The 116,160-nt window shown below is 36.5% G+C and overlaps 12 protein-coding genes across 17 annotated transcripts; 4 read left to right on the forward strand and 8 right to left on the reverse strand.

Moving 5' to 3' along the window:
* Positions 1-6,668: 6,668 nt before the first annotated feature.
* LOC132786293 (uncharacterized) lies at positions 6,669-8,173 on the reverse strand. The gene is made up of 3 exons (XM_060792786.1): positions 7,477-8,173; positions 7,269-7,418; positions 6,669-7,208 (listed from the first exon to the last, which is right to left on the reverse strand). Exons 1-3 carry the CDS (start codon positions 8,139-8,141, stop codon positions 6,857-6,859), a joined length of 1,167 nt encoding a protein of 388 aa, XP_060648769.1. The 5' UTR covers positions 8,142-8,173; the 3' UTR covers positions 6,669-6,856.
* Positions 8,174-8,187: 14 nt separating this feature from the next.
* Positions 8,188-9,800, reverse strand: LOC132786291 (golgin subfamily A member 6-like protein 6). Of its 2 annotated transcripts, none has more exons than XM_060792784.1 (4): positions 9,659-9,800; positions 8,999-9,596; positions 8,778-8,927; positions 8,188-8,715 (listed from the first exon to the last, which is right to left on the reverse strand). In XM_060792784.1, exons 1-4 carry the CDS (start codon positions 9,792-9,794, stop codon positions 8,388-8,390), a joined length of 1,212 nt encoding a protein of 403 aa, XP_060648767.1. In that variant the 5' UTR covers positions 9,795-9,800; the 3' UTR covers positions 8,188-8,387. The 2 variants fall into 2 exon arrangements, with proteins under 2 accessions (XP_060648767.1, XP_060648768.1); XM_060792785.1 differs by having other exon boundaries at positions 8,666-8,696.
* A 1,368-nt stretch (positions 9,801-11,168) lies between these two features.
* On the forward strand, positions 11,169-12,738 carry LOC132786657 (band 7 protein AGAP004871-like). 4 transcript variants are annotated; one of them, XM_060793243.1, is made up of 6 exons: positions 11,170-11,383; positions 11,438-11,588; positions 11,639-12,001; positions 12,059-12,224; positions 12,283-12,594; positions 12,650-12,738. In XM_060793243.1, the coding sequence occupies exons 1-5, from the start codon at positions 11,251-11,253 to the stop codon at positions 12,571-12,573; spliced, it is 1,104 nt and encodes a 367-aa protein (XP_060649226.1). In that variant the 5' UTR covers positions 11,170-11,250; the 3' UTR covers positions 12,574-12,594; positions 12,650-12,738. The 4 variants fall into 4 exon arrangements, with proteins under 4 accessions (XP_060649227.1, XP_060649228.1, XP_060649226.1 ...); XM_060793244.1 differs by lacking the exon at positions 12,650-12,738 and having other exon boundaries at positions 11,169-11,383; positions 11,690-12,001; positions 12,283-12,641; XM_060793245.1 differs by lacking the exon at positions 12,650-12,738 and having other exon boundaries at positions 11,169-11,383; positions 12,288-12,411.
* On the forward strand, positions 12,671-14,306 carry LOC132786658 (band 7 protein AGAP004871-like). The gene is made up of 6 exons (XM_060793247.1): positions 12,671-12,840; positions 12,903-13,053; positions 13,105-13,467; positions 13,548-13,713; positions 13,772-14,078; positions 14,151-14,306. The coding sequence occupies exons 1-6, from the start codon at positions 12,777-12,779 to the stop codon at positions 14,195-14,197; spliced, it is 1,098 nt and encodes a 365-aa protein (XP_060649230.1). The 5' UTR covers positions 12,671-12,776; the 3' UTR covers positions 14,198-14,306.
* Positions 14,307-21,593: 7,287 nt separating this feature from the next.
* On the forward strand, positions 21,594-22,368 carry LOC132783906 (uncharacterized). The gene is made up of 3 exons (XM_060789217.1): positions 21,594-21,755; positions 21,834-22,154; positions 22,216-22,368. Exons 1-3 carry the CDS (start codon positions 21,681-21,683, stop codon positions 22,366-22,368), a joined length of 549 nt encoding a protein of 182 aa, XP_060645200.1. The 5' UTR covers positions 21,594-21,680.
* A 605-nt stretch (positions 22,369-22,973) lies between these two features.
* On the reverse strand, positions 22,974-24,025 carry LOC132785028 (uncharacterized). The gene is made up of 2 exons (XM_060790986.1): positions 23,920-24,025; positions 22,974-23,789 (listed from the first exon to the last, which is right to left on the reverse strand). Exon 2 carries the CDS (start codon positions 23,691-23,693, stop codon positions 23,118-23,120), a length of 576 nt encoding a protein of 191 aa, XP_060646969.1. The 5' UTR covers positions 23,694-23,789; positions 23,920-24,025; the 3' UTR covers positions 22,974-23,117.
* Positions 24,026-50,172: 26,147 nt separating this feature from the next.
* LOC132786791 (mucin-2) lies at positions 50,173-70,831 on the forward strand. Its single transcript, XM_060793447.1, has 6 exons — positions 50,173-52,099; positions 64,597-65,594; positions 67,850-68,087; positions 68,154-68,368; positions 69,821-69,926; positions 70,135-70,831. The coding sequence occupies exons 1-6, from the start codon at positions 51,787-51,789 to the stop codon at positions 70,299-70,301; spliced, it is 2,037 nt and encodes a 678-aa protein (XP_060649430.1). The 5' UTR covers positions 50,173-51,786; the 3' UTR covers positions 70,302-70,831.
* Positions 70,832-81,104: 10,273 nt separating this feature from the next.
* On the reverse strand, positions 81,105-88,646 carry LOC132785699 (uncharacterized). 2 transcript variants are annotated; one of them, XM_060791911.1, is made up of 6 exons: positions 88,494-88,646; positions 82,727-83,145; positions 82,583-82,668; positions 82,273-82,356; positions 81,484-81,734; positions 81,105-81,422 (listed from the first exon to the last, which is right to left on the reverse strand). In XM_060791911.1, the coding sequence occupies exons 2-6, from the start codon at positions 83,133-83,135 to the stop codon at positions 81,296-81,298; spliced, it is 957 nt and encodes a 318-aa protein (XP_060647894.1). In that variant the 5' UTR covers positions 83,136-83,145; positions 88,494-88,646; the 3' UTR covers positions 81,105-81,295. The 2 variants fall into 2 exon arrangements, with proteins under 2 accessions (XP_060647894.1, XP_060647896.1); XM_060791913.1 differs by lacking the exon at positions 82,273-82,356.
* Positions 88,647-95,820: 7,174 nt separating this feature from the next.
* Positions 95,821-97,632, reverse strand: LOC132786306 (esterase-5B-like). The gene is given in 3 exon segments (XM_060792802.1): positions 95,821-96,066; positions 96,068-96,153; positions 96,212-97,632. Coding segments are annotated over 3 exon segments (1,623 nt in total). The 5' UTR covers positions 97,593-97,632; the 3' UTR covers positions 95,821-95,910.
* Positions 97,633-97,829: 197 nt separating this feature from the next.
* On the reverse strand, positions 97,830-99,631 carry LOC132786307 (esterase-5B-like). Its single transcript, XM_060792803.1, has 2 exons — positions 98,192-99,631; positions 97,830-98,136 (listed from the first exon to the last, which is right to left on the reverse strand). Exons 1-2 carry the CDS (start codon positions 99,576-99,578, stop codon positions 97,901-97,903), a joined length of 1,623 nt encoding a protein of 540 aa, XP_060648786.1. The 5' UTR covers positions 99,579-99,631; the 3' UTR covers positions 97,830-97,900.
* Positions 99,632-99,953: 322 nt separating this feature from the next.
* On the reverse strand, positions 99,954-101,841 carry LOC132786330 (esterase-5B-like). Its single transcript, XM_060792835.1, has 2 exons — positions 100,428-101,841; positions 99,954-100,359 (listed from the first exon to the last, which is right to left on the reverse strand). The coding sequence occupies exons 1-2, from the start codon at positions 101,803-101,805 to the stop codon at positions 100,121-100,123; spliced, it is 1,617 nt and encodes a 538-aa protein (XP_060648818.1). The 5' UTR covers positions 101,806-101,841; the 3' UTR covers positions 99,954-100,120.
* Positions 101,842-105,450: 3,609 nt separating this feature from the next.
* Positions 105,451-110,655, reverse strand: LOC132783914 (uncharacterized). Its single transcript, XM_060789225.1, is given in 5 exon segments — positions 105,451-105,804; positions 105,806-105,846; positions 105,911-107,296; positions 108,957-109,190; positions 109,247-110,655. Coding segments are annotated over 5 exon segments (3,288 nt in total). The 5' UTR covers positions 110,628-110,655; the 3' UTR covers positions 105,451-105,558.
* Positions 110,656-116,160: the final 5,505 nt, after the last annotated feature.

Below are 116,160 nucleotides of genomic sequence, written 5' to 3' on the forward strand. Positions count from 1 at the left end.
GGAACACATTTCATAAATCTTTTCTGCGATTGAGCACAACCGCGAGGCGTCATTTTGTTTTTGGTTTTATACATTTTTTTTTTCAAATTTGTCGTTATTTTTTGCTGTGCATTTTGGTGATTTGGATTCTGGTTTCTGGTTTCCAGATCGATTTTTTTTTTCGTGTTGCGTAGCGTTCACTTCTGGCTGTCAATGGTCAAGGGAGCGCTTCAGATTGTGCTGAGTTGAGTTCAGTTATCGTTTGAAGCCGCTGCAGGTGCCACTAGGAACCACAATACTTCTGCTTCTATAAGGGCCGAAACGCGACAGAGGACCAAATGGTTTGCCAAATGAAATGAATGATTTAGGTGAGGCACAACAGCGCTTTTTTCTGAATCCCGAGCACTCGCAGTCCCTTAATCGTGGTGCTGCAATGCGTCGTAGTGAACTATTCAGTAGCCATATCATGGATACAATAACAATCAAGGCCAAGCACCCGACAATCAATATCAATGCAGTTTGCCAAGCTGGCTCAAGTCGTTCCTCGTCCATCTGAGGAACTTCTGTGTTAAACGATAGTTCGGATTGTTGGCGCGCAATGACTTTCTTCAGTTTTTGGCAATCGTAAATGGATTTAAAATGTGGCAGATAATAGTAGACGATGGGATGCCCGTTTAGCCACCAATCATCCCAGAACTCGTGTTGTTTTGCAACCAATAGGCGATTGCAGAACGCTATAGCCTCACTTATCCACTTTTGGCACTCGATACTTTCAATATTGTTAGTGCAACTTGGATTCATTGTATAAATCAAATGTATTTGTGTTTTCCGATATTTCTTTTGGTGCATATATATCTCAGCCTACTCTAGACTTGGAAATCGACGGGCTTACTGCGTCTTAGCCAATTTACCCACCGAAATTTACGACGTCTTTGATCGGGTTTTGTATTTTTCGTTGTTTGGTCATAAAGTGTGGGCATCTTTTCAATAGAATCAATGGACGTGGTTCGCTTAATATCTTTGGATCCGGAGGTCGAATCTTCGTGTGATGATTGTTCAGATTGATCGCCAGTTCTATTGGTTGTTTCTGAAATTGATGACGCATCAGTAACAACTTCATCTTCATTCAATTCTTCAGTAAGCAATGATTCGTTAGTTTCTGCATCACTTGACATATTAGTTGCTTCAGCATCCGATTCATTGAACTGCTCTTTATCTGCCATTTCTTCGGTTTTCTTGGTTTTCTGTACGAACTCGTTCATTGGAAATCTATTCCAGAAGGAGGCAGGCACATAAAAAGCATCACTATGTTTGGAAACGGTGCACTTATCTTGCAACTGTTGCACTACATCATCCACTGAAGAGCGGCCACCCACTTGTCGATCCTGACTGCTGATATCAGTGCAATCCTTCTGAGGTGGCTGCGAAATGACAAAAGCTTTTGCCAAAAGCCACAGAGCCAGCGACATACAAAATATTATAAACAAAACAAGCATTAGGATTATCCAAAAGTCTGTTTCACCGTTATTGGTGAAAAAGGCATGTCGCAAATCACGTTTCAGAAGCATACATTCATCTGTTGTCATCAATTTATGTGCACCATTAACGATACGGTTATCGGGATCCTCATCCAATTTCCAGTTGGGACACTGCGCACACACTTCTTCTTTCCATTGCTTGCAGGCGTTACTATCAACATGAAGGCCACTCTTTGAATTCAAAACCATCCTGAGTAAGTATTTGTAATAATGGCAGGCAACAATATTTCTATTAAAACTAATTTTTTTTGACAAGTTTGCATGACACAACTTACTATTGACATAATTAGTATTGTATACTAGCACTATCCTTCAGGGCATTTTCATTGAAGCTACTTTGGTCACACTCAACTATTGCATATTACATTATTGTCATTACTACTTTAAAAAGACGACATGATTAGAACACGGTTGTTAAATAAACTTTAAAGGCCAATTTCAAACTTTCATTTTTGTTTTATTCGCCAACTTTTAATTTTAGCGTATTAATGTTGACCGACTCTTAAAAGTTCATATGTAAGTGATCCAAAACGGATTTTTGAGTTGTTTTTCTAAAAGCATCCCTTACATATGTAACTAAACTTCTTTAATTTAAACTCCATCTCTTTCAATCGGCATACCGAGCTGTGTGCTTTAAGAGTATCGCAAACTGTAGAAGTCTAAATTTATTCTGCGAGGCTTACATCCATTTCACCATGTGCATTGATACTTATAAAAAAAAATTTAACGTTTGAAAATGTAAGGAATATGGTGGTAAGTTTTAATGAGCTCAACTTGTCAATTTTTGAGAAAGTCAATAGTAAATATACTAAAGCATAGTATAGTAGAACGTCACTATTTTTCCTTCTAGTTAGAGTCTTCGCAGCAACGTGACAAAGATTGACAGAACAAAATGAATTTGCTCACTTGCGAGAGATGCTAATTTCGGTAACAAGTTCGCCAGCAACTTCACCGACTCCTTTCGAAATCTTTGGGCCATTGAGCGAATGTTTGGCGGAACTGACGGCGTGTTTCCGATGATGATAATACCTGTGAACGTGCTGATGCCTTCAACTGATACCATTGAAATATTGCTCACCACCGCCAACACTCCGGGACAGGCTGTGCGACAAGGACACATAGGCAATTATAATTAGATGTGGAGGCGGCGCTTCAAGCTCAATTAAAGAGGACGTGGTTCAACGGGCTGGCAGGCAGTTGCAGAATGTTGGCCGAAAATTGGGTTAAAACGTGCCCTAGTCGAAGCGTATGCAAACTGGTTTCAAATTGTTTCTGTTTCAATTTGTGTTGCAATTTTTGGTCAACCAGGCGGATGCGTGACATTTTGGCTATATTGAAATTTATGCTTCCGACTCCAATCCGCACATTTACACAACTTTCGGGCGAAAAGTTTTCATTTTCATACCAAAAATTTTCGGCTTAACTTCCACTTCCGCGCCTGCGGTCGCCCAACACAGTCCTAGCCCCCCACACCAGACTCATACAGCCATATAACCGCCGGCTATGCGGCGGGAAATTGGTTTATTTTATACTTATTGACTGTTTTCGGCGGTCGTCAACAGTCGGTCGTCGGTCGTCGGTCCTCGGTTTCTCGTTGTCGGCAGCATTTGGCAATTTTAAATTAACATGCAATACGATTTGTTGCGAATTCCAATTAAAACATTTTTATTGCTCATTTTCAGTGACTCCTATGCACATTGATTCAAATTATTTACAATGTTAAATCGTTAAACCATTCAGCTAATGTTCCAAATTGAAAATGTTTACTAGAATTTGGTGTAAAATTAGCTTATAATACGGCGAAGGGATATACCATTACACTTTCTGAGTGGTAAAGTAACTCACTAAGCCACACAGAATAAATTAAACGACAAGTAAAAAATCTACCCTCTTTGAATAAAAGCAAAAGCAGTGCGATTTTATCCTAATTCTTATTAAAATATACCGAAAATATACCACGAATACTAAACATATGTCGAATGGTATATTTGGTATATTGATATAGTATTACATGCAAAATATATTTACTTGTTGAAAATTATATCACATATTGTAGCATCTCTGTGTAATCATATTCTCATCACTTAGTTTGAATTTCTTTGTCCTATTCTCTATTCTTATTTTGCAATTGGCCTGTGTAGATTTTTATGTCCAACACTTTAATTTAACCAAGGTTAAGTAAATCCATGAATGTAGTTTGCGGCAGATAAAAGCAAACCAAAAGCAATCAGGAAACAAACACAAATTATCTTCACCAGCAAGGATGAGACAATAACATAATTGAAATTAATATCATAATTGCTTTACTTTTCGAAATATCTTTGTGCTATTCACGAACAGAGTCAATTTCCTGTTAAGTGCTCAATCGACTTGCAATAAATGCAAATGTAAATGGTTTCAGAAACGTGCTTTCCGCATTGCAAACACCAAATGGTCACCTACATATTCGAGCATACTCGTATATCTGATGGCATAAGTTGAAGCCTCAAATATATAGCACCATTTGAAATGGGCCTACGACTCGATACGATAGAAGCAATAGGTCTTTGCACTACTGCAAGTGCTAATGAAAGCGGACAAACATGCACACAACGAATGAGTCTAGGCATTTCATGTGGTTAGAACTAAGGGGTAGACTGAATGGTCATTTTGACCACACGCATCTCGAATGCATTTCCGGCAAAGGCCAAAAAGTACAATTCAAGAATGGATGAAGTGGAAGGCATGAATAGAAAATGCTATTCCAGCAACAACTAAACTCTGCTCGTTAGTAGTTCAAAAATGTCTCTCTCTCTCTCTCTCTCTCTCTCTCTCTCTCTCTCTCTCTTCGTTCAATGTTCCTGTTGCATACTCCACATAACTATCTGTGCTCCCATAGTTGCAGATGTGAATAAAATTGTAAAATGGGTCGCGTTCATGTCTGACTCTGTAAGCAAGTGTGAGTTGTTTTGCCGCAATGAAACTGGTTTAAATTTACCATTTTTAATTCTCAACTGGATGCTGAATTTTAAGCAACTTTATGTTACCAAACTAGAGAAGTGTAAAAAGTCTTATATAATTAAGGAATTCAATTTCATATATCTTATGGGTATTCAAATATATATTTCTTTAAAATAGTTGCTAACCATAGGATAGAATTAAAAAAATTAAATCGAATAATTGGCTTCGCTGGTGTTAGTTGCTGTGGTAGACAAAATGGTATATTTTGTACGCCATGGTATACTTTTAATGTAGTATATTAATGTGTTAGACTTTGGTATATTTTTATTAGTTTGGTATATTGAAGGAATAATACTGAATATTTTTGTTTTTATTGAAAATGTGTAGCGATCGACCACAGTCACACTTTACATTCCGATATATTCTTACATTTAACTTTATTAAAACAACTCAAAAAAATAATAAATAAATAAAAACATCTTAGTTATTTTTCTTCGACAAGATTCTACTGACAAAAGTAGCACTTTCGCAGGAATTTAAGCCTTTTGACCGAAGGACCATTTAACGCATTACTTTTACGCCATTGGCAGCATAGAATAAGAAGATTCTCAAATCAAAGTTATGCGCTAGCTATCTAAATTAAAAAATGTATTGAAGATCATTAGAGTGCGATCAGTGTGCAAATATCAACCTCCTAACTTGTGCAATTAAGGCGATATATATTTCAAAGAATATTCCATACAAGAATAGGTTGCATTTAAGATTTTAAAATTGCTTATTTTAGTTTTCTTATTATTTTTTGTCATATATGCATTAATATATTGTTTTCGCAAAAACTATTAGACTATTATTACAAAAAATATAAGTATAAGTAGTCTAATCAGCATAATTATAAGTATTTTTTGGAATCGAAACTCCAAATCAATATCTTTCATTTGAGAAGAGTGTTTTTCAATTAAACCATGACATCGAATTACTTATTGCAAACAATATTTTTCAAAGTAATTCCATTCATTACAATTTTTATCCATATTACAGTAAGTTACAGTAAGTTAGGTCGCTAATGCCAACACGTTCTATGGCTTGGCAAATTCACGTATCCTCATGGCATTCTGGACGGTCCGACGCTGTCCTCTTTGTCGCCTTCATCGCCTGCATTATAGTCCACGTCCAAGTTCACGTTCAGCGGAGGTATTTGCAGGCTGGGCTGCCTTTTTGGCGAACGCGTAAATCCATTTGAAGCAAGGGATTTTATCTTTCAGGTTGTGCTTGCTGGCTGATGTGCTGTTGCTGTTGGTGTTGCGCTGTTGCTCCATGGTGCTTAAAGCATTGCCTAAGCGTTGGCCATGCGCTTCCGGCCGGACTGGAATTATCGGAGTTGTCAGGATTTATGTTGAAAGCACAATGTGCTGATTACGCGTACAATGGCGTCCACTCCATGTCCAGTCCTCCGTTTGACTTAGGAGATTAAAAGCATCGCTTATTCAACATTAAGTTATGGCGACACGGAATTTCCAAAGAAAGAACACATCTGCACTTGAGCATTCGGATACTGAATGCTGAATGCTTTTTTGTACAAGTGTCAGTGTACTTGGAAGCTTATGTCAACTGATGACCATCACTTAAATTAATACTAACTTTTACTTGGCAGTCTCGTCCGTATAAGTTGGGCTTTTCGAGTTCTCCTTGAATTTCATACGTCTAAAGTTGGTAGATATATTCACAAATAAAAGTCAATATATTCTTAAACTGGCGAGAATTTCCATGAAGCTGATATGGTTGCCAAGCAAAATGCGAAAAAAGGGAAATTTAATGAAATTTCAAATTTGCCACTCGCTTTCTCTCTTGAGTTGTCAGCTTCTGTCTGCGTGTCAATGTGTGCATGTCTCTCAGTCTCTCCGTCTGCCCATGTCCTTTCATTCCTGAAGTGTGCGTGTGTGTGTGTGTGTCTGTGTGTGTATGTGATTGCGTGAACCATGGTCGTGTCTGTTGAGTGTCCTTTGTGCTCCAGTGACAGCTGCTCATTTCACGCTTGGTAATTTCAATGAATTTTTGTTAGCGCTTTTTGAGCCATGGCTTCTACTTATTTGTATGCCGCTTCATTAATTAAATTTTTCTGTTTTATTCAGTTCATATACATAAATGAATAGTTTATGTAAATACGCAACGTTCCTCCCCTCAGTAAATACCCGGAAAAATCACGTTTAGAAATTTTAATTTTAAAGCATTTATTATATCTTCTGGACTTTCCAAGTATTTTAATAAGCTTAGGACTGACATTCCAATCCGATTTTCTTGAATTGACATTCATAAGATCATTAACTTTACTTGGTGGAGCACCTGATTTATTTTCGATGTGCTTAAATATTTCACTGCAAATTTCCTCTAAGTTTCTATTTTTATTTCTTATTGTATTTATTCAGTTGTTTTTTGATCTTCTTTTTCTCAAGGCGTGATTTTCGTCGTTGAGTCTTGCGCCATTTAATCCAATATCTTTGAATTGTTCTTGCGGCACGATTCATCATATATGTCAAAATTCGACGTTGGTTGCGGAGAATCTCTTCATTTTCGAATTTAACCACAATATCATTGAAAATTGCTGCCTCTCGATGGTAATCAATCATAACTTTATCAAGTTCTTCTTGTGATTTAACCAGCTCATCATGAAGTTCCATGTTTCTGATCATTTTTTGACGAATAGTTGAGTCATATTTCTCAATGCTGGCTTTGAGTTGAAATTCCAACTTAGTTCTGATAATTAAATACGAATATATAAAGTGTTATAGAATAGATTGTAACTTAGACCCTTACTTTTCATCTCGTAAATTCTTTAAATCGCTTTGATTTATTTTGACTTGTTTTTCAAATTCCGACTGCAAGGGTTTAATCTCCGCTTCTAGCACTACTAATTCCTCAGCAACACTTTTTCGATTCATTCGTATAATTTCTTGACAATTTTCACTGCAATAAAAGTTAAAGCTATTAACAATTGCAAAATTGATTATTTTTAAATTGACACCTTTCATTACGCATTCGCTCTTCATGTTGTTGTTTTTTCTCTATAATTTTCGCTTCGCACTTGTGTAGATATACTATCTTGGCAGCCATTTTCCATCGTTCTCGGACAATCTGCTTGGCCAAATCCTCCTTTAGTTTCTCAATTTTTCTCTTAATAGTTTCATTCTCCAAGTAGATGTCATTAAGCTGGCGTTCATTGTGAATTTCTTTTTTGGAACTGCGTAACAGGTGATGCTCGCAGATGTTGTAAAGCCTCTCAAAAGTAATCAGGAAATATTTGTCGCGAAGTGATATTTTTTTCATTAGTTTTGGAAAAAGCTCGTAGATCTTATAGTTATTTTGAAAGAAATCAATTATTTTAATCATGCCATGATCACTTAACGGTGGTATTTTCTCCCTGATAATCATATCACGGCGCAGCGTATAATCTTCCAGAAGCTTTAGAGCTGGCTCATATTTTGATCCTTTCAGAGCACTTCGAGCTTCATCTGGATTCTCCAAAATATGCGGTAAAATCAGCGAAATTTTTACGATTTCTATGGACTCCTTAAGTACTTTAATTACGCAATTAATCTGAGTACTAAGCAGATTTGTGCCGAATTCAACAGTCTGCACATGCTCTCCAAGTTCATCAATACTCGTAGTACGGCTCAATGTTAAACTCATAATATCGAATGAAAAAGTATTTTTTGAAAGAAAGAAATGTTCCTAGTAACATAAAGCAAGTATTTATTGTTTACTAGATTTCGGAAAGGTTGCTTGAATTTTCTTTCATTCATTCATTACTTAGAAATTTGATTTTTTTTCGGACTTTCACGGATACGAGCAATGAACACGGATTAGCAATGAACTTTAAATTATTATCGAGTGGAACATTTTTTTAAATCTGATAATTTAGTTATAGTACTTCCTTTAATATTTCTTTTTGACACGTCTCACTTTTGATTTCGCCTTCAACTCTTTGCGCCACTTTTTCCAATATTTTTGTATTTTTCGGGCAGCACGATTCATCATATATTTCAGAATTTTCTGCATTTTTTCACGTTCTTCACGTAGTTCGCGCTTCACTACAATTTCATTGTAGATTTTTTCTTCTGCTCGATAGGTTACCATAAAGTTGTTTAATTCTTTATTCGCTTTTTCCAACTTATCTTCTACATCGAGATTCTCAATTATTTTCTCAGCCATCGTGGTATCATATTTTCTTACCACGCTTTGAAGCTGTAACAAAAGCTTGTTTCTTAAAAGGAAATAGAACGATGATTACATTATATATTTAGATTAATAATAATAGAGACTTACTTCTCTTCACGTGTGCGTTTCTCTGTAATTTTGCTTTCTTTATCTTGTTTTTTAAATTCAATTTTTGTAACGTTTAGCTCTTGTTCGATTTGATTTTGATTATCCACGCTTGCCTTTTCGTAATTGCGAATCTTACGATTTATTTTATCACTATATTTAAATTTTTTTAATTAAACCATAATATAAGTATTAAGTATAAGTATATAAGTATTTGAACTTACGCTTCATTTTCAAGGAACTGCTCATTTTCGATTTTTTTTTCATCCCACTCATGTAGGACTTTATCTGTATATACTGCTCTTGTCATTACTTTCCATCGCTTCGTTTTGTTGAATAACGCTATTTTAACCCTGTTTCTGGCAATATATTTTTTTAGCCTTTTGTTTTCCTGATAAATTTTTAAGAGACGGCGCTCCTCTTGAATGTGGGCAATCGAATCCTTCTCCAGATGTCGCTTAGCGGACTCCAACAGCATTTCAAAGCTTCTTATAAGTTTCTGTTCCTTAGCGGTTAAATTTTGGAAATAATCTTGAAATAGTTTATATATATCATTGTGGCTCTGAAAGTAGTCAATTATCATAATCATGCCGTGATCCATCAAAGGATTTCTTTGCTCTTTTATTATAATTTCGCGCCTTCGAGCAAAGTCTTGAACTAATTTGATAGCTCGCTCATGTGATGATCCAGTCAGCACCTTAACCACTAATTTTGGGTTCTCTAACATTTTTGGTAATATTATCGATATTTTAAGATGTTCCATTGCATCTGACAGAACTCGCAGAACTCCTACTATCAGCGCTTGACGGGCAGTACTAAAATCTACAAGCATAAATGTCGTGTTTAATTAAATTTGTTAAACTTGTCAGCGATATTTTAATTACCCTTTAAAACGCCCTTTATTTCCTCCATTGTATCTGCATTACCTTCTTTAAGGTTCTCCGACATTTTCTTGTTTAGTTTTTTTTTTAAGGTTTTTATTTTTTTATGTGAGGAATGATGTAATAAGTTGAATGACATTACAAATTTGTCAACGGATAACTGTGTTGTTTTTTTTATTATATATTATATATATTATATATATATATATATATATATATATATATTATTATTATTATTATATATATATTATTATTATATATATTATTATTATTATTATTATTATTATTATTATTATTATTATTATTATTATTATTATTTTTAATATTATTATTAAAAATAATTATTATTATTATTATTATTACTTTGTAGCATTCTTAAGTAATAAAGAAATCTGATTACATTAAAAACCAACCGAAATATATTCTCAGCAATTCTCTTCATTTAACGGTCATCGTCCATCTGGCGAGGGATTATTTTTACAGTTGTTGAATAGCGATTTCAATGCTCATTTACACATACTAAGTGAATATTCCATTACGAATGCTGACATTGACGAATTTGTTTTGTTTGAGTTGACTTTCATTTACTCAGCCAAGGGATGAACTTCATATGCTATACGGCCATCCTTGGGCCTTGGGGACTAATAACTTTATCTCAGCCATCAACATCATCGGAGAATGTTTCCTAGTTGACTCCAAAGCATAATAGAGTAATTTTCTGTACGCTTGACTGTCTCCAACTGACGCACCGAAACAATTGGTTGTCCGTTGCTCGCGCCACATTTCAGACACTTGACCATATGTTACTGCATTTGCAATCGGGCGAAGGAAGGGCAAATCACATAAATTACTTTATGATGGGATCACATGAATCTGGCTGAGAGAGACAAATACAAAAATAAAACAAACAACAAACAATGAAGAACTTTGGGAAAGCACATGTGGTCACGGAGTAAAAAAGTTGAATTTTGCCACTGCCACACAATGCATTACAAGGAAACAACAAAAGTCATTCTGAAGTTATTACTTCTCCCCCCAACCAGCTATCTAGCCAGCAGGCAGTTTCCTCTCTTCAAGGTTCCAGTTGTCAGTTGCCATAAAAAATAGGCGAGAAAACAAAAGTTTTAAGTTTTTAGTCAGCCAACTTTTGGTAACTGGCTGCGACAAAGTTTTTCTCTGACCAGTACTATTTTCTAGCCATTTTCAATATTTATTTTGTTTTGTTTTTTTAATACCCTACAACACAGGGGCAATTGAAAGAAAAATAAACCCATATGTTAAGTAACGTTAAGTTATTCACATAAATATTATTTAGTTTTTATGAAGAGTATTCCCACGTCGTTGCATTTCTTAACGAGCATTCTGAGTTGTTTTTATAAAGTTTGTCGTTGTAAGAAATTGTGTAAAATGCAATTTCATATAAATCTAAAAGTTTTTAGTTACATTTCTGTAGACGATTATGCAAACTCTGAATGCATAGGCTGCAATTTAAGCCTGAAACCTTTAATAAAATAGAAATTAAATGAAAGTCAAGATCTCATAGAGAACGACGTCTATCCTATAGGCATCCAATTTTCCAAATTAAATTTTTCGTTATGAATTCTCAATTACCTTCACATAATATTGAGCTGAGTAAAAAGAAACCCAGCTCGGACGTTGAGCGCATACCTTCCGATGGACCACGGAATCCTCGCGATCGTAAAGAAGGGAAAAGATATATAAAAACAAGTAATTAGAGAAGCAAATACTGTAATGCCCTACATTTATGCAATAACTTTTCAGCTGAGGATCAATCTAAGTCAACTTTTGAAATTATTGGCACTGCATTGTCATGGTTTATGGTGATAATCACTTTTCCCATCTCAATATTTATATGTTATTTTCGAGTAGACGAATATGATCGAGCTATAATATTTCGTCTCGGTCGCGTTAGGTAAGTATTTGTAAATTTAATAGTAATATTAACTGAAACAATTGATATAGAAAAAATGCTCGAGGACCAGGCTTGGTCTGGCATTTGCCATGCATTGATAGTTACCGACTGGTGGATCTTCGTACCAGGGTGGAAGTGATACCCTCTCAGGATGCGATTACTAAGGACTCAGTAACTATTAGTATCGATGCTGTTCTTTTCTATTGTATTAAGGACTCGATGCATGCCACAATTCAGATCTCAAATGTTCACGAATCAACTTTGTTTATTGCACAGACAACATTGAGGAATATGGTTGGGTCCTTGACACTGCATGAGTTGCTCATATCCAGACAAATATTGTCTGAGAAGATAACAATTGCTGTTGATCACGCAACCGAAAAGTGGGGAGTCAAAATTGAAAGAGTTGAATTGTAAGACATTAATTTCGTCTAAATGATTTACAAATGTACTTGCAAACGTTCTTTTAGGAAAGATATTAGTTTACCGGAAAGTCTTGAGAGATCATTGGCCAGTGAGGCAGAGGCGTTAAGAGATGCTCGGGCTAAAATTATACTAGCAGAGGGAGAACTGAATGCATCGAAGGCCTTAAAGGAAGCTTCCGATGTAATGGCGGAAAACAAAATTGCTCTTCAAGTAAATATTTTTCAAATAATTGTGCTTTATAATTGATTATTAATTTAAAATTGCTCAGTTAAGGCATTTGCAGATCTTATCTTCGATTGCTCAAGAACGCAACGTTAAGATCTTGTATCCTTTCCCTTTGGAAATGATGAAGCCTTTTGAGAACAGTAATAGAAAGAAAGGTGGTGCAGCTGTGGGCTTTGGCTCAATTTTTCCTATATTGAGCTCCCGTGAGCATAATTTACCCAAGGAACAAGCTAATAATAATAAAACGAATAGCGATGAAGCTCCTATATCCAGCTCAGCGTTGTGCCTGGCCTCTAATATTAGGGAAAATATAAAAGACTCTTCAGAGTCATAGGTTTTTATGGTTGATATTAATGTAATAGAAAGTTCAAGAATATAGAATTTATTTTATGTTTATTTTAATTTCACAGTCTTGCTTAGATTTTTAAATCTTTTTGTTAGAATTGATTTACAAAATGTTTTTTATGAAATCGAACTATAATTACTAATCATATTTCATAAATAATACAAAAACGGAAGAACTTTCAAGATTCAATTATGTCTGCGAGTGCCAAGAAAAATAATAATAAACGTAACGAAGATAGGCAATACATTAAAACATGTAATTAAATTAAAAATTAAATACGAATTAAAATTGACTTCATTAGATTAATTATTTTATAGCTGAGAACCAACCGAAGACTTCATTTGAAATAATTGGAACTGCATTGTCATGGTTTATTGTGATAATCACTTTTCCCATCTCAATATTTATATGTTATTTTCGAGTAGATGAATATGATCGAGCTATAATATTTCGTCTCGGCCGCGTTAGGTAAGTATTTGTAAAATTAATAATAATATTAACTGAATACAATTGATATAGAAAGAATGCTCGAGGACCAGGCTTGGTCTGGCATTTGCCATGCATTGATAGTTACCGATTGGTGGATCTTCGTACCAGGGTGGAAGTGATACCCTCTCAGGATGCGATTACTAAGGACTCAGTAACTATTAGTATCGATGCTGTTCTTTTCTATTGTATTAAGGACTCGATGCATGCCACAATTCAGATCTCAAATGTTCACGAATCAACTTTGTTTATTGCACAGACAACATTGAGGAATATGGTCGGATCCATGACACTGCATGAGTTGCTCATATCCAGACAAATATTGTCTGAGAAAATTACTAGGTCTGTGGATCATACGACCGAAAAGTGGGGAGTCAAAATTGAACGAGTTGAATTGTAAGAATTGTATTCCAATTTATATCTGAAAGATTATGGTCGCATAGTAATCTTCAAAAAAAAATTCTATGTTTCTCCAGAAAGGACATAAATTTGCCTGACAGTCTGCAGCGCTCATTAGCATCCGAGGCTGAAGCACTTAGAGATGCTCGTGCTAAGATTATATCTGCAGAGGGCGAACTAAAGGCTTCGCAAGCACTAAAGGAAGCATCCAATGTGATGGCTGAAAACGAAATTACTCTCCAGGTTTATACTCTGACCACTTGTGCATAATTTATAAAGCTAACGTATATTTTCTTTTTAGTTACGCCATTTGCAGACATTATCATCGGTAGCTCAAGAGCACAATCTTACTATAGTATATCCATTTCCCATGGAAATGATGTCAGCATTTACAAATAGTGGTGGAGATGTTCCCAAAAAGGATACAGATAAATTCAGCGATATATCGTCGCGTGATGGTTCGATTTTATTTTCATCTCTGGTATCATCAATTTTTAGAAGAACTCCTGAAGAGATAACCCCAGCCACTTCGCTTATTAATAACAATAATGCAGAACATCCAGAAGTTAACGCCGAAAAGAAAATTGTTCCCAATATAATTGAATACAGTATATTTATTTTAATTAATTCGATGACCTTTTCCGAAGCCAATTTTGTATTGATTTATTTCATTTTCGCAGAGTTGGATGGCAACGCTAAGTCAACCCAAACTGACTTTCCTAAGTAGATGTAAAAATGGATACCAAGGGTCGTTTCCGGCTCATTTAGAAAACAAAAGCAAGCGCAAATTACTTGAACTGACAATAATAAATTATATGTGATTTTATTAAAGAAAATGTGAATGCTATATTTTTATATATAGCGCTTCATTTTTGTTGTCTATTATTATTTTAAATTAAATTTGTCCATTTCCATTTAAAATATTCGTGAAATAATTCTTGTTTAAAAAATGAAAAATGCATTACCTGCATCTCATTCGAATGTTTATAACTATGCTCATTTATTATTTAATTGTGCTCGGGGCACAGAAGCTGCCACTAAAACTGTGTGCTTGTAGTTGACACTCGGATCCTATAATAAACTTATTTCAAAGAAAGTTAAACAACAAAGAAAAATGAGGAATACACTCGACAAACTGAAATACAGCAAAGTTACAACACAGAATCGTTTTAAATTTCAAACTTCTTGATACTAGAATAGAGTGTTTTAAAGTAATTGAAGTCAATATATATTGCACGGCAAAATTAATGTAATTTTTATTATAGATATGCATCAAATAAAAGAAACGAGAAAGCTACAGTGTTCGATTGTGTAGATATTTCGCATTTTCTCTCTACCCATTTTTGGGAATAGCAAATCAGAGTGGTTTCAATATACAAATATACCAAATCAATATAAATTATAAAATATACCTAAGGTTATATTTGGTATTTCGATATACTATTGAAAATAATCTATAGAGTGCAAAATATACTATCTAAATCATGAATCATAAAAACTGTCTTTATTATTAAATGTACCAACAATCTTAACTCTAGCTTCAAAATTACCTTTGCTATTTTATTTATTATTTTCCAGTGATTTGCGAGCTTGGAAGTGGAAATATAATAAGCGCTGTCGAAAAAAAATGGCTGCTATATCTCTTTTAGTTGCTGAGATCTAGGTGTTCATGACTATGGCGATATCGTCTCGGGTGTTGAGCTGATCAAGAATATATTCACTTCATGGGATCGTAGACGTTTCCTTCTGCCTTTCGCATACATTTTCTGTAGGCACATACTCTTCAAATAACAAGCGGAGAATTTTGGTACAGACAATAATAACTATAGTGTGTAAGATTCCTGAAAATTTATTTAAGACATACTTTTGTATAGGCAAAAACGCCCACCTACTACGGATCTTAGTAGCTTTGGCTGTATATATATAATTTGGTATATTTTAAAATTAATACCGGAATGTTTTGGTTTCGTTAAAAAATGGGAAGCGAGCACACTCGACTGTAGATTTCTTATTTGTTTACAATTTATTATAAATTGCTCTCCCTCTTCTTATATCCGCTACCCATAGGGTAGAAGGGTATTATAATTTTCGACCGGCGGGAAATGTATGTAACAGGTAGAAGGAGGCATCACCGACCTCATAAAGTATATATATTCTTGATCAGCGTCAACTGCCGCGACGATCTAGCCATGTCCGTCTGACCGTCTGTTCATTTGTCCGTCTGTAAGAGATAGAGCATTAATTTTTCGATTTGTTATATTTGCACGCAGATCAAGTTTGATTCAAATTTTTGGCCACGCCCACTTCCACCTCCGTAAATCAATAAAATCGAATAACAAGCGCAATTTTGAAGCTAGAGCTGCGAATTTTGGCATAGACAATAATGACTTTAGTCTTCGTGGTTTCTAAAAATTAAAAAAAAAAAAATTGTCGAAGTTATTAAAGAAATACTTTTGTATGGGCAAAAATACCTACTCACTAAGGGTCGTAATTGCTTTGGTTGACAATCTGGAATGTTTTGTACTCTATAGTATATATTAAATGTAGTACCATATAAATATACCAAATATATACAGTTCAGTATATTTTTGGTATTTTGTGGTATATTTTTGTAGTATATTTAAAAAATACCGCAATATTTTGCTTTTATTCAAAACAGGGTAGCGGGTATCTCACATTCAAGCACTCTTGACTGTAGCTTTCTTACTTGTTTATCCTTAATTTCAATATTTACATAGAATATACCATTAGATTACTACTAGCAATGCTTTAATATTTTTTTGTGGAGTGGATGGTTGTCACAGTCATATTACTTTGTACATACATACATTTGTATATAAGCACATCTCTGGGTAAACTCAGTGCGTGCCTTTCCCCCTGGTGCGTGATCATGCCCAGGTGGGGCATGACAAACTCCGGCAATAACAGCAACACATGCATAGTGAGTCGTACAGCAGCAAACATTTCGGTGAGTTTGTAAAGCATTCGTATCCACATCTGGATTCACATTCTCTGGTGGCCTGGTCTGGTCTGGTGGTGCCTCTTCTAGTCAGCGATGCATATTCAAATTTGATTTATGCAAATGGCAAATGCAGCAAGTGGCAATGTTGGAAGTTTGCCCCTTTGCGTGCACTCTTTTCCCCCAGAAGTGGACAACTAGAGCCAAATAAGCCATCGCACATACATGCACGTATGTGTGTTAGTTGGCAATTCAGCTGGGATCCTTTAGGGTATTCTTTAATTCTTATTTAAGCCAGAGCCAAAATGTTTCCATATCCGGAGAGGGCAAGTGGAACCTTGTGCACTTGACGTTTGGTCATTTCAGTTGTTATTTGATTTTCCCCCCTTTTCGTTGCAGTTGTTGTTCGTGTTTCCAGGAATCGGTCGGACACCGGCTGACACATGGCCACTGTGGCCGTAAATGTTCTGCCATCTGTTAACCCAGACGTTCAGCTGTCACTCCTAAGGGTTCATTTCGGTTTAAGGTTTTTCGGTCCAGTTTCGTCAGTTTTTTCTTTTTCTGCTTGTCTTTTCACAGTTGGTTCGTATTTGACCTCAGCACGATTTTACTATCAGACTGATTTCTTTTTTTGTGTGTTTTTATTGACTCGGTAACTGGCATTTTTTCATCTTCGTGTTAACCTCAGTGCCTGCATTCGATTTCATGTTTGTCATTGTCAATCTCATTTATCGACATTCGTTTATTGCCCAACAATTTGAATGGAAACTGCGAATATCGTTTGCACACTTCTCTATTATCTAAACTCTACAAGGTCGCACTATGGTCCCTTGGCATTCCTACCTCGTTTTTAGATTTGGCTTTTTGACTTTTGGCAATTACTTTAAGATTCATTTCTACCCGATGTCTGCACAGAGAAATTTGTTTAACTTATCACTAATTGTTATTGTGTTGCTTTGGTAGTTTTACATTTGCGAGCCCTAATAGTGCTCCAATTAAGAGAGCCAATGTCTTTAATTTATTAAACGACAATTTTATAAATAAAGAAGAGAATTTGCAGAAGAGTATATGAGATTGTAAGCTAGCTGTTAAATAACGATACTCCAAATTAGAGATAACATTAATGATAATCCCTAGCGATTGTTGAATATATGGCAACGCCTTGTTGAATATATCGCAACCTAATATATTACGTCTGGTAACATTACAAAAATTGTCATTCCGCATTAATTATAGAATGGTCATACTTGCATGTCTTTTCTTCTTCTTGCTGGAAACTTCAAAGTGGCTGGTTGTGTGCTTGTGGAAAATATAAAATAACATAAATAATATACATACGACATATAGGCTGCATTTACAACAGCGATGAGCGGCTCTTTAATTTGAATGATAGTGCCCTCAAATTAAGATGCATCTGCAGAACCGAGATCGGGATTGACGACACAGAAACATTTACTTAATTTCTTAGTGCAATTTAAATTAAATTTAAAACTTGTGGGGGAACACAACAACAACAACATTTGAGGGTTTTTAGTATAAAGACAAATTTTAATAAACTAGAATGTTTAATATTGCATATTAGAGATACGCATCAAATAAAACAAGGAAGAAAGATAAATTGGGGACTCGATTCTGACATACCTGGTACCCATTTTTTTTTAAAGCAAAACAAAGCCATGCAATTCTTTAAATGAACCAATTCAACATAAAATATAGCGAAAGAGAAATTCGGTATATCGATATACTATTACATAATATACCATAGATTCAAATGTACCAAATCAATATAATTTCTAAAGTACTAGATGTTATTATTTAGTATATCGATGTATTTTCTATCATATGATATATCACTGAGTACAAGGCTGTTTGCATTGTAAAACCGTACTTAGTTTTTGCTTTAAATTTAAGTTTTACGATGTTTAAGGCGGTAAGATAATGATAGCGGACTATAGACGATATTCTGCTTCAGCAACAATAAGCACGTCTATTCAACTTGGTGTAAGTGTCCTTTGTGCGCACTGAGCCGAGACTTTCAGTTCTTACTTCGCAGTGAAGTTGGAAACTGCCTGGTAATTGAAGCTATCGCAGCGAGTACAATAGACATTTACTCTCATATGTAAAAGGACAAGTTGTACATTCCATGCCACATGCGGTAAAAGTGTTGGATCGTTAGCTGTTCTTGCTGGCTGACTCTAGCTCTGATTCTGTCTTGAGGTAAGCGGAGGATGGTGTGTTGTAGCAATTGTCTATACACACAATGGCCGTGCACTGAAGTATCATAACTTGAAAGTTAAAAACCTGTAAGCTGTGATTCTAGCAATGAATTGTATGAACAGAGCATTGAGAGTAAAGGCCAAAGTAAATTTGTACCGACAAATTGTGCTAGCGCATGTTATTAAGGAGACATTTATGCAGGAACACAAAGGTGCTCGGCGCTCAAGCAATCTGTAGGAATCTGGTCGGCATAAATTAGCTGCCAGGCACTCGCATTGTGTCAAAAGCAGATCCAACGACTCTGAAAACATGTGTCGGCGCTTGTCAGTCAGACGGACAGGCAGACAATCGTACTGAGGAGCCACTGAAATAACTTACAAACACTCAAACTTTATTCGTGACAAAGTGCCAGTTGGACGGATGGGCGGATGGAGAAAAGGCGGACAACTGGGCGTATACGCAACGGAACGCAATCTGTTTACCAGACGTCAAGGAAATGCAAATTGTGTGCCTGGAAAGTTCGTAGCCGCAACTAACTCGACTTCAGACTCCTCTTCGTCTTCTACTTGATAAGAGTTACTAAAATTTGTTTGCCAACAAAAACTGCTCAGCCTGTTACTGTTACCCCGTTGCGTAATGAATGGCGCCTCCTACGACGACACAAGTGTGGGAAGTCACGAGTGTTGTGTCATGATGTTGGCTTTCGTTGCCTCTTGTTAAAAGTTTATATGAAGACTCATTCTATTTTGTTAGATTTTTTTCCTTGTCAACATGGTCTTACTTGAGGCCTCTGTCTGTGTCTTTCACTGTCTCTGAATTTGTCATTGGCAAGTCGCATAAAGTTCTGAAATCTCGCAGACCGAACGAAGTTGAACTACAATTTCATTAACTAAGTGGCCGTAGCAATTAAGTTCGTGCGTTTTGGAATAATATAAATTAATTAGAATATGCTAATGAGTTGCTTTTCGCAATATCAACGTGCGTACCATTGAGTACCCCTCTCACTCGCATCCCACACAACTCCCTCTCTGTCACCCCATCACTGAACTGGGCTCCATCGAAAGCCGAGTTAATTCACTTGAATAAATTAGCGAGCAATGCAGGCGAATGCTTCTGCGAACCATTTAAAGTTGTCGACTCAAGTACTGTTTAACAATTTTCCCCTCCATGCTCTCCATACATACTTAATTCGTTCGGATACTCAAATGTCTCTGCTGGCATTCACCAGCCAACTTGACTAAGACTCTTTAGACTGCGAATTTGACTTCAAGAATGCCCGTTCTCTTCAGTGAAATTTTATGCATTGTACTCAATTAGAATGTTTATTAGTTGTACACCTAAGTAAATGACTTTGGTCTGGATTTGAATTGGTAGCTTTGTGCAGCATTGGATGCTTTCAAGTAACAAGAAATCACAAACATTAATAGTCCACTGTCCTTTCGCAAGGTAACATAAAGTGTGTATATTCTTGTGAATTACTAAGACATGTCTCTCGTTAAATTAGTTTATTGAAAAAGAACAATTCTTTTTATAATGTAAACAAATAATGTTTGGCTAAGTGGTTTGAATATCTTTTCATTGTTCATTAAAGAAAACATACGTTTGTTTTTGTTTATTGCACATAACTAAAAAAATATATTTATAGTACAACAAGGTATATTTTAAACATGTAAAAGCAATTTGTTTTAGATGAATACACCTAGGATTTACACAAATATTTTTTTAATTCAAACATGACATGCTCTTGACAATCCCCAAAATATTTAAAAAAGTTTCGTTCAACTTCGCCTCATTTGCCACGAAATCGAGGATGCCTCAAACACACAAGACTGAAAGCAGGCAGCCCATTCGCAACTCATATCGATGCCAACAAGTTGCATCTTTTGATGCGTGTGGACGACAATTCATTACATTTCGATGTCATTTACATGCAGACGATGTGATTGTCTGTCGAATGACATCATTTCGATGTCGCCAAATGTTCGATAAAGCCATTTCGAGCTGCAAACGACTATTGCATTAATTCGGGTCCACAAAACGAAATTCTTTGAAATTCAACAAGGTTTCTGCTACACGTGCAACCCATCTATGTTTTGCTGGTCTGGCTGATGGGTTAGTTGGCTGCCCCATTGTTGGAGCGAATGCGTCAGCCTGGAACGTTGCACAGCGACGCTATTGGCATTAGCAAGTAGCAAGTAACTGGGAGGTGGCAACGCGCCAAATAAAATGAAAAGGAATAAAAAACGAATTCGAATAGAATGGTGAAAACTTCACCAACGATTTAAACCAATTTTGGATCAGTCACAAGCGTCAATGAATTCGGTTTATGCCATTTTACTATTTGGCCATCTCTCCTGAATTGACAAAACCAAATTACTACAAAACTTGTAACACAATATGCGACAGTTTTCGCTATGCCTTTTTTGCTTCTCCAAAAAGATGATTGCTGCGAGTTGAACTCATGATTAAATAACATCTGTCAAAGAGAAGTATTTATAAAATGGCCCTCTAATATCTATCCTCCTACTCGTCACGTACTAAACGAGTAATTTCTTTAGCTAATTATGTGGCTACAAGAGAATTTTAATAAAAATATTTGCCAAGAAGCTTTGCAATTCTAATGGAAGCGTTCATTTTGAAAAATAGCTCAATTCAAGGAACTCACTTCAATGAAGTTATTTGTTATGGAATGGCCAAAGTTCTCAATGGATATCTCAACAATTAAAAGTTGAAACTGGGCTAAAGTAAAGTCTAATTGAGAAGCATTTGGATTTCTGGAATAGGATATGCTTCTTTGATTCATGTAAACGTTACTACTTGGAGTATCTACATATGCAAAGCAAGACTAATTCTTTTTTTTTTGTACATAATATGTATTTAATAGTTATTTCGCTTAATTTGGCTCCGCAATTTTAAATATATCAGAAAACAATTAATGGAAATCGATTAATAATAGCCATACGCTTTGGGTTTTGTACAGTCTATCAACGATTATCAAATTAAATCAAAACCCAGTTAATGTTCGACACTCAACATGATCGCTAGTATTTGGGTCGCTTTCGCTACAACGTCGGTATTTGGCATCGGCCAACTTACGCAATGTTCAAAGGTTAGTCTAATACTACGAAATTTAGCTACACATCCTTTAACGTTAGTTCAATATAAATTAATCCGCATATCTTAATAGCCAAAAGTTCAAGCTTATTTTACCAAAGTGGAATTTGTTAATCAATTACCTGAGGTACTTCAAATTAGTCACTATTTGAATCGTACCGACGAAAATATTACTGCACTTTATGTGAAATTCGATCTTCGGGAAGATTTGGATCAACTGAATGGGATTTTTAACATTAAATTTCAACATGGTAAAAATCTGATGAACTATTCTACACTCGAGTTGAACTACTGTGAAGCGTTTCAAATGGTTCACAAGCATTATTTGGTACGAATGGTATTTGCGGGATTAAGACGCGTTTCTAATCTACCTCTAAAGTGTCCTTTCAAAAAGGTAAACCTATTTAAATTTTGATGAAAAAGTATGAAAATTTAAAAATTTAATTTTTTTATAGGATATGCAATACTATGTCAATGGATTTATGATTGACAATAGAGTAATACCAAGTTATATACCTCAACTTGCTTTTAAGGCAGAGATAACAGCTGCATCAAAACAACGTAACATTGTTGATATTATACTTTTTGGTCAGGTGCAACGAAAATAATTATATTGACAAATATAAATTTAACATACTTATTTTCAATAAATATTAACAAAAAGAAATTTTCAGAAAGCTACATTTAGTATACCGATATACCGTTAGGTTCAAAATATACCGTAGAGTTTAGAATACACCTGAATGTGTTTACAATCCAACAAAAATACAAAGCTTTTTAACACGTAAAGTATTATGTATATTAGGCGAGGCGAAATCAATTTGATTAATCGCTTTTTGAAACAAAAAAGAGTTGTCAACTAGCAATTATCAAAGTAATATTATAATTTTCATATGCCTTTTTCATAAATTAGGTCTCGCCCATTCTATCGATTTCGCTAACAGATATTTAAGGAGCCGCTTAAGGGAGGCCAATCAAAAATGTACAGTAGGAAGCTTATCGACAATTATTTTATATAAGAGCATAGGCAAATTAAGAAGCATCTTTACTTTTCTTTAATATTCAAATATTTTAATCTTGCTTTAGCTAACCACATACAGCTTTGCAATGCATAAACAGTATTAGAGGTAACAAACTTTATCAGAATATTAATGAGAGTGGAGTGTGCCAATTGTTTATATCGAAGTAACAAATTGCAAGCAAAAATAATAAGTAAAGACATTAAGGACTGCAATATCCACTTTTAATATACAATTTTTTGACATTATAAATACTAATTCTTAGCAAATGGAAAAATAGCATTTTGTTGTTCGAGAAATATATACACTATTAAAATAAACAAAAGACCAGCCAACAGTTAATCGTCGTCGTCATCATCATCGGATAGCAAGTCGGATAAGCTCAAGTCTGAAGAGCGTTTCTCGAGATTTTCAGAATCTCTGGATCGACCCGTCGTAACAATCGGTAGAGCGTACATTCTGAGAAACATTGAGACTGTATCACGAAAATCCTGTTCTGAGCGCTTCATTATTGCAGCCGCATGATGATTGAGAGGATCATGCGGATTCGGATGTCGCAATAATTGGGGCAAAAATGTTTCAAATATATTAACCAAGTCATAATTGGCAGACCATGCCTGCTTGAAGACATTCATGCACACCAGTCCGGTGGTAAATTCAATGTTCGGGTGTAGAATCTTTGTAACGAAACGCAAGCGAGGCGCCTTCAGCGGATACTCCTGTGGCATGGCGACATTAACGATCCATATGCCGCCCTCATAGGCACTGCCCATGGGACCCACGAAACTCACATCTAAATTAGTCATGTCATCGTCAATGACTGTTTGATACCCCGCAGCCAACAGCCGGTTCACGTCCCGGTTCAATCGGCGTCCAGCCATCGGCGAGGTTGTGTTCACGACTAAATTGGCCATTTGGTCTCCTGTTAATTCAAGTGTGTCTCCGAATCGGAACTACTGAGATTTTGCGTGCATTCGTCTGTTCCCAGCGGTACCTTCAAAAGCATTCATCTGCCGAAGAGTCAATAACCGTAATTATTCAAAGGCTTTTTATTTTCCTCATTTGGAAATCGACAACGACCAAAGAAAAACGAGTAAATAAATATATACAAAAATAAATTTAAGCCAAATAAATACTTACGTATAAAAGAAACAGAAATTTTGTTAATGCATTACTATTTGATTCAAATTATTATATCCATGCCTACTTTTAACAATCGGTTCAAACGATCTCTTCTATCACATCTGAAAGCTAAGCATTTCCATTGTGTTTGTGGCTTATTTATGTTCCTGGGTCTTATCCAAGTTTGGCGCATTGCGCACAAAAAACACAAATAAATAACAGTGCTTAATATATGCAATATCGATGCAAATATACCCTATACATGGAATTGAAAGTGCATTCTGAGCTAGACAAATTTTATCTAACACAGAGTAAAAATATAAAATAGCAGAGGGATTTAAGGCATAATTTGAATATTAAAAAAGGGTTTAGTGTTATTTACCTTTAACTGCTATAATGATTTTCATCAGTATTAGTATTTGTTAATTGTAGGGTATATAAAACATTTTGGCACCAGGCCGAAAATAATATTCGTTAATTGCGCGTGGGTTAGATGCAAATTTTTGGCAGCGCTGCCAATTACTTGTCATTTTCTCAGGGTCAGTAGAGTAAATATTTGGGGCCATGTAAATTTCGAAATGACAGTGTCTGATTGGTTTAAAGTCGAACTTGTGAATGCCTGCAGTAAGTCTCCGATAAAGGATTGTCCAGTGTATTAAAGTTAAATGGACTTTAACAAAGTGCTGTAAATCGCTGCCATAGCAAACAGATATACCGAATATGTACGAGTGTATCTAGTAGATACTATCAACGTGCACACATTGCATACATAACTTTTCTATGCTATTTGTAGCTTTATCTATTTGTGTATATGTATGCTCTCCTGTAACTGCTGTACGTGTGAGGGTGTTGTCAACTACAATATCAAGTGAAACAATGGTAAATAACGACTAGAAAATTGCAAAAAATGTCAACGATGTTTCGTTCATTGCTCAAATTCTTGCCCCTGACGCGCCATTTTTGTGTCCATTCCTCAAACTCCCCTTCAACTGACTCTCTGTCTGTCTGACTCTCTCTCTATCTCTCTCCTCTCTTTTTCTGGTTTACTCTTTCCCTCTCCTTTACTCACTCATACTCTATGAGTCTCTGTCTGTGTGTCTGGAATGCGCATTGTTGCAGTTTTCACAGTTGAGTGCGTTCATTGTTTTCGCTGTCATCGCTCCGCGTTTACAATGAATAATTAGAATTCGTTGAAGGTTTTCACTTAAACACCTCGTTTGTCGTTAGCTCGAATGGGTATATATCACTATATTATGAAGTTTCAAACGGTTAATACAATTGAAATGTATCCGTTATTTTTTTAATGGAAATTATCAACTGAAAATTATCGGAATTTATCATGAAACTTCAAATGCATTTTAATTTGATTAAAAGAGAATGTTATGCACTTAAGTATCATTTCAATCTATTCATATAATAATATTAATGGGTATTTACAAGTTATTCGCATCTTGTGTCAAAAGAACTTGTTTATAAATTTGTTGCCCAGCTTCATGCTACATTTAATGTGAGTGCATCAGTACCAAAATAGCAATTTCTTTTATTTCATTTCATTGAATTCTCAACTCCTTTGGGTACAAAAATTACTGCAATTGTTGCTCATTTCGAAAGTATCCTTTATAGACAGACTGTTAAATTTTATTCGCAATAAATTGACGATTCAGTTCACACTATAATTGTTCCCAGCTATGACCGGAATTACGAATTTCCGCCATTGGTTATTATGAAATTGGAGACGACAGACAGACGGATGATCGAATAAATACAGTTGTTTTAATGACGTTGGCTCTCTTAACTGGCAGAATGTTGCCCAGCTGTAAGCGAAGGAGACGCATGCCTAAATGTGATTTTCAAGTGCATAAATTAAATGTTTAATAGATACCATTAAGGGCGTTATCCGCCATTAAAACAATATGGAAGCCCAGACGACTACGAGAATTGCCCGCATGCCTGTCGAGTTAAGAGAGAAATGCGATTATCGCACGAAATAAACGTGAAATTAATGCAAACTACGCGGCAGCTTAGAACCCAGAGCCCAATTCCGTAGAAGGAGAATGACTGAGCCTGAGACTGCGACGGAATAAGACCGTTGAATGGAATGAAGATGCTCTACCCAAACTGTGACAACAAATGACATTAAGAAATAATCGCAACATGGGCGTTAATTTTATGAATCTCTTTATTCCCGCTGACGTTACTCAGTAATGAAGTTTCCCAGTGCCAAAGGCAGCCGCAAACCCGGCAGTCAACACCTCAAAACTTAAAAAAATTTCGACTTAGGCATAACAATGGCTTATGGCAAAGAGCAAACAACGCCATCCACTAAGCAACTTGCCTGAATACAATGCGAATCGTCCAAAATAATGACCAAGCGACAAAAGACAAGTCTTAAAGGATATTTCACACGGAGGGTGCCGGAGCATTAAAATCATATTCATTAATTGCCGAATGCAAAAAAATTTAATTTCTACAAGAGACAACGATTTTATATAAAACTCAAAATATCAATATATTTCTAAGCCGATATTTTTTATGTGTTTTTTTTATATTAATGAAGAATTTACGTCATCAATTCCAATAGAGGTTATTCAACAAATTTTTTTTAAGTTTTTTATTCGCCCTGAGCTAAATCGCTGACATAGAATATATTAACAGACATTAGAGAGATTAATATTTAACAGTGTGAACAAAAAATTTAAACAGACTCTCTTAAAGTTGCAGTGAATAAAACAAAGATTTTTTTTATTTTTTATTAATAATTTTGTTGAAAGCTTAACGCGGCAGAAGGCCAAGCATACAAAGTAAATTGTTGTTGTTCGCTGGTAATAAAATATTTGTCGAGCGCCATTTACAAAGTCATTTTCAAGCTCAATGTGCTTTCAAAGTAATGCGCTCCACCTGCCCTTTTCCGTACACATTTTCCATAGCCACGCCACACGAAGCGGTTGTTTTAGTTTTTATTGCTTTCTTTTTGTTTTTGTCGAAAGCGTTTACCATTTTATGGTCTCGTTTCGGGTTGTATGTATTTGCAAGCAAGCACACCTTGAAGCTCAGCCAGGTACAGAAGTGAGAGCATAACCAGAAGCTAACGCAAAGGACAGGAATGAGTGTACTAAAGGTATATAAGCTGTGCCTTTGAGAGGCTGAGCTTGTCGCTTGTTCAGCGAAACACGTGCTTTCATTTAAGATGTCGTAAATACTCGAAATGTTTTTGCTAAAGTTTAAAAATTTCCACAAGTTATGAAAATATGAATCATATGAAATTTTACGGTTTTTTTTTTGTGGTTTACAAAATTATGTGCTTTCAAAATAATTGATTTAAATGTGTGCAAATCTATGATAATGGTATTAAGTAACCGAAAATTTTATAAATACTGTAACAAGTCCCATGGATTTATTTCACTTAAATTCGTTTTTCCACTCAGTCTCAGGATGACAAGAATTAGCTGCATTAAGCCATTTTTGGTAAATGAAGGCTTTGAATCTGAAATCATTTAGCAAATCCTAAAATTTCTCACTCCTGACATTCATGATACTGTCGGCACATATCGCATCCAGCTATTTGAACAGAAATGCGCAAAACTTTAACAATAAATCAGAAAATTTGTTACACATTACAAGCAGGCGAAAACTTTCTGCCACGCCAAATGGAAATTCGTTTACAATGCTGTGCGAGGCAGCTGCTCCAACAACAGTTTCGACCATTTTCTAGAGCATGTTACAAGTATATGACGCAAGGAAGAACTATTCTCATATTTAAGCTTAAACGTTAGTAACGAAAAAATTCCTGCAAAGATTGTCTAAGCAAAGGAAATAATAAAAAACATTTGATTTCATCATTTATCAAAGCAAAAGTGACATATTTACCAGTACACAAATAGTTAAATAATATCTAACAGACATCGCCAAATCGTCTTAACTGTTGACCGTGATTAAGAATAACATGTAAGAAAGCTACCACCTAGTGTGATCGACTGTGAGATACCCGCTACCCATTTTGAAGAAAAGCAAAATGGTTTGGTATTATTCCTTAAATCTACAAAATTAATATACCGCAAAACTACAGTACCAACATTTACCAGATTGTCAGCCAAAGTAATTAATATCTCTAGTTAGTGGAATTTTCCAATACAAAAGCATTTCTATAATAACTTCGACAACTTACTTAACTACTGCAGTTATTATTGTATGTACGAAAGTTCTGATTTGAATTGATTTTTGCCGATTTGAGGGAGCGGAAGTGGGTGTGGCAAAAATTTGAATCTAATTTGATCTGCCTTTAAACATAACAAGAGCTGAGCACATTTATAATACCCTTCTACCCTATGGATAACAGGTATAAAAATTGACAGATGACTCTTTAGGCTTTTTAAATATATTATATGTAGTATTTAACTTATAATCGCCTTCTACCACTGCTTTATCCTTTACTGACTTTGATAAGATTTCTGATCTCTAAGTATTACCATTCCAGGGAATATTAAAAAAATGTATTTATTTACGTTTTTACTTCCTGATCAGACCTGCAGACCTTTTTAATACCAAAAATAAAATTCAAATTGAATTTTTACTTGCACTATATATGGATTACATTGTTAAAGATAAAAGCCGTTATTAAAGAGCGCAAAGTGTTCGTTTAATCAATTATTAAATTGTTTGCTTGTACAAATTTGTCATGCACACACTCAGCCTTACACTCAGTTGCACACACCGAGTTGTCCAATGTCGGTGGAATCGGGGTGTGTTCAGCAAGAGAATCCTGCAATAAGCTCTGAGCCAATGAACACATTCAGACCGTTCAGCTATAACAACAACAAAGCCTCCGAAGCAAATATTGCAAGCAAGCTGGTCTAAAACAGTGGCAAGAAACTGCAACATTTTTAGACAAATATGAAAAATGAAATAAAAACAATATGATGACATAATATTTTAAGAAGCTTACTTAGGGTGACTTGCCATACACTTTTTATACACTTAATTTTTTCTTAATTAATTGAATGTAGAAAGTAAGTAGTAAGAGAGAACCATTTTGAAGCCTAGTATAACCTAAACATTCTATTATTAGCTCTGATTTTTGTATGAACCCCATTGTAGACATTAGCCCACAGGTTTGAGTTGGACAATCGCTTGTGGAGCAATCAAAGAGCGTGACGAATGAACTTTAACGATTATGGCGATAAAGAGATTTATCGATGAACAAATCAACTGAAACAAAACACACACACACACACACATGTTGTTGTGTACGGTTCCACCCTTCCGGTTTTATGTGCCACGATGTAGCTCGTGTGCCTAAGAGTCCTTGAGAAGATTGACTGGTTAATGGTGTTGTTGCCAGCATCCAACACCCAGTTGACTCCCCAATGCATCCGCATCCGCATCCGCATCCGCATCAGCATCCGCGTGTGTTTTATTGAGCACTTCATTGCGCTCACTTATGGGACGATTAAAATCGATTTAATCCATTCAAGGCATAAATCAGCTGCGAAGAGCCATTTGGCCAAAGTCAAAGCCAAAGTCAAGTACCAAAAATCTCGCATTGTATCTATTTTGAAGGTCAGTTAGCCATTAATGCGAGTGATGGATGACAGCAGCCAAATATTTTCTTCGTATATGCATCCGTAGTATTTATTGAATGGCCGGAAAATGGAAAACTATTCGTATATGATGTGAGTGGATTTCATTAGTATATTCAAATTGTGTGCTTTCCAATTGTATAGTGTGCTCGTAGTGCCAAAAGCTCATTCATCATTTATATTGATGAATAAATTCCCACAATGGTAACCGAGACATGATGCAAATTTATTGTTGGCAAAACGGACAATATTGAACTGCCATACATTTTGTTTGGTCACCGATAAAAACCTTTTAAATGTAAATATTGTATTTATTTTGATGCAAAAATTGTTTATTGATTTACCGCACCACAACAATACAATGTATTTTAGTTCAAATGTATTACAATAACACAACCTGAGTGTCGAGTTCTGTTCCGAAAGCAAAGAGTTCGGTTCGTTTATCTTATCATCTTTCTGTCCATTAAATAACGTTACATATTTTTACGGTTTGCGTACACAAATCTATTTTTTAAAATAAAAAGGTAAACGTATAAATAACATATATCATATTTAGATGGAACTCAAGCAATTGAAGAGTACCCATCCTGAAACTATGTTTATTTTCAGTGAATGTCCATATAAGATACCACGCTTATTTGTACAACATATTTATTTGAATAAAACAACTGAATTGAAAGTTTTATTCCAGTTCATGACTCGGCCAGCATTTAGACCTTGTTTAATATTAAATCGCATAATGAAATTATTACTATTATAGCAAAGGGAGTCTGGCCCTGTTGCATGCTCTCTGAATAAACGTTGAAGGCAGCAGCTGCAACGCCTTGCCTTGCAATACCTCGCGTTCCAGACATAAATATTCATATGAGCTAATCGGTTTATATGGCTGAAGAGATCGTTTGCTTTTGCTGTGGCACGTCTTTTGGACATGAACTTTAACTTTACATTTCCTTCTGACCCTTGGCTGCTTTTGCTTTGACGTTTAAGCCACAATTGCTAGTTGAGTTCAGTATGATATGCGATATGCCATATGGCTATTTGCATAGAGCACAACTGAGGGCGGAGATAACGAAACCGTGTCATTTCGGGGCGTTATATCCATATGCAAATGCCACACCAATTTGTTAGTACACACATCCCGCACCTCAAACCACACACACACACACACACCATGGGGTGTGCATTTTCATCGTTGCAGCTGCTCCTTTTCAACTTATTAACATGTTCATTTCAATTAACCGCAATTATGCAAATTACAGTAGCATGCGATGCATTTGAGCTTTTCGTTAAGCGTGTAAACTTCGTGGTAGAGTGTCAAGTTGTTGCACTGTGGCCTATACTTAAATACAAGAGCTTGGGACTTCACCAGTGTGTTGTATATGCGTATTGGGTGTGTGCTTTTTTGAATAATCCTTTAATATCTTAGCGGTAAAAACTTGAAGTTACTGATACATTGTAAAATTACAGCTTCTTAATGCACTTTTTAAGCCTTATGCAATTTAGCAAGTGGTTTTCATTAATTATGCATAAATTTCAGACACAGAATTATGCATTCATTTTATTAAAAGTAAATGGAATATGATGTTTGCAATAATATAATTATTTCTGGGAAACAAATCTACAGTCGTGCGTTCCCGACTGTAAGACTCCCTCTATCCAATTAAAAAAAAAAAAATAAATAAATAAAAACAATGCGGTATTATTCTAAAAATATACCTAATTGAGATTTTTCAATAAATTAATTTGGTATATTTTTAGAATAATACCACTTTGTTCAGCTTTTTTGAAAATGGATAAAATATACCGCAGACTATATTTGATATATGGATATACTATTATGATCAAAATATACAATAAAACCCGACATCATCCTTGTGAAATTATTTCCTAAATAATTTTTACAATTTTATCTGATTGCAACGAAATTTTCAGGAGTGAAAAATAGTGAATTGTATATACTAAAAATTTTATATTTAAAAGTACGATTGATTTTTTTTTTTTTTTTTTGGTTTGCGGGGCGAAAGTTGGATTCTTCTTCTGTTACATACATTTACTTAAGGCTCAAAGTAACTCCCTTGTACTCTTTGAAAAGAGCATATAAAAAGAATCGGTTTATATATCTGCTGTATCAGTTTTAAATTTTAGAGAAATAGATTACTTTGTTTAATATAAAATTGTAGGAAAAATCTGTCAGCATTTCAGTATGTACTTCCAGCTATTTTTCTTAATCAGCAATGCGAAATGTTTTTAATTTCAATTTTCCCTTGATTTGCGTCATCTTGTCGGAGATCCAAAAATAAATTGCAGCACATTGATTAGCCTGTCTGCCATTACATCCGCCACGTCCTTTGAATTGCCAAAATCATTTCCATTGGCCGCAAGTCTCTCATGCTGTTTGGACAGTCAGAAAATATCGATTTTCAGTTGGCTTTTCTTTGCTTGAATATGAAAATTGTTTCATAAGAACAGCTGTTGTGGTTATTTATCAAATTTGGGGCCACTTGTAACACAAGAGAGTCAGGCCTGGCTTTCTTATAGTGTGTGAATATGTATGGGATTGTTAATGAAATGGACTCGAGAATGAAGCAGAGCAGACGGAGAAAATGAAGTTTTTGTATTATGACAAAATCACAAGCTGAAGCATAAGCAAAAGTAGAAGCAGAAGGCAAAAACAATGATAAATTAATTAACATTCCGGAGTTCTCGACACTCGAGGGCAACACGTACCACGAAACGTGCACAGAAATGTGTTAAGCTAATTAAATAAGCAAGTGTGAGTCGCATGTATAAGCCAACTGTATTGTGTTGCGAACGAATCGCACGCAGAGCACAGGTTTAAATATAATTAACATATTTAAGTCACAACCGCTTGTCAACTGACCTAGCCAAGTAGAAAACATTATTCGTGGTCCAAACAAAGTCAGCTTCAACTTCAACTTCTGCGATAAGCCAAGAGTTATGGTCGACACCGCAAGCCAATCAGAACTGCTCTGAAGTACAATTACAAACTGTGGAATGAGGGTAGCCAAAAACAGTTTGCAAAACAATGCGACAAACTGTGTAAGGCTAAACCACTTCGGCAGGTCGAGAGATTGTTGAACAAGTTAAGAGTGTGACAAGCTGATTAGCGAGCAACAACAGAGCAAACACCTCGACTTTAAAGTGGGCTTAATTTTAAATAGGCAAATCCAAGATATTCCTATCACTCATACGCATCGTGGTACGGCATCTGTGTTTGGTTTTGATGTGCGGCCATTAGGCCAATGCTCAACGGACATGCGGGCTCTTTCGGCACGTCTATCAAGCTGTCAGAACGTTTATCACTGGCCATCATCCGATTTGAGCTATTGACCAAACTGAGATAGCATCTCGGACTCCCTCTCACACTCTCTCAAACACAGGCGCGCTCTCACACATGAATAATTTATGCAACAACAAGAACAAGAAACAAAGCAAGAAAAGAAGGATGAAGAACATCAGGCTCATCACTCATCACGCACAATGGACGTCAATTGAGAATCGGTTTCTCATCGTTTGCTGATTGCTCGCCGAATAAAAACCAAATGAAAGAAAGCTTTCTCCACGTTTTGGATAATTGCAGAGCGAATCCAATAGTATTTATATATATTATATTTACTTTCACTGCACAAAATAAAGAATGAAAAGGTGTAAAAACTGTGCAAGGTGCACTTTAAAATGTTCGCTAAAATACTTATTTTCATTAACAGTTTAAGATGCAAACTGAAAAGTTGCAACCGAGTTGTAACTTAATACTATTATTATTATTATTCTCATTCTCATTCTAATTCTTAAATTTGTGTATTTTCCCACTTCCGGAAAATAAATTTTGCCACAATCTGCACAATTTTCAATCGTGTCAAATTTTCCGTTATTCTTAACCAATATTTGCTGATTGCTTACAACAAATAAATATACACTTATAGACTAAGCAGAATTTAAATGAAATGAATGAAATAAAAAACTAAAGCTTGCATTTTGGGTAATTACATCATGGATCAATGGCTCTCAGAAATGGCAATTAAAGCAAAAATAATAACAAGCTGACGCGTATACATGTCATATGCATATGTCAATATTTGATTGCTTTAAATTAACCTGTAATTAAATTTTGATTTAATGGAAAACGTGTTTTTAATGCTCTTTGTTTAATTAGCGAACGGAGTTAATACCACAATTTAAATATTAATTTATTTCTTTTATCAGTCATCCTACTGATCTCATGCGATGCAATGATCAAAAGAGGATATTTTTATTCCGATGGCTTTTCTTTTTTAATTTATTATATTTTTGTCATCGTATATATGTATTTGTGTAGTACCCAATGATGCAGTGTATACTACTATGCATATAGTGCAGCATAATTAAACAATTAATGTAAAGTACTCAAATGTTAATCAATTATATCACAATTTCAATTGGATACCTTTTCAATTATTAGTATTAAATTTTATTTATTAATTAATCTGATTTTTGCCTGATTGTCACAATAGTTAAATTGTATTCAGATATTATTACACTGAATTGTTTTTCCATGACAACAAAAAAAACTGGTGTCTAGTTTTTACCTAATAAAATTGTTTGTGAGAAATTGAAATATTGCAATCTGTGACTAACTTTTATAAAACTAATTGTTTTTAAACTTTTCATTATTCTAATTGAACCTTATAGCCTTGAACTCATATGGACGCTTTATTGTGTTATAAAAATATCGTTATCGAAATTTTATATCGATACAAAAGTATTTTTGGAATAATGCGATAACTTAAATAATAAATAACATCAATCTTATATGATTCTTCATTCACATTCGAAAAAAAGAAAAATGTATGAAATTGTTAATTATTTTGAATAAGTAAATTTAACATAAATAAATAGGAGAAAAATAGAATGTATATATAATATATGTTATGTATATAAAATAATGATAAGTTAATAACACCCATAATAAAAATAACTGTTAAAAAAGTTGACAAATTTAAAAGAAATAAATACTTTGCGTGGTGCGTAGCAAATAATATTCATAAAATACATAATCAAATGTGATACAAGAAACGCTTTGTATATTTGAAGATTGTGTACTGAGTCCGGATGGCCGAGTCAACAAACTTCCTGCCAAGAGGCTATGAACTGAGATCCCGATTGCTCTGACAGCTCCGGCTGCAGTTTGTTGTCCTTTTTCTTTTGTTTACAGAGGAAGAAGCATAATTTTCCTGTGTAATGTAAGCTTCAATTTCTCTGAGCAATTCTAGTATATTGTGAATGGTACGAGTATATCTCGCTCTATGGCTTGGCGGGCATATTGTGAAACTAACTCAACTTATTTTGCATATTTTAAAAATAGAACATACGCACATTTTGCAACTGAAACCACAACAATGACAATTGTGAAGGCGAAGGCGACCGCGATGGAGACAGTGACAGAAACAGCGACGTCGACAGAAGCAGAGGCTATTATATAAAAATAACAGTCTTGGTAGAGCTCCATTATCATGAGAACAGCAGCTGCTTCAGCGCCATACACAGACATACACACACTCATTCAAGGCTATAATAAAGTTTGACTATGCGAAAGTTATTGCAGTTATCCGGCCACTGAATTGCGGAACTCGAAAAAATAACCATTCAAATTTAAGCATCATACAATGCATCTCGCTAACCAGTGGATACGATTCTGATTTGGTAAGCAAAGCATATACTCATAGATAAACTTTGCGAAATGACGATGTTTGAAATGTATACAGATTCTGTAATGTTCATTGTAATTACGGCCACGGATTCACAGATACATTTCACATAGGTGCATCTTACAAGCTGTACAACAAATTTTCCGGCGCGTTACAATTACGAAACTGTGTGTATTGATATTGGTTACGACGTTTCAGTGTTTTGCTACTAATTAATTGCCTGAAGTGGAAAACAGATTGGGGAGAGCTTAAAGCCAATTCGCAAAAATACATTTGTGTGTGTGTGTGTGAGGTGATTTTTAATCTGCGAACGGGTCTGGTAAAAACGAAAATGAAAAAGAGTCTAGCATTACTTTTGTTTTAATATTCCAGCAAATGTTTGAAAGCAACTTGGCATATTTGCGAAAATTTTTATATGAGCACGCAGCACACACACTTTTAAAAATGTCTATTGTATTTGTGAGAAGAAAAAAAAATGGGACAGCAACCACATGGGCCAACATGCCACCCCCACACTCATGGGTGAGTCGGATGTGTAGCTCCTCCATTCACCAATACATATCTACATATGTATGTATGTATGTATGTATGTATGTGAATGTTCACAAAAACAGAGTCAACATTGTATTCATACGAGCATATGTGTGTGGAACTGAGCGTGCTTGAGTGTGTTGTAAATGTGTGCGTGTGTATGTTTCAATGTTACTTGGCTTCATCCCCTCGCGTCAGACAAGGCGAAAGCCAAAGCGTGCCGCTGCATTTTCATCCAAAACAATTTCAAATTATGTTTGAAAAACAACAACAGCAACAACAAGTACATACACACACACATGCAGACACGCACACATACTTTTATACACACACCAAGTTGCGATAAAAAAGTTTGTGATTTCACACAGCAATAAAATAACTGTGCGGAAAATAAGTAAAAGCACATAGTTGATGCTTTTATTAAAACGTTTTACAGCACATTTTACACAGTCCGTAAAAAACATTTTTCAACTTTACCACTTGACATGCCCTCATTTCATTTAGCTAATAATCTGCCAATGGTGAACTAACGTTATTCAAGCAATTTGAGCTTCTTTCAAAATGTTAATAATAATATTTGCTATGTAGTTCTTGGCACTAGGTTCATCTCTGATTTCCCACATCAATGTTTAAACAAATATTGTGAGGAAAAGCATTAACTAAATAGCCTAACATTTAAAATGATTAACCGATTAATATGACAAAAGTCAATTAAAATCAAATTTATATATGTTGTTAAAATATAATATGAAATCACATACACGAATCTAAATAAATTAGTTGCTTATATGTATAAAAAAACTGTGTTTGTATTTCAATTGTCAACAATAAGATTAGTAGTTTATTTCATTTTTAGTTATGTTTGTTTGGTTGGCGTTGGTTGGCGTTGATGTATGTAGTACATACTATGTACATAGTACATAGCACATTCAAGTGGCCCAAGCGACACTCAATTGAAATACGAGTACGTAAGAAACCTACGTCCATTTTGAATAAGAGCCAAATATTGCGGTAATTTTAAAATATACCAAGTCAATATACCGAAAAATATTAAAAAAAAAAATCCAAATGACATTTAGGTATATTAATACATTACTTATTTCAAAATATACCATAGAGTGTAAAATATACCAGATTGTCCGCCATCAAATACAAAAGTTTTTATACCCGCTGCCCATAGGGTAGAAGGGTATTATAACTTTGTGCCGGCAGGAAATGTATGTAACATATTCTTGTATATTCTTGATCAGCGTCAACAGCCGAGACGATCTAGCCATGTCCGTCTGTCTGTCTGTCCGTCTGTCCGTCTGTGTGTCTGTCCGTATGAACACCTAGATCTCAGAGACTATAAGAGATAGAGCTATAATTTTTTTTCGACAGCATTTGTTATGTTTGCACGCAGATCAAGTTTATTTCAAATTTTTGCCACGCTCACTTCCGCCTCCGCAAATCAAAAAAATCGAATAACAAGCGTAATTGTCAAGCTAGAGTTACGAATTTTGGTATGTACAATAATTACTATAGTAGTTATGATTTCTGATTTGGTTGCGATCAGATAAAAATTGTCGAAGTTATTAAATAAATACTTTTTTATGGGCAAAAACGCCTTCTTAGGTCTTAGTTGCTTTGGCTAAGAATCTGGTATATTGTGTATATTGTGCCGTCTATGGTATATTTTGAATGCGGTACTATATCGATATAACATTTGGTATATTTTTAGTATTTTTTAGTATATTCAGTATATTTTGAGAAAAATACCGCAAAATATATTTCTTTTATTCAAAATGGGTAGCTGGTATTTCACAGTCGAGTACACTCGACTGTAGCTTTCTTACTTGTTCTTTATTATCTTCAATATCTGATCTGATCGCAAACAAACTTTCAGGAATCTTAAAAACTATAGATATTATTTTATGTTCCAAAATTCGTAACACTCTATAAAATTACACTTGTTGTTCGGTTTTTGTCGATTTGATGAGGCGGAAGTGACGTAGCAAAAATTTCAAAAAAACTGGATCTTCCTATCTATCTCTTATAGTCTCTGTGATCTGTGATGATCATATCATTTCGGCTGTAGACCATGATCAGAAATATATATACTTTATACGGTCGAAAGATGTCTCTTTCTGCCTGTTTCATACACTTCCTGTCGGCACAAAGTTATAATACCCTTCTACCCTATGGGTACCGGGTATAAAAATAATATCAAGCATTATTCTCCGGTTAGCAAGGGACGGTAAATTAATTAAATGCAATCTACTCTTAAAAACATTCTTACTTCAACATTCCAATTGAAATCGCGCAAAGCAAAAAGGAGAACATTTTTTTCAACTATCATGTCTATTGTCATGGTGAAGAGTTGGCAAACACTTTGAGCGACACAAATGGAAATTCCATAATAATTTTTGGTGATGTAGGTCGCACACTGGTGATTTTCAAGGTTTCACTTAGTACTTCATGATTTTAGTAGTAGTATTTGATCTATCATAAATATGATTGGTTGTGGGCTAGGCTGGAAAACATTTAAATGTTGATGGGGATATTTTCATTGGGCCAAGCTATTTAATCATTTATCATTTATATAACATGAACGCAAAATATTCTAATAAATTTACCTAATTATTTGATATAGGGTATCGTGCGCATTATATAATCTTAGATTTTCTAAATAAATGCCGAAATGATTGTTCAATACGATAGAGAAATCATTTTAAGAGTGACTTATTGTTTGTCAATTTGGTAAATGGGTCAACGGATACCAATTGTATATTAATAGTGAACCCCATGTGGCAGATTCTTAAACCAGAGTGCGTGAAACAATTGAAATCAAAATAAAATATATATAGCATATATATTTGTGAAACCAACAAACAAAAAAAAAATGCTCAGCACATTTGAGGGACTCTTCAAATTATCATGGAAAAACCAAATGCACCACACACAAAGGGACCTCAACTAAAATCAATCAGTTGATGGAAAGCTTTTAAAAATATTAGAATAATAAGAGCTGCACTTCACATTGTTATTGCAATTGCGATTGGGGAATGCGAATCTAGGGGTTTCATTGCTTTCCTGCTGGTTGTATATCCAAGGGAGCTCACATAAAATGCCCGCTGATAATAATGTGTCAACAGTTATGAATGCATAACATAGAGTAGATCGATTGTGTGTCAAATTAATGCATAATTTAATTGGATTTGAATTCATAGTTTTATCTAGTATAATTGGTATCACATTTTCACCATTTTATTTTTCACACAATAATCTGCCAGTTTCATAAAACTAAATCCAAAATAATGCTCTCATTGAAATGCAATCAAATAGTCAATTGATATTTTATTTATGTATATTTGTGATGATTTTGATTTTCGTCGCATTTATTATTTTTATTAAATTAATTTTTGGCATCATGCAGTGCGCTTTATTGGTTGAATTTTAACGCCCGCAAATATATTGATGTCACACTTAATGCAGAATATGCACACTCGTAAATGCTTTAATATTATATATGCTTTACTTTAAAGGAATGAAATTGGTTGAGTTTTGACAGCGTAAATTGAGTTTCGGAGTACAAAAGAATAATTTCTTTTTATTTGTGGAATTGTCATAATGAATATTCTGTGATGCGTATCAAATTTAACCTGCAGATGTCACATCGGATAGATGAACAGACATCTTTAAGTATATCAAAGGAATTCCAGCAAATATGTCAACATCAGCATAGATTAATTACAGAAAGACGTAATTAAAACTTGCTCAACTTACATATATTAACATGTACGCCTAAATAAATGTATATAAATATGTATAAGCATATATATGTCAATGTTAGTATCTGTGTGTGTGTTGGCATAAGTAAACACATGAATGCATGCAAATATATGGGCCAGCGTTATGTTGCTTGTGCACGAAACGAAACAAGTCTATTCCTAATATGGCTTTGGGCCAAGCTTCGCTGAAATGTGAGTATCTCATTTTTTTCCATTCAAAGTGTTTTTACAAGGACAACCCAGGTTTGGGTGCTCTCCTATTCTAATTGCAGAAAATAATCTTGCTTCTTATTTTAATACCCGCTATCCATAAGCCAGAAAGGTATTGAAACTTTGTGCCTGCAGAAAATGTATGTTACAGGCAGAAGGAGGCGTCTCCGACCACATAAAGTGTATATTGTTTTGATCAGCGTCAACTGTCGAGACGATGTAGCTATATCTGTCTGTCCGTACGAACACCTAAAACTCAGAGACTAAAAGAGACCGAGATATTTTCGACAACACTTTTAAGATATGCACGCAATTTCGAAAAGCAATCGTAATTTTGAAGCAAAACTGATTTTTTTGTTGGACAATAATAACTACAGTATTTATAATTCCTGAGAATTTGATCGATCGGATACAAGTTTTCGAAATTATTTAAGAATTACTTTTGTATTGAAAATAGCGCGTACTGCAATCGGGTCTTAGCTGCTTTGGCTGACAATCTGCTATACATATGTTTGTATTCTATATAATATTTAGAATCTTATATATACATATATAATATATATGTATATCAAAAAAGCATTTGGTATGTTTTAGTATTAATTTTGATATATTTTAAAAATAATACCACATTGTTTTGTCTTTGTTCAAAATAGGTATCTCACAGTCGAGCACACTCGACTGTAGCTTTTTTACTTGTTAAATTTAACTATGTGTATTTTTTTCTGTTAAGAACATTTCGAATAAGGAATTCTAAAAAGACGCAAATATCAAAGTTTTATATTTTATATTCTGCATGCTCGTACTTTAAATACAAATTAAATAAAATTTAAAATGATTGCCACTCTTGTAAGCAAAGACACAGCTTTTTTAAAACGTGCAAAATAATTCGTTTAGTTTTGAATCATTTGTCGTTTGTCAGCTGAGGAACCAAAAGTGTAAAGTGTGTCAGTGGCACATTTACGAGTTTCTAGTGCTCTCGACGCCTTCGTAAGGAAAACTTTTTGGTACAAACAAATTTAATTCATGTTTGTATTCCACGTCCAATGGAATGTGTGTTTGCATGTGTGTGTGTGTGTATGTTGTGTGGGGCATTTGGTGCATTGCATGTTGCACGCAGTATGGTGCCTCAACGGGGCAACTCTGCATGAAATTGCAAAAATTAAATATCTATTTGTGCGCAGCCATTGGGAATTTGTACCGTTCATCCAAACTATGTACGAGAATGTGAGAGCTTGCTCTGCCACTTTTGCTGCGTTTTTTTTATTTTGGTATACCCTTTGTCCATTTGAAAACGTCCAAAAAGGGTATTAACCATCAACATTGGTAATTAGCAAGTACTTCGTTGAAAATTTAATATTTTTAGATCTTGTATATTTCTGTATAACAATTGGTAATAATCCCGGACTGATGTATTATATTACATATATTTTGCGTAAGAATTTTATAAGAAATACTAAATTTATATCAGCTATTGACATTATTAAATACTTTCATGAAACTCTTGGCTCAGGATATTTCATAGTCGAGCGCGCCGAATTTTATTTTTTCAGGGCTGCATTTCGCAAATTGCGGCTGTAAATTTATGTTTGCTTGTTTGCCGTTGCGATTTTGGGCAGATTTGGGCGCATCCTCTTTATATGTGGTGCAATCAAAAGAGTTTGCTTTTAATTAAAATATATTTTGCAAACAGTTTTTGCAGTTTTGTTTTCATTTTCTGTTAAATGAAAATGAAAACTCAAACGGATAAGCTCCGCAAATGACCATTCATCCGTCGACAACTATTTGTACCTCGAATTTTTGAGAGTTGCTTACTTTTATACCCTGTACTAAACATCCTTATAGAACGGGTATATTATCAAAACAGATCATTTCCATCGCCGAGCTTCATTATTTAATAAATATATACATCAGAATACGTAGTGTCTCCTGGTTTGCCTGCAGATTTCCCAGTCATTCATGAGACACTCGTCGTATTAATTATCATTCAATTAGTTGCAGTGAATGCGCTCAGTCAAGTGCCATTCAAGTCATTCATAATTAAACGAATCAAGTGCATTTCGCCCAGTTAAATAAAAAAAAATATTCGCGGGTCTTTTTTCTTTCTATAGAAATTTACTGTTCAAGAGCAATTTTACCTCATTTTTTTAAACCACATTTTCACAGTCAGATCCAGATAAAATTATGTGCGACAAGTTTTCCTTGGAAAATGAATTTCTGTTAAAATATATGTAAGGAAAAAGACCCAAGGTCCATACGGTGAGAGCTCGGTCTAACATAACTTAACTTAAAATAAATATTTATAGTTTTTTTTAATGAATGTTTTAAATTGTTTAGAATATAATTTAAGCACCAAAAACTTTATCAAACAATAAAACTATATTATTTTAAATTTATTATTTAATAGTTAACTCTTGACTTCTAAATACTTTAAAGATTCTAGTAAAATTCACAGAAAAAAACGTGGAATTCGCTTTACGTTATTCATTTTAATTTTAATTTTAATTAATATGAATAGAGATGCTCTCATATAATATTTGAACTTTATCTTCGTTGCGATTTACTTAATTTAACTTCTGAAAGTACCCTACAATTTACAAGGGATAAAGTTAAATAAAATGCAATATGTAAATGTAATTCGAATATTTCAGCATCTGACGAGTATTTGTAGCATTCGATATTCCGAAAACTTTATTGGAGTTGTGCTGTCGAGTTTGTAAACCAATCGATTGTCGTAGTTGGACGAAAATGTCGCATGCAACCAACCGAAGTCAACGCGACACACATGAGAGCTCTAAAGAAACAGAGACAAAGAGAGAGAGAGAGAGAGAGAGAGAGAGAGAGATAGAGAGTGCGAAAGAGAGATAGTTCGAGGCAGGTTCCCATCAGAACTTTCGACATTTGAGCTAATGAAATTTTTTCGTAACATCGATGCACACACATTCATAAGTTGTCGCAAGTAAGAGTTAAGAGGTGTTCGCGTTTCAATATACAGACTACATACATATAGTACAGTAAAGGTGCGTGTGGGGAAAGAGTGAGGAGTATTTTCGTTAAATAGATGTGACTTTTGTTGACACCACGTTCAACTTGTTCCTGGTCTCATTTCGATATGGGGAAAGCTGCTTAAGGTTGAACGAAGCCAAGGCGATGTAAGGTCAATTGGGGGCGTTGATTGTGACAAATGGCAAAAGGAGAAGTAAACACGGTAACCTTAAAGGTGACTACTCAAGTCGAATGCATTTAGCGTAACCACATGACCGAGCGAACAAACAAAACGAATGACTCGCAATTTGTTAAGGGTCAACATTCAAGTTGGCTGCCAGTTGTCAGTGTTAAAAGTGCAGCCTTGACTATACGTAATGTACTATAAGCGTTTTACACTTTAAATATATATAAAATAATACTTAAATTCAGGCTAAAAAAGACCAGCGAATAAGTTGCTCATTGATTTCAACATTTTTGGCGCATTTGTGAGATTCATTGAATAATTGATAAAGTGGCAATTAAACATGTTGCGTAATTAGGCCAGCGAAATGCAGTTTAGGCTCTCAATTCGTTTATGGCACACTGCCAACGAATGGAAGCGGATAATTTAAAATCAAATTGATTGAATTCAAGCATCATTTAATCGCTAAGTATTTTCGTTTCCTTCTGCTTCGTGTGGGAGATGCCTTTTTATCTTACTGTTGCAGATGAAGTGAAAGCAGCCTGAGCCGAAAGGTTGCCAAGTGGCGAGCATTTAACAAACAACACACACAACATGACACAGACACACACACACATACACATACTTATTCACACTCATACACTGTGCACTTCACATATACATATGCAATTGCTCGAAGTCTGTCAGAATAACATTCCTTAGCGGAGCAAATTGAGTATTAAGTATTTTCGAATTTTGTACAAAAGCGGAAGTGGCTGGCTACGCAGGCGGAAGCGGAAGCACTTACATTACTCAGCTTAGCAGTAGCCCAAGCCCGATATCCTTACATATGCACATATATTACTACAACCTGCTGTTGCGTCTCACGATGTTGCCACATCACCTCCATCTCTTAAGTGTTTTTATTATGTTGTAATGCCGTTTTTTAATGTGCCATTTTCTTTCCTTTTCTGGACTGCATAAAAAACTGAGTTTACAAATAAGACAATAACTTCCTTAAATGCATAAACTGTGATACATTAAACGTCTCTCTTTCACAAATTGTAAAATAAAATTTAAGAAAATCAAAATTATTCTTTTAAATCGAGCAACGTAGTTTGTCATTTGCTAACAGGAAAATTACATCAAGTTTCTGTTGTCTTTTTACATCGCCAATGAGGTAAAATTAATAGCAACAATATTTGGTACATGTAATGATAACTATAGTCTTAATGATTATTAAAAGTACAAGGGCGATTAGTTGACAAACTATGAAGTTATTCAATAAATAATGTTACGTTGTAAAAACAGTTGCAGCTGTCAATCTGTCGTGTATTTTATACTCTAATTTACAATAATATATTTTTAATGCAGTATCAATATACCAAATATAGATTTTGGTATATTTCTGTAATATTCGGTATATTAGTTAGATTTATTTTAACAATGATACCGTCCGTTATGCTTTTATTGACTACACAGTCGACTACTGCTTTGTTACTTTCTTAAGAATAATATTTAAATGAAGAAGTTACTCACAACTCTATTCTACATAAAAATATTCTTAACAAGCGATGTACTTAATAGCGTAACTTCTCCTTTCAGACAATTAGCATTAGTCAGAATTTTAGATTTAAAGGGAAACTCCTCATTTTGCCATCTCCTCTTTTTGCCACACTCATTTCTCAGTTTAAACCTCGACGGTTTGGCTCGCAAATTAAAATAAATTATATCACATTTTTGTTGTGATGCCTTCGCTCTTCTGTTGTTTTCGTTGCCTGAAAGAATGGGACAACGTCGACATTGAGACGACATTAAGTAGATTGTTTACTTACAATGACACGACACTGCAGTCTTTAACTTCTTACCGAGCTCTGGAATTGTCTTCACTGTGATTTTAATTAGCAACAAAGGTCATTAAGACTGGCGAAGTGTAAACGATGCAATGAAGTTGTTGTCATATAAAAATGTATCAACCCAAAAATGAGTCGTAGGCTATAAGAGTGGAAACCGAAGGGTACTTTTGTGTTTGCCTAAACTCACAATAAATTGAGTGCAATTTGTTACATAAATCTGAAGCGCCAAACCGAAATTACTGCGAAACCCAATTAATTCCGGCAACTGGCGAGTTAATCTAGGGGCGGGTTGAAGATGCGTGTTCCATCTATTATAAACAACGAAATTATTATTAATTTTACAGTTATGGTTATGAGCTGCAATTTGCACTAATTAGACACACGACGACGAACGTTAAACAAATTGAGGTAGGACCTGGACCTGGACCTAAACGGATCTGTGGATAAACTAGAGCGATGTCATAATCTGCTACGGTTAACGGAGCAGCTTCCCCTTCCCTTTTGTTTTACACATACACCTGCACACGCACGCTCTCTTTCTCTTTCGAGCGTTGTCGTCTTCTCGCTTTCCGGGCAGAAAGCGTGGTAATTATATTTACTGTTAATTCCCAGATTTTAAACCCTATTTGCAACGAAGGCTGCGCACAAAGCAACGCAACAAATAGAAAGGGCAAACAGTAGGAGCACACAACAAAGGATGCAAACGGATGCCAAAAGAATACGACCGACATCCTCCCTCTCGCTCCCTCTGCTCTATGGATCTAGTTAAGCGCTAGAGCATTTTCATCGCAATTGTCATTTGAATGGCATTCGATTACGCGTTCTGTTTGCTTTTAATTGCAACACTCATCCATTTCACTTAGAAGTCAGCTAGCGAGTTCTCTCGATTTTCCATTGGATTTTCCCCGTTGATGAAGCGTTCTGCTTGTCCTTCTCCTCTCGGCTTACACTAAACCGTGTTGCCGTGCGACACCGACACAAGAACAAGTTCAAGAGCTCAGTAAGTTCCTGTGCACTCAGCCATCGAATCACTTACATTCACACAGATTGGCTGCATTCAAGCACATCTCCAATTCCTACTGGCTCGAAACTAAGTGAAAAAGTGCGACAGATACTATATATAGTAGATAGTATATGTAATATAAATACAGTTAAAGTAAATATCAACATATTTTAGCTGCACTTGCATTCGCTATCTAAAGCTCCTAAGTAATTGTGCCTCTTCGTGCGTACAGACCTTAATTATATCCAACTGCTGTGTTTAACATTGGAACGCAATGCGTAAGTAACCCAGTTCCTGGGATCATATAAAGGTGTATAAACATGTAATATAATATGTATCTATAAGCACACGCAATTTAATGAACATTATTCGATGCCTCTTGATAACATGTTCACGTAAACAAGCTTTTAATTACAATATATGGGTAATTCTCTGAGGGATGTCGCGTGCAACCAGCTTTACAGTGACAAAAAAAAACATAACCTGATAAAATTTTAAAAATAAGAAAAGGTTATTTTTATAGCTCTAGATTAGTATTTTAATTAGAGCTAAGAATGGTTTTGGAATTTTTTCTCTGTTTTTTTTTCTATTCTGATAATTGCAAAAATTAACAAATTCGTACGCAAAACCAAAAAATGAACGAATTTATATATTTTATCAGAACAAATAGTGCTAATCCAAAGCTTTAAGAATAACCTTCACTTATTTTTAAAATTGTTTTAGCTTATGTTTTTTTTTTGTCACTGAAAGCTATTCGCACCCGACATTTACCAGAGAATTATGCATATGTAATATTTAAAAATCTATGTGTTTACTTTTAATGTATGAATCTAAAATTTCTCACCGATTATCAGTTTTGGTTCAATTCTCAGTGTAAATTAAATGAAACCAATATCTATTGTTATTAAAATGTGTTGTAATAGCAAAATTTTTGGCAAGACGAAAAAAAAAATATAAAAAGCAATAGTAACAAATCAACCAAAAATTATCAGATTTAATAAATTATGCGCATTCAAAATATATAAGTAGTATATATAAATTATATTTATTATTCATCAATCGACTCCTCTTATTTTCGTTTTGCGTCATAGTAAGCAACTCACTCTGCAACGATCAAATTTGTAATAAAAATAGAAATTTTTCTTAAAAAGTGGTCAAATTGATCGTCTTAGCAATTTTCTTTAAACATTTTCTTATGCCTTTGCCTATTTCCTTTCATTTTTTCGACTTTAGTTTATTTTTTTAATTCCGAATCAATTTGAATAAATTTAAAGCGCCAAAAATTGCCAATAGAATAATCAGCTGATTTCCGATAAATATACCAAAATACCACCACATTTTTGGAATCATTGCCGCACGATCAATGATGCGGCTTCGTTAGCCGTCCCTCTCTTACACACAGTCGCGTATAGAAAGATGCGGCGGAAGCAGGTTGTAATTTCTATGATACAACCCATGGACTGCAGTCTAAACAGTTTATCAAATTATTTTGAATTGCTGCCCGAGTATACATATTTACTTTTTTACCCTTCAACAGCTGTTCGCGTGATTCAGTTTTAGTGCAAGCACTTGCATGATCGAAGTATATCATTGAAGCAAATACACTTGGTCTAAACGTGTTTGCGTTTTACAACACTAAATTAATCGATAATAATTTCGATGATTTTAATCTTATTTGGCAATATTCAGTGTAGTAAGTACAATTAATTTAAAGCCCCTGCGGATGCAGTATATCTCGCATAATTTGTGATTAGACTAAATACTAATCATGTTTCAAAATCCGTAAAAGCAGATTTGCCTTAAAGTGTGCTACTTATTATACCTTCTACCCATTAGATTGAGAAGTATTGCAACTCCTTGATAGTTTTTATTGCGGATGGAATGCATTTTTTTTAAAAATAATTATTTATAAAATTAAATAACAAATTAAATGATTTCTCCGTATGGCTAAGATAAAAGCTATAGAATTAAATTTTATAATTCTTGAAAAAAATTGAATGGAATAATTTTCTCACATTTTAAATAACCTAATTTTATTTATATGAGCTAGAATTGGAATTGGGTTTATATTTGCAGTTTATAACTTTTACAGAATAAATATTTACAACCTATTTAACTTTCCGTTAGGCAAAGGGTATCCAATAGACGATCATTCTCAGCCTGAGCGTTTTCACTTGTTTTAGAAATATTTAGTTGTTGTTCCATTCATTTAGGCCATAAACATGAACAATTTACGAGCCAGTCACATAATGTGAAACACTCAAATTAACAGCATCTGAGTTGACTGGGCGTTTGTTGATACGGATGGGGAAGAGGAGAAGGAGCGGGAGTAGGAACAGGGAACAGTACGACGGGAATCTGACAACATGTGTTGTCTTTTGGCACAATTCATGAGCTTTGGCTGTTGTCGACGAGATGTTTTGGAGTGGCTACAAATGCCGCATAAAGTATATTTTGATTATTTTGTGAGCCGAAAGTTTAACATTTTTAAGGCCTTACTTGCTCTATACTTATACGTACAAGGAGCGGGCACCGGCATCATTTGCATTTCAAATTTCACTTTAACGGCGCAAAGGCCGCAAGAAGATCTCATTGGCGTGGTATGGGAGAGTGCCACATCGAATTGACTGGAAGTGCCACAAATGGTGTGTTAACACAACAAAGAGGTAATAACAATGGCACTGCTCCCTGCTGTGTCTGTTTGTGTGTGTGTGCATGTGTTTGTTTGCATCTGTGCTTGTGTGCTTGGCATTCCTGCAGCCTTTCGCGAGGATCCGCCACCAGATCCACAATCAGCTGCCACACTTTCCCTTGCCACTTGCTACCTCGCATTCCCACATTTTGTAAACATTTTTATTTGTTTTTTTTTCGTATTCGGAAGCTGTGTCAATACACGATAAATTGAACTGTGCAAGAATTTATGTTGGCACTTTGTGAGAACGAAATATTCCAGCGATACCAGCTTCACCCACAGTTCCTCTCTCTCTCTCTCTCTCTGTTACATCCACACCCCTCACTCAATTGCCTGCTGTGCGTTTGCCTCTTGCTTTTGCCCTCTAGGGACTTAAAAGTTCAATAATATTTATTTATTTGTTACTTGCTCTTTGACAAAAGCACACAAGATTAGACCAGGCCGTATATCACGTCTCGCATATTGGGTCAGATTTAATGGCGTTGCGTAGTTTTATTGTCACACAAAGTGGCGGACACAATATTCTTGTGGCAGCCGCATCTCCGGCGGCAACAAAAGATGTACTAAATTAGACGCCAGCCAAAGGATGTGGAAAAAAATTTTCAAAAGCTCAAAGCCAAAGTTAATTTTAGGTGCCAACGTAAAATGGTCTACACTTTGATTTAGGGTCGGCAATTTGTAGCAATACCATCCAGATCTTTGCGCTACGAAGGAGCTAAAATTGATCATCTATTTCCTACACAATTTCTGCTCCAGCTTATTTTAAGCCGAAAATTCAGTTTAAAGTAACAAATTTTTATTATCTATGGTAAAAACCATTTTGTATATATGAATATTGAGAATTTAAATTATATGTTGAAATATAAATACAATTTATAGCGACACTGTACTAAACACTTTAAAATGGGGTTAACATATATATATATATAGGATATGCTCTTCCAATATAATTCTTTAATAATATATTTTCATTGCATTCAAATAAGGTTTTATTCAGGTTCGTAACAAAAATTGAATATGGTAGTATTTCTTTTTTATATATATGTAAATAAATATGATATATTTTAATTTCATTCTTATAAAACATTCTAAGGTTTTTGAGATTACTTTTGTATTTAACAGTTCAAGTTTGTTATAAATTTAATTTAATAAATATTAAGAAGTTTAAGTTCGCAGTGTAAATAAAAATTCCAACGATACTTTAATATCCCTTTAATAACATGTTTTTTTTTAATATGTGTCTAATGCCATTCTTAGAAATCATTCTAAAACACAGCAGATTATTTTCGTAATATATTCAACAGTTTCTCTTCAATTTCACTACAAAAACTGAATTTTAAACTGTGAACATTCCTTTTATTTCTGACCCCACAGTTACTTTAATGTTTCCGTCTTCATATCCTTTAAGCATTCATCAAATGCCATATACGAGTACAAGTCTATTTGAAATAGATTTATCGTCTGATAGCTAACAGAGTGCAACTAAGCTGTGAACAAATACATTATTTGGCATTTATGTGTTTCATTCGACGAAATCCTAAGTCTTGACAGACATGCGCAGACTGTGCAACCGGCAATTTGAAGGGGAGAGACTTTTGGTCCATGTTCGTTCCCAACAGAACTGAAACGAAACACTCTGAAACGAGACGAGTGCAGGAGAAATGGACCAACGATATGGCATGGCTGCTGTTAGCCGGCAATGTGAAACAGGCGGTCTAAGGGTTCACAGCAGCAAGGCCGAGCAGAGCAAAGTCGGGTCGGGTCGGATTGGGTCTTCAGACAAGCACGGAGGAGCACGAGTTTCCTGCTGTTAGTTGCACGCGATTTAGTTGAAAATTTGCATCCTTTGTGAACGGACGTGACTTGCTGGGGTAAAAAGAGCAAACGGAAGCCAACTTGTCGCGTACAGCGGTTCGAATTGAAATCGTGCGTGATATTAGCATAAAGGACAAGCCGCATTACGTGTTCCAAGGATGAGACAGCGCAGCTGAAGTCCTCTTATTTATGTTCAAACAGACACACAACTTTGTACCACAAATAGGTGTTAAGTGAATCGCAAAAAAAGCAGCAAAGCAAAGATATTTTCAGGACGAACGGAGTACAACGCAACCAAAAGCAACGTCTTGATGCCTCACTGGGACCGAATCAACGTATCGTTGGTGAAATCACTTTCGAAATTTGTTTGTTTTTGTTGTATTCAAATGGATATTGGAATGGCGCCGCAAATGGGCAAAAGACGCTGAAGTGCTCAGCATATTAAAACAAAACAAACTGTATAAAAATGCTATAGTCTGCGTATACTTATATACATATGTACATGGATATATTGCTATAAGAGAAAACCGAAACAATGCCGTAAAATGGGATTATTGTGTATCATCAGCGCTAAATAATATTTTATATTACGGATTATGCGATCGAGTTGGACTCAAGCGTAAACACCTACGCGAGTGTGAAATTTGTGGGAATTATAATGTAAAATATACTGCAAATAATTTATTATAATCATCTTAAAATACTCGTATGAGCATCTGCTAAAAACCCATAGAAAAACAAGTGCGAACCCGCTAAACGCTGCAAGTGCTGCAAGTCATGCAGTCTTTGTGAAAAACTTTTGCCATTATTCATGCCAAATAGTGTTCGTGCTAGTTTGGCATATGGAACGTGAAATTTACAAAACCCAGCGGAATATCGAAAGAATATTTAAAGTTTTCCCTTTTGGAATATTATATGCAAATTCTTATGATAAATAGATCCCAAGTTCGACACCGGGAAAAAGATAATATTCTCTGTTGAATATTTGATAAACCAACAACTTATAAATCCAAGACAATTAAGGTATACTCGGAATAAGAATTATGTATCTCAAATATGAACCCTAATTTATGATACAAGTGTTGCAATAAATTCGTAAAAATATCTTTTTTAAAGTTACTAGCGTAAAGAGCACTAAAACTACAAAATCCATCCAAAAACCGCAGCGACCGCAAAATTGTGAAAACTGTAAGTGGAACAAGGTGAAGCAATAAGAAAAAGAAAAGCTATGAAAACGCGTGGCCGTAAAATCAAAGAAAGACACAAAAAATTGCAGAACACATAAAAGTTGCAATTTGGTGAAAAAGAAAAGAGAGAGAGAGAAAAGCGAGCAAAAGACAGCAGCGGCAACAACAGTAGGAAGGACGCCAGACCCCCGGTGAATTAATTCAATAAACCTATTTATCTGGGACTGGGATTGCGATTGGGACAGAGACTGGGAGTGGGACTGGGACTGGGACTGGGAATAGACACATTTCGCATAGAATGCGAAAAACTTTGCCGGCAGAGAGCGGGCAGTGCAATCAGAAAGAGCGAAGCATTCTGAGCTGGCAGAGGGCAGCAACGTGCCGAGCACTTGGAGATGATGCTACCGATGGTTCCGCAAACGAGTCCCCAATGGCGGCAGACGACAGGCAATGAGCGCACAAAAGATGCTGTAAGTGTCATTGCAGCAAGGAACTGTGCCACTGGGACTGCTACGGCAAACAGGACAAGCAGGACAACTGCCAACCGAACTGGCATGCCAAAGACGATGACAGCTACAACTACAACTACAACTACAACTTCAAAGAAGCGTTTCCAATTTTTACGCACTAGCAACAAGGCGATGGCATGCCAACGAATCCTGCCTTTTGCTCCGATTCTTGTGCTCCTGTTTGTCAACTTTGGGACATGTAAGTGCAGCTCGGGGCTGAAACATTCATACATACATCCTATGTTATATGTATGTTTGTGCGTCTGTCATTCATGCATGTTTTATTTAATTTAAAATATTTCTGAAATCAACTTTACCCGCACTTCGAGTTATTTGTTTATTTATGTTTCAAAGCTTACTGCAAATTTCAGCTGTTAAATCGATTATTGGAATTACATTTTATTTATATTTTTCATTAAAACAATATCTTTAAAGTTGTCGGTAACTTTGCTCGATTGCAAATTGTAAGGCTCTTTTAATTTTGTCGTTTTTTGTTTGCAATTACTTATTCCAGATGACTGCAACGCCTCTAGGTCAATTATAACTTCCGCTCAATAAATTTACTTAGTATGTTTGTTTTCCCTGTTGACCGCCCGATTGCGCACAGTGGTATAATTTCGTTAGCAATATAATAATGTACACATGACTTATTCGCAAGCATCTTGTGACTAATAGAATATCTAAGAACTACGGTATTCGAGTTACATACGCACACAAAATAAGTTAAACAAAGCACTTTCAAACTTTTCGACCATTGTTAACAAGAAACCCAAACAGTTCACTAAGCTAGTCGGTAAGATATTCTTGTTTACAACTATTATTTTTGAAATGACTTTTTGTTTTGATAGTAATGTGAAGTATACATATATTTTGTATCACTACGTATTTTCTGATGATAAAACTAAGTAAGTTATTAAACCCTATAACCATATGGCTACAAGATTTATATCAATCGAACGATGGGACCCTTGAAGCAGTCAAGCAAAATTTTAGCCCATTAATGTTAGCAGAAATTTCATTTTTGAATTCAAAAGTTGAGATGAGCCTGAAACGAGGCATAAATACCTTCATTTTGTTAACTTATTACAAGCTTAAGCGCCTAATCGGATCAGCAATACCAATTACATAAAAAACAGTTTCTATACAGTATGATAGCATTAACAAGTTCAGCAAGTCAGTTATTGTTTTGAAACGTATACTTGATTTATACACCGAGTTAGGACTTTATGATTTTTGTTCTTCTTGATCACGGGAAGTGAATTTTTAATCGATTATAACGAGTACACAGAAACAAATATTGAAATCAAGAAAAAATTCTTGAATCATGTTGACAAACTTAAACCCAGAAGAAAAATTCTTAAATCCATCGAAAAAATCTACCATAATACTTGATTAGCTATTCTTGAAATTAAGGAATATATTCTTAATTTAAAAATGCAAAATTGTCACACAGATTTCTCTTTTGAAATCAGTATCAAAAGTTCTTGAATTTAAATTGTTAAAAATAATAAATTTTAAATTTCAGAAAATTGTTATCCTCAATTCGATTATTGAATTCTTGCTTTAAAATTATTCAGATAAAAACTTCTTATTCCATAGACTATAAGAGATAAAGCTATTATTATTCCATCTTCTTTTTATGCGCACTACTCATAGGGTAGAAGGGTATTATATGTTAACTTTGTTTCGCCAGGGAATGTATGTAACAGGCAGAAGAAAGCACCTCCTACCCCACAAACTATATATATCCTTGATCAAGGACAAATGAGATCGTATGTCCGTTAGTCCATATGAACAACTAGATCTCAGAGACTATAAAAGATGAAGACAGAAAATACCACACTGTTTTGCTTTTATGGAAAATATTGGTATGATATTAGAGTTGTCAACAAAAATGATTTGAACTTTCGCACCACCTAAACACAGTTAAGAAACTAAAAATGCAATACACAAAGTTAAGTATTATTGCAGCTTATAGTTAGTGTCCAATCATTTAACTAAATTCAATTGGATTAACTTTTAAAACATAGATTTGGCAATTCCGATAATTAGATGATTTAAAATTAGTCATCTAATGAATTAACAATTAATTATGGTAATTAAATGAACTAGCAATCGCAAATTCCTTAGACTGGATGTAAAAACAGTTAAAAAATTCACTACTAGTACAATCATGGTAATGATAAGTGAAACACGATCAGTAAAACCTTATGATACTTTGCTCGCAGAAAAGCTATGCAATATTTATAAAAGCATACATACGTATACATACAAACAGATATTGGATATAGTTTTAAGTGCTCGGAGTGTCCGTCATTCTCTTGAGATCCACTTGACGATAATTAACGAGCAGCAGTTGTGAGTTCCTTAACCCGACTGCCCCATGAAGTTGCATTGTAAATGGAAAATGGAAAAGCACTTGCAACTTTCGTTGGACCGGCCGCATATGCATGGTAAGAAAAATAAAACAATAAATTTATTGTTGCTGCAGGCCAACTGCTTCAGAGCGAAGAGGGCTTTGGAAAATGTGCTGAAAACATTAACGAAATTGAAAAGTTGCCAAAAATGTTTAATAAACACATTTTCAGTGGCACGTAGCACTTTGTGGATTCGTTAAGGGTGGCAAATGCACAACCAATTCAGATGCAAGCAGCATCACCCACCAAGAGCGGCAACAACAGCAACAGCAACATCCCGATGCGATGTGCTTTCATAAAAGTTTGAGTGCAGCTCGTTATGCCAAATAACTGAAGTTTTCTATGCTGCTGTTGCTTTTATATAAATTTTGTAATATTACAGGATTTAGCGTAAAGAGTGTTGCACTGTGTGCACTCTGCTAATTTGGGGAATGTGCCAAACTTTGTGGCAAACACCCGTTAGTCCCGTTACAGGTTGACGCTCGTCTGTGGTCCACCAACAACCAACCACCGACCAAGGCAATTCCAAAATGCTTAGCAACGCCGTGATGTCATGACATCCCATCCTCTGGTCTTTCAATACACAGTATCCTTTAAAGCCAAACAAAGTGGTGGAGAGGAGGAGGATCGTGTTGCTGCTCTCTGTTCACCCCACCAAAGGCCAAGAGTGTTTGTTTACCTTCATAAATTATGAATCCACAAGAACCCCACATGTTCTGGGGCATGGACATGGGCACATGTCGGTTGACCTCTGTCGCTGATGCTGTCACCAGCCTGCACTTGACGTGTTATCCCAACAACGAACCAAAAAAAAGTCAACTCAACTGAGCTGAACCCAAACGAACCGAACCGAAACGGAACGGAACGCCAGCTGTGAGCCGTGAGCTAAGTTGAGCTGCGAGCTACATCCTCGCAAATATTTTGGTTTATGATTCACACTGATTCACAGTGGTAAAGAAACCCATTTATTTTACTTACCGAATTACAGATTATACAAAATCCCGTATCCAATGGGTGAATATGAGCATTAGCTCAAAGAGGCAAATATCCAATATTATATTAGCATATTTGATTTTTGTGTACCATTCGGATTTGTTACGTTGATAAATTGCTGAAATTATTCTTTATGAATTCATAAAAGAAAAAACAAATTGAACTTATACACGTGCGTCTATATTTTCGCATTGAAGAAATAAAAAAGGTATACCATTTTAAATTATTTCCTTTACACTTTATTTTATGATATAAAAATACAATTATTTATTGATATGCTTCCTCAAACTACAAGCTAAAATTATTCAATTAGAACTATTTATTTCTAATGAAATTCTTTTTAGTTCTCTATTTCCACATCATAAATAATTGTTAAAGGATTTCCTAATTTAGTAGGTGTTGAAGAGTAAGGACGGTATTTATTATTTGTACATTTAATTTATAGTTTCAGAATCTTTCGAAGTCGACTTCTGTACAACTATTTACTAAAAATTCATTAAGGGCTCTGTTTGAAACAATACATTTAAATGAAAGTCTGAATGTTTCCGAAAGAAATTACAATAGTGAATGTACCAGATGTTTTCATCTTCTTCTTACGAGTATATATGGAAAGGAAAACAATTTTGCTTTTGAAAATAGTCTTAAAAGATTTTTTTCAATGTTAGAAGACGTTGTGTTTTCCACTTTTGGTACATTTCTTGTGTCTGACTTTTGTATCCACTGTGCGTCCTTAAAACTAACCATTTTCTTTATGGCATGAGCATCACATTTTAGTTCGTACCATTCGCTGCTCTTTTAGCTAAAAAAAAAGCGAGAGGGCTTAAATTATTCAGAGGGTCAGCACTGTCAGCGCAGACATCGCGTTGTGTCGTTGTGGCACAATGGAAGATACAAGACACAAGGCAACAGAAGAATAACACAGTAGAAAACAATGGCGAAATGACAACAACAAGTGTAGAATTAGTGGTTGGGGGCGTGTAATTGCTGAAAAATAGGAGAAGTGCCCAACGCGGATGACAAAGTGCAGTCGACAAAAAGTCAACGAGTCTTACGAGTACCCCCGTTGTTTCAAGTGTGAAAATGGCCCAAAAATAACTAACCGAAATGCCAGTATTACGAGTATGGTGTGTGCCCACATGCTCGAATTGAGTCACAGGTTCAGTTCAGTTCAGTGGGCCAACGTTGAAATTTATGAAATATTCCCAGAGCACACGCCGACGCGTCTGCCGTCTGAGGACGAGAGACGGACTACGGTCGACGGTTGAAGTTGTGCCTAAGCCTGATGAAAAATGTTTTGTTTTGGCGACGCTGGAACTTATTTATGAGCTGGGCCGGCGGCGGCGATTGAGGCACAACAGCGGGGAGGAAAGTTGGCGAGGTGCGGGTTTCACTCGGGTCGGTGTCAAAGTTGGAGCACAACATTTCCTGGGGGCGAGACGGGAAATGCGGATGGTGTGCGGGTGGGTCAATATTTGGTTACCAGCAATAAAAGCAGCGAGATAAAAAGCATTGCGGAAAACTCCAAAGGAGATAATGTAATGTCCTGCAGATTCGCATAATTATTTTGCTTGATTTATACTCGACCACTTGGGAATTGTCCACACAGAGCATTCTGATGTTATTGAGGGCAAATGTTTGCATATTAAAAGTGTCTACTTCATTTAAATATGCGAATTTGTCGTTTACTTCATTTCGAATAATCAGTGCGAGAATGCAAAATCGTATTCATAAATTCTGTGAATATTCTCTTTGAATCTTATTTTCACTTTTAATAAGGCTTTTAGCACGTGATCGGCCTACGTAAATATTAAGGGCTCTGTTTGAACCAATATTTTTAAATGAAAGTCTGAAAGTTGTTTCTTCAGGCCGAAAGAAATTACAATAGTGAATGTACCAGATGTTTTCAACTTCTTTTTATATATGGAAAGAAAAACAATTTTGCTTTTGAAAATAGTTTTAAAAGTTATATGTTCAAACTGATTACTTTTGAGTGTTAATAATTTTCTGAGCCAGAAAATTTAATAAATTAATATTATGCTGCTCTGATAAACATAATGTATTATCACTTTTTTGTTTCTGTAGTTTTATTTGATGATTCTCCGTCAAGAACAATAAATGTGGTACATAAGTATAAGTTTGATTAGAGTGTATGACTCGGGAGTTTCTCTTGAAGGCAGACGACGTTAAGTAGAGCACACAGTGCGTATGTGTAATGTGACGCTGGGCTATGCTCCAGTTTCAATTTACGCAGCTGAAAGTGAAGCCGAAGGCGAGAAAACTTCTTTTGCCACACGTACCGACCGAACACGATGCCATAAAAATAAATTGAAGCTGCTCCGCCAAAAAGCGAAAGTATAGAGCAAAAACAAAGGACTCGAAGTGGGCGTAAAAGACCCTGAGACAGTCGGATGGTTACCAAAAAGGGATGGGCTTTGCGACGCGTCGACTCAATGCGACTCGACTCAAATATTCGTTTCGAGTTGTTTTCCTGCTATTGAATTTCGCCTAACGTAGCGACTCCTCCCCGCGGTTCGCATATATTTTAGCTGTGACACCCAACATATGTTTCACTTTGAATGACTACAAGAAGATTGTTGAAGCAATTTTCACTAAACACAACATTCCAGCAGCAAACACACAGACTGTCTATACTGCCACCCACTTATGTACGTACATACAAACATTTCGCTGCCATCTTAGCCACATATCCATTCACCCACACACTCACATGCAATTGTATCTTTAATGCGTAGACAGCATTTTGTATTTACATAGCATACAGATACGATTCCTATATAATTTTATGGCTGCAAATATGTTTATTTATTTACACACATGTTCATGTATGTATGTTGCCGAAAAAAGACTCTCGTAATTGCTTATTGATCGATTTTGTAAATGTTTTCTAAACACAAACTCGAAATATTTATGAGAAATTCAGTGTAACAGCACAAATGTCAAATGTCATTACAATAAGTGCAATGCAAATCGCACAGGTTAAATATTTGGCAACAGCTTGGCTAAAGTGCAAATTGATTTCCCATTCGCCAGAGTTCATAAGACATACAGCTGAACCAGCTGAACTGTTAGAATATAATTTGTACTTTGTAGCATAGAGCGATCAAATAACTTTGTGGTTTTACTGATGCAATTCAAAATTGCTTTCTTCTCGAAATCTTGACGAATGCAAACCAGTGTTTGTCCACTTGGCAAAAGTTTAAATCGTTTATTAATGACACCCCAAGGATTGTCATTTAGAAACAGGAGAGCAACAATCGCAATCTGCAACAAAACTAACAACTTAAAATTGTCAACAAGAAAATAGACGCAATTTCAACTTCTATGCTAACCGAGTACTGAGTTATTGGGGATAACGAACGGGATGGCAGATTCCCATTCTCAGACTTTGAGACTTAGTCAAAACGCCTTGAGCAATCTACTAGAGCGTATTTTATGCTCACTCTAGGCGCCCATAACCCAAAGTAGTCCCCGATGGAAAGTTTTGCTTTTATGGCAGTGTGCGACGGTGTTTAATTCGTGGTCTGCATAGACCATCATCAGTGGTTTAGAAGTTTGACATAGTACTCGTCGTGTGTCACATGGTAAATATCAGATTTGCAGAGCAGAAGTTGCTTTGGCCAAAGACTAACGCGGATAGCAACATTTTTAATTATGGTCACATCCAGCTAGCATGACTTTTTATTGGATATGTAATTACTTTTAGCCCTCGGCGGCTCAGAATTACAGACGCATATTTTTTATAATTACATAGAAGAGCCCATAAAAAGTTTCGCCTGCCGTTGGACAAAGTTGATGCCAGTTTTAATACTCCGCTAATGATGTACGCGCACGTGTATGCGCATCAAATGAACGACAAAGCGCTGCTGAGCATGAAACCATAATTAATCCATTGACCTTTAACGGGTCACACATCGTTTTTAGTTTAATTACGATGTGGCAGCCAATTGAAGAACACATATGAGTCTAGTTTTTGCTATCTGTTGCATCCTCTAGTTTCTAGAACTTTTTTATTTAATTTTAAAAATATTATCCTTACGATGTTTCAAAAATATATTAGTAAAGAATTGCGACTCAATTGAGCGCAGAAATTCAGTAAACTATATCGTAATATTTTACTAGTTTACAAGTGTAATATAAAGTTTGCTTTAGTCGGTTGTATATTAGAACAACTTTTAAAGCCCGCTTTAAACGATCAAATTCTTAGTAGCACTTTATGAGCGACGAAAAAGTTTGTTATTCCCCTCGTGTGCAAGCCATAAATCATATAGCTTTTTACTTAGCCATTGAACTAGTTATATTTATGCTCACATGGTATATTGATATCGTACTGCATTAAAGATATACATGTAAGTCCAAAGTATACCACATTGTCAGCCACAGCAACTAAGACCCCTATTACCAAGTAAGTAGGCATTTTTGCCCATACAAAAGTATTTCCTTAATACTTTCGACAATTTCTATCTGGAAAAAAGAAATCTCAAAGACTATAGCTACGATTATTGTTGTATAATTCGCGACTTTAGCTTTAAAATTACGAGTTTTATCAATTTGTATGTGCGGAAGTGGGCGTGACAAAAATTTGAAACAAACTTAATCTACTTTCAAACATAACAAAAGCTGTCGAAAAAATTATAGCTCTATCTCTTTTAGTTTCTGAGATTTAGGTGTTCATACGGACAGACGGACAAACAGACGGACATGGCTACATCGTCTCGGCTGTTGACGCTGATTAAGAATAAATTACATAAATTTCCTGTCGGCACAAAGATATAATACCCTTCTACCCTATGGGTATAACAATAATCAAATAATGCGATTTTTACGTATATGAGGCAATACCACGAGTTGACGAATGTAAAGCAGCCAAACGCTTGTTGATATAAGATCTTGTGTATAGGCGAATGTTCTGTTAGGGAGAAGAAGTCTCGTACCTTACAATAGTAAATATCCTTCTAACTGGCAGAACTCTTCGTATACCCAATTTATCTTAAACTAAATGCATATGCTTCAATGATGCTATTCTATGATGCAAGTGTTCCCACAGCTACATTTTCAGAATCATTGCATCATTTATGATGAGTTATGCGGGTGAAGATTCTACTGATCGCAAACTTTCAATGATGCTGCCCAGTTTAAACAGGTTAATAAATATGTAACTTAAATTTATTACTGAAAAGCGAAAAAAATGTAGAGATGTAAACAAAATAATAGTTTTGGTATTTGAAGAAGGTATCTTCCACCTTTTAATTAAATTTGATTACAATAATAAATGAACAGATATTAACATGGATTGTTGTGCTAAGTTATGTTCTAAAAACAAAGAAGGCAATCTCTTATTTTACGTTAAACATAAGTCTCGCTTAACACGAGATTTTCCGGAAACATCAGGTATAATTTGATTTCATGACTTATTTTGCAGATCTAGAAAATAATAAGTTTTGTCACCAATTGTTTGGCTAGTAAAATGAGTATGTTGCACAATGCCTTAGATTGACAGTTAAAATAGCTACACTTCCATACCATGTTCATACATATGTAAAAATGTATACACGTTCACACACTCAACACAACCAATGAGAGGAGTTGTGTGTACCTGTGTGTATTTGGCTTTTGGACATTGGGTAAGCACTACAATCCTAATTTGAGTAATTTTGGGGCTCATTTAAGAGCATTACTATTCAGTCAGCGTACTAGAGAACAAGCCAGCTGGCTGAGAGTCGTAGAACTTGTGGTAGTTCGTTTCGGTAACATGCCTAAATTATGAACCTTTCGGCAGACGGTCGTTTTTTGGTCCATCATTTTGTGGCGAGTTTAGTAAACCCAACTCGTGGGCGCAACTTTGAAGAGGTTGAAGCTAAGCCACTTACCATCGCCACTGGCAATTCCAGAAGATGCCCAGTGGCAACAAAAACCATTTAAGTGTTATTGCACGTTTCGCTTACATGTCCTGGCAGCGCCTACTTCGGCTAGTCATCGCCCAGTTACCATAGTCCTTTCACTACCCATGCGGCTTGCGTGGCCATTGTATTTGTTTTTGTTAGCCGAACCAATTGTGTGGCGTCTCTAGAATTGCTGGCGTCTTCTGTCTGCGTCATTTTGTCGCCGAAGTGCAATAAGTGTTGAGATCACACTTCGTGCGAGGTACTCGAAATACAACATAGTAACACATACCCGCATTTGGCCTGAAAACAAAATAAACACACGCTGAATTTGTTGGCCTGGAAATTAATCGGCTTAGAAGCCATCAGAACCAAATCTCTCTAACATACACACAGAAAGTTTTCGGTTACAAAATCGGAAAATTGACACACAAAACAAAAGGAATAAAAATGCTTTTGACCAACTCGAATACAGGTAAAGGCCTAAGCCTAGAAGCGGCTTACTGCATATAATTGAATAATCGCTTTTAATTGAAAATCCAAACTCTGACAAAGTCTTCAGCTGCCTTGAGCAACAACTCAACTCGCACTATTTGGCTGTGTATTCATGGTTTGCAGTGGATATTGTATCTCAAACAAGCAGGGATAACTGCATATATCATCGAGCAGGCAGGTGGCTATGGTCTGGGTGAGGGTAAGAACTTGTAGTGGATTTTAAATTTACTATTGCGGTTCGTTTTCAATTTGCATTTTTACAGTATTTCACATTTTTCCGGCCGGGTTTGGCTTGGCATTCACCTTTTTACAACTGGCTGCCGAGAGCCCAAAACCTTATCGACACACCCAAATCTCACGCATTCACGTTCACATTCACATTCGCATTCATCCATTCGTATGAAAATTTATGCGGTTTTTTCGCTATTTTTTTGTTGCCTGGAAGTCTGAAAACTTGATGTCCCCCGGTTTGCTTGTCCGCCTGCTGCTGTAAAAAGTAGCGTCAGGTAGACGTTGTACCTAAATCAAGACCTGACAAGAACGTGAAATGAAATAATTTAAAAATGCAAATTCTTCGTTATCAAAGCGTTGAAATCAAACAAAAAAGAAAACTGCAATCAGCTTAAACCCAGGGTTATGTTCACTGGATTTAGGCTATCTACAGAAAAATTAGATTACCTTTTACGTTAAATGGTTTCTTTCCAACAGATGTTACATCTCTTAACATACCTCAGATTTTTCATAAACTATTTATGGTAAGTCCAAGATTAGGCAATCAAAACAAAGTAGTAGTAAATAAAAACAAATAACATATTTTGGATTTTTTGGATGTGCGATACGACCTTATGTTTAATGACCCAATTCTTAAATCTAAAGTCTGTACTCAAAGTAACTTTTTTTATATTTTGTTAATGTATTTTGTACCTAGCGTAGAATCAATATGAATTTCTAAAGCTAATCGTTTCTATTGATTAAATTTCATATACTTTCGAACTAATAAAGGCAACAAAAATAAGCTTTCGAAAAACGCTCAGCTCAAACTTTTTTTTCGCCTCCTAAACTGTAAATATAACGCCTGCTCCATTTGTGAAGGAGCTTAGTAAACTTTTCACATGAATGACTTCCACTTCTGAGTTCACGCCATCATAAGTTTTTTTTCTGTTTCTTTTTTACTGTCGACTGTTGCTGCACACGCTGCCTATTGACCCCGAGGCGGCATGTTCTTTTGAGGGTCGTGACAGAAAGTTTGTGAGCGAAAAGTTGAGATGTATGGCAAACTAATCACTGGCAAAAATGTTACCCAAACACATCATAACACACAACAAGCATTGACTGCTTTGAAAGAGAGACGAGAAATGTTTAAATTTACTGCCTGAAGTGATTAGCTTTGGATATTTTAATATAGTTTACACAACTTTATTGACACATTTTGTGATTATCTGTTTGTTTGGTCACACCTAATAAGTGATAATCTTAAATGTTCACATCTGCGTATACCAAGCGAATACAAAAGGTGTGGATTAATGATGACAGATTTACTAAACTAAACTAAGTTATTTTGAATAACTTTGAATCATAAAAATATATTAAACACACAAAGAAGAAAACATAATTATCGATATATATTTCAGAATTGTAAAATAAAAACCGCAAATACTTATATTTGAGAGGCAAACTAATTATTAAAGACAGAATTCTATGAGATTTAGTTTTGCTCTGGAAAAATTCAAATTAAAAATTTTTTTAATTAAATTTATAATTTTATTTGGTTTTTGCTTGTGTGATTGCTGCATGAATTCGTAAACTAGACGCGCTGATTAAACCATTCCGACATTTCATTCGATTCTGCGAAATCTGACTGTTTATAATTGTAAACAGAAAGTCTCATTTCACATAGTATCCTATAACAATTTCAAATTTCGCAAATTGCGAGAAATCATTTTCAGCCACAAAAGGAGAAGCAAAAGTTTTCAATGGGGCAGCTCTCATTCTTTCGCTTGACGAATTGGAAACCGCGACAGCAAGAAAAAACGAAATATTTTTATGCTTTTAATTAGCATAAAAGCGTAATTGAAAATTAACTGAAACATAATACATGAGAGAGTTGTCCCCCCACCACAGATTAATTTTGTATAAATGTAGCATGATTAATTTTGCAATTTTATAAAAGAGTCTTAAACAACTCGCTTTTATATGCCCTCGAGTCAGTTTCTGTTGCGTTTATCATCTGAGTATTGCTTTATACTTTTATTTATTTATTTAGGACTTTAACGAAGTCAATTTCTTTTTATCCTGTACCTGTTGGAAGGTACACATAAAGAGTATATTAAAATTATGGAAAAGTTTAATTTAATTTGCAGTTACATATATGTAAAATATTCATTTCACATATTTCATTAAAGTAAAATTTACAATTTTATTAATTTAATTTACTTTTAATTTATATTGTCTAAATATATTTAATTAAGTGGTATCTCATAATCGAGCATTCTTGAATGAAGAGTAAAAAAGTATAAACATAAATTACTTTGAATAAATTGCGTAAATTGAGTCCGTAATCAACCTTCGTAGTGGAATGATTTTTATAAACTAATTCTCTTTTTTTTACGTTTGATTAGTAAACATTGTAAGTCAATTAAATGAAATATTCGTGCATATAATTTTTCAACATGTTCATTATCTATATCTTTAATAAAACCAATTAAAGTACAAGTTATTTAATTAGCTTGCGACAAATTCATTACCTTGGTAAATCTCATCAAAATAAACAATTTAAATTTGTTCATTAGACATTCATTTTTTCGAAATTTTAAATGCGCCCCAAATGTCTTCATCACAGTTAAGCAGTTGAGTTAAGTACAGCACGATTCGTATGCTCTGTTTACCCACAGACCTTGTCACCTGCAGCTCAGCCTCCGACCAGGGCAGTGGCGTGGAGCCACAGTTAACGACATTCCCGAGATCCACTTTGCCAGATAGGCCAATGACAACACAAAACGATCTAATTACGACAGCCCGAAACTCAACAACATTGCTGACAGCGAAAAAGCCAACAGCAACAATAACAACAACAACATCAACAGCGACAGCGACAACAGCGGGTCATAGCGGAGCAAGTCTGGTCATGTCATCAACAGCCCCAACGATAATAACAACGAGAACGACAACGACAACGAGAACGGCAGCAGCAGCAAGAGGAGCAACTAAGTCCGCACAAATTGGGCTAACTACGAAGCCCACAGCGGCCGCGGCTGAAAAGCAAACACCATCTACAACAGCAACATCAACAACAACATCAGCAACAAGGACGATGTTCATATCAACAATTTATCCGGCATCAACAACAGAGCCAACGACAGCATCGCCAGTCTTGCCAGTCCAAATGGCAGCAGCGACAGCGTTGGCGCTGACGGAAACGGATGCCCGCAACTCCATTGAAATGGCAGCAGGGAAGATGGAGAATAAACAGGTGGCACAGCACGAGGAGGTGGAGGCAGAGGAGGAGGAGACGGTGCTGTCGCCTCATGCGGCCAGCGCTGATTCACTGACTAAAGGTTTCTCCATTCCAACATTTCTGCCACCATTTCCCGTGTTCGCAGCCGCAGATCTGCCAGCTTACCGCGCTGCAGCAGCTGCAGCTGAGGCAGCCGCTGCTGCCGCCGCTGTGGCCGCAGCAGCAGCTGCAGCAGCAGCAGCATCTACCATGGCCTCGGAGACTGTGACACTGTCACCGGAGCAGCAGCGACAACAAATGTTTAATGAGCAACATTCGTACTTGGCCTCCCACAACGGGCAACTGGAGCCCGGCCAACAGCCACGCAAAAATCTGACAATGCCGGTGCTAAACATCACCGCGCAGATGGGAAATCACGCGTACATGCCATGTCAGGTGAGTGAGATGCCCCAAGCCCCACCCTTCAACTGTGTCTGCGACTGCGACTGCGACAGCGACAGATATAAATGCCAAAGCACCAGCACATATTCAAACCCAATTCCAATCCTCGCGGTGTGGATTTGGGTGTGCTTCCATGCTCAACACGCGCTTAGACTTTGAATTAAACATGACACTGCTAGGAATTGAATTTATTCAAGGTTAAAGCTCAAGAGAACGACAGATATGATTACATTAAACATTGCAAAATTTTCCATACAAAAATTTCAGTGTTACAAACGTACTTAAAGACAATGTCCATATTAGTAACGGATTTGCTGACTTTTTACATTGCTCGCCACAGGAATAGTACACCTCTGCAGATCGATAAAAATCGAATAACAAATGTTAATATCATGTTTAGGCAACCATATTCACCAGATCTTAAAGCAATTGAAAATGTTTGGGTGGGCTAAGACGGAAGCTATACGAAGGCCCAAAGCATTACGAAGATAACTTTAGCTGAAGCTAGATTTCCTTTATCTACATATATTTCTTGTTATGAAGGACCAGATTTTTAAAGTTATTAGTAACAATGGAGGGAGTATTCTCATCCCTGCATTTTTGTATTTCCAAGAAATCAAATATTAACACCAACTTAAAATTTAAATTAAAAAAATTACTTTTATTATAAAAAATTAAGAAGCTTAAGTTCGTCGGTTCTTATGAACAAGAAAAATGCCTCTTATTTTTCGAGTAACTTTAAGAAAATGTTTGTTGAAATTTTGATAAATTTGCATAATTAATGTAAAATTAACTACAAAATGTCTTTGCATATCATTTTTATTCATTAAAATAATAAAAATTGAAGCAAATCAACGTAACCTAAGACCAGCAGTGTATATAGAAAATTCTGGCATTCAATTTGATATTCGTCTATACTTAACTTGCGCATAACAAGGGCTTTAAATTATATGTACATATAGTATATGAAAATTTTTTGGATTGACATTAAAATAGTTTTTTCCAAAATGACAACATTTGTTGGTTGGCATCAAAGCAAGATGAGGTCAAGGAATGTATATTATTACAATGTTATAAATAATACTTGCTATGGAGTTAAAAGAGATGACTTAGCAAAAGTGTTTCACAAGATATTCAAATTACTCGACGATTTCAATGCTCAGTGATTTGTGATCATAGAGGAAACAACTTGCAAATTATCTGCGAAGCAATTGTTCGTGCTTTAACAATTTGAGCAAGCATTTCAGACACATTTCAAGCTAAAGAGCAAAAGAAGTTCAAAATGTATCCACGTCTGACTGTTTCTTGCCTTTTTTGCTTGTGTTCTCTAGGCAATCCGTTGCCAAAGGCAGCACGTTGAGCGCGCTACGTTTTTTTTTTTGTCTGGGCAAAAACTTTGCAAAGAGATCAGCATAATTTCATTTGCATATCAACAATTTATTTTGTTTACGTTTATTTTTATGACGTAAACAAGGCCCCAACTTGCCGTAAGCTCGTACATTTCTGCAATTTACTTTTTACGTCGAGTGTTCTTTGGGTCTCGTTTAAAGTGTGTCACACACACACACACACACACACATACGCACACCCACAACACACATACACATAGATACGATTGAAAGAGTCTCAAATACAGACACAGCTACTCATGTAAATGTAAATGTGAGGCCTCTTCAAATAGTTGTTGCTACTCGTATTGTAGTTGACTTTTTGTATACACAAGTATAAACATATACTATACATATACACAGAGATATTGTACTTTACAATATATTGTACAATATGTAGTATGCATGCAAATAAGTGTGCTTTTCATATGTATGTATGTATTTATACTATATATCTGTCCTAGTTAGCAATATGTTAATATACACTGTGTACCTAGTTTTATCTGTGGTCCAGTTAAAAGAAGACCAAAGAAAGAAATTTCCTCATGCAAAGAACTTTAAATCTACGACGCTCTATGCACCTCAGACACTTGACACTCTCTTTGAATTGTTCAAGACTTTAAGGCACCAATTCAAAACCAACAAACGAAGAACACTTTTTAAAACGTAGTCATTGCTTATTAAATTCCAACGAAGAGTCTTGAATGTGTACAACATCAATAGTAAAGAATTATTTTACACCCATTTAAAATAAAAAGAAAGTCTAAATACATTGTACAAAAGTATGATAAGTATGCAATTAATTATCTTTACTTGAATTTCAAATACAGCAAATGACATTAATTTATATTCGCTTCCCAGATTCATCGCCTGTCGGATAAGCCCGTTTCGTGGGTTCGTTTGCGTGACGGACACATAATCAGCGTGGATGAGACCACATTCATAGCGGATGAACGCTTTCAGTCGATATTCCAGGAAGACCACGACTACACTTGGTCACTCCAGATCAAGTATGTGCAACCCAGCGATGCCGGGTGGTATGAGTGTCAAATGGCCACAGAGCCCAAATTAAGTGCCAAAGTGCATCTGGAAGTGATTAGTGAGTTCCAAAATAACCTCCCCTCAAAATACATTTCTCATATTAAGACGACGCATTTCCTTGCAGCACCCAAGACTGAGCTTATCGGCGATCAGAGTCGATTTGTCAAAGCCGGCAGCAAAGTTGCGCTTCATTGCATCGTGCGCGGCACTCTGGATCCTCCAAAATATATCATCTGGTTTCGAGGGCAGAAAAAGATTAGCGAGAGCGATGAACGCACTGGCTGGTATACGCAATTAGATCGTAATATATTTGGCTCAATTGCTGATAATCAGAATACGGTAAGTATCGCAAGTATAATGCTAATACTCTATTTAGATCAAGTGCATCTACTTCAATGATGCAGTTCTATGTTGCAAGTGCTTAAACCAAAACTGCATCACGCGAACAGCTTTTTAGCGGTGAAAAAGTAAACAAACTCAGGCAGAAAGAAGAATAAAAAAATCAATCAAATCAACTGAAAATGATCAATTCAATAAATTATGCGAAATGAAGGGCAGTCTAAAAGAATACGTATATATACATTTTATTTATTATTCATCAATTGACTCTACTTATTTCCATTTTTTATCATCATAATCAACTCGCTCTGCATCGATTATATTCCTGTATGAAGTCGTTAAATTGATCGTCTTGTCAATCTTGCTTTGTCTATTTGCTTTTATTTTTTCGACATATTAAGTTTTTTTGTTTAAGAATTGTTGAGAAATTTTAAATAATTTTAAGGCGCCAAAGTTTGTGAGTGGAATAATCAGCTGATTTCCATCGATATCGCACTTTTTTCGATAAGTATGCCAAAATATTAGCCAAAATACTGCCACATTTTTTGCATTACTATATTGCCGCATGATATGATGCGGAATGCGGCGGAAGATTCTACTTAACGGAAATTTCAATGATGCAGTTCAGTCTAAACAGCGTACAACGAACTGTAGTGTACTGTACTGGTCAACGAGCCAAAACTATTAACGTGAACAAGTTCAGCATTTAAATAAGTTTACATTCGTGATTCGTTTTTGTCCAATTGTTCATTTTTGATTTCTAGCTCGTTCTTGTTCAATTTGAATATAGTTCTTTCTGTTCAGATTTTCCTTTTTTGATTTGTTGTTCCTTGCGAACCTATTCAGAAAATCTAATGACGGCAATTGAATTGTATTATAGTATGTACATGTACATATGTAGTTCATGTTGGTGATGCAGTCCGAAAGTTCAATTTGAAGTGAATGAACTATAAGTTTTTATAGTTCGTTTAGTTTGTTGAGTCGCAGGTCGTTTCAGTCCCGTTCAAGCTGATTTAGTCAATTAATAGTCGCAACTTAAACAAGATACCAAACAAACGTTAACAAAATACCAACAAATATGTCATTAATGGTTTAATTGACTAAATTGGTAGAGAATGAGATAATGGGACTCAATCAACCCAAGCGGATAGAACCAAGAATGATGAAATATCTAAGCGAACGAAATATCTGGAACTCAAACTATGTAGCTTGGCTATGTATAAGAACGAACATCCCACATATTGTTTGAACGTTCAGCTGAGTGAATTGTTCTATCGAACTAGTTCAGAACGATTGCAAGCATCACTTGTACACTACACTATCAAGATGATTCCAAAATGGAATTAAGAAGAGCTTACTTGTATAATCTGCAAAATGATGTGGTTATTAACGCCCTTAGCTATTTTCAAATTAATTCAAGTGTTGAAATAATAAAGTTCACATTAATTACAGATCGGCTCATTAATTATACCGTTCGTGCGCAAGGAGGACTCCGGTAACTATACGTGCCAGCCATCGAACAGTGTCTCCGTATCCGTTGACCTGCACGTCCTAAGCGGTGAGTCCTTTATCTATATACATACATATATAGATAGTAAATATATAACTCTCTACTGTTTGACTGGTGTGACGTGAGCGATTGTGTTTCTGATTGTGAATGCGAGTGCGTGTGAATTATTTTGTCAGCAAGTTAAATGATTCATATTAATTGCAACTGTCGTCACACATACTCTTGGCTTTCCCTTCGTGTATGTTATTGCCAACAGGTGAATACTCCGCATCGGCTATCAAGTCTTCCGCAACAGAGCGAGCGCAGAGCAGCACGTTCCTGCTATTGGTCCTCAGGCTGGTCGGACTACTGGGAGGAGCCCTAGGAATGCGGCGGAGGAGCGGGCCTTGGAGACTGTTGCTGCTGTCCAAGACCAAGACGTGACTTGTGACGTGACTCGCCTATTGAGAGGCCAGTTCAAGCTCGGACTTCAATTATTTGTAAGCTTTGCGCAATGTGCAGTTGTACAATTTAGGTTAGAGATTAATTAAAGGCGACTTTGTAAATAGCTGACAAGGGGGATAAAGGGATAGACACGGGCAGAAGGTATAACTTTCTATAATTAAGTTAAATGTTACAGCATACTTTTAACCTTATTGCAAGTACGCTTGTGTGTGTGTTGTATATTTAAATCAAACTACTAATTAAGTTACGAGTTTTCATTTCAAATGAGTCAAACAGAAATTCTCCTAATGATTTTCTATTCAAATCATTGCAATGTTTCTTGGAACTCTAAATAAATCCAACATACGAGTACATATACAAACATACGAGTAATTTGTAGTCTATGTAAGAACTAATTCTATAAACAAAATCAAACAAATGTTGCCATTTAACGTTACGAAACCATCAATAATTAGATTACTGTAAATCAACTGAACCTAAAACAAAATCAAATTCAATAAAATAATGTAAAATCTACTCAGAAACTATGTTTTATTTGCATCTCTTAATGAGCAGCTAAAAAGTATTCGATTTCATGACCATCTCTGAAATGGATATTTTATTTTACGGTAACTGTAATACTCAATTTAAACTATGATACTTTCTTAGTGGCCATCGAATGATTACCATTCAAATATGTAAGTTGAAACCAAAACAAAAAGGAAACGTAACTTCTAAAATAAATATTTCGGATTTATGCCACTCGCATAAATTTAAACTCCCCTATTTTATATTTTTACAATAATCGTTAACGCACATTTAAATAAGCTTTGTATTGATTTGCTTTCAATATTGTAAATGGGCTCTAACGACAATAGAACCCAAAAAATTGGTCACATTCGCAACAATCATAAAAGTCGTTCAGTGCCGTGTCTTCTGGGAAATGCATAAATAATTTAATATTTTATGGTAATATTTTCAAGTTCGTTTCGAGTGGTGACCTAACCCAACAACAATAATAATATGGAAAGTGAACTTCGGGGCAGCACAGACCAAATGCTAAACTCTTACGACTGTGACCGGAGCTGAGTTGAGTCGAGAGTGCATAAAAAGCATACTCTCAACCATAAAATGTCGAATTACAGGCGGCCATAAAGCCTTTAAGGTAGTCGACGACTCTATTTTATTGCTACGGAAATCGCATCTCATCCAAGTCGCCAAAAAATAAATTGCAGATGAAGAAAAAACAAAAGGGAAAAATTTCAAAACAGCACGTAAAATTTGTCGTTGCCCGCAATGTGGAAATGAGTTAAGAGAGCATGATGCTGGGTGACTTTCCAAGAATAACAATGCGAAGCAAAACAAAAAATGCTAAGAGGACGAAACAAGAAGAAAATATTTTTCACTATGTTCCCAAAGCCAAAGCCAAGGACTGACTGACTGGCTGACAGCCCGTTGAAAGCAAAAGAGGCATGGGATAAGATAAAACTAAGTATAGCTCAGCAAAGAACCCATTAAGACAGGCCAAGAGACAGTTGAAAGCTTTCCACTTCTGTAAATATAATGTTTAGAGTAAATGCTGTCTGAGGCAAATGAAGGCATCTTCATTTGGTCAATAAGAATATTGGACCTCCAAATCAGCTTTAATTTTAGTGTTCATCGATTTATTATCTTAAAAAACGTATTTCTAATTTCTTTGATCTTATTTCTCTTAAATTTCTATCTATTTTTCTTACTTTCAGTTAACAGAAAATGAAACCCTGAATGAATGAAAACAAATGCTTTATTAAAAAAAGCCTCATTCCATGTGATGTCGTCATTTGAGTGGGTTGTCAGTTTGAAATTAAAGACTTCCTTAAATTGATAACCTTCAGCATTTCTTTTCTCGAAGAATTGATATTGATAGCTATTTTTATAACAATTTTCCCAGCTTGCTATGAAAAAATCTTAGACGTTCATAACAGGATATAAAATGTTCCCTTTGAGTCGAAATCAAATTACATTTAAAGAAAATTTGTACAGAGGACATCAGATACTTTGCAAGGACAATCTAAGTGACAGCTACAAAAAAAAATCTCATAAAAAATGATACACTCTCTTTTTTTATCTGCTACACTTTTAGAATTTTTTTTATTTTGTTCGCCCATCTAAAGAAACAATTTTTTAATATTTGGTTAAGAAATGCTCGGAACTTGCCCCCGAATGATAAGCCATTTGTTGCAAGAGAACAATAGCAACAATAACAAGAATGGGGAAAAAAACAAAGCAAGTCAAGAGAAGAAAAATAATGACTGAAAAATACATAGGAAGCAGAGGCAAGTGCACAAAATGACATCCTGCACTGACTTGTCGGTCATCGTGCAACATTTTGCGTTTCGCCTCGCTGCCGCATGTCCCCTGCCCCACACCGAACCGCGCCCACTTAATTGTGTTAAGATCGAGGCTAGCTCTCGGCTGTCCACTTCTTCGAGTGTTCCTCTGTGTGTGTGTATGTGTGTGCTGGGTGTTTTAGGTGTGGATGTGTGTGTGGTTGCTTGCTTGTGTGTTTTATGCTTTTGATGTCTACTGTTTGAGGGGACAACAGAACATCAGGCCACTTGGCTAGCTGGGGAATCACTTCAGCTTTTTGCTCTGCTCGGTCGCCTTTTTACATATTTTGTGTTTCCGAGTTTGCCCTTTCACTGCTTTACGCCTTCCACTTTCCACCTTCCGCCTCCTCCTTGCGTCTGCCAGTTAACATTTTGCTTCTTGGTCTTGCTGCTGCTCTTGGATTTTGCCTTTGCTACTGCTTTCAGTCTTGGTCTTGGAGCAGTTTTCTGAAAGGCATTTAAGTTGGGTAAAGTATTTTTGGTTTAACTTTTCCGCATGCAGGCGATTCATGCCGGCCTGGCCATCACTTGCGTTTTGTGACCATTTTCCTGGCTGAATGTTTCGCATGCCTTGTGGGGTTAAGGGCAGAAGAGGCTTGTCGCTGTTGCCTATGCTGTGGCAGTGGTTGGGGTAGCTGTGTTTGCGGTTTCGCATTTCAGCAAACAGTAAATAAGCGAGTACAATCCAACGGTCTTAAATGTCCAAAGTAAATAAATAAGCGTGGTTTCAGCTCTTGTCCAAAATTTGTTGAATGTTTGCTGTTGCCGTTCCCGTAGCCTAAAATGCCGCAAAAAAACAAAAACTTTATGTAATTGAATAACAAAAACAAAACAAATAACTTTCAATCAGTGCAAATAAATGCCGAAAGTAAATAAATTAACGTTTTCTCGGGATCTTCTCAACGTAAGTAAACTAATTTTTGTTTTGTTTGCTCTATTCTAACATATTTTACTTATTTCGTCAAGCGCAATGGATGATTGCCAAAGTGTTAGTTACAATCTCGTTTATCTGGTATATTTTCAAAGTAATATTATACCGATATACCAAACATAGACCTCGGTATATTTTAGTGTTTTTTTATTTTAAAAAGAATACTGCACTGTTTTGCTTTTATTGAATGGGTAGCACACTCGACTGTAGCTATCTTACTTCTTTAATCAACTTTTTGTTTAATCTAACTACAAAAGTTGCTTCAATTTAACAATACTGCAAAAAACCAAAACCTAAAATAATCACTATCTAAAAATAGGCAATGGAAATGAATAAATTTAGCTTGACAGAGCTTTTTTTATACGTAGCCCAAGGAGACAATTTGAATTACAAATTGTTACGCACTGTGACGTGAACATTTGTTGTGCAATTTGTGCTGCTAGGCGGGATGATAAACTGTGAAATCCGAATATGATCCTTTATCGCAATACATTGAAAATGCTGAAAGTTGAAGAAGACAAATGACTTTTGGCGGCTGCCAAAGAATCCAATTCGTTTGGCATTAGCATCATCATCGCAAAACAACATTAAAATGCGATATCCAGCGATGCCAAGGTGGGCTTAAACAATCTGCCAATTCCGCTCTAGCTAAATACCAGGCACCAGTATCTGTGGCCTTTGCAAATAGTGTGTTCATTGTGCTGGGCTCTTCGCGTAAATGCAAATCATTACCAGGAGCATTTGCATTGCGAATGCGATGCGATGCGATGCTTTGAGAAGTGATGGGTGGGCGTAGGGTAGGGGGGGTAGGCAGATGGCGCAGGGGACCGCAAGCGGCGCGTCGGTACGTGGCATTTGCAGTTGCCACAGAGCATGAGGCAGCCCAAATGGCCTATTGGGGTTATCTGCGGTGCTTTTATGGATTACATGGGAGTCCGGTGGGTCGTCATTGCGTTGATAGTGGCCATTTGGACAGAAGTGAGCATTGGACACGGTAAAGCATTGTTCTCCGGTCAACTATTAGCGCTGATGAATTCACATCCTAGTTATAAATACATATTTGGGAATTTGCATTTAACTGCGTATGCGAACGCAAACGCGAATGCGAGCGAGAATGCGCAGCCGGAAATCCAATTTGTGGCTACGTCTGCCATGCAAACAAGCGAAATGAGTGCGATGCCACTTTCAATGAATAACTAACTCATTCCGTGAACAAACCCATTTAATATAATGTCGCACGTGGCGTATACTCAATATTTACTCACCACTGTTGTATAAGCTAACGGAAAACGAGTCAAAAAATAAGAAACAACTCGACACTCAACTTGCCAACAACGACAACGGCGACAACAAAAACAACAACAACAACAAGAATGTTGACTACAACATCACACTCGAAAAGTACGAGGGAACGAGAGAAGCACAAACACTTGACTTCATGGCAGAAGTTAGGCTCGTCGGCCCACGCAAACTATGAGCAAATGTTGAAGTGTACATTATTCTTAACTTTTTGGCGTTCGATAAGACCAAACAAAATTATGAAGATGATGATGACGATGACGTTGGCTACCAGATAACAACTTTTCTAGACAAAGAAATAAATTCTGGAAGAAGCCAGAGATTGGATTTCTCCTCCTCGCTTTTCTCCTTTCTCCCTATTGTTTTATTTTTATTTTCTTGCTATTTTTATTGTACTCTTTCCCGTCTTAATATTCCACGGCAAGGACTTAAATGCTTAATTTAAAATAAAATGGATTTTAAGACCCGGTACTTAGCTAGTTCAAGTTCAGTTTAGAATAATTTATGTTGTCTGTCTCAATGAAATTAAGCCAAAACCCTTGTTCCATCCCGTCTCTGCGTTGTTTTTATTTGGCCGTAAACTCCACGGGACTTTGCAGCTCTAATTAAACCAATTGGCGGACAAATTTTAATTAGCAACTTTCGACAACAAAACAATAATAAAAGTCTGCAACATTTGCGGCATCGTGTTTATTCCCAAATTTGTATTTATTGACAGCCAACCGACAATTGTTTTAATTTCGCGTTGTCGAGCAGCCAGAAGAGTGTTTGGGGGTTAGGGGTGGCTAGCATTTAAAGGCTAATAAAAAAAACATTTGCCAAGTACAATTAAAAAGTCAATAAGGTGAGCGCCTTAACGAACTTGAACTTGGCAAACTTTTTTATAGCCAGGCCATATTTATGTCTAAGCATAAACCGTCAATTTCTGGGCCAATCCGAAGTGTCAGCCTGTAGCAAGACAGCTGCCTGAAATACCCAGTAAGAGGCATTTAACAAATGGATCATATAAGCTAGAAAGTTAAATATGTAGTAGAAAAAAGTCATGAATTATTTTAAATTCATTCTATGTTATATTTAATCTTGCACATTACTTAAAACTTTTTAGAACCCCTCTTTTATGTCGTTAATTTTTAAATACCTTGTTACTTTATATATAAATACTTATATTAATAATATTTTATAATAATCATTTTAATCTTAATACTTATTTATCTGAAAATATATTGTATTATATTCCTTGCATTGTTTTTTATTTTTTAATTTCATTAATATTTCAGAAGTTGAATTATTCATTACTCTAATTGTGCGAAATGAATTCCAGTGCTTTGGGGGTTTTGTAAATATAATATAAATATTTATATTTATTTTGCTTCTGTATTCTTACACCTTTTTGATACTGACTCATGTCATATTGTATAATATCTCGTAGTCGAGTCAAAATATTTCGAAATATTCCCTGTTATTATTGAGCTCATTCCACCAATTTTATGAGATTCTTAAACAAATCTTCGAGTAGAGTTTACGATCATGGCCGACCTGCACTTTGTAGCAACTGCTGATGCAAGACAAAAAATTTATATCACATAAAACATTGACGGGTTTATACACTCTTTATCGATGGGATAAAAGAAATTGAAAGGGTTTTCGATTTGAGCTAGCTTTATGGTTCCAAGTCGAAAGGGCGTATTTACTAGATTGTCGCCAAGAGAAGTGAAATACGTATTGAATTTCGATTTGTTGGGCTCTTTGGAGTGAAAATCTATTAGTAGGCATGCCATCGATGAGTGGACAAGGTCTGTGGACCCAATCAGATCAAGTCAATTAATCAATTCGGTTTGCTAATTTGGTCAGACAATTGAGTTTGCTCTCTCTTTTTCTGTATCTCTGTGTATTTTTTTGCCTTTGAGTTGGAGCAACCAACTTAAAGACACAGTGGGAGTGCACTGAGTGGCAAACTGAAGTGTTCTTCTCCAACTGCGTGTTCTGACAAATAAATGACCATAATAAAATGATAATAGTATTGGCATCAATCGAATATTGATTTGATGGCAACAACTAAAGGAGGAAGGCAACAGCAACAGCGAGAGCAAAAGCAACAGCAACAGCAACAGAAATAAAGCGAACACAGAACACAGAGACCAATAAAAGATAAATGCAATATATTCTTTTTTCGCTTTTTTTTCGTTAGGCAAAACCAAGTTGAGTCGTGAGCAAAGTTGGCAGTTGATTTCGGTGCGGAAGGGAACCACACAAACGCAGAGCCAGCAATTTTCCAATTTAAGCAATTTGTGCCGGGAACAAGGCACAACCAGAAAACAGAAAACAGACCAACAACAAAAAAAAAATGCCACTACATCCCGGGGACTGTCGGACTACTATCACGGCCAGTTGGCAGTTGGAGATGGCGTCGATAAGTTCGACATGAAACTGACTCAAACAGGCGCTATAAATACATCCCGTGCGGGGCGGTTAAAATTCAGCACCGAGTCCATCCAAAATATCGCAGACTTGGCTCTTACAGCGGGTCATCAAATTCAAATTCAGGTCAGTGACATATCTAAATTGACAGACATTAACGAGGCGCAGCGATACGTCAATTATGGTCATGATATATCCAGGCATTCAAAATGTTATGAAACAATTTGTGCAATACACTAAAATAGTTAGAGTAATAGTTTTTTTTCATTTTTCTCATTAGCTAGATAAATGAAAAACATTTTAGATTAGTTTCTCAGCTAATTATATGTTCATGTAAGCTTACTTTGCTTGTTAACGCAGTTACCCAAAGGGCAATAGAGTAGATCAATCGTCCTTAGCAAATCAAATGGATGTTAGTCGCTCTGACAGCTTGTTTACATCAACATCGCCGGCAGATGGCAATGAAGACGGGAAAACGTGCGGCAATGCTACAGTTTAGGGATAGCGATAGGACAGCAAACGAAGCAAAACGAGCCTATGCGAACTGATGAATCCTCTTTCCCCTCACTCTCTGCTCTCTCACTGCTTAAAACGCCCCCAATCGAATCTCCCTTCTGAGGGGCTTAAAACGGAAAGTAGTTAGTAGCCAAATGGCTTTTTGCCATGTTTGTTGGGGCTACACATAAAGTAGGCACTGTGCGTCTTTCCAAATTTCTCCTCCTCCCACTTCCTCCCACACCATGAAATCCTTATGTCAAATGCAAAATGGTACCTCAGATTAACCTATGGAAAAAGCCGATGTGAATGCTGGACACGTGTGGAGAGCTGCATGACCCGTTTCATTTATACATTTCAATTAAATATGCAAGGGTCTAAAACCGATTTTATTAATTCAATACAGAAATCCGCACATTTCATGCAACAAAGAATTCTCAATAATTTACTTTACGTGATCAAAACATATTGCTAAGCGCCGTTCAACACACAACGATTTGGAGCAACACTCAGCAAAGGCAAACGTGGCGATTTTTCCAGTTGAAAATTCAAAATTGTGCAACTTTCAACAACTGAAGAGTGTGTGAAATAGAAATGAAAAAATCAAGTTACGCCAGGGCAAGCAATACGATTTACAGTGGGCTCGGATATTGCGGTCTACCAAATATTTGTTAAAAAATGAAGCAGACTTTTTAGCGCAGAATTATTTCAATTTTAGATGCGGACTAAAAGTATGCTACAGTCTAAATACTTGAATCTTCTATTTTACTTTTTTCGCCGAAATGCAAATCACAACCTTATCAAATTTGCGTTGTACCTTTTGCTGGGGGACGTACAAGATAATCTGCAATAATGTTGAAAACAATATAATAAGCAGACGAAGGGTCTTTGAGGATGGTTGTAGATGTGGATGTCGATGTGGGGCTTTTTCGATTTCTCCATTGCGACACCGAAAAGCCAATAACGTCGCGTTTTCGTTGTTGATGCTGATGCTGACGCTGACGCTGATGGTGACAACCACTGACATGCTCCTCGAACGTACACACACACACACACAGAAACACACACACATGGATACATACACGTGCAAATGTACATGATGCTTGGGGGGCATCTCACAAAATGGGTTTGTAGCACAGAGAAGCGTACAGTCCGGTTCGGTTCGGTTCGGTTGGGTTCGCTCTGGTCCCTGTGCCCTCTCTTCTGTAATAGGGGCCTCGAAAAAATCCAAAAGCAAATTTGGCACAGTGTCACACGTTATTGGTTTTGTGTCGTTTATAGTGTATCGATTTAACTGCCTTGCACGGCGACCCGCAGAGCGGCCTACGGCGTTTCGTTGTGGCTTGTTTGGTTCAGCTTTCTGTACTTTTTTTTTTCTGTTTTTGTTTTTGTTTCGTGTGCTTTTTGGTTTTTGTTACTTCGTTTGTTGTTGTTGGTGTTGTTGTTGTTGTGTTGAGCCTGCAACTCTCGTTGTAGTTGTCATCGGCAGCATTCGGCGGCGCGTGTTCCTTGTTGTTGCTTGTGGCAGGAAATTGTTGTATGCAAACATTAAATTTTTAATAGGACTTTATATATTTTTCCCTCTTTTTGTTTTTATTTATGTTTTGTTTTGCCAGCTTGTTTTATTTTTAATTTTTTTTTCGGTTGTTTTTTTATCGCAGCGACCACTTTTCAGAGCTTTGCAAAATGCCAGAAAACAATGCTGAAAAGCCGTCTGGGTTTAAGGAACATTTCAGATTTTGTTTGCTTTGCGATTGTCGCTCACTTTGCTTTTCTGTCAGGCAATTAAATGATCATCGAACACTTGAAACAGATTTGTGCCCATAAAATAAATAATATTGATTTTATTAAACAGTTTCTTTATAGAAGGGTTAAATTTCATAAGCCTAATTCTACAATTTATAATTAAATTTTAATCCAAATATCTATTATTTATACTATTTCCAGTCGGATTCAATATTTGGACTCAATTAAGTCATTTATGTGAAACTGCAATTTAAGGAGACGAAAACAAATAAGATCGTTGTTTAAACTCGATTGCTTTTTTCTGGGTGAAAGAATAAAAGATATGACTGCTGTGATGTCTGCAGTTGCTGTCCAAAAACTTTGCCCCACTTGCAGTTCTAATTAGCGTTCTCCAAGATATTCAACACTCGACGTAATTAAATGGAATTTTAAGCGATGCAGCAGCCAGTAGCTTCTTTAATTACTGGCGAGCTGCAACTGCTGCTTTGGCTGCTGCTGGTCTTAGACAGATAGTGGAAAATATGCAGTTGTTGGTAACTTCATTGCGACAACTGAACAACACGAACAACAACACAAATGACGGCCAACTTTTTGGTAAACGGCAAAACTTGGGGCACAAATTAATCATAACTTTGGATGCGGCTGTTGCATTCAGCTTTCAGCTTTCAGCTGCTGGCGAATTGGAAATGCAATACAAGTGGTACTTAGTATACTATATACAAACACCCTTGCTCTGCCTGCATATTGCGCGGCCTCTCTTTTAAAAGCCATTTCTTCACCTTCTCGAGTTTCACATTTTGCCGCACATGGCCATTAAAAGTGTATTAGAATTTGTGCATGCCTCAGAGAGCAGAGACTCATGTAACGTGTCTCAGTTTGCTCTTAGCCCAGTCATTTGCATGGCTAATAAATTTCAGCCAGTTATTCACAATTAATCAAAATGCCACAAACTTTCTAGCAGTTGCAGCTGCGCATTGACATTTACACGATTCACATGCATCTTTATTATTGTTCTTCTCTTTATTGTAAACGAATGGTAAATAATCACTAAAATGTTCATTGATTTCGTCCTCAGAATAATCTCATTGATTTGCAGCCAATTTTAGACAAACTACCGAACAGTAATCAAAAATACAACATAATTCTGTGAAATATGGGAAGTGTGAACAATTCGTGTTTCTAAGTTCCTAAACTTTAATATTTATTTACAACAAAATCATATATCAAAATGAATTCAAATTGTACGGATGAACTGCTTAAATTAGGACTGCTTGAATACTGCTTGTTGGCGGACGACAAATGAACTGCTTGAAATATTGCTTTCAGCTCGCAAGCAGAAGCTGCATAATATAGAACACATAGCAGCCAGCTCGAAGCTAAGTACGACAAGCAGTTTTGCAAGCAGTGCAGTCAGTTATCTTCAAGTTTGCGTAAAGTGCGTTGAACCAAACTATTAATTAGATAACTGAATAAAAAACAATGGATTTTTTCTGACATAAAAAATGTATATTTTCATCGTACTCATTGCAGATAAGGCGAAAGGCGAGTTTTGAGCAACGCATATTCCGCAACATTGTTGTAAATAAATACAAGATTTCAATAAATAATATAAATATCTAAAAACTAGTTTCACGTAAGCACGTACATAAATTAATTTAATTTACTTTAAGGAGTCCAGTCATAAGCACTGAAGAAGAGGAAGTCACTGGCGCTAAACACACACTTTGGACCTAGACCTAGACCTCATTGCACTCCAGGTACAGCTGGCGACAATCGAAGCCGGAACGCCCCCGACGGCCAGCATCATACAGATGCTCGAAGCTGGTGTTGCTGCTGCGACCCAGCGCATAGCTGGTAGCATAACTGTAAAGAGAGAGGGAACGGAATTAGGAGCAAGTTGATCCAAATCGATTGTCAAACTTACGATCCCAGTTGGCAGAAGATGCTGCTGCCTCCGATTTCGCGCACACAATCGGTGTTCGCATCACACATGTAGCGCTGCATGCACTTGTCCTCCGAGTTGCGGTAGGTGCGCACATAACCCTTGAGCAGCGCAATGCCAGCGACGGCAGCATCGCTGACCGAGTCACGTTTGCCCATGGAGCGGGCTGTGAGGGAGCGGTGTGAGAAGGAGGTCTTCAGGGCGTCGAGCAGATTCATCACGATCTGAATGAACTGTGAATGGGATAGCGTCGAATAGTTGTTGGTAGAGTGATGGGCGTGGCATGGGCATGGGAAGCATTAGTCAATTAGTTTTGCAATGTTTGTGCCAATACTAAAGCTATCAATTGAATTTCTTATATATAAAGAGTGTTCTATGTTGGTGTGTATGTATGTGTTGTGTCTGTGTCTGTGTATGTGTGATGCGTGTGATTGCTAATTTACATTGCTTACACTATGCAACAAAGACTGGGCAGCTGACCCGAATTGCTCTTATTTACTTTGATCATTCATATTTAGCTTAAAATTGCTATTTCAGTTTTGATTGTTAGTTTTCAATTTAATTCTAAATCCGTTGCTGTTCAAGTAACACCTCAATAATTATCATTTAAAAGCATTTCTTTAGAGCAACGTTTATGACTAAAGTCAACTACCGTGATTAGTCAAAGTTTTGGGACATTAGTCAAACCGAACAACAAGCATTTCGAGAAGCAGCTCAACTTTGTTGCACAGTGGATGATGATCTGATCTGAGTGATCAATTATGTTTTTACCTCGCCAGCTTGCTTGGCCATCGAGTTGACTTGGTCTGGATCTCTGGTGCCCAACACGGACGACAACACGGCCGCCAAGATGCCCTGTGCGAATCGGTTTTAAGAGGTAGAGGAATAGCAGGAAATTAAAACAAACAAAAAACAACAACACAGATAGAAACAAAATGTAGATAGAGAAATAGTCCATACACCTTATGTATAAGTATATGCGAGGGTTAACTGAAATTTACTGAAAGCGGCCATAACACAAATCAAACAAATGGCACAAAAGCGAGTAGTTCTATACAAGAATACGATCAGGCCAAATTACCTGCATGGGAGAGCCACCATTGTCGACCTTGTCGATGCCATCGCTGGGTGCTCCGCCGCCCAGAAGTGTGTTAATGATGCGAAGACCTGCGGAAGGCATTTGCACTTAGTCAAGCACTTGAGATAGTCTATGCAGTTCACTTACCCATCGAGATCACATTGGCCCAGGGGCTGCCTCCGAGTCCGATTGAGCTGTCGACATCGTCGGACTTGGTTGGTGCGTTGGCTGCATTGTTGAAGAACATCGTCATCACAGTGGACAGCATGTTGGACCATGTGAAGCCACCAGGACCGCCGATGCTCTCCTGTATCTGGTTGCCATCGATGTCCTCCTCGATGTCATCCAATGCCACCTTCTTGGAGGCATTCGGTTTCACAGCGAACTTGCGAGCGCTGCTCTCGGGGCGATAAACTGGCGACTGCGACTGTGACTGGGACAACTGTTGTTGACGCTGATAGACCTCTTGCTGGGGGTAGGCATAGGTCAGCAGCAGGCAGTTGCTGGCCACAATGGAGAGCAGCAGGTAGGCGTTGAGCTTGCGTTGGTCCAACATGGCGAACAGTCTGTAACGAACAGAGAAGCGACAAGATTGTGTCTTTAGTCTTTCGTTTCTTCGATACCCGCTGTTAAGCGCTCCCCTCTCGCACTTTCACATTGCCAACTCGTGTTGGACTACGCATCGGAAATTTAAATGAGTCAACTAATTTATTTCCTCGTGCAGCGTTACATGATGTGCATTGACCCAATTGTCATCGGTGTTTTTAATTAAATTGTTATATTATTATATTGACCGTAAATGTAGTTTTAATCATCAGAACTCGCTGCGAAGTGCAGCAATAAAAATCACAAAAATTCACACGCCGCATGTAGAGTTACAAACAAAAAGAAATGTATTTTTCAATGGAAGAAAATATGAAAGTTGTTGGTGGGGTTAATTAAGAAATGCAAACCACTTCCGAAACGCTTTGCTTTACCTGGGCACAGAAACTAGTCTAACTGCTCGCAATTAAAGTGTCGGTCAAACTGAACCTGTTCCCCGGTCCCATATTAGACGGTAGTCATGAAAGCGGCTAAAACAACGAAATTGGTCAAGACTGGGAGAGTAACAAGGGTAACAACGAGAAGTAACGAAGACACCTAAGAAATGCAATTGCTCGACTCAAAAGAAATCCAAATGCGAATAGAGTAAGAGCACTCGACAATCTCATAACATGGCTACTTAGAAAGCCGCTGTGAATTGTACGAAGTGCAGAGAAGTAGCTGGAGAAGCGACAAGTGCAATTATAGTAAATTACTTCCTGACTTCTTTTGCTTATCATCATCACATATGTGTGTCGATATTCAAATGGGAATTAGCAAAGCGATCGCTGATCACCGAGTGAGAGAATTGTTCCTCAAGCTGCTTGTGGCAGAAAGAAACCAGTTCAGTCTGTTGCTTGCCTCGTCTAGCGGTTCTTCATCAGATGTCATGCAACGTGTTACCGTTAAAATTATAATGAAAAAAGCCAGCGGCTTCAGCAGCTGGTGGCAAAAACGAAGACAAAAACCAAAACCAAAGCAACTTAAGAATGCGATTGCATTGATATTCCATTTAATTGTCCAGCATGTTTAAGTTTGCTGGATAGCGGAACGAAAGGAGGCCAACAGAATGGGTCAACACCGAATGGGTATCGAGTATCAAGTTTTATCATATGAATGTAAATTATTTTGCACACACTCAGCTCAGCTCAGCTCATCATTAATCATTGGCTATTGCGACACAGTTCGGACTGAACTGTGGAACGTTTGGATGGAATTATTGCATCTATGTAAATTTAGAAAGCTGTTAGGAACGTGCAACATCACTTTAAGTTATGCACAACATTCCGTGGGAACAACTAATTCGTCGTATGTCTCGTTTTCTCGCTATCTCTCTTTTCTTTTAAATCATGATCCAAATGGCTGTGATTCAAGTGGATTATATAAAATATAACATTGAATGGTTCATTCTCTAAGCAAAGAATAATCTAATTCACAGAAAGACAGAAGCAAAAGTTCTTAAAATAGTTACAAATTAGATTATGAAGATAACATATAATTATCATATAATTTTGGCCACACTTTTCAGCTTAAGTTTTAGATATTGTTAGAAATTCTTTATATCTATATAATTTTCAAATAAGTTACATGTTACGTAACTAGCTTTGTAATATTTTAAATGAGTTGACATTCTTCTACCTATATTAATTTCAAATAATGTATGATCTGAAATATATTACAAATTAAAGATAAACTTGAAAAGATCTTGACATATTGTTATGTACTCATTGATATATTTGCAATATGGAAATTAAAGTCAGCTGAATAATTGCGGATAGCATAAAATGATCATATGATATGATATGATGAAACTTTGTAAGGTGAGCTGAATATTCATGTTGCAGTTCTGTTGCACATAGTATGTTGATTAACATAAAATAAATGATATAACATTGGTACAACATCTAGTAATGGAATTTTCTTAAACGGTTGAACACTTTTTGCACGATATGTGAAACTAATTGAAATAGATTTCGGAATGGGAGGCAACTAAATAGATGGATAGAGAGTTAAGTGTTATTATTTTTGTGGCATGAAGCACGCAACTTTTACTTTCACGAACATTTGCGAAATGGAATGAAAAGAGCCAGCAATTAAACAATCAACGTTAAATGGAATTGATTTAATAAAGAAACAACAACAGAGTGTCCTATAATAAATGAAATGATATGATGCGACGACTAACCGCAATTGCACTTACAAATACAAATACAAAGTCAGATTGTTGGTCAGAAATTAGAAAGTGTAGAAGAAGAAAGAAAGAGAAAAAACCGCACAAAACGAAAGCACAGCGATGAGTGAGGGAGTGACTGTCTTGTTGTCTTGTTAGTGCGCAGTTCTCTGGCAAAATAAATATCACCACAATTTATTAAATTGTGCTCATTATATTATGTTTTCTGTTTCTGTTGTAGGTGCATTAAAACGTTCGTTTTCAATGCCGCGCCCCACTGAGTCTGAGTCTGAATCTGAATCTGGTCAAAGTCAACGATGGGAAAGCGACTTTCGGCTTTGGGCTTCAGGTTGAGCTTGAGCTCGAGTACCTTTCCGCTTCATACGATCGGCGGAAGAGTGGTATTGTGAATCATTCTCTCGGTCAGATTATTTAGCCATTTGCTTTCGTTGTTATTCGTTTTCGGTTAACAGCAGCAACCAAAACAACTGCGACCACGACTGGTTTGGCACGAGAGAAACTCACGGCTCGCGTGTCTCGAAGCGTTTCACTTTCTTTTTGCCAAGAATTCGAGTACCTTTGAGGTTTATTGACCACTCCGAATGTGCATGGTTAAGCCTAAGAAGTAAGCCAGGTTAAGTGTTAACCCTTGGCCGATGCATTGATTTCGCATTGTGATCTGATTTGGGTTGTTCACCTGGTCGCTGAACTTTCCAGCATGTTCGTGTCTTAAGTTTTTCGTTTCGTTTCACTCTACTCCGACTATGATACGCCGCCTAACGGTACACTGTGCTGCATTTCAATGCGTCTGGGGTTGGGGTTGGGGGAAATGCGGCACATTTACCAAAACTATTTGGTAACAAGTGCCAACGTGTTTCAGCTCATCACACAACAAATTACACACGCATCGCATCGACAAATGACGCAATGATGGTTTAAGCATAATCAAGCAGCAAATATCATTCGATTTGCATACGCCGTGTCTGTGTATTCGCGGTAATCATATTCATTCATTCATTCACTGATTGCAGATCAAAGGAAAGTTGCTGCATGTGTCATGCAGCTGTTGCAAGATATCGCACCAGTTGCCACAACCACAACGACAGCCACAGATTTAGTTTTACTTTTACCCGACCTCAATGCGCAATGCATTTATAACCTTCACGAAAGCAGAACCAATTGCAATTGCATCTTATTATTATTATTATTATACAGAGTAAATATCATCCAACTGATGCACAAATTGCAGTTGCTCCAATTCGAGTGTCACTTGAGAGTTGCTCAGCTGAAATTCACAATTGTATTCTATGTTCAAATAAAAGTTTAAATAAATATTGTAAATATAAAAGATATTTTGTTCACCTATTCGACTCCGAAAGCACTGCTAGAAAAGACTGACGAACAATTTAGCGCTAACGAAATTTATCGAACACGCTTTAAAGTTTGAAGTGAAACTTTCACCCCGACCACAGCTGGCAATAACAATAACACAGACAAGTTGACAACGTAGAAGCCGCAACAACCAAAAAAGCGACAACAAATGTCAGATGAATGAAAGTTACAAAAAAAGACATGCTTTAAGGCAAACGAGGAAGGGCCACACAATTCAAGGCAAAGCCAAATGGAGCTTCAAAATGGGTTAACAAACATCAGCTATATGCACCACAATTCACAGTTCAGAGATATTCAATCGTTGCCTTTTTTGTGGCCAATTAATAATAAATAAACTAAACATTGAATACAGCCAAAGCGAGGACAAGCGAGTCCCAAGCTTTAATTGGCATTCAGCAACATCTAAGAGAATCTTTCGCTCTTTTCGCACTCAATATGTGTGTGTTTGTTTGCTTATTCGCTTGGCCCGAATCAAGGCCACAGACTCAGACGCAGCAAGAACCGCAAAAGGTGTGAAGGGGGAATGACGAAAATGAAATTCTCTTGGCAACGCAATTGACACTCCAACCAACTGGGTCAATGGGTGGGGCCCAAAGTCGCGTACAAGTTGCCATGCAACCATTCGAAGCCTGAGGCATGGTTCAATGCACAATATACAGCAGGCGCTGCAAGACACACACACACACACTCACACACATGAAAACCCAAGCCAAGTGGCTGCTCTTTTAGCCGCCTCTATTGACGTCTTTTGTCCGTCCATTAATCGTTACACGCGTGAGTGTATGTGTGAGTGTATGTGTATGTGTATGTACGTGCGTGGTTTTGTTTGCTTTGCTATTCACATGCTAAGTTGTTAACTCGTTTAACTGAAATTCTTTGTTGGCCTACAAGTTCTGTTATGTCTTGGCTTGACCTAAATTGTTGTTGTTCCTGTTGTTGTTGTTGCTGTTGTTGCTGTATGTAAGCTATCTCCCCAAAAAGTTGAGTAAATAACTTTCTACGCTTGATTATTAGCGTATGCTATTTTAAATCCATTATTGCATTTATCCAATCATCCTTATTCTTGTCTCTATTGAAAATCAATTACCATACTTTTATTATTAACAGTTAGTCTAAGCAAACAACGGAAATCTTTAACTGATTTATTAGCAACAATGCATTTAAATTGATAGTTTGTTTGCTTTCATTTCATGCAAAGACTTTAAGTTGTGTGATTAATTGAATTTAATTAAGATGCCTTTTATAAGTTGCAAGTTTCAAAATGTATTTTTAATACACATATGTTTTGTCGCAGAAATGTATTATTGATTTAATATAAAATATATTAAAAGAAAACTAATAATGACTGGCAAAAATAAAATAAAATATAATGAAAAAGACTCTTTTTATAATTTAACAAAATCTGCTCAGATATTGTTAAATTTTAAATCAAAATACTACATCTATTTTTCTCTATATTTCTGTCTATATTAAAAGATTCTTCACAAATGGACATATTCTGCAAGTTGCATGAAGTCAGTTTTAGTTTTATTCAATATAGTAGCCAATAAAAATCAAAGATTTAAAATCTTTAGTTGATCAAAAACACTTTGTATGCAGTTTGTTATTTGGCTGAGACGAATTTTCAACTGCCATAAATTATAATAATTATATGTGTAATTACAGTTTTGTAGCGATGCACAGAGAAATGCACAAAAGTCACGCAGCTATCGTGTCTCGCTCACTTGCACAAAATTTGAATGCTGCACGCGATTGTCAAACACTATTCACCTGTTACACTGCAATTGAATGAATGAACCACAATAGATGCTCGATGTATCCAAGAGTTGAATCTTTCGTTTTAATTGCTCTGTCAACAAAACTTTCGTTCAATTCGAGACTCGACGGAATTTCACTTCGCGTATTTTCGGTTGCCGCTGCTGGTTGCTGGTTGCTGTTGGTGTTGCTGTTGATGTTGCTTTTGCTACTGTTGCTGTCGACGTATGAAGCGGCGATCGCCTTGAACTTGTCTTTTTATAGCCTGACCCATTTTTCGCAACGAAGAAATGCAGCGAACCAGTTGCGACGGCGCAAACGACGCTTCGTCTGTGGTTAGACATGCAACATGTTCGAAGCAGTCTCGAACCATCAAGATGTTGCGTATGCGTAGTTTAGGCGTCGCGACGAGTGAGGAGTGTTTCCCATGAACAAATCACCTTTTCGCTTATGATTCTATCTTTCGTTTCTGCTCAGGTGTCGTTGTTGCTATTTTCTTTATTGCCCATTGTTTTTGTGATGGTGGGTTTTATGCGTGATCTACCGTTAACTACCTGTTGATCTTTTGTTACTGTTTCGCCAAGGTCTCGTTTTCATTTGCATGTCTTACGGCGAATTGATCATTTACCTTTCAGTATCATCTGATGCGCTTTGTTCATCTTGACAACGCAGACATATTGCTCAAAATATTCCACCTTTGTTGACAGTCCCTACACCTTGACTAGGATATAACCTTCAGTCTGACTCATGGGTTTACCTCAGACTCTGGAAATTGCGAGAAATTGAAGACGCAAGCGTGTTGGATTTTTACTTAATTGATTTGATTAGTGTTTCTGTGGAAATATTCAAAGTGATAGTCGAAAGTTTCACGACTTTTAGCTTTTGGCTTTTATATTTATGTGTCTCAGTTATGCAATCATTTATATTTGTATGTTAACAGAGGATTTGGTTAAATTAAATGTAGACAACAAGTCAAGTATTTTCCACCGTTTAAATATATCTTATAATTTTATTTTATGTATTTTAAAGTAAATCGTTTTCTTATTTTTTCAAAGATCTTTGTGCATTTTGACTATGTTAAAACTAAAACATGTTTTCGTTTAATTTTTGTGTACATTTGATAATCTGTCTTAAGACAAAAAGCATATTTATTTTCATCTTCTATTTTGTCTTATGAATACATATTTGTTAAATTTTTCAGGTGAAAACTATAAACCATAAAGCCGTAAGATTAGAATTTGATATCCCATTGCGAATAATAAGTGCTTATGAAATGGTCAAGAAAACCAATTTAACAACTAAAAAATTTCCTAAAAAAAAAGGAAAAAATAAAAGATTCACATCGGCTTTTGATAAAAAGATTCATTGAATTCGAGAAACAATTCGTGTTCAAAACTCAAAGAAATGTGAAAACATTTTTAAGGATTTTACGAACAATCAACGAAGTCAACCAATGCTGAAAACTAGGAAAAAAATGTGTAAAGGGTAAACGTAAACGAGAGCGAAGAGAAGAAATAAAACGCATTGAGCGAATGTAGATATGTGTGTATTTATGGACATGTATGTGTGTGTGTGTGTGTGTGTGTGTGGGCAATGATAGGTTGGGAGTGAGGTGGGGGGGATGGTCATGTTTACTTGGGGCATCAGTGCTTGCATACAAATGTGGCATGTGGCAGGCAGCACCTTATCCTTGCTCCGCATTTACTTCGTCCAACCAGCTGCAACACGTGCAAAAAAGTTAAGCCGTTCAAGCAAAAGTTTACCAAACAGACTGACGGATAGACGGCGGGATAGACAGACTGAGGGCTAGAGTATTAGAACCCTTTCGAAATCAAATCTTTTACTCGACATGGATGAGTAAGGAGGAAGCGAGAGTGACAGTGAGAGCAAGAGGAAGAGGAAGAGAAACAGAGAATACAGGGAACAAACTGCTTAGATGGTCGCCAGCTGCATTTGTATGTGTTTACATTTAGTTGTATTCGATTTGCATAGCAGATTTAAGCAGAGCTTCCCCGAACTCCAATATCCGATGTCCGATGTCTAAGTTCCGCCCCAAATCAATGCCGACCATTCGATCACTGGCAACAACACCACAGCTCGACCACCGCTGAGTGGTAGGCGCTTAAACGCCTTACATGTAGGTTATTAAGTGGTCCTAAAGCCGATTGGCAAAATGTGTTCCCCTTTGCGACTCTGCTTATTGAATAAATGTGGCTGGATTTATGCAAATGCCAACAATGTTAACTGGTGCTATTTCTACACTGCCAACCTCTAACCTGACTAGCATAATTCCCCTCAAATTGTTCAATATTTGTTATCAAAATTGAAACTGTAGCTGTCACATTACTGCAGCTGCAGCTGTGTTGGCGGCTCTGGATTGTCCATATCACACTTGCAATCTGTTGTTTTGAGATATGTATTCAGTCTGTTGTTTGTTGTTTGTCTTTTGTGTAGCAACATTTGCATTTGCTGTACACATTAGCGTAATTATTTTCATGTCAAACGCATGGACAATACCTGTGTAAGCAACGCACATAAATTAGCAGCTTATCAGGCTCTCTTCTGGCTATATCCATTACCGAAGCAAAACTTTTCCACAATTTAGCTGATCATTTGTTGTTGTGTCAAAAATATCCCATGCGTATTAAAAGCTGGGATTATTGTTTATTTCAAACTAGAAAAATAATATACATTTTTAATTATTTCAAAATACGGAGAGGAGTTAATTGATTATTTTTATTATTTACATTTTTGTGCAGTATTTCTACAATTGAATAAAGCCAATAATATTTATAAAAATCAGAAATAAAAACACAAAAATTATAAACTGTAAAGAAAACGAAATTGGACTATGCAAGTGTTGATTTCCTATCAATTAACAGGCTCTCCTAAATTCTCTTTGAGTGTTTGCTATTCTGATTAGCACAAGAATTCCATCTGCTCGGACTGAGTCTGGGTGAAACCGAAAAAGTGACCCACATTTCGAATTTTTGTTAACGCTTCTTTGGTTGTTTGTGGGGGAAAGAGTGGCGGCCGTGGGTGCTGACAAATTGAAATCATGACATTAACCTCGACGTCCCATATACACACACTACACACATGAAGGCATCCATAGATTGTTGCATACTTTCAGGCAGAAAATTTATGCACAGTCCCTCGTCTATACTGTGTGTGTGCGTGTAAGTTTGTATGTTGGCGAGGCCTCGCGTGTGTGTGTACTAATATGAAATCAATAAATCGTAAGCATTCTTTTATTGCCACCGAGATGCGCATCGTCGCAGACCAGAAGATGAAGACACAAGGGCAAACCTCTTGCAGACTGTCTTGGCTTTCCTTTTTGCTATGTTTTTATTTTCTTTATTTGATTTTGCATAAAGGATGACGACAGCGAAAGATGAAGACGCCATCGACCAGACCCAAAGAATGGGTAGTTCGAGTTCGCTATAGCAGCATAAGAAACTGTTATGCTTTGTGAGTTTATCAACGCACAACCACTCGAGAATAATGATGTCTGCTTGCAGCGCAAGTAACAAGTGAAAGGTTGCATGAGCTGTGGCGAGGACGCGATGGAAGGGATTGGACTTGGACAAGGCAAGGCAAAGCAAGGAAAATAGATATTGCCATGTTTTCTATATTAAATTTGTTGCTGCGCTATTCTTATAAATCTCTTGCTCCTTTTGATTGTTGCACTCTTAAATGCGTATTAAACGACTCAAGAAATCCAAACGGTAGCAATGGATTGTAAATAAATTTACTTGCAATTCGAAATCACATCACGAACAAAAGATTGAATGACCGTAACACATAAGTACGATTGTATTAAATCTTCACGTTCAATTTATTTTATTTTCAATATACTTTGAAATAAGATTAACAATAGCTATTAAAGTCTAATCATACTTTAATACATCAAGTAAACTGCCAAGCTAATCAATGTCAAAGTATCTCGATCATTTTCTGCCTGCGGAAATTGTTTTCAATGCAACATAATACTACACCTGAGCAAATAAACTATTCACTATTGTTAACGGAACATCAACTTGCAGAGGAAATAATTATGTGGAACGACTCTGTGTCTAATAGCTATGAATGGCACATATTTTGTCAAATTATAGACATTTGCAACAACTTAATGAAACTGATAGGGCGTTGAACAGTGACACGCCCACCATAATGCATTCAAATTATGGAACTTCTACGCTGCTCGCAAAATTGCATTCCAATCAATATCCGTGAATATGGGCAAAATTAACATACATCGCATGCTCTTAAATAATGCATGTGTATCGAGAGTCGATGTGCTTGCAACGCAATGTTGCAACGTTGCAGCGTTGTGCTTTTGGTGCATTTAATTGTGCTGCTGCTGCATCAATTTAAGCATGCAAAACAATTTTAGTAACTACCCATTTAGTGTCATTTAAAACATTAAAAGCATTCATGTTAAAGAAAATAATATGCCTTATAGAAGGCTGTAATTTGTAGTATGGGAATTTAAAAAAGCAATGCATACTTTTAGGCTAAATAATTTAATGAAAGCTTAGGCACTATTATTGGGTCATCATTTATAACTTTAACACTCAGCCAGAATTTTGTTTTTATTGTTGTTGTGACATACAACTTAAGAAATATGTTTATTAAAAGAGAACACCTATAAAATCGTATGCCTAATTATTAAGTAAATTCTGTGATATCATTGTGTTTTTTCATTTATCATTTCGTTCCGCGATACTCCGACAGTTGGCTGTGTATTGATGTCAAATCAAGAATGGTTTTTGGGATCACATAATCGTGATTTTTGCATTTAAGCAGTACTCTTTATTGAGCTGAATTATTTAGTATTCATTTTCACAAATTTATCTTTTAAAATAAATTTGGAAAGTCAACAATATAGAAGACATATCTTTGATTTGTAATAAATTTAGATTTTTTCTCTACGAAGTACATGTGTTCGTATACTAAGCATAGTTTAATGCGATAGAAAGCTATCAAATTGAAAATAACAGATGATGACAAAAGAATAATATTCGCTACAAATGTCGAAAGGATTTTTATTACAATTTATCAAAGGGGAAAATCATTAAAAATGCAACCCGAAGCCATTCCTTGGGCACATAAACATCTAATCTGAAAGGAGTCAAACATCTGCTAGGCTTTTATTACATTCGTTTTTGAACGTATTATGAAATGTTGAGAAAGTTATCCCTCCTCCCTTAAAACAAAAAATACAAACTGATGATACAAATGTGTAAAAAAGATGGCCCCAAACCATAATGCAAGTTTAATTTGCACTGACACGCAAAAAGGGCTCAATAAATTACAAAACAATATATAAGAGCATATTTTTGTGTACATACATATGTTGTATGTATATACATATACGTGAATACATATAACTATATTCGTGTATAGAGCCAAAGTTTCAGATATATGTTTTGGGCTGCAAAATGTAAAATTGTTTGGTGGCCTGATGAGGCGTCAGAGATGGCGCAGCTGTTGACTGATGCCATCTCTGGGCGGGCTGTGACCAATGCTCGACGCTCGAGTCTCGAGGCTTGAGGCCTGCGTACCGGCAAGATAAAGTACACTTCTGTGATAAATATAACAACAAGTACCCAAGGCACGCACAAGCCGTTGCCCATCAACCAGGCAAAACGCATCCAAATTCATTCCACCAACTACTGGCTAGGGGCATGCGAATGTGATGTGGGTATATAAGGACTAAGGACTCGGGACTGACTGTAGGTTCCGGAACGGCAGCTGTTATAATGATGCCGACGATACATCATCGCAAATGCTTAAATTTTTGGTAGCGCCAAGCGTCGAGTGCCGAGCGCCGAGTGCGAAGCTAAGAGCGACGTCAACAGCTGTTACCGCTGATGAATCCTTTGGGTCCGGTTCGCTTTCCCTCTCCCATTGCCTCTTAGCACCCCTCTCTGTCTGTCTGCCTAATATTTCAATATTTCGCATATAAAAGGCGTAAGTTATTTTTCATATTTCCCCCATCTGGCTGCCATTCCCCAATGCCTTTCCCGCCTGTCGATGCATCGTCGCCGTGCCAGCTCCAAAACAATAACAAAAGCAAAACCCCTGCTGCGTTTTTGGCTAATTTCCCCAAATAAATCTAAAAATTGTGGAAATACTCGTACAACACGCCCATAGACAATGCTAAAAGCAACGACAGCCGTTTCGAGAAACAACATAATTAACTATCATAGAATATGCAAGGCACGCGCCTCGGATTCCATGTTCCATGTTTCATAGAGCTGTGTGCTTGGTTGGCTCATGCTTCCTGGTCTCAGCTCCGGCTCCGGCTATGTTCAGTGTATTGCAATTTATTTCCTACTTCAAGTTGGTCCAAATACTTTTTCCTCAGTTCCCATTTGCCGCTCACATTTATGACTCTCGTATGTACCCCAAATTGGTAGTTGAATTGAGTAGAAGGGTATGCCAAACGGACAACCCGATTCTTTATAGAGAAGCTGTTGTCGAACAATATTTGAACGAGACTGAAAATCATTTGGGAAACTCCCACAAATCTCAATTATTATAGGTGAGGAAGATTCATTTAGAGTATCTCTTAAGCGAGTCTCTTGCGTTAAAAATATTTGAGCTTATTTTAATTTGTGGTGCGTGCTTTGTGTATTTTAAATTCTGTATTCTCTCCACATTTGCAGAGTGAAACAAATCAACGGCAGAGGAACTGCTAAACAAGAAACCTGAAACCACAAACGAGAAATTTGAAAGCGGCTTAAAGCGAATTGCATGTATGGTAGGTAGAAAGTAGAAAGCCTTTCTAAGTATTGCTTGCACATAGTGAACTCTAAGGCAAAGAGGACAACAATAAGAAACGCTCACAGGATTACTCAAAAAAGAGCAAAACTTGTGCATGGAAAGCACACATACAGTATAGAACTAACTAACATGGAAAGCACAAATTCAAGAACCAACTAGCTGGCATGTAACAATGCTAAAGTCGAGAGTTGATTGACTGACTCTGAGATGCTCATTCAATTGTAAGAAACATTTCTTGTCTTACAACATGCATTAATATCACATTGTGCCATTAGCCTAACTCTCTAAATAAATTTGGTTACTATTTATGCTGACTAACATATTAGCATATCAAAATGCAAAGTCTCTTTGTGTAAAACTTTAAATAAATTAAAAAAAAAAATATTACAGGTGAGTGTAAACAATCGTGACTTGTGACTAACTCATGACTAAACTGTCACCTAATTAAACTTTAATTATATGCGTGTTTTGGGAGACTTGTTTTTGTTAAAAAACAATCACGTCGTTAAGAACTAATTAAGTACTATCACTGATAATTACAGCTAATTATCAGTATTCATTTATTTAAAATACAAAATGTGTTTTTTTGTTACTGACATTGACGTTATGTTATACTCGCGTAAGTTCGGAATCTCTTAACTCAATCAGATTGAACTTTTTCTAAATTACAGCAGTCGCGCCTAATGGACATCATTTGAAACCTTTTCTTATTCATGCTGCTTGGAAATGGACATGAGTCATAGACGAGAGTGTTGTTCTCGCTTTCTACAAAGTCTTCCACCATTTTAACAAGATTATTGGGAGATGCGCTTCTCATCTTTGCGTAGCGTCGATCGAAGAGGATGCTCAAACATTAGGAAATAATCGTCCGCGATGCCCGTACCTGCATACACCACACGTTTAGTATATTAAAATTCACATAAATCTTCTCTAAATCTTACCAAATGTAATATCGGTGCGATTCGAAAGCCATATGCCAAATGAAGAATCCGAAGGATTATCGTAGACATAGCCGTAGACGGGACTCGTTCCATATTGACGATGCAGAGCGATTGCATTTTCGGTGCCACTCTTGAAGAGAATATCGGTGAACATGCGCTCCACATCTGAGTAGTTCTCCACACTGAAGTTCTTATTGCCCAAATATTGTTCCCTAAGATCTCGGGAACGCTTGTCCATTTGCTCGATTGTCAGATTGCCATGTCGATAGAACAATAATTCGGGTGCCAGGTCAAGCCAACGACTGTTGAGTTCGTAGATCATCTCGGTGCCATCGCATTGCCTCTTCAATAGCTCGGCGGCATTGTAGATTCCATTCTCCCTGGTATACGATACAGTCCAAGGTATTTGGGAGAACTTTCCACTTCTGATGATGTCGATGGGGTGTTGGGTCAGGAAGGCATCTGGCACATCGGCGGGCTCAATCACCGGACTGAAAGGAGTGAAGGGCACAAACCCGAAGACCATGAGCTGGTGCACAGCTCTGACTACTTGCGTTGCTTCCTTTGATTTTAGGCACTTCTTTAGCTCCACAGAGCTTTTTGCTAAACCGCATCCCAATGTGCGACCGAGTTCTAAGGTACGACTTTGTATGCCTTGCTGCATTACCCAGGGATCCAGAGCATTTCCACTGATTGAGATGACTCCTCTTGCCACACTCTTGAAGCTCTCCTGCAACAGATGCAAATGGGCAGCGGCGCCGCCTGCAGCGAGACCGACTACGATCATTTGCTCTGGATCACCACCAAAGCAATTGATGTTCTTCTTGATCCATTGCATTGCCAAACGCTGATCCTTCAAGCCGTAGTTACCGGGCAGAACATTGTCCCCGGTGCTAGCGAATCCCATCGGTCCTACTCGATAGTTAAACCTTACCAAAATCACTCTTCCGTTGGCCATCATATTCACGTGACTCTTCTCACTCGATACTGTGAAAGTGAAGGCGCCACCGTGTATCTCAATTACAACTGGAAAGACTTTGCGTGTTGCATTCTTCGGTTTGTACACACTGATAGTCAAGCAGTCCTCGACGCCTAACAATTTGTCGGACTCTTGAACGAAATGACTCCACTGAATGCAAAAGGCAGGGGTTTTAGTAGCGTTGAAAGCTTCTTTCCATTTGCGGTTGTAGGGCTGAGGTGACTCAAAACGGAGCTCTCCCAGTGGAGGTTCCGCGTATGGAATCCCTTCGTAGCTGTAGTAAGCTCCATTGTCCCGTCCTCGTACTTGGCCATTGGGCAGCTGCACCAATAAGGGATCAGCTACAGGATCGGAGGCTACTAGGGTAATCCACAACAATAGAAGGGGGCTTGACCAATCCATGATCAGAGCGTTGACAACTTTCGAAAGCGACTATGACAGGCGAGTGTAATTATTGCTTATTTTATATATTTCAAGTTAGGCCGAAGGGAGCAGTAGTGGGAGAAGATCAGACAGTTGTGGATTCAATTTAGATATACTCGATAAGAAAGCTATTAAATTCGCATGTACTAAAAGTCAATTAATTTACGAAATGAGGCAAAACTGGACTCATTAAAAAAAACAATGTACACTAAAATACATCAAAAAATACATTGCTTTTAATTCAATATATATAACACTTGTTAAATTGTAACTTTAAGTGTCCACACTTATGGAAATTCATCTAGTTGTAATTGAATGCACTTATCTCGCTGAATGGACATCAATTGGAATTGTTTCTGTCCAACATTATCTTGAAACACACATTTGTCGTATATCAAAGCACCAGTCTGAGCAAAATTTTCTAGCATCTTAATTAGATTCCTTGATATTACATCCTCATCGAGGCGAGGCTGTCGAATTCGATTTCCAAATATCAAAAAGTAATCGTCACCATGTAAAGTGCCTGTGAAAAGTTTTAGTTAATAAAATAACTAGCTGTTTAGCAAAGTGTCACTTACCTAGAAAAGTATCATTGCGTTTTGCCAGCCATTGACCAACTCCAGTGTCTGCGGGATTATCGTAGACAAAGCCGTAGACTGGACTCTTTCCATATTTACGATGCATATTGATTGCAAGTTGAGTGTCGTTCTTAAAAAGTTCGTCTGTAAAGATGCGCTGCACATCTAAGTAATTATCCACACTAAAGTTATGATTACCCAGATACTGTTGTCTCAGGTTTTGTGAGTAAATATCCATTTCATTGATACTCTTAAAAGAGTCACGGTAGAATAGGAAATGTGGCGCAAGATCATTCCAGCGGCGATTTAATTCATCAATAATTTCAATGCCGTTGCATTGTTTTGCCAACAGAGTAGCCGCGGTATATCCTCCATCTTCCTTGGTGTAGGATGTTAGCCAAGGAACTTGTGAGAATCTGCCACTTTTGATTATATCAATGGGATGCTGGGTGATGAAAGCGTCTTTAGAATCAGCTGGCTCAACAACTGGTCCGAACAGAGAAAATGGCGTGTATTCAAGGACAAACATCTGACTCAGAGCGCGGACTATTTGAGCAGCTTCCTTAGTTTGTAAGCAATTCTTAAGTTGTTTGGAGCTGCTTAATAGCCCACATCCTACAATGCGGCCCAGTTCAAAAGATCGTCGAGCTGTTCCACCTTGGAAGACCCATGGATTTAGAGCGTTTCCACTGACAGACACCGCAACCTTCGCCAATTCATGGAGGTCGCCTTTTAAAATATGCAAATGAACCGAGGCTCCACCAGCTGAATGACCAGTTACAAGTATGTTGTCTGGATTGCCATCAAATTGAGCTATATTCTGCTTGATCCATTGAAGCGCCAGGCGTTGATCCTTCAGTCCCATGTTTCCTGGCAAATCCGCATCAAGGGTACTAAGGAATCCCATCGGTCCCACCCGATAATTAATTTTCACAACTATGACATTGCCGCTCGCCATCAATTCCATATGTCCGTAAGGAGCTGCTCCACCAAACATAAATGCTCCGCCATGCAAGTTCACCACAACAGGAAAGGTCTTACGACTTGGGTTTTTCGGCCTATAGATGCTGACTACGAGACAATCCTCGCTTCCCGCCAGTTTATCATCTTCTTCTATGAACTGATTCCACTGCATGCAGAGCACTGGAGCTTCGGTAGCATTGAAGATCTCATTCCACTGCCGATTGTATGGCTGAGGTGTCTCAAATCGAAGTTCTCCCAGTGGGGGCTCAGCATATGGTATAGATTCGTAGCTGTAGAAGCCACCGTTATCGCGTCCGCGTAGTTTGCCATTTGGAAGATTTATTATCAGTGGATCGGCATGAACAGCAGTTGTTGCCCAGAAGCAAAGCAATGCGAACTGAATTTGAATGTACGGGAAGTTCATGAAACTTTTGTGTTTAAGTCTGATTGTGGACTGCTCTCAATGAGTTTGAATTCAGTGTTTATATTTGCATTTTGCAACTGGGATTTAATTTGGCAAACAGGTTGATCCTCCGCACCTTTTATACAATTGGAGCATTCAAATTAAAATAAACGAAATTATATATATATATATATATATATATATATATATATATATATATATATATATAATATATAATAATAATATATATATATAATATATATATATATATATTAAATCTTCAATTGCAATCTATCAATCTACTTTAGGCACTTGCTATCTTTTTCACTCTTGCTCTTTCCATCTCTCTCTCTCTAATAAACACATCTGGAATTCATTCTTAAATGACCCAGCTGCTTCAGTTCATGAATAAATGCGTCAATTATTTATTTGTTTTATCTCTCAACTTCAATTAAAACAAAAACAAAGTAAACAATAATTTGTAACCAGTTTTTTTTTTACTGACAATTCAAAACCAGTATTTGCATTATGTATGTATGTGCATGAGTTTTGTTAAGCGTCGCCTAAGGGAATTGCTCAACTTCTAAATGAACACACTTGTCCCGCTTGATGGACACTAATTGAAATTCTTTTTGGCCTACATTATCGCGAAACACGCAATTGTCATACGTCATTGTGCCGGCTTGTACAAATTCCTCCAGCATTTTAATTAAGTGCTTTGAAACAAGTTTCTCATCGGGGCGAATAGGTTGACGAATCGGACTATCAAAGATCAAGAAGTAATCGTCTCCGTGAACAGAGCCTGCAATTGTTATAAAATGGATTTTTAGTGACTGCTTATTAAGTGTATTTTCAGTATTCGTTGATTACCTAGAAAAATGTCATTGCGCTTTGCCAACCATTGTCCAATTGCCTTATCAGCGGGAATTTCATAGGCAAATGCATAGACTGGACTCTTCCCATATTGGCGATGTAGCTCAATTGCACTTTGAGTAGCGTTCTTGAAGAGCACATCCGTAAACAAACGCTGCAGATCCAAATAATTATCCACACTGAAGTTACGATTACCCAGATACTGTTGTCTCAGATCGCGAGAATAATCGTCCATTTCGTTAATCGTCTTAAAGGAATCACGGTAGAATAGGAAATATGGAGCAAGATCGTACCAGCGTGAGTTCAATTCGTCAATGGCTTCCACTCCATTGGATTGCTTCGCCAGTAGTAGTGCTGCGTTGTAACCTCCGTCTTCCGTTGTGTAGGATGTCAGCCAAGGAACTTGTGAGAATTTTCCACTTTTGATGATCTCACTGGGATGCTCAGTGAGAATGGCATCGGGAGCACCTGCAGCTTCCATTACTGGACCAAAAGGTGTGAATGGAACGTAGTCAAATACCAAAAACTGGCGCACAGCTCGAACTAGTTTCGCTGCATCGATGTTTCTCAAACAAGTCTTCAGCTGCTTGGAGTCGTTTAGTAGTTCACAACCAACAATTCGTCCCAACTCGAAGGCTCTGCGAGAAGCACCCTTTTGAACAACCCACGGATCTAAAGCATTTCCACTAAGCGATACTGCCACCTTTGCCAGCTGCTTGAAGTTCTCTTGGAGAAGTTGTATATGAACCGATGCACCACCAGCGGAATGACCAATCACAAGTATATTCTCGGGCTCACCGCCAAAATGACCAATATTCTGTTTAATCCATTGAAGCGCCAAGCGCTGATCCTTAAGTCCATAGTTTCCAGTTAACTCTAAGTCGCCTGTGCTCAAGAAGCCAATTGGACCCAACCGATAGCTGATCTTCACAACAATCGCTTTTCCGCTGGCCATTAGTGTCTCGTGTCCATGCTGAGATGCTCCACCAAACATGAATGCTCCGCCATGAATATGTACGATAACCGGAAAACTCTTACGATTGGCGTCCTTTGGCTTATACACACTCACAGTGAGACAGTCCTCGCTACCTGCCAGCTTGTCGGGCTGATCAATAAACTGATCCCATTGAAGGCACAGCACTGGAGGATTGGTGGCATTGAAGACCTCATTCCACTGCCGATTGTATGGCTGAGGTGTCTCAAATCGAAGTTCTCCCAGTGGGGGCTCAGCATATGGTATAGATTCGAAGCTGTAGAAGCCACCGTTATCGCGACCACGTAGTTTGCCATTTGCGAGATTTACTATCAGTGGATCGGCATGAGAAGCTGATGCCCAGAGGCAAACTAAAGCGGTCACAAATATTATAAAATTCATGTTGTGCACGCCAAGAGATCTAAGTTTCAACTATTCGAAGCAGAGGCATTGAACGCTTTTAAAGCGATTATGAGAATACCTAGTTATAGAAATATACATATATAAAGAGAGGAATTGGATTATCTCTTTTTCAGCAATAGAGAATAAGAAAGAGATTCAATTGCATTATCTCGTTTTCAATTTGTACTTACAGTGGAATAGGAAAATCATTACATGATTCAGCAGTCTTTAAGCAAACAGTATCAATATCAGCACATTTTAAACTATCAGCGTGGAATAAATAAAACATTATGAAATTAAAATTTAATTGTGTTAAATAGTTTGATGTCATTCATTAGATAAGTAATCTTTTGAAAATGAGAATTTGCGTAAATTTCGAAAATGAGAATTTTGAATCCATCTTGACTTAAGTAAAAACCAATTTGACATTCGAATATGAAAACAACAATAAATTAAATTGCTAATAAAAATTAACAAATTTTATTAATTTAATTAAGCATAAATATTTTTGTTTTATTAGAAAATAAACAATATAAAGTTATTCAATACGATTTTCACTTTCGAAATGATAAAAACAAGGGGAGCTAAGAAGTAGCTCTGCAACTGCAGAAGATAACAAACTCCTCTCACTTATAAAAAATTAACTAATAAATAATAAATAAATCGTCAGATCTAAAAATCTTTAATCAACTTTTAAATTAATAAAATCAATGGTAAACTATTTGTAGTTTAACCTTATGAAGCTTAATGTATTCATCAATTAATTTAACAATACAAAACAAAAATTGTTTTAGCTTTGCCACTGTATGTTTAAGAATGTCAACAGTCCTACTAACTAAAACTACCGAATATTTAAATTATACAACTGATTTGCTGAAACTTACGTCAATTAATTTAGTAAGTGTTGCACGCAGAGCCGCAATGAGCAAGCAGATGGTAAGTACGAATAATGGCATTATATAACATATAGTAAATAATATGTACTACATATATAGTTTGTAGCAAACGTAGACAATCCGCCGGATAGCCAGTTGTAGCCCATGGGGAAATAAGGAAGCTGCCGGCACAGCAAAGAAGCTGCCGGAGAGGTACAGACGCAACGTCGCTTGAAGAGTTTTGATCAGCTGATGCCGTCGCATCTTCTTGACGACCTGCCAAGGTCAGTTGAAGAGCGCGAAGGCTTCACTGAAGCGGCAGCAATTGGAACGGGAGGCACAAAAAATATATCAATATCAATTCCAGCTAGAACAACAGCAGCCACGGAATCTTCAATAGCAGCATTTACCATACAACAGTTCGTCGCTTAAACCATAATTGTCACCAAAACAACAGCAATATACAACAGCAAATGCAGAACCAAGATTATGAAAATAAAATGTTTAACGGAAGCATGTCTAACGGTGCCCGAGCACAGGGATACTACAATCAATTTAACTTGGGACTACCGGCAAAATCAGAGATGCATTTTAAGACCCGCCAACCATACGTGGAATTCTAGCACCTGCCCATCATCCGGGAGAGACGTGCGGACCATCTCTTCTATGCAGAAATGCATTCAGCGATCTTTGACCTGTCGGAAAGAAGTCTGTGTGTAGACTGAAATCAAATGTATTGATTTTAGTTGTTCAGCAACGCCGTCTTCTGTTTGTGATTAAGATCCGTGAGATCTTGACCAAACAGCCAGTCGCTCGTGACCGCGCTTCAGCTTAAATCTGATTGCCAATTGGCAAGCAAGGGAGCACCAGCAAGAACTTACAGAACCACAGTGTTCACTGTACAACACACTGACACGTATTCAATAAGGATAAACCTTTGGCAGGACAATAGCCGCCTCCTGGGTATCAACTGTCTCATTGCCATACTAGCATACTAAACTGAAGCACGAAATAGGGCACGAGACCCTATGAGCCCGGTATATATGGCCCGCTTGGCACGGTCGTGATATGAAGAAAACTCAACCGTTCGTGATGCCGAGATACCAGTACTTGTCACATAGGGCAAGCTTGCTCCTGGAAACTGTACCCCAGCTCACCTATTATTATTATGCCTTTTAGTACCATGAGAGCCGTCTTGCAGGGGAAGACGGTCACGCCCACCTCCGTTCCCAAAGTTCCTATGATGGACATGTATTAAGCTTTTCTCGACTTCAGATTGTTTCGGGAATGACCCTTAAAAAGAGGCAGCATACGCGCTTAGCTCTCACAAAAGTTCCAAGCGCCAAAGAAGCGCATCAATCATGAGGCTCATAATAAATGACCAACTGACTGAACACTTCGGGCAACATCTCGTTACCGGCACAGATGCTTCTTCGTATCTGCTGAAGATTGAGGCACGCCTGCCAGAGAAGATGTTTCGCCACTAGCTGATACCGCATCCTTCCAACTGCAGCACTTCACATGGTCAAGTACTCCTTTGAAGTCCACGATGATTCCGAGTACAAATCTTGCCGAAGCAAGCGTGGATAATGCTCTTCACTACAAGGATCCTCTACAAAGCATTCATGTTGAAATCCAGCAACAAATGGTATAGGAGTATTTGCAACTGCAACTAATGATAATCCTCAAGCGATCAAGAACCACTAACAATCGAGTGTGCTCGACTGTGAGATACCCGCTACCCATTTTGAATACAAATATACCGAAATAATACACCACAAGGCACTAAGATACTAAAAATACATCAAATGGTATATTGATATGATTCTACATTTAATATATACTACAGAGTGCAACATATACCAGATTGTCAGCCAAAGCAACTAAGTGAGCTTTTTTGCCCATACAAAAGTATTTCTTTAATAACATCGACAATTTTTATCTGATCGCAACTGAATCACAAAGGCTATAGTTATTATAGTATATACCAAAATTCGCGACTCTAGCTTTAAAATTATTCTCTGATACATCTCTAAACTTGCATATACATAATTTTGAGCGACGCAGTCAGTATTGATCGAATTGCGAAATTAAATTGACGCTCGATTAAAGAAAAGAGATTTCACGTTGGTGTTATAATTATTCGCTACCACACAATTAACGATTCGATCACAGTTACATATAATTTCTAAGATAAGCGATTTGTAGAACATCCAAAATATTGTTTGCTGACCCTATATAAATCTTCCAATAGGAAGCTCACTAGTTCATTACATTTGGTCAACCCATTTCTTGAGCGTAGTATCTGACTATTATAATTTTAAATTGTTTAAGTTAGTTAATTGTAACTCAAAATTCGACTTTTTCTTTTGTCTGTCTGTCTATCTGCTATTTAACTATTTAACTATTTAAGAAATTATTTTGTATGGCAAGAACCTTACTTACTAGAGGTCTTATTTGCTTTGGCTCAAAATCGGGTATATTTTGCAATCTATGATATATTTTGAATATAGTACTGTCGCAATATACTAAATATAGCCTTTGGCATATTTTGTTTTAACACTTTTTATTTAAGCACTTTTGCTGTTTTATTTTATTTAAAATGTGTAGCGGGGATCTTACAGATGAGTACACTCGACTGTAGCTTTCTTAATTGTTTTTTGAAAAGATGTTCATGTTTATTATAAAGGCAAGACTATTGGATAACTGGAAAATGTCTAAATGTCCACGCTAAAGACTAAACATCTTAGTTAAATTCAAATTATAAAACTTTAGCGCCACAAATATGTTTTAATAATCATAGATATGTTATAAAATATACAAATTGGAGTAATTAAGCCCAGTTAGAAATGCCATGGATTTCTTGTAACTTCTACCGCTAACCGAAATATATAACTGGGTTGTTTGGAATGTGGTTGGACACCGTTGCGGGTAATTCATCCACTTGAGTCAAGTGGCATCCGTTTCGTTGAATCACAACCAATTGAAATTGTTTTTCTCCAACATTGTCACGGAATTCGCAATTATCATATACTAATTTTCCAGTAATGATAAAACGCTCCAGCATCTTGACAAAATTCCATGAGATAACTTTTTCGTCTGACCGCAACGGTTCTCGAATTGGGATTGTTCATCATAAGGAAATAATCATCGCCATGACCCGTTCCTGTAATTTTTTTTTTTTTTTTTAATTAATGAAATCGAAACGGAAGGTTTTCATAACTTCTTACCAAGAAGAATATCCGATCGTTCCGCTAAAACTTGCGCAAAATTATTATTTGCTGGATTATCGTAAACATACGAATACACGGGGCTTTTTCCATATTTGCGATGTAGGTCTATTGATTTTTGAGTTGCATTCTTCAACATGATATCCGTGACCATCCGTTGAAAGTGAAAGTACGTGTCCACGCCAAAGCTCTGATTACCCATGTAATGCTGCCGTAGATCTCTCGAATGGTTGTCCATTTCTTCTACAGTCTTCGTTTGATAACGGTAAAAGAATAAAAGGGGTGCCACTTCATACCAGCGATGGTTCAGTTCGTCAATCATCTCTTTGCCATTGGACTGCTTTAAAAGCCCAAGAGCCGCATCATAGATACCATCCTCTGGAGTGTAAGTGACCAGCCAAGGAATTTGCGCAGTCTTTCCACTCTTAATAATGTCAATCGGGTGTTCCGTAATAAATGGATCAGCGGAGCTCTCTGGTTCGACCACAGGACCAAAAGGTGCAAATGGAACGTAGTTGTAGATTAGAAACTGACTTAACGCAGATGCTATTTCCAATCCATCTTTGGTTTTCAAACACTTCTTGAGCTCTTTGCTCGAATCTAGCTGACCACAGCCGACAATACGTCCCACTTCAAAAGCATGATGTCGTCCATTATTTCTCTGCACCACCCAAGGATCTAAAGCATTGGCACTGATTGAAACGGCTGCCTTAACCAAACCTTCCAGTTCCTTGTTCATAAGTTGAAGGTGCACTGATGCCGCACCTGAAGAGAATCCCAGGAAAAGTATATTGTCAGGCTGCCCACCAAAGTAAGCAATATTATCCTTAATCCAGCGCAATGCCAACCTTTGGTCCTTAAGTCCCGCATTCCCTGGAAGCTCAGAATCACCAGTGTTGATGAAACCCAACGATCCAACTCGATGGTTTATTTTCACAACGATTACTTTGCCGCTGGACATCAGTGGCACAGCTCCATCTTCAACCGTGCCACCAAAAGAAAAAGCTCCACCAAATATATTTGCTATAACCGGAAAAGTCTTTTGAGTTTCGCTCTTTGGCTTGAATATGCTGACAGTCAGACAATCCTCGCTGCCCGTCTTTTTGTAGGGCTGCAAAATGAACTGGCTCCACTGAGCGCATACCACTGCAGGTTTTGTGGCATCAAAAACATCAGTCCAGTTTTGCTTGTATGGCTGGGGAGGCTCGAACCGCAGCTCGCCCACTGGAGGCTCTGCATATGGTATGGACTCGTAGGTGTAATACAATCCCTGATCACGTCCCAGTAGTTTTCCATTCGGTAACTCGACTATTAATTGCGCAAAGGTAACTGTTGCCAATAGACTCAATAATGCGGTCAAAAATATGATGGAATTCATGACTTCAACTCAATCGTTATCCACACAGTACTACTCTAAGAGGCAACACTCAAGATCGTTTTATTGACAGTGCTTCAAGCCCGAATATAGTTAAAGATACTCTGAGAAAAATGCGATTAGTTCCATTGATCTGGTAGTGCAAAAAGTCATTAAAAATATATTTAAAATTGTAACATTGCACCTTTTAGGGGCAAGACATCTATAAAATCTAATATATTTTAAATGAAAACCAATTATATAAACATTTGTATACATATAAATGTCTATTAATTCTTAATTTATTTGCACAATATCTAATATCTAATATGAAAACTACTTGATTAATAGGTTAATAAGAATAAACCAAAAAAACTTCTTTAACTTCGGATGTGTTAATTACCAATTTAAAATAACATATTTATATATACGAATTTTGCATCACCTTAAAGTCAGAAGGGATACATATGTAACATATGCTTCCCACTATATCTTCTGATTTAATTCTATCAGTAAATAAGACAACATCTCTTTAAATCGTAGCTTTCGAATTACGTATTATTGTTGTTCCAATGCATTTATTTTGTCGGAAAATAACTCTTGTTAACTTTTTATGAATTTGTTTTTACCAATCTTAATTAGTTTTAAACCCACACATAACATGCACATGGAATAATTTTCATTGCCTACTTTCAAAAAGAAACAGCCATCAACAGCTACTATAACACATTTTCTGAACCGAATCACCAAAAATGAGGCCTATTTTGAAGTAAAGGACAAATCGTACTACAACAAGTGAGAAAATTGCACTCGAGTGCGTTTGAATTTGAGATATCCCATACATATCATTAAAAGTAAAACTGTCCGGTATTCTTCTAAAATATGCGAAATGAATATACCGAAAATATACTAAAATATACCAAAGTCTATATTTGGTAAATCGAAAATATATCACAGTGTCAACCAAAGCAAAGAAGTCCTGACATATCTTCTAAAAGTTTTATCTTATTTATCAGGAGTCATAAGTACTGTAGTTATAAGTACCAAAAATCATAGCTCTAGCTTCAAATTACTCTTTCTATTCGATTTTCCGAAGTGTGGAAATCGACATGGAAATAATCATTAAAAAAACCTGATCTGCGTGCAAAAATAACAAGTGCTGTTTCAAAATTAAAGTTTCTTCTCTTGTAGTCTCTGAAATCTAGTTTTTCTTTACGAAGAGAGAGGTAGACTTTTGGAAACGGATGTACTTGGCATGTTACTTACATTTGAAAGTTATAATACCCTATTGCTCGATGGGTAACGGGTATAAAAATGGTATCCGATGGTTTCTATCAATGGGTGATGCGATGATTATAGCGACCCTCGGATACCATTGGAAGAAATTGTGTTGAATAAAAAAACGAAATTTGGCAATAAACAAATGTGTTTTACTTTGGTAGGTCGGAGACTATTCTATTGTCCTACTATTATTACGATTATTGTTATTACATATTAAGCCGAGACATAAATCATTAGTTATGTTTCAGAACCCTTTTTGTAAAATTTTGAAAAGATATAATACACAAAAAATAGTAATCAGGATAATTTATTTCCAAATGAAAAATATAGGTTCCATACAGATTTACATTATTAACATATTAAAAACCATTTAAGAATATGCTTCCTGGCCATATTTGAAACTTCATTATAGAAGCGTTTTCATTTGAAGGTTCGAGCAACCCTCACGCTCAATATGCATCACGCGGTATTTGCCTCCGGCTATATTGGGTTGAAACTCACAATTGCCAAATTGCAATATACCATCTTTAACAAAATCTTCGATCATTTTGATAAGGCTGGATGAAATCAGTATCTCATCCTTGCGTTCTTGTTGACGAATTGAGTTTTTGAACATAAGCGAGAAGTCATCCCCATGCACTGTGCCTGTAATATGAATTCATTAACTAATTTAATAATAAATATTAATAGGTGATTTGTACCGAGTTCAATGTCGTCCCGTTTAGCTAACCATTGTCCCAAACCACTGGTAGCTGGATTGCTATATAGATAAGCATAAACGGAAGTCTTTGATCGTTGTAGCATTAAGGATAACTCAACTCCCGTCTTGAACAATATGTCAGTAAACATGCGTGTTAACTGTGGATAAGTCTTCGTGCTGAATTTCTCATTTTTCATATACAATTCTCTTATCTTAAGTGAATGCTCATCTAGCGCCTCAATATTATTTATCATGTCACGATAATACAATAAGAGGGGCGCAAGATCGTACCAACGTTTGTTCAGTTCCTCTAGTAATTCGTCTCCGTCGTATTCTTTCTTGAGAAACAGAGCGGCATTGTAGCCACCATCTTGCTCAACGTAGGAGGTCAGCCATCGGACTGTTGAAAAATTGCCACTTTTAAGGATATCAATGGGATGTTGAGTGATGATTGCATCTTTCACAGTTGAGGGTTCAACGACAGGTCCGAACGGTGTAAAGGGAATATAGTCCAAAATGAGGAAATTTTCCACGGCTCTAACTATTTGTGATGCATCCTTTGCTTTCAGACAGGCCTTTAGTTCTTCAGAGCTATCCAATAGACCACAACCTACAACCCGGCCCAACTCAAAGGCCCGACGAGCTGCCCCGTCCTGAACAGCCCATGGATTGAGAGCATTTCCACTAATAGAAACAGCTGCCGTTGCCACTTTATTAAATGCTTGATTCATCAAATGAATGTGAACTGAAGCACCGCCAGCATCGAGTCCCATTACTAGAATCTTGTGGGGATTTCCACCAAATTGTGCAATATTATTCTTGACCCATTGCAGTGCCAACCGTTGATCCTTGAGTCCCAAATTTCCTGGTAATATCGTGTCGCCTGTACTTAAGAATCCAATCGGTCCCAGACGATAGTTAATCTTTACAAGAATCACTTTTCCGCTGTTCATAAACATCTCATGACCATCATTGCTTGCACCGCCGAACATGAAGAATCCGCCATGGATGTCGACCACAACAGGGAAACTGTGATGCAGCTTATTCTTTGGCTTATATACGTTGACGGTGAGGCAGTCCTCTTGACCTGTCAGTTTGTCCTCCTCTTCAATAAGCTGGCTCCACTGCAAGCAGTTGACTGGTGGCTGAGTTGCCTGGAAGGTTTCATCCCAAATGCGATTGTAAGGCTGTGGGGGCTCGAATCTTAGTTGTCCCAGGGGCGGCTCCGCATAGGGTATCGATTCATAGCTGTAATGATTTTCGTTCTCGCGTCCTCGAAGATTTCCATTGGGCAACGTTACAAACACATTGATCAAGTCACTGAATGCTGCATTTGCGCTGCATGCGAATAACAAAACGATTAGAAATGTTTTCGAATTCATGGCTACACCCGACAGATTCTGAATCTATACTAGTCTTGGGAGCGACATTTTCACACATTTTATTATTTTGTCATGAGCAAAAGAGACATATAAAATGCAAATACGTTTACACTTTATGACAAGTTCATGAGATCATTAAGTGATGGACTTTTAAAACGTTGTGGATTTCTTTCAACGCAAAGTAACTTCTGTCAGAGGTTATAATTGAGAAAGAGTCTGTGAAGAATTGAATTGGTTTCATTTTTTTTACTCTCACAAAATCTAAATAAGTTTAAGTTTCTCCAAGTAATATGCTAAAGCAATAAAGATTTGAGTATAAAAGATCACCAAAATGTTAAAAGATGCTTATTTAAATTACTGATACTTAGCAAAGGTCCTAAAATCGATACCAGAGCTGTACGAAGTGATGAATAGGCAGATAAAAGGTTCATTAATTCAATACGCTTTGGGGCTGCCAATCATCAGTCGAGAAGCAGTGAAAGACAATTCCCAGACAAATAAGCGGTTCTATTTTCATCGTTATAATCAGTGATGAAAAAGATTATCATTATGACGATGATGATGATGATGGTGATGGTGATGAGCACAAAGGAATCAAGATGGGAATGTCCGAAAAGCACATGCCACTGATGGACTGTGCGGGGATAAAAGTATAAATGAATTAGTTCACATTAAGTATACGCCACATCGTAAGCCAAAGCTAAGCAAGCATGATTTAAGAAATATAGTATGCGGAGACTTGTGACTGCTGCTCTTTTGGGGGTCTGCTGTGGGAGCATTTTATGCCATGCTGGCTGGCGTGGCTGTGTGTGTGTGTCTGTATCCAAAAGCATGGTGAACGTGCATGTGAATGTGCGAAACCTTGGGAGATTAAGGTTCTGCCACTGTGAAGTTCGCTTAGTGTGTGAAGCATGGAATATTAATTCCTTAAGTAATTCACAGCATTTGTAACTAATGTTTGTTAATGAGCTATGCCCCCAATTCCCTTCCCACTTCTACGCCCAATAGCAATGCTATACACACTCTCACTAGCACACAGTCGTCGTCGCGTCGTTAGTCTGCAAACGTATTTGACTAAATGCAGAGCATTGCCTGAGGTCAAGGCTCAAGCCTCAAGTCGTATTACTTCTGCGTCTGGATTGCTAAATGCAAGAATTAGTAAGTGCAAAAGTGAGAAAGCCAACCGGACTTCCCCCTTGTTTCTCATATTTCTTCTCTCTATCCTGTCCTGTCCTGGAGAAAGCAAAATATTAGGGGTTGGGTGTATTTAATGTTGGGTCTCCTATGACAAGCGTAGAGAGCGTTGAGAACACACTTAATGAAATAATTATGTAAAGCAAACTTGCATCTTTTTGGCCAATGTCGTGGTTTTACATTCATTAATTTTGTCAAGTTTACTATGAATGTGAAGATTTAATTATATACATCGTTTATTATAGTACAAATAAGTCGAATTATTATTTTGCCGTTACTTACATGTAACCAAACAGTTGTGATATATATTATAACTGCATATATTTTACGCAAGAGAAAGAGAGAAAAATTTAATAATATTCCATATTTATATTGCGCGTATAGCATAAGCAAAGTTTGTTCGACTCCATTTATGGTACTTGATTATCATCAATAGTAAGTTACAGGTTATAAATTTAATTAATTTAAATTGCTATTAATCAATTTTTTTGTAGATTTTTGATTTGCTATACCATGGAGTTTGCGTATCCTTAAGTTATTTGCTAGTGAATTTTGAACATACAATGTACATGGGCTCATTTGTTTTAATGGGATTTAACATGTTTTGTATTGCAAAACATATTATTACTATTGATGTAAAAAGAATGTTTTACTCTCAAAATTTCTTACCTAACGTTAGAAATTCCTAACTAACTTTTAGTGAAGTAAATAAGCAATTGCTTTTTTAATATTTATGGATATTTATAATTGAATAACACTAAAAAATGTTTTTCAGATATAATTGTTTTATCCAGCACTCAATATGCCATTTACAAACACAATAAAATAAGCTTGAAAATGTTGCGCTCTAATATTGAAATCTCCTATCGATTAATTTAGTGTTGTCTGGCTTAAGATTGAAATTGTAAGAAAAGGAAAAATTATTTTTGTAAGAAAGATTAAGTTAAATATTGTGCAATAAAAAAACATATATCAAAAGCGATTCACATAATTTCTGAGTGAACGCAGAATTAACTACAGGTAACAGATTTTATTTATAGCAGCTCATAGAACGAGAAGTATTTCAAGAAGAAGATCTAACATATACATATGTATATCTAAACACACTTGCATTTTAGTTGAATAATTTGCAAACATCTCAGGAACTGCAACTAGGCATAGCTTATAAAATGTAGCTGTGACATAAATTTGACGCTAATCAGGGTTTGTTTTGAACGTTGTCCCACTGTCTCAGAATTCCGCATTCACCTTCTCAGCTGCTCTAAACCGCCAAAGAGGAGTTTGTCACAGCTCTATAAAATATGCAACAAACATATAAAAATGCTACTAACAAGCACGTACACAGACTTTAATTCAAGGCGAAGAAAGGGAGAGGGAGTGACTGAGTAGTAGCAATGTGTGTGCATGTAAAATAATTTGAAAACACGGCATTTGCGTAATGAAGCATGGGGTAAACGCGAAGTGGAGTTACTGCCAAGAGCAAGTGAAAAGCGCTCATAAATGCCAGAAGTTATGCAAGTCCTTAACTTTTATGAGCAGCGTCAACGTGCTGGATAGCTGGGGATGGGACATAGGGGGAAGAAAGGGGGTGCCAACAGAAGATAGACTCCAGGTGCAAGTGCCGTATCACACATGTTTGCCATACGAATGGAGTGAAGTGCAGTGCCATGCAGTGCAGCTGCTTAATGTACATATGTGTGCGCTTCTGTCTCAGTGTGTCTCCTCGTGTCTCAGTGGGCGCGGTTGAGCTGACACAAATGTGCGAATTCTCTCACCAAGTTTGCAACACAAAAAAAGTCAGATGATGCGGCTGCTTGCGTGGGGAAAGATGGGGCAATGAGAGGATGCAACAGGGAGTGAGGATATGTAACGTCTGGGCCAAAACTGGCATTCGCATTCAGTGCGTAATCTTCACCTTTCCTCTAGTTTTGCCATGCACTTTTATTGCGTGCTTACAGAAGCTCGAGCACTTGCTGCTTGTATCGACGAAAGTTGTGCCTTTGAATTTGCCACTTTATGCCACGTAGCAGCCACTGAATCCAAATCCAGGCAAGACTTCTACAGTTGCCACCGCAGCACCGTGAGGCGAAAACATCTTTTATGTAACCAAATATATTTCTTAAGATTATATATTAATTATTTTGCTGTCAAGCATACTTGGTTTTATACACTTCATAATACACTAACATTGACTAAGGTTTAATAATTTTTAACAAATTTCAGTACGATGTATCTTTAAAATATTTATTTTTATTTATTGAGATTTGCAGTCATAAACAGGGACTTTCAGGCTGATAAAATTGTTTATTGTTGTGCAGTCAGTAGTTTAGAGCAAAAGTATTTTTGTAGTATTGTATTTTGTATTTCTAAAGTTTATATTATAATAACCAAAAAGCTTGAAAGTTTATGCCTATTTTTCTTATCGAAAATATAAACGAAAAAATTTAATTTTTAACTTTATTTTTGTCATAATGATAAAGTTCTCAATAAACTCATTTTCTTTACAATGATCTTTATTTCGTTGCAAAACTAAGAAGTTCCAGAAGAAGACCCCATTCCTATGATCAAAGAGATCGAAAGCTGAATAATCACTGTTATGCAGAATCGACGTCATAAAAACTTCATTGTAGGAGTCTCCTCTGTTAAACATAATAAGTGTTCCATATATTTGAACACGTTGCCTCCTTTTGTACAAAAATATACAGATTTCTGCCATTGTACAATACAGTTGCAACTCGCTAAGTAGTTGTAAGCTGCATAATGTATTTACGTAAGCACCGGAAATTGGGTGCTGCATGCAGGTGGCAGTAGTTTCCTACAGGTGAGGCAGCTCGTCAGGTTGCAGGTTGCTGAGCTAAACGCGAATAGACAAGTGTGATCCCTTGTGGATGAGGATGTGGATTTGTGTGCGGGTATCTGAGTGCGAGCTGTGGCTCTTGAATGCGGGCTCCTTTTGGTTTATGCGCGCATATTTGATGGCATTGTGAATTTCTGTATGAAATTACAGCTTTTAACGAACGCAGCTCTGCTTGAGCCTTCATTAATATGCGATGCTCTGCGCTGAGTAGCTCTAAGAAGCTACAGCGCCCGATGCCGAGCTTGGTGATACTTGGTGTATTACGAGCCATGGAACAAGCGACGATAAAATTGCAATCCCTTCGAACGGTTAATACTGCATTCTGAGTGGCACTTCAGCAGTATGAGCCAATTAGCGACTGGATCATTAAATTGACATGAGTACATATAAAACGATTACGATGGAGACATAGGACATGCGTATGTACGTATTTACTTGAATTAATCGATTTTCTAAGAAATCGTATTACAAAAAAATGCAATTTGTTTTCTATAGACGTAAAGGAATTAATTCAGAAACAAATTGCAAAATTTACATTTTACCTATTTTTAAATAATACAAATAAATTATGAAAAAATTTAATTCATAATTATTTCGCTCAACTTAGTACTTTCCTTTTTATTTACATATATGTATATGCATTTATCCATTCTAATTGAAAAGCAGAAAGTGAAATTAACAAATTTAAAAGTAAATTAAATTAAATTAAAAGATAATTTTTTTTTTTTGTATATTTAAACAAGAAAGCTACAGTCGAATTTGCTCGACTGTGGGATACCCGCTACACATTTTGTAAAAACCAAAACAATTCAGTATTTTTTTTAAATATTCCAAAATAATATACCGCAAAAATATTGAAAGTATCTCAAATTTGGTATATTTATGAAGTTTTACATTCAAAATATACAATCGAGGTCAATATATTCACTAAATTTGAAACAAACTTGATTTGGGTGCAAACATATAATTTGCTGCCGAAAAACTCGACTCTGGCTTTCTTACTTGTTATTGTTGTTTTTCATTCATTTCTTTATTGCTGTGTTTTGCTTGGCAATGTCAAAAATTAGTCAGAATGTGATTGGAGATAAAATGTAAAGTTTGTTAACGTGACACCAGAGCTAATAATCAGTTGTATTCATTGTAGAGGTAAAGGCAAATAGCAAATGCACTTTATTTTGCTAACAAACTTAAACGAAATATTATTATATTTGGTTTTTTTTTTAATTTATTATCTTAATATATCTCATATTTTGCATTTATCATCCCTTTTTTCCTGAACATCGATTAAATTATGTAATTTAAATCAACAACAACAGCTGGTAAAATGCAGACTAATTATTTGCCCATAGTTTTATAAGTATGTGCATATGAATGTATGTTTATTACACGACTACTAGCTCGTGTTCAGCAGCACACATATTTATAAATATAAAGTATGTGTACTTATGCACATGACCACACATATTTGCATACAATTGTGTA

This window comes from Drosophila nasuta, chromosome 2R (genome assembly GCF_023558535.2).
Source record: "Drosophila nasuta strain 15112-1781.00 chromosome 2R, ASM2355853v1, whole genome shotgun sequence".
Lineage (NCBI taxonomy): Eukaryota > Metazoa > Arthropoda > Insecta > Diptera > Drosophilidae > Drosophila > Drosophila nasuta.

Coding starts and splice junctions, on each gene's coding strand:
- LOC132785699 (XM_060791911.1), bottom strand. CDS start 83,135: ATGTTGGACCAACGCAAGCTCAACGCCTACCTGCTGCTCTCCATTGTG. Junction 82,669..82,726: donor GGCCAATGTGATCTCGATGG/GTAAGTGAACTG, acceptor TGCCTTCCGCAG/GTCTTCGCATCATTAACACA. Junction 81,735..82,272: donor TGGCCAAGCAAGCTGGCGAG/GTAAAAACATAA, acceptor TCCCATTCACAG/TTCATTCAGATCGTGATGAA.
- LOC132786657 (XM_060793243.1), top strand. CDS start 11,251: ATGAATTCTCAATTACCTTCACATAATATTGAGCTGAGTAAAAAGAAA. Junction 11,384..11,437: donor GAAAAGATATATAAAAACAA/GTAATTAGAGAA, acceptor ATAACTTTTCAG/CTGAGGATCAATCTAAGTCA. Junction 11,589..11,638: donor TTTCGTCTCGGTCGCGTTAG/GTAAGTATTTGT, acceptor CAATTGATATAG/AAAAAATGCTCGAGGACCAG.
- LOC132783906 (XM_060789217.1), top strand. CDS start 21,681: ATGATCGCTAGTATTTGGGTCGCTTTCGCTACAACGTCGGTATTTGGC. Junction 21,756..21,833: donor AACTTACGCAATGTTCAAAG/GTTAGTCTAATA, acceptor ATATCTTAATAG/CCAAAAGTTCAAGCTTATTT. Junction 22,155..22,215: donor TAAAGTGTCCTTTCAAAAAG/GTAAACCTATTT, acceptor ATTTTTTTATAG/GATATGCAATACTATGTCAA.
- LOC132786330 (XM_060792835.1), bottom strand. CDS start 101,805: ATGAATTTTATAATATTTGTGACCGCTTTAGTTTGCCTCTGGGCATCA. Junction 100,360..100,427: donor GCGCAATGACATTTTTCTAG/GTAATCAACGAA, acceptor TAACAATTGCAG/GCTCTGTTCACGGAGACGAT.
- LOC132786291 (XM_060792784.1), bottom strand. CDS start 9,794: ATGTCATTCAACTTATTACATCATTCCTCACATAAAAAAATAAAAACC. Junction 9,597..9,658: donor AATAAAGGGCGTTTTAAAGG/GTAATTAAAATA, acceptor TTATGCTTGTAG/ATTTTAGTACTGCCCGTCAA. Junction 8,716..8,777: donor AAACGCACACGTGAAGAGAA/GTAAGTCTCTAT, acceptor TTTCCTTTTAAG/AAACAAGCTTTTGTTACAGC.
- LOC132786293 (XM_060792786.1), bottom strand. CDS start 8,141: ATGAGTTTAACATTGAGCCGTACTACGAGTATTGATGAACTTGGAGAG. Junction 7,419..7,476: donor GAGCGAATGCGTAATGAAAG/GTGTCAATTTAA, acceptor CTTTTATTGCAG/TGAAAATTGTCAAGAAATTA. Junction 7,209..7,268: donor AAGAATTTACGAGATGAAAA/GTAAGGGTCTAA, acceptor TTTAATTATCAG/AACTAAGTTGGAATTTCAAC.
- LOC132786307 (XM_060792803.1), bottom strand. CDS start 99,578: ATGAACTTCCCGTACATTCAAATTCAGTTCGCATTGCTTTGCTTCTGG. Junction 98,137..98,191: donor ACGCAATGATACTTTTCTAG/GTAAGTGACACT, acceptor AACTTTTCACAG/GCACTTTACATGGTGACGAT.
- LOC132786658 (XM_060793247.1), top strand. CDS start 12,777: ATGTCTGCGAGTGCCAAGAAAAATAATAATAAACGTAACGAAGATAGG. Junction 13,054..13,104: donor TTTCGTCTCGGCCGCGTTAG/GTAAGTATTTGT, acceptor CAATTGATATAG/AAAGAATGCTCGAGGACCAG. Junction 13,468..13,547: donor AAAATTGAACGAGTTGAATT/GTAAGAATTGTA, acceptor ATGTTTCTCCAG/AAAGGACATAAATTTGCCTG.
- LOC132785028 (XM_060790986.1), bottom strand. CDS start 23,693: ATGGCCAATTTAGTCGTGAACACAACCTCGCCGATGGCTGGACGCCGA.
- LOC132786791 (XM_060793447.1), top strand. CDS start 51,787: ATGATGCTACCGATGGTTCCGCAAACGAGTCCCCAATGGCGGCAGACG. Junction 68,088..68,153: donor AGTGCATCTGGAAGTGATTA/GTGAGTTCCAAA, acceptor ATTTCCTTGCAG/CACCCAAGACTGAGCTTATC. Junction 69,927..70,134: donor TGACCTGCACGTCCTAAGCG/GTGAGTCCTTTA, acceptor TATTGCCAACAG/GTGAATACTCCGCATCGGCT.